Source organism: Rutilus rutilus (genome assembly GCF_951802725.1).
Source record: "Rutilus rutilus genome assembly, chromosome: 25".
NCBI classification, from domain to species: domain Eukaryota; kingdom Metazoa; phylum Chordata; class Actinopteri; order Cypriniformes; family Leuciscidae; genus Rutilus; species Rutilus rutilus.
This window is the reverse complement of record NC_140229.1, coordinates 18,482,633-18,626,811: the sequence shown is the minus strand read 5'-3', so window position 1 is coordinate 18,626,811 and position 144,179 is coordinate 18,482,633. Positions and strand designations below refer to the sequence as shown.

Genomic DNA, 144,179 nt, shown 5'->3' with positions numbered 1-144,179 from the left:
GTACTCAACTAACAACTAGGCTACATTTTCCGTTTGTACTGCAACTATACTTAAAGTGAACTTATAATACTGATAGTTTACTAGTTAAATACTTGTAGCAGATTTTGAAGTTTATGAAAGCACACTTTGGAGTATACTCCAGTAAACTACTAGTTTCAAATTGTTCAATATGATTAACCCTTAAATACATGAATGTTTTACCAATCACTATTACATATTCGTGTCTTTAGTTACCCGAATATACATCTAACATGGATGGATCTCTACCTGTCGTGATAATATAAAACTCTCCTGATATTAGAGTAAAAATTACATAAGAATAAAATAAAGCATAATTTGTAATAGCTTGGAAGGGTTCAGTTTGAGCAGATGTTTTATACCATCATCAGCTCATTTCCCAGCACATTCAGTATCTGGCTCATATTCGCAATCTCAAACATATTCTCAAAACTAGCATTTTCAACATCTTCAAAATCAATATTTTGATTGCTGACAGCTTCTTCACCAAATCCACCACCAAGTGACAGTGACACTAATATTTGATTGCGTCCAGTACTTGAACCATTTCAAGTTTTGTTGATGATAATTCCTATTCTTTTGTTTTCTGCCTGCGGTAACTGTGAGTGAAACGTCACTTCATCATTGTGTATCAGGCATTGACACCTTGTGGAATAAAGGTGAATTGCACTTATTCAGTCATCAAAGAATCAATTATTGTTGTGCACAAAAAAAAAAAAAAAAAACTATTACACACCTCAGCTCGTTAGCGACCCTATACAGTTTTTTACAAAAAATAAATAGTAAAACAGGCATTCTTTTATAAAATGTTTTCTTGTTGTATTGCTTATAATGAATTGATTGAGGAATACTAAGAAGGTTGTATAAATGCAGTGGTGGGTAGTGAATGATGTCCCAGGTCACTAAAGACCAGAGGTATGCTTTAAAGGCTTAAAACTGTCTTTATTGTCATAAAATAGAAGAATATATGACACATACATGACAGTGTGGTGTTGACATTGGATTATGCCTTTGCTAATTTTCTTAAAGAGACAGTACCTGAATTAACAGTGCCCATAAAATGCAACACAAAGAGAACAAAAAACAACAAAAAACAAACAAACATTAAATTCAAATATTAAACTTAAATTAAATCCCTAAGGATTTTCCAATTGTTTCCACTCATACTCAAATGAATAAACACTCAAATCCATTTAGGTTGCTGATTATCTGTAGATTGCTATGGGTATATATAATCAAGCACATTTGGATCAGAGTTTTAGGACTCTGATGATGAGGCAATATTCAATTTACTACTCTGTTATTTCTCATGATCAAATATTGATACCAAAATCATTATTACTTTTAAATCAGATTAAATGTTTTCAAATTGATGTTTTAGTAACCACAGTGCGTACAAAATGCAATTGGGATTTTCTACTTAACTACTGATGCATAACAACAAAAGAGGATATTTTGAAGAACGTTGGACTCCACTGACTTTAATTTTATGGACAAAAAAAAAGAAGTTATTTTAATCTATTTGTGTGTGTGTGTGTTCCACAGAATAAAAGAAAGTAATTAAGGTTTAGAAAGACATGAAGGTTAGCAAATGATGAGAGAATGTTCATTTTTGGGTGAACCATCCCTTTAATATTGAAGCCCCTCATTCTGTCTGTTGATTGTGGGTAGTAAGAAATTTGTGAGGTTCCATTCTGTCACTATGCAAACTGGAGCATAGTAAATGCTTAATGTGGACGCGGTTACAGCATTGCTTTGAATTGCTATGAATATTCATGCATTAAAGCACAAATGTGCCCCAAATGCATCAGCTCTTAAGGTGACACCATCAACATTTAGACTTCCCTTTGCCATGACACATTTCACTTGTAGATTTTTCTTTAATTCTACTGTCTCCATTCTTGCTGTTTCTAATTTCATATTCAGTCAAGATAAGAAACCATGTGTTCTTCAGCATAGCTGAACATAAGAATAATTCATGAGTAGTTGTGTGTCTTATTTCATCTAGTCATTGCTTTAATGCAGGGCTTCATTAAAGAGAAAAGCCCCATTATCATTATTCTGTTGCCATGGGATCCTCTTCTGGAGAGCTAGTTTGGATGAAAACGAGTTAGTATTAAGTTCTTGATTTTCTAAATCACTGACTAATGTGAGTAACAATCTTTTTTAATGTGAGTAACAATCTACTCTGTGCGTTAGGAAGCTAGTTCGATATTAGAATATCATAAAAGCTGGATGACTTGTGCTGCTAAATGGCATGCAATTAATTGTTCAAATATATTGCATGGTAGAGAAAATGCTGTATTACTATTTCTACAAATAAAGCTCTTTCTGATTACGCTATGTTAGCCACTTGACAAAACAGTGCTGTCTCTGAGGCACAAACATGTTACTCGCAGTAAATCAAGAAAACAAGAGGTTCAACCAAAAAGACTAACCGTGTTGAGCTATATAACAATGATTAGTTTTCTGTGGATAAATGTATCCAAACAGTTGCTTACCTATCAAATATATAATATATTAAAGCGTCTTTGGTTTTTCCATGGTTTCTACGGAAGGTAAACCTGGAAATCGAGGGTAACACGGATGTGACATCATTCAGGTCAACAAAAATGTATAATGTATATACACTCACCTAAAGGATTATTAGGAACACCTGTTCAATTTCTCATTAATGCAATTATCTAATCAACCAATCACATGGCAGTTGCTTCAATGCATTTAGGGGTGTGGTCCTGGTCAAGACAATCTCCTGAACTCCAAACTGAATGTCAGAATGGGAAAGAAAGGTGATTTAAGCAATTTTGAGCGTGGCATGGTTGTTGGTGCCAGATGGGCCGGTCTGAGTATTTCACAATCTGCTCAGTTACTGGGATTTTCACGCACAACCATTTCTAGGGTTTACAAAGAATGGTGTGAAAAGGGAAAAACATCCAGTATGCGGCAGTCCTGTGGGCGAAAATGCCTTGTTGATGCTAGAGGTCAGAGGAGAATGGGCCGACTGATTCAAGCTGATAGAAGAGCAACTTTGTCTGAAATAACCACTCGTTACAACCGAGGTATGCAGCAAAGCATTTGTGAAGCCACAACACGCACAACCTTGAGGCGGATGGGCTACAACAGCAGAAGACCCCACCGGGTACCACTCATCTCCACTACAAATAGGAAAAAGAGGCTACAATTTGCACGAGCTCACCAAAATTGGACAGTTGAAGACTGGAAAAATGTTGCCTGGTCTGATGAGTCTCGATTTCTGTTGAGACATTCAGATGGTAGAGTCAGAATTTGGCGTAAACAGAATGAGAACATGGATCCATCATGCCTTGTTACCACTGTGCAGGCTGGTGGTGGTGGTGGTGTAATGGTGTGGGGGATGTTTTCTTGGTACACTTTAGGCCCCTTAGTGCCAATTGGGCATCGTTTAAATGCCACGGCCTACCTGAGCATTGTTTCTGACCATGTCCATCCCTTTATGACCACCATGTACCCATCCTCTGATGGCTACTTCCAGCAGGATAATGCACCATGTCACAAAGCTTGAATCATTTCAAATTGGTTTCTTGAACATGACAATGAGTTCACTGTACTAAAATGGGCCCCACAGTCACCAGATCTCAACCCAATAGAGCATCTTTGGGATGTGGTGGAACGGGAGCTTCGTGCCCTGGATGTGCATCCCACAAATCTCCATCAACTGCAAGATGCTATCCTATCAATATGGGCCAACATTTCTAAAGAATGATTTCAGCACCTTGTTGAATCAATGCCACGTAAAATTAAGGAAGTTCTGAAGGCGAAAGGGGGTCAAACACAGTATTAGTATGGTGTTCCTAATAATCCTTTAGGTGAGTGTATACTATACAGTACTGTGCAAAAGTCAGGGGTCGATATTAACATGCCTACGACTTTTGCACAGTACTATATATAGTGGTTGTCATGTTCAAGTGGTTTTTTAATATTTTAATCCAAAAATCTTACATATTGTGTCAGCATATTAGAATGATTTCTGAAGGATCATTTGACACTAAAAACTGGAGAATTCAGATTTCCCATCACAGGAATAAATCATATTTTCAAATATGACAAAGGTGATTTTAAACTGTAATAATATTTTACAATAATACTGTTTTTACTGTATTTTTACTCAAATAAATAAAGTCTCAGAAGAGACTGTCCCTATTGAACATTCTGTTGACTTTAAGTAACTCTGCAACTACAACTAACTCTCATTAGAGTATTACTACTGTCTGCTTAATATCTGCTAACTCTTTATTGTGATGCTCATCCAATAGATATTCTACTGATTATAAGTAACTTTGCAAGTACATGTCAGCTTATTCTAACGATAACCCTACCAGTCTACTAATACTCTACTAACACTCTAATGAGAGCAACGTTACTTATAGTCAACGGAATGTGTTAAAGGGAACATCAAAATAAAGTGAAACCAAACTCTTTATTCCAAACTTTTGACTTGTGGTGTATATATTTTCCAAATGACTTTTACTTTTCTTTATCTTCAACACTTTTATATATCTTACCAATATATAGTGGGCTCCAAATGTTTGAGACTACTAATGAAAATGCTTTAATTTTGATTCTTTTCTAATTGAATACATCTCATATTTAGTCAATAAGTGGCAGCAGTCCAGTAGCGCAATGCACGCCTCACGCAGACCTCACGCTGTTACTGAAGAAATGCACAGTGGCTGGGTTCATTGCTCTTAGGTAAATATCTTAGTCAAGTGCAAACATATGTTGTAAGACACTGAAATTAGATTTCCTTTGGTGTAAATATCTGATGCTTCTGCTTATTAATGTTTGCAAAGATATATTTAAGATGACAAGATCAATTAATTTTCTAGTGTGTTTTGTTTGTTCATACTATCATGTTTTTCAAGCTGATCGTAAGCCTGGTGACATTTTAGGGAAATCAGCTGGAAAGTGAACACAAGGTTGAGGCAGTCATGTCTTCAAAAAGGCACTCTACCTTGCAAAATAGTTGTCAATTGTCTGTTGCCCATTGTCATCAAAATTGTTAGTTTCAAACAAACTGCCCTGCAAGGCCAAACATCATAATGGATCACAACAACCTCCAGTCTTTTGTGAACAAACAACTTTTTTTTCTAGAAAAGAACACACCATCAAAGATTAAATGCTGTGAGACAGCTTTTGAAACTATAATCCTTCAGTAATCCTTTCTCTCTACATGAGTTTTTGCCCCCTATTTTGGGTTGTTTCCATTTTGTCTGCGTTGCTTTAGCACCCAAATTTCACTTGTGACTGACTTATGAGTGAGTCAGTCGCTGCATCCCGAAATCAAGTACTTCCCTACTGAATAGTGTTGTATCTGTCAGAAGTAATTTAACAATAAAGCAGTGAGACAGAAGTAACGAACTTCATCCATCTTGTTTTTGCACATTTCCGTTCTCGCATATTACGTCATTACTAGGGCTGCAACTAACGATTATTTTGATAATCGATTAATGGGTCGATTATTTTTACGATTAATCGGTTTATGTACTTATATTTTAGTTTTGACCATTTTTTCCCAAGTAAATTATTAATAAAGGGTCTTTATCATTCAACATAGACTTTTTAGAGATTTTAACCATTTTGCATGGTCATATCCTCATCAAAAACATACCTGGAGTTGTGTTTTATTATGTGTTAGTAATCCTTTGTCGAACTCTTCTGCAATCAAAACACTGACCCATACGTACTCTAGCAAATTTCACAAGGAGATTTCAAATAATGTTTTCACCATGGCTGTCCTTAGGGCTACTAAGTAGTTTAACATCCCGAACAAAGCTTATTAAGGAATCTTTCAGAACATATTTTCACGAAGAATAAGAATAAAACAGAATACAATTGCATTTTATTATTTTTTTCCTGTAAACACACAGCTTATACCTGGGAAACAGCTTTATAGCTTATGCTGTGAAATTGTAAACAATCCTTCGAATAAAGTGCCAATGGCATGAAACCTGAATGGAATTCACATTTTAAAATAAAATTTAAAGTAAAATCCATCAGAAGGTTGTCCAGAAAAAAAATTGGACACACAAAAAACCTGCTGTGTGAAAAAGAGCAGTGCATACTTAGAAAAAAAGTGCATTTCAAATACATTTAAACATTTACCTCTCTCATTCAGTCATAATTAAGCTGCAAGACTGAATTATGAACTGGTAAACGACAAACTGATCACAGAACATGTTTGTAAAGCTTTAAACAGCAATGTTATCAGCTTTTACGACTAAACATTTGCAAACAACATTGTACTGCAGAATCTGCGTATCAATTGATTTTGATTAATATGCGCGAGGGAGAGAGAGAGCAAGACAGCGCTCGGGTGAGTGCGCGCGCGCGGCCGGGGCTCGCTCGCTCTCTCTCTCTCTCTCTCTCTCTGCTCGTTCATATGCAAATGATACACTTTCACTCTATGATAGTTAGACTGTGCAATTAATAATTTTTTCTGAGAGAAGCCAGCTTCCATTGAAAATGAATGACTTCCGGTAACTTTGGAAGCTCAAGTCGGCGGCGGTGTGAACGTACAGTTACTCCACTGCCGCCTGCCTCCGCCATCTCGCTGAATGCTGCAGAGACGCTGTGCGGGACGCACGTGACATAAAACGAGGCCAGCTATTGGCTATTCGCTACTTCTCCTGCTGTACTGGCTGAGTAAAACCTCCGATGGCTCATTACTGCCACACTTTGGTCACCGCAGATTTAAAATATGCACGAAATGAACCGCTTACGGCAAATAAAAGTTATTTAGCAACTAATCGATGACTAAATTAGTTGACAACTATTTTAATAATCGATTTTAATCGATTAAATCGATTAGTTGTTTCAGCTCTAGTCATTACATCATTCAGGCACAACCTCAACAGTTCTGACTTCCTCTTCAAAATAGTAGTCAGCAATACAATTTCACTTCTGTTCACAACATATAGTATGCGGATAACCGTACAGCAAAAGAGTAGTATGTCTGAATACATTGGAAAACAGTAGGCAAAAAAACTCATATGACCTGACCTACAGTACTACTTCCTGCAAGTTTCTGAAGTGCTCATCTGATGGACACAATAGCCACTTTTCCACCGTTGGGCCAAACCATTCTCATTGTTTAACTGTTGCATTTTGTGCCAATACTGATAAGGTTTCGTTTTCACTTGAATCCGTGAATAAGATTCATTCTACAAGCATAATCTAGTCAAAAATGGGTTTTCTTTCCATATTTCCCTAGGGTTTTTCACTCACATTTAAAGAACCCCTTTATGCAAAAAAGGTTCTACATAAGGAGAAATGTATTAGATGATTGCATAATATTTTCATGTTTAACAGGTTATTTCAATTTCAATTTCAATTTAAGCCTACAATTTACATCTCTTCAGAATAATGCACAAACTGCACCAAGTCGAATTCCAGATGGAAGCCATTATGGATCAGTGTAAAGACCACATTTATGTATGCTATGAAATCTGTCTGTATTGAACAAGATGCACATGTTCAGCATTACTTTGTGTATTTAAGTGTTCAATAAGAGAGAGCTTGCTCTACCAAAATATTGATTTCTAAATCCCATTTGTCTTGATGTCTTAGCTGTATTGTGAATAGAAAGAAAGCTCAGACAGGTACAGTACAGCTATACTTAACCCTGCTTCGACCTGCTGTAGTCCCACATGGTAATTGATGCTATTTGTATGCTGCTGTCGGCGGTTAAGAACCATACACATTATGGAAGGACCATTAAGTTGTCGGAGCTTGTCAAAAGAAAACACATCTGTTCTTAATGGGAGACAGACTCCAGTATGATACAGGAAGGGCTACTGACTGGGCTAATAGCATGAGGGGAAAACTAATTTGGATTAGCAGAAAATCTCTTATTTTGAAGCCACACAGCTACAGAATTATTTCTGTATATCTTCTAGCAGCCACATGGTTCATTTTGTTCTTTCTTTGTGCTGCAATCATTAGGGTCTTAATTCATCATATAGGGTCTTAATTCTTGTAGATTGTGTGGCTTGTATCGACGATGCATTAGTTGTATCATAATATTATTGTATTATGACAAAATTACCATAATGGGAACAAAACAATAACTTGCCTAATGGAAAAACTTAATGGAAAGGAACATCTTGTGTCAAACCAGAGCCTAGATTTTCGTTTATTTGTCATGCATGACTTTACTGACTCTGCTTATTGCAAAACATCTACTCACACATTTGTTCTCATAATCACAACTGGATTGTCATACACTTCAATCAAAACTGTTTACAAAAAGTTAATATAAAAAGACCATAGAACCTCACTGGATTATCAGCTTTGTTCAAACAGGCAGAAGAACAAAAAATAATTTTTTGTTTTAACTTTTTTGTAGTCTGAAAATGACAAAATTACAGTAATGGTTTTGAAATCAGTAATGTTGCTGTTCACTCTGTACATGCTACCATTAGGAGATATCATTAGGAAGCATGGCATTAGTTTTCACTGTTATGCTGACGACACTCAGCTGTACATTTCTTCAAAACCTAACGAAACTTACCAATTCACAAAATTAACGGAATGCATAGCTGATATAAAAAATTGGATGACTAGTAATTTCCTACTTCTAAATTCGGAAAAAAACAGAGATTCTAATTATTGGACAAAAAACTTCCACAAGTATTAACCCAGAATACTGTCTAACACTTGATGGCTGCTCTGTTAAGTCTTCGTCGTCGGTTAGGAACCTGGGTGTGCTCTTTGATAGCAATCTTTCATTTGAAAGTCACGTGTCTAGTATCTTTAAAACCGCATTTTTCCATCTTAAAAATATATCTAAATTACGCCATATGCTCTCATTGACAAATGCGGAACAATTAGTTAATGCGTTCATGACATCAAGGCTAGATTATTGTAATGCTATTGGGTGGTTGCCCTGCACGCTTAATAAACAAACTACAGCTAGTTCAAAACGCAGCAGCTCGAGTTCTTACCAGAATCAGGAAGTATGACCATATTAGCCCAGTTCTGTCAAAACTGCATTGGCTGCCTATTAAACATCACATAAATTTTAAAATATTGCTCATTACTTACAAAGCACTAAATGGTTTAGCTCCGCAGTACTTGAGCGAGCTTTTAACGCATTATAGTCCTTCACGTCTATTGCGATCTCAAAACTCCGGCCAGTTAATAATATTCATATATTCATATAGGGTGAATTTGGGTTAATTGGGACAAAAAGCAGTGAAAAAAATGAAGAGCACTGTCATAGTCTGAACAATCGGATTGAGTATCTCTAAAACTGGGTTAGGTTAATGGCTTGTTAAAACCTCTCAGAAAACGTGATTGTGAGTGCTGAACTTTAAAATGACCTTGACGTTGACCACACCACAGGAGAAAGCGGCTTCATGTTGCCCCTATGAAAATGAACAAAGAACTCCTATAGATCGCCTTCACAGTATTTCAGTAATATGGACACACCATAGATAGATGCAGTTTTCACTTTCAATTGCATATTCGTTTTCTGACAGTTTAAGAACCATAAGCTGCTCAATCAGAGAAGAATTCCATCTGCAAGCAAAAAAACAACACAAAAAACCTTGGGAAATTACTGCAGATTTAACTTGGGGGTGAACAAATCTTTTGGAATGAGACAGACAACGATAGACAACTATCCGTCTGCAGCGCTCCTGCTCCTGAGGTGTTACTCCCGTGTGTTAGTGAACCACTGCTCCTCAAGTGGCTCCGCTGGAGTGTTCTGGCCCCGGTGACTCATGCCATCTGTTAGCAGCTCTTGTACCATCACACTTCTGTGTTCTTTCCAATAAAAACAAAGGTGAAGATTATCTTTTTTTAATCTTTTTGGTTTTCAATGAGTTTGGTTTCCAGATTTGATTTACTGTTTCCAAAACATCAAGTATGTAACTCTCATTTTTAATTTGTTGGATTGGATTCAGTTTAATGCATGCTACAGATTACTTTCGGATTACTTTGTGCTCATTAAATACATTTGAGATTAACTTTATATGATTTTATTAAGTACAAAATATTAAAGGCTTCATTGTCGTTAAACCTTGCGGTAACACTTTATTTCAATAGTCAACTTAAGACATTCTACTTAATATAAGTAACTTTGCAACTACATGTCACCTACCAGTCAGAGTATTGGTACACTGTCTGCTTAATATCAGCTAATATCAACTTTATCTTGATGCTCCCCCAACAGACAGTCTATAAGTCTATTTAAAATACATGTCAACTTATACTACTTAACTTTAATTTTAACCTATATTAGTCTGCGAGTTAGTTGACATGTAGTTGCAAATTAATGAGAGTTAACTGACATCTAGTTGCAAAGTTATTTATAGTTAGCAGATTATCTAAAGTTGACTATTGAAATAAAGTGTAACCAAACATGTAAATTCTACTAATAATGTTGAGCTTTAGCCATAGAATTTCTTGAATGAAAAGCAAAGTAAAATAACTTTAAATTATACACAATCAAGGTAAACTTACATTTACTGTACAGAATCAATCAAGTCAATAGACTTTAACTAATGTTAATGATGTTACAATTACAGATTTATTTAATAGCACAAATATTATCTTGTTTGAACACATATACCCACGCAACCCATCATAAAACATTTCCAAAATTCTGCACATCTGGCACAAAATGTGATATATTTACAATGTTGATCTTTATTGTGGCCATATCTTTTCTTCACAATGTCCAATTTTTTTTCAATTCTGCTGAACACAAAGGAAGATATTTTGAAGAATGTCGGTAAACAGACAGTTGATGGACCCCATTGACTTAGAGCCCTGCACGGGCCAAAAACTCCAGCCCTAACCCGGCCCTGGCCCGTGGTGTTCAAGCCCTACCCAGCCCCAGCCCGACAACGGCTGCAATCACTTTAAGCTCTCTCTGACGCGCGCTCTTTGATGCACGCTCTCTGATGTGCTGTTTTCTCTGCTACACGCAAACACACGCACGTCACACGCTACTAAAAGGTAAACTTTTATTATAGGCCTGAAACATCATGCCCAATCATGCCCACAAATATTGAACAGACTGTCCATTAGAGAGAAGCATAGCATGCAGTAGAGAATATAGCGCTACGGCATCCAACCGCAAAAATAAGTAAATAAACGGCCTACCTTTCTTTGCTTTTAAGTAACTGAGGAACAATGTTCAAAACAATGTTCGAAAATGAACTCTTCGCCAACTGGCTAATGTTAAATAATATTAATAAAAAATAAAAATATCCCTGATTCTCTGCATGGTCAACTGTCACCTGTTAATGCACCTGAGTGACGCGTGCCTGTATGCGTATTGCGTTTGTGTAATATAATAAATATAACAATATTTCATACACACTATGTGACGTGTGCTCTGCACATATATTATGGGCACAATGAAAGGAGAGAAGCTAAATAAGCCCGAGTCTGACCCGAGCCCGATCTGAAAAAAAAAAAAAAAAAAAAAAGGCCCGAGCCCGGCCCGAATGGGCTTAGCGTGTGGGCCCCATCGGGTCCCGACGGGCTTGCAGACCTCTACATTGACATCCATAGTAGGATAAAATAAAAAATTTAAAAAATACTATGGAAGTAAGTGGTGTCCATCAACTGTTTGGTTTCTGAGAGAATTTTCATTTTTAAGTGAATTATTCCTTTAAAGTGTAAGTTGCAGGTTAACCACCACAGCCAATTAATGTGTAAATTAAAGTGCTCTATATGTATATATTTAATTATTTCTGTCTTAAAATGCGTTAAAATAACATTTATTGGGGTTTCTTCAAAGGTAGCGTGTTTTTTCAGTTACTGGGTGATGACGTCACAAGAGGAACTCGCAACCCATACTCTGCTAGATTCCTACTGTATTATGGCTATTTGGAGAACGACTGAGGATGTGGGAAACCATCAAATTCTTTATGGACCACAGCTCTACAATTTTTAACCGGTCAGGCGTGAGAGAGGGGAGCCATGGCACTCAAAGAGTTATTAATGCTCGGTGTGAGGAGAATTAGTGGAGGGTTGGCCAGGTGAGTAACGTTAGCTACGTTAGAGCTAGTCTAGCCTGGTGCAAACTTAACCCGGATAATATAACGGAACAAGCAAGTCTTTTCAAAATATTGCCGTCATGTAGAATAGCAAGGAGGGACAACGACTGAAGACATTATTTACTTACAGTAAGTCAGTCCAAATCAGAGCTGCAAGCCTGCAACGTTAGAGATGCAAACACTGCACAGGCGCAATCGCTAGTCTCATCGACGCCTCAAACGTCATGTAATACCCTTCCTCAATCCACGCGTTATCAATTTCTCACGATTTAATTAGCGATGTTTATTGTCAGAAAAGAAAAAGAGAGATCGATATCCCCATCACTGTGTTTGTGTGGGCTATGCCACCCAATTGAATCAGCAGTGGAGAGTGTGTGCTGCCGTGAGGTGAACACGAGGTGAGGTGAGGTGAGGTGAATAGCTTATTCTCATTTCAGGCAGGATCACGGTCCCCTTGAAGTCAGCACACACGAGTATGTTTACAATGGAGTTATTTTATCCATAATTTTTTTTATCAAATAAAACATACAACCAACTTTTCTGAAGTTATGTAAGGCGAATATAGCTGCTAGCGTACGGTAACTCTACTAGTGAGTTCCTCTTATGACGTCATGCCCCATCTAGTGGAAGGGAGCGGGAGCGGTTAAAATCACTGTTAAAAGTGCCAACTTTTCATATTATATCAGCATTTTGGTATAAAAAAACAATGGTGGGCGGTTCTTATCTTTATGTTTAATAAACACATTGCATTATCTTCGTGAAAAATTTAACCTGCAACTTACACTTTAAGTCAGAAAATACAGCTTTTTGATGAGATGTGATTTGTATGTTTGTTATGTTGGCCTGTTAACCACACAGACAATGTTACTGTGTACTGCAGTACAAGCCCAAATGGCCCTTTATGTATCTGTGTTGTACTGTAATATCAAAGTCCCTTTAAGGCCATAGAAAGGCCATCTTTGAAACGCCTCTCAGTCATACAAGTGCAGCTCTTTGAATGGGGAAACATTAAATTCTCCAAAACTATTCGCCAAGCTTACGATTAAATTTCATATTTGAAATCACCAATGAAATCTGACAAGTCTCATACATTTTGTTTCTAAATGCTCGAATCATGACAAAAAAAACCTGCTATTTTCAGCTTGGACCAAGCTAATGTGCATACACAGTGGAAGCACACGTCTGACTGAGCTTCTAACAACAGCTGCAGTGACATGATGACTTTTCCAAACGGTGATTGGCTCTTATTTAGTATCGCCAAATTGTGCGTTGCACTTTCTCCCATTCATAGTAGTACGAATACACCGTCTCTCTGTATATAAAGTCTTTGGGAATATGCAAATCAAGCAATGATTTATTTGACCACAACTTTTATCTAGGATTGAAGTCTTGCATAGTTTGTGTCCGTGAACACTCAATCACTAATAATATTATATGAGCCTCATTAGAAAGAGATTTATTTGAAGTTTTTGCCATGTTGCAGCTCCAGTGATTTTACAGTGGTACTTTGCTAATTCAGAGGAGCCCTGAGAAGAAATACCACTGAGGTTCAAAATGGTAAAAAAGTGTTTTTCTAAATATGTCAGTATTAAGCTATAGTACTATAAATGTTAGCTCTATCAAAACTTTAAAGATGTGAAGCGGGGGTTTGAAATGCAGCTCTACATAATTTGACGTGCACTAAAGTCAGAACGTTTCTCTTACAGCAGTTGTCTAGATTAATGTTTTTGACATTGCAATGAAATAATTATATCTGTCTCGATGCTATTAAAATAGTAAAACAATTTTATTTTAAAACAGATGTATAAGCATCGGTCAGGTACATCTAAATACACTGCTTCTCTGCCCTGTTTTTTTTGTTAACATGAAACAGAAGCCTTCCTCAGGTTTCCTTAAAAATCTGCAGCACCACATTGAACTTCACTGTATCCTCTTGATTTCCGGATGTCTCATTCTAAAACAGTGAGCACATTTACGTGTACATCAATATGCTGATAACTCACAAAAATCAGCTTAGTGAAATAACCCATTATCCCGGTTTACATAGCCTTAACCAATAATCCGGTTACATAAGTAAACTGTGTTTACAAGACTTAATTGAGGGAAAAATCGGGGGAAGGGGCAGAAATCGTCTCAGGTTACAAATGTAACTCTGGTTCCCTAAAAAGGGGAATGAGGCTCTGTGTCTGTTTTGACGCTATGCTGGTAAAACAGATAGCTCTCATTGGCATTGATGGTCCCATGCAGAACCTTTAAGATTCATGGAGCCTCCCCATTGCACAAAAGATTATTTATAGTGGGGGAAAAGGTTCTTTAGATTATTTAATTGTTCTTCATAATAACAACAACAACAACAACAAAAAGTTATTTTAAGAACTGTTCACTGAAAGGTTCTTTGGGGAACCCAAAATGTTCTTCAATGGCATCACTGCGAAAACTCCCTTTTATAACCTTTATTTTCAAGAGTGTATCTATAGGGTCTCGCCAACCGCAACATTGTCAAAAAATTCCTTTGAATGTTTTCTGATATTTGAATTAATTTTCTATCACCTTTTGAGTGGCGCGTAGCTTTTGAGATAAAGATAATAGCATATTCTTATTGGTTTTTGGATTGTATTCTTATTTTGATGTACATACCAGAGATATTTTCTCTAAGGAGGCAAGGAAGGCAGCGTCTCCTCCAAAATTTCAGATGAGAAAATAAATGACAGTGCAAAAAACTAATTGAATATGAAAAATGGCAGATGATTTTTCAAACATTTTGATGCCAAGGACCCCCAGATACCAGGAGCCACTTGGAAGAGAAATTATATTCTATTAAATATAATATTATAATATTCTATTCTATTTTTTTTTTTTTTTTTTTTTATATATATATATATAGCGGGGGAAATAAGTATTGAACACGTCACCATTTTTCTCAGTAAATATATTTCCAAAGGTGCTATTGACATGAAATTTTCACCAGATGTTGACAACCCAAGGAATCAGTAGCCTACATACAAAGAAACCAAAACAAATAAGCTCAGAAATTAAGTTATGTGTAATCATGTGAAATGACACAGGGAAAAAGTATTGAACGCATGAAGAAAGGGAGGTGCAAAAAGGCATGGAAAGCCAAGACAACAGCTTAAAACTATTAGTAATTAAAAAGCAATCCAGCCCCCTGTCCGTGCAAATTAATAACAGCTGGTTCAGTCCCAACGGATGGCCTACAAAAAGGTCTCATTGCCAAGGTGTCACACAAGACACATCTCATGATGGGTAAAAGCAAAGAGCTGTCTCAAGACCTTCGCAACCTAATTGTTCCAACACATAATGATGGCATTGGTTATAGGCGCCATTCTAAGCTTCTGAATGTTCCAGTGAGCACTGTTGGAGCCATAATACGGAAGTGGACAGACAATAATTTCACCATAAATTCGCCTCGACCAGTGCTCCTCGCAAGATTTCTGATAGAGGAGTGAAAAGAATAATCAGAAGAGTTGTCCAAGAGCCAACACCAAGGTGTATGACATCTTTAGAGTAATGTGCAGTGCCATTTCTCCTCCAAATATGGTGTGTATTATGGCATCCAAACAATTCAATTTTGCTCTCATGTGACCACACTAAATTCTCCCAGTATTTCACTGGCTTTTCCAAATGTTGTGCAGCAAACTTTAAATGAGCTTCAACATGCTTTTTCTTCAGTAATGGAGTCTTGCGTGGTGAGCGTGCATACAGGCCATGGCGGTGGAGTGCATTACTTACTGTTTTCTTTGAGACAACAGTACCTGCTATCTGCAGGTCTTTTTGAAGCTCTCCACAAGTGATCCTTGGCTCTTGGACAACTCTTCTGATTATTCTTTTCACTCTTCTATCAGAAATCTTGCGAGGAGCACTGGTCGAGGCAAATTTATGGTGAAATGATTGTCTTTCCACTTCCGTATTATGGCCCCAAAAGTGCTCACTGGACCATTCAGAAGCTTAGAATGGTGCCTATAACCAATGCCATCATTATGTGTTGGAACAATTAGGTTGCGAAGGTCTTGAGACAGCTCTTTGCTTTTACCCATCATGAGATGTGTCTTGTGTGACACCTTAGCAATGAGACCTTTTTGTAGGCCATCCGTTGGGACTGAACCAGCTGTTATTAATTTGCACGGACAGGGGGCTGGATTGCTTTTTAATTACTAATAGTTTTAAGCTGTTGTCTTGGCTTTCCATGCCTTTTGCACCTCCCTTTCTTCATGCGTTCAATTCTTTTTCCCTGTGTCATTTCACATGATTACACATAACTTAATTTCTGAGCTTATTTGTTTTGGTTTCTTTGTATGTACTGATTCATTGGGTTGATATCAACATCTGGTGAACATTTCATGTCAATAGCACCTTTGGAAATATATTTACTGAGAAAAATTGTGATGTGTTCAATACTTATTTCCCCCACTGTATATATATTATAATAAAATGTAGAAACAGCTGTATTTTCAGACACATTTATATTGTGTGAGGAAAGGTGAGGAAATGTTTTACCAAAATATCTACCCAAAATATCCCAAACTCAGAAAGCTTACCTCGCCATTTCAGAAGACCACCACACTTACTGTTATATGCACATTTGTTTTGTGCATAATGACAAATTGTCTTTAAAGGTTTCACTGTTTAGGTCAAAACTCTTTCCCTGCAGAAGCGGAAACAGTCTGGCTTTTCTATTGATCTCCCAAGTTAACAAATCTCATTATCTGTGAAAATGATCTCTGAGATACACAGAGGAGAAAAAAAGCTGTGAGCCTTTCTTTCAACATGAGAGGGTTATTTCAAGTACTCTGTCTGGCTCTGATGAAAACCATTAGACGCAGGCCTTGTTAAGAGAAGACATGGTGTTCTGATCATTTATACCACAACAGTATGTGGTCTGCACATATTTAACTAGATTGTCTAACAAGTACACTGTCATTTTCTAATACAAAGATTGACAATTTAACTAATTGTGGGCTTTGGCGAGCTCTCTTTGACTATATGGTAGTATAACAAAGGGTCTGATAACCCTCAGCCAATTTTTGGTATGACTGACCATTTCATGATTTTAAAACCTGGTAAACAAATCTTAGCTTCTACTATTATATTACTGGGAATAAAGGTAAATGAGTAATTTCTGATACCTTTTGAACTCTGCAAATAAGAAATTCAACCCAGGCTTATTGGAAATACACGTGTGTGTTGCATTTCTGCAAAATGATACATTGCCTGCACAATTTGACACATTAGTTCAAATGACGTAGGCCTCTGCACTAATATGTATCTAATGTAGAATTAATAATTCTATATTTTTTTGTCATTAAACATCAGAGTCTGATAGATCCTCCCTCTCCCCCACCAATATGCACCAACTTCTGTTGACAACATGATTCCATAAGTGACCTCATGCAGGTTGGTTTCCATCCTATTTCTGGATCACTGTGTGAATGCAGCACACAAACACAGACGTTTGCACAATATATTTTGGCCGTAATCGCAATTGATTCTTTTTGACCTACATGATTTGGGTGAACTTTCAAAACTCACACCCCTAAAGTTATTGGAAGCTTAAAAGAACAATTATATGGCTGATTTAATTTAATTAAACTCCAGCAAGGTTAAAAAGGGTCAGCTCAAGCGCTCGCTCAAATAAATAAGTTCTAACGTAGCCATGCTAATTTAGTCTACAAGCTAATGGCACTACAAAAACCATTGAGCTACTCTCCTCTCTAGACAAGTTGTACCTATAATTGTGCTTTTTAAAGTTCTCCTTTCATCGTCCTCTCTGCCGGTGCACCTCATCTCTTTTTATCACCCTCTCGGACACCTTTCTGTTCCCACGTCTCGTCTCGGCTCGGGTCAGATGGGAGCAGCTGTCGGTGTCTAACTGGGTAACTCATTACCTGGCAGCTCTTATTGAGCCAGTGCAAAGCTGTGTTGGGATTTCTGAGGCTGACTAAAGGTTATATCAGACTGTAACCTGATAATTTGAGATGTATACACAGTGTGTCAAACACATCAAGCCTAATTAATGTTGACAGCAAGGTCAAGTGCTCATTGACAACATGCTAAAGGCTTCCTAATTGAGGAAGTGTCTGGAAAAGATAAGGATGATGACTGTACAGATGACCAATGTGATCCACAGCTTATAATAAACTATAATATAGTTCTTTTCGTGCTTTTTGTATGTCTGAGCACTGTATTGGGACATAATGGTTAAATATATGAGTTATACGTTTGAACCTTAGATGGGGTGATCCACAAGCTGTTACCTTTGTGGAAAACATTTAATACCAGATTGCTCTTGTAGTAAGTGTACTGTAAGGTGCTTTGTAGTTTCCATTCCCAGCATGCACTGGGTCATGTATAATTAATATGGTTTTACTTTGTTTTTACATAATTCTTTTTGTCTCATTTATTTGAAACTCATGTTTTGTGATGTCAGGAAGAATTTGTTTCTCTACTCAAAATCTTACAGTTGCCATGATATTTCACAAGTGTTTTTGTCTCATGAGTGTTCATGTAGCCCAATTAATATTCATGTGATTTTGTCAATCAAATGGTTTCACTTCCAAAATATGGTCCTGCATGAAATGGAAAACGATCTGAAGCAGACATTGAAAAATGTAGATGACTCTTTTAAGGTTGATACTACTTAAATAAAATCTACTGTATTATTGATTTTAAGTCATTGCAACGACACAGGTTGAATCAGAAATCGACCCCTATAGTGGACGTTATTGAGTGCACTCATTCAATCCCACAATACACCGCAATAACGAGTGTACAACCAATGTACGCTCAACGGCTGTCCGAATTCGCTCACTCCTTTTCATTCACTCCTTCAAGTGAACAGAATTTGTGGACTAATGCAGGGAATAGTGAATGAGGTTTTAGGGGGCGATTTCCAATTCAGCCACAGTGTTAGTATTTTTTGTTTAGTATGCCAGACTGGTAGATGTGAAAGTCATCTTGGGCTTATACTGACACCTACTGGTGTGGATGTCTACAGTTATTGATGCAATTAATATTTGCAGTCAGCCATGATTTGTTCAATTGTGTATGTGTCATGATCTCAACATGGCGGCCCTCATGAGATGACCTACCCCATGTAAAATAAAGCTTTAATTAGGCTATAGTGTTATGACTGGTGTTCAAAAGTGGGTCTACTCTTAATTTCATTGTCTAAAATGTTTTCATGAATACCAAAATACTGTGCACTTAATTAAAAGTGCACTTTAAAGTACATTAATAACTTGATAAATATATTCAAATGGTTACCTGCTTTTTTTTTTAGTTAAAGCAGTTAAAGTTAGTTTCAGTTTAGTTAAATAAGTTTTTTTTACTTATTACACCTGAGCACACAAATGTTCACTGACTGACATCTGAGATGCAGACATTGAAGTCTGGTTAACTTCATTTGAGGATTATTTTGTCCCAGCATCAGAGTTGGCATGACAAAACCTTTTTTTCTGCAGGATGAGCCAGGCCAAGAATGATCTTGTCCTTATGCGTACTTCGTAAATTATTCATCTCGACTCTGCATCATTCACATTCATGGCTGCTGATTGCTCTAAATGCTTTAGCCCTGGGGGCTGAACAGTCCCCTGACTGCTCACATTAATAAAAGCTAATTAATGGAAGGGTTAGGAGAGCAGTATGGGAGTAATGAATGATGGTTAAAGCTCTGATCAAATACTCGGCCATTAATTGGCTTTACAAAGTCACCCTCCACGATCACAGTATCTGCCATGTCATTGACTCTGTGCTGAACACATTACAGACTAGAAGCATAATGAGAGAACACTATTTATGTGTTTTTCTCTTTATGAGAATCAAAACTTTTTAGAAATGCATATACTATAGTGGTTACAAGTTTATTGAAAGACAAATTATATATATATATATATATATATATACACATATATATATATATATATATATATGTATATATATATATATACACACAGTATATATAAATCCTGTCTGGATTTGAAACTGCTAACTGGCTACTCCAGTAAAATGAAAAGATTTATCTGTAACTCTGTCATGGAAACTATGCATAAACCTTTATTAAACATTTATTAATCAATTAAAAATGAATTTATACCTGTATGATATGCTATACACACTGGTCCAGCGGTTTGTAAAATGGATGGATGGATGTTTCAGCTGCGGGCGCCATCTTCTGGTCAGATGGGGGAGTTCATTCAGCACGACCCTCACAGTGCATTATGGGTATTCTCTAGGCGTTGTGTGTACATTGGTTGTACACTTGTTATTGCGGTGCATTATGGGATTACATGAGTGCATTAAATAGAGCAATAGCAAACACACACCATTTTTGAGGTACAAGAACATTGTAAATACAGTATAACTGCACACTCACTTAAGTATTTTTTATTATTTATGACGTTTCAGCAGACAAGCAGCCTTTGTCAAAATGGAGAACACCATAAATATAACAAACAATTAAATGACTGCACACGATAACATCCACTATGGTTTCTGACACCACTACAAATTGCTGTTCCCTCAAATAGTGCCCTATTTAAAGGTATGGGGGCGATTTCGAACACAGCACATGACTGCAAGCGCCAATTATCGGCAATCGGTTAAATCCAGCTTCAGCTGAAGTCGAACACACCTTTTAGCCATAGACTGTAAAGAAAAATATGGACGTAGTGTCCATGACGTCACTCGTAGGTTTCTGAAGAGCATTTTTGAAGCCCAAAGTGGGCGGAGTGGGCCGTCGGCATCTTGCCAGCCGCAAGCTGAACTCCCGGATAACCGAATATTGGCAAAGAGGCAGGATTAGCTGAGCTGACGTGACGGACAGCAGACAAACGGCTTGTAGTGACAGCAGCGGCAATGCACCTGTCACTCAAGTTGTCAGGAAACGAGTGGAAGCAATATGCAGATAAAAATGTTTATTTGACAAATAAACAGTTCACGGTCAGAAAAACACAGAACACAGAAGTTGGCGAGTGGCGCAGGGACTTCGATAGGCAACCAGTCAGGTGATGTAATCCAGTGAATGGTAATCCAGAGTCCGGGAAAGTGATGAGTTGAGTCGATAGTGAAACACGGAGAATATCCAGGGAACGAAGACCACGAAGCACGCCACGGAACAGGACAGGAACCAACACAGGACAAATCACAACGATCTGACAACAGAAGATACCAGTCACTGAGAATATATACACAAGTGAAAGTGAAAACAGCTGGCGCTGATGATTGCGGTAATCAGAAGACACACCCACACTGACATACACACTCCCATTCACACACTATCACGAGACATGAAGAAGGCAGAGAATTCATGAACCGTGACAGTACCTGTCGATTGTAATCATCGATAAGAGAGTGATCCAGGATGTCCCTAGCAGGTACCCAACTTCTCTCCTCCAGACTGTAACCCTCCCAGTCCACCAAGTACTGGAATCCGCGTCCCCTCCGTCTTGAGTCCAGAATACGATTAACCGAATATGTGGGTTCCCCGTCTACGAGTCGGCAGGGGGGAACCGGGACTGGCGAATTAATGGGAGAACGAAACACAGGCTTTATTTTAGACACATGAAAGACGGGATGAATCCTCCTGTACGCCGGAGGAAGGTTAAGGCGGACTGCCACCGGACTAATGATCTTGGTGACAGTGAATGGGCCAATGAATTTGGGAGCAAGTTTATTAGAAACGGAGCGGAGAGGAATGTTCTTGGTAGAAAGCCACACTTTTTGACCAACGACGTATACGGGAGGCTTAGACCGGTGGCGATCGGCTTTAGCCTTGGTGCGCGCCCCCACTTGGAGTAGAGTCTCACGGGCTCTAGTCCAAGTGCGGTGACACCTCTGGACGAAGGCATGAGCGGAGGGGACCGCGACTTCGGATTCCAGACTAGAAAAAATTGGTGGCTGGTAACCTAAACTACACTCAAACGGAGATAGGCCTGTGGACGACACTGGTAACGTATTGTGGGCGTACTCCACCATTGACAGTTGTTGGCTCCATGAGGAAGGATTCCTGGAGACCAAACATTGCAACACTCTTTCCAAATCTTGTAATAAAATCTAGCGCAATATGGGGCCAGGGTCTCGAAGGGACAGGCAGCGGTTGAAGTAACCCATCTGGAGGTCGATTGGAAGTCTTACCAGTGGCACATACCGAGCAAGCCAAAATAAAACTGTGAATATCATGAGCCATAAGTGGCCACCAGAATCGTTGCTTGACCAAAAAACTAGTGCGATTAACTCCTGGATGACAAGCCACATTGGAACAATGCCCCCACTGAATAACGTCTGACCGTAATCCCTCCGGCACAAATAACCGATTCGGTGGGCAACCGGGCGGAGGTGTTACCCCTTCTAAGGCCGTCTTGACCTTCGATTCGACCTCCCATGTGAGTGTGGAGACAAATAGGGTCTCAGGTAAAATGCACTCGGGAGTAGACTGGCGTTCGGAATGGTCAAAAATATGCGACAAAGAATCGGGTTTGATGTTCTTGGAACCCGGGCGGTACGAAAGAGAAAAATCAAAACGACCGAAAAAAAGTGCCCACCGAGCCTGCCTGGAGTTCAATCTTTTGGCGGTTCTAATATATTCCAGGTTCTTGTGATCGGTCCAGACGATAAAAGGTACCCCCGACCCTTCTAACCAGTGACGCCATTCTTTACAACGCTAACTTGACTGCCAACAACTCTCTGTTACCAATGTCGTAATTACGTTCGGCAGGGGATAGACGATGAGACAAAATCACGCAGGGATGCATCTTGTCATCTGTGGAAGAACGTTGGGATAGCACTGCGCCTACCCCCACCTCTGACGCGTCGACCTCCACCACAAACTGACGTGAAGGATCAGGGGCTATAAGGATGGGGGCTGAAACAAAGCGGCCTTTCAGTTTGGTAAACACAGCCTCGGCTGTGTGTGACCACCTGAACGTAGTTCTGGGGGAGGTCAAGGCAGTCAGAGGTGCGACTAGTTGGCTGAAGTTGCGAATAAAATGCCGGTAGAAGTTGGCGAACCCCAGAAACCTCTGTAGGGCCTTACGGGAATCTGGACTTGGCCACTCTACCACAGCCTTAACCTTCTCAGGATGTTAAAAGCAGTCTTCCATTCATCCCCCTTCCTTTACGTAAGTCCAACTTTGTGAAGACCGATGCTCCCTGCAACCTCTCGAAAGCTGAAGACATCAACGGCAAAGGATAGGTATTCTTTACCGTGATGTTGTTCAGCTCTCGGTAGTCAATACAAGGTCTCAGGGATCCATCCTTCTTCCCCACAAAGAAGAACCCCGCCCCCGCTGGAGAAGAGGAAGGCTGGATGAACCCAGATGCTAGAGAATCAGAAATGTATTTCTCCATGGCCTCCCTCTCAGGAATAGAGAGTGAGTATAACTTGCCCTTAGGCGGAGACTTACCTGGCATTAAGTCTATGGCACAGTCGTAGGGATGTGGAGGGAGAGAAGCAGCACGGGACTTACTGAACACTTCCTTCAGGTCCTGGTACTCGACGGGCACGTTAGATAAATCCCCTGCCTCCTCCTGCAACACAGAAACAGGTACAGACGGACAAGCAGACGTAAGACAAGACTCATAACACTGTGTACTCCATGGAGCAATGGAGTGTAGGCGCCAATCCACCCGGGGATTATGTTCGGTGAGCCAGGGGTGTCCAAGGACTATGGGAGCTAATGGTGAATCCATGAGAAAAAATGAAATACTCTCTGTATGGTTACCGGAAGTAATGAGTGTGATGTGATCAGTAGCGTGTGAAACATTGGGAAGCTCCAGTCCATTGAGTGCGTGAACGGATATCTTGTGAGTGAGTGAACAGGAATCTGAAGTCTCTGAACGAGCTTACTGTCAATAAAGTTCCCTTCAGCTCCTGAAAAGCGTGAGTGCTGGTTGCCCATCTTAGTCTTACCGGGAGGAGCGTGGACGATGGTGATGAGGTCTTCCTGGCGGAGATCCCACCCGATAGTAGCCTCAGATTTACTATCGGGTTTGGCCTTTTACCGGGCAGGTGTTACTGAAATGGCCCACTCCCCCGCAGTAAAGGCAGAGTCCTTGGGATCTCCGCCTCTCCTTCTCCTCCCGAGAAAGCCGAGCCCTACCCACCTGCATGGGCTCGTGATCGTTGTTTTGGCTGACCGTGTCCCTGCCGCTGGTCTGTGGAGCTTCCATGCCACCAGGCAATCGGTTCAAAGGACCCCGACGCTCCATCCTGGAGATGCGTCCATCCACTCTAAGAGCCAGCTCGATGAGTCCGTTTAAACTTGTAGGAAGATCCAACATGTAAATCTCCTTCTGGACACGGTCAGCCAGCCCACGCAGGAACATGTCCCACTGCGCTTCCGCGTTCCATTGGCACTCAGCCGCCAACGTGCGGAATTTGATCGTCTAATCCGAGACAGAGCGATCTCCTTGCTCCAGGTCGGCGAGAAGTCTTGCCGCCTCTCTTCCCGCCATCGACCGATTGAACACACGCTTCATCTCTTCGGCGAGTGCCTGGAACGAGGCGCAGCAAGGATCTTGATTCTCCCACACCGCCGTTCCCCATAGTGCCGCTCTTCCAGTCAACAGAGTTAAGACGAATGAGTTCTCAGATGTTGGAGCTGTTGGGTGAGCTCGGACACCTGCGCCACTAATGTTTGTACCGCCCGTCCTGTGTTGTTGATGCTCAACTCCTGCGAATCCATCCGAGCGATACTGCGATTGATGAATTCCTCAAGACTGCTGGTCGCGGGGCTTCCTGCTGCTTCCATAGTCAGGTCAGATCGTAATGTCAGGAAACGAGTGGAAGCAATATGCAGGTAAAAATGTTTATTTGACAAATAAACAGTTCACGGTCAGAAAGACACAAAACACAGAACACAGAAGTTGGCTGAAACAGCAGAAGTCTGAATTTTTTTTTAATAATCTGCTGTAAAGTTGGCCATATTAAAGGTGGGATCAGTAGTTTTTGAAAAACACTTTTGGCCAATGTTGATATTTTAAAATTACCAAAACAAACACTCCCCTACCTCAAAATGATCTCACCCTTAATTTGATAGCTCCACCCCACACTTTCGTACGTGACCGTAACCCAGGCAACGACTACGGCGGAATCTGCAGTACCTGCCCACCGAGGGTAAGTGAAAGCATTGTCTTACTATGGTAATACATGTTGAATGTGTTTTAGTAGTAATGTGTTTTTTTAACACGTCAATGTTTCTGCTCCGTTTTACGTGGAAGACGACGCTTACCCACAAAGTTATCAAGATCAACTCGATAGCACGAGCAGGACAGACATAGTAACAAATATATTGCAACTATAACAAGATTAGGAGGTTATATCGAACACTAAATGAGGAACCAAAGGAAACAAACATTAGGAGTATATTATCTTACTTTTCAGACAAACTTTGGGAATCGATGCTTGAAACAGACAGTGGAGGAGGTTTAAACGCGCCAGGCTTATATGTGTCGTTTTCATAGCTGAATCGAACGACAATAATATCGCAAATGAAAAAACAAGCAAAGATGACACACAAGCATATTCAAGCAATGGCCAGCATATATTAGCTCTGTGAAACAAAGCTAAACAATGTTACTCATCTATCAAGAAGAAATAAAAGCAAACTCTGCGTCCGATGTCAGGCCTTTCCGCTCCTTGAGTTCTCTCCAGCGCTGGTAAGCTTCTCCGATATTAACGTGAGTTCTACCTTTTGCCTGATCGTAAGCCTTCTTTTTAATTTTAAGTTCCGCGGACATTTTCCTTTTTTCATTTTTTTTAATCTCTCTCTTTCTGTTGTCGTCCGGCTAATGTCTGTGCTGTGTGCACTGAGCGCTCTCTCCTCCCCATCATTAGTAGACACGCCCCTTACTGCTGATTGGTTACAAGTGTGTTTTGGTAGTCAGTCCAACACAGTTTTCAAAAGTGTTTTTCAAAAACAACTTATCCCACCTTTAACATGGCATAACAAGTAAGGCCTGCTCAATCGGTCCAACGACAGTTTTCGATAAGCGGGTGAAGGTTTACAGTTGTAGGCTGCAGTTTAACAAAACCACCCTTGCTGTTGTTAAAAAGTACCCATGTAGCCCCTACAGTCACCTATATAACAACTTAAAGCCCAAACAATAACCAGAGGTTATGGCTAGTGCATTAAGATAATGCCGCTTCAATGCTTGCTATTACCTCACTAGTATTTTTATCTAGCCCCCTATAGTAATGCGATTGCATAACAAGTTAGTTAAAGTCAAGCAGTTAGTCAGGAATCTAGAATCTCACGAGATGTGCCCCATGCTCCATCTAACCTGAGATCTAGTATGTACTTAACTGGATGCAGCTTTGCGGTAACAATGGATACTACGTAATCTACTAAAGTTAATAATTTCAGAGTAAGTCAGAATAAATTCAAATGTAACAATTTATTCAGGAAATACATAATGCTGAGTGTCTGAAAGATTTCAGCTTACACTCCAGAGACGTCCTCAAGCATTTAAGCATTACGGTCCGATCTCAGTTCAAATCGAGCCCAGTTGAGACATTTCCTTATATACTCAGACCAAGAAAGAAACCTAAACATATGCTAACAATGGGAATTTGCATAAATCACTGTCTCCAGAGTTTACTCCTTTTGGAAGCAGGATGCTATTTGCATGAAAGACCCACCCTCCTCTGAAAGCAAGATGTCTCTAAACTCTTAAAAACTTTATTACCTTTTGGTTTACTTCTTTGGGGATTTGTACCAGTCGCATTGAGACATTCCAAATGATACCAGACATGTATAGTGTTGTATGATAATTGTTCACATTATACCATATAGATTTGATTTGTGGGTGAATTTTGGTGATCTCAGCATGAGGGAGAGAAGGAACGGGGGAATGGGGGGTCAAGGGAAAGAGATGTAGATTAGGATGATACTGAGGTGAGACTTGCGTCTCGAATGGTGATGCTGATTTCACAAGAGAGAGTTCAAATGTTAATATCCTAAAACATCGTTTGTCTTCGTGGGGAGTGGTCGTTCCTCAACCAGACTGCCCGGCATTTTATAATTTCTCAAGTCTTACAGGGGTATATAGGATTGACTCTCTTTTGGAGCCTGTCTCTAGTAGCCAGTCGATGAATGGCAGTTTAAGTCACTTCCATGTTGGATTCAAGAGAGAAGGTTGCCACTTGCTTTTAGCTCATAACTGACTCTACCACTGAAGCGTGAATCATTTTTGGTTATGTCTGATTTGAAATAGAAATGCTTGTGTAATGTATAATTTAGGTTTGTGAGACTTACATTATATTAGACAATGTACTGTACTAAATATATATATTTCATAGACAATGTTTAAATTGACATGCAGCTCATGCATGCTCATTACCAGATTTCAGAGTTTTATTCTAAGAACATTGTTTGCAGTTTGTATGTTAACATATTTCGGGATTCTGTTTGGTTGCCACTTATTCCCCTAGTAAAATATTAAGCAAATCAGCTGAGAATCACTATAATATAAATTAACAGAATAACAAGAAAAAATAATAACGAGGTATGTGTCAGTTCGCTAATTAAAGGTGCCTCAAAGAACTGTGAGATCGCACCCTTTATGGCAATTACATTTTTCTACATATAGCCTACCGTAAGGGCCTCTTTCTTGTCTAATTTTCTCAACATCCAATATCCGCTAAAGAGCCTAATTACTCAGCATAACCTATGAGACATTTTCAAATGAGAAATCAAGTCCGCACCACCTAAAAATGTGTGTTTCAGTATAGCTTAAGTGTTTGTCATACCCTCTTAGTCACTATGACGTGTATACAATCTCTAACGACCAATAGGAGCATAGCTGTTATACTGCCAATGCTTCATGTGGGTCAAGACACATATATCATGTTTTAGTCAGTCTCAGTCCATGGGGATTCAGTTTTTTATCCTCTGGAATCTAGCGGATAAATCAAACCTCTCAAGTCTTTCAGTCGACACTTCCTCTTGTGAAGATTGTTGTAAAGCAGCTGTTTGCCACTAGTCAAAGGTTTAGACCCTTTTTTTGTATAGAGGTCTTTCTTGACATTTCAATCTCTGCTATAAAACGTTGTCGTGCCATGATGATAATTACTGCCGCCATCCCCCGAAGGCACCTTTGGTCGTTCCAGTGCACTACTAGAAACAAGTTTTTACTGACCTGTCAGAGCAATGTGCATAACTCTGTCATGCAGACAGCATATCTCTATCATAGAATATTTTAGTGTTTTCCCACCCACCTGCAAAGATAATGTTTGCTCTAGTGATTGTGTATGTTGTCCTTTCCTGGGGACGACAAACCTGTCAGATGTTGATTTGATTTTCTACATTTGCTGCTCTTTTGCCTATTCTGGTCCACCCATTTCAGCCTGCTGGGGCTCAATATTTCTGTCAAAAGCCCATCTGCCCACTGAGCTGGGTAATTTCCAACCTATTGAGTTCTTCCTCAATGTCACCTTTTTGTATCGGCTTTATTAGCCGCATGCATGTTTCACGTCTCCATAATAGAGCACCTAATATAATATTGTTCAAGAATTCAGCACTCAGGGACTCCAATTTAAAAGTGACAGAAATGTTCACACAGTTATTTAAATGAGTGCTTTCATTGAAATATGCCACAATTTTGACCAAAAGCCAGAGTACAGCTCTGCCACACTAACTAAAATATGTTCTAAGAACGTTTTTCTAACGTTCACTTTGTTATAAAATGTTATTTTTGAACATTCTTTATAATGTTTTATAAATGTTATGTGAATGTTAAAGAAACGTTCCATTTGATCATTCTGCAAACATTATAGTAACGTTACTTTTGAATGTTCTCGAACATTCTGAAACAAGTAGTAACATTAAAAATTCTCAAAATTTTAACATTATCTATACATCATTCTGAAATGTTTTAGTTCGTCTAACGTTTTTTTTAAAGACCAAATAACTTTGATTGAATATTCTATTATTAATGTTACTGGAAGAAACTTTGCTCATAACTTTAAGAGAACCTAGCCAGAACATTAGCTAAAGTTCTGAGAATGTTTCCTGTCAGCTGCCTCACTGTCAACATTTTTTACAAGGCAGCATCGTATGGCCATGAAATCTATGTGATTTTTCTATGATGGATCAACTCGTAAAAACAGATTCCAAAATGTAAAATGGTTTGAAAATGACAACTTAATTTTCCCCAAAGCTGCCCGTGTCAGTAGCCCCAAAATCTGGCAGTATAGTTGACACCATATCTTGGCCTCAGTGTATATTCTCTAATCAGCCACTTTTGTCTGTCTGAACTCCCTCAGGTTTTCAGGATGGTGCTACTGCATGGATTAGACAATTACTATAATCCCTGTATTCTAGTTGCTTAGCAATATGAGATATTGAAAAATATTGTTAACAAACTTGAGTTTTCCCTTACTACAGAGTGTAGTGTGCATGTGCTAAATTAATAATTTTGTATCTCTAAATAGATATCAGCATTTAAGGGAAAGTAACCTAAGCAAATGGATTTCATTTATTTTTCATAGATGTTTTAGCATAATATCAGTAAAATACTTTAGCAAGAGTGTTGTATAGAATATCAGTGTCAGGGTCCGGGTGAGGAAGGAGACAAGCCAAGCGAAGTACCAAAATAACAAAGGTTTTTTTAAACAGGAGGTTACTCAAAACAAACAAGAAACAGTGTGCTGGTACACAAACAATAACCGACACAGACATGAGTGAGAAGGGGAACTAAATACACAGATAATGAACACAAGACAGGTGATGCAAATGATGGTAACGATGAGCAGGTGGGTAATTGAGGGAGTGAGTTCAGGTGTGGAGACAAGGAGGATTCTGGGAACTGTAGTGAACAGGACGAAGACAGACGGTGAATGTGACAATCAGCAAACTGCTAGTGTGGTATTGTTTTTTATAGAACACTTCTATAATCTGATAAAGTGAATGAGAAACTTTTTTGGGTTCCGTAAGTAAAAATCCCATTCATTTTCTCCGTAATAGATTTTTAATGATAATAATTAAATACAGACCTACATGGTTAAATAACCTTTATGCTTTTGTTGAAACCATCAGCCTGCACTATTTCAGCTTTTTTTTTTCATCAGCGGATTTCCTGGTGAAAAACTACATTACCGATGATCCTGCAGCGAAATCTCCACCAATCAGAGAATTGTGACAAGCAAATCACGCCCAAAAACTGCTTTAGTGCTCACTCAATCCAATGAAACACCGCGAATGACATAGTCAGTTTCCCTATATGCTTTTAAACTACTTAAATATTTATGTATGTATGTGTATACTACAATTAACGTAAAATATATTGTTTTTATAAAGATAATCAAAAATGTTTTATATTTATCCATCGTTTTTATTCAGATTATGTCGTTCACAATACTTAATAGGATTGTGGTTATTTCCTCATTAAAGCCGTCAAGTACTCATTCTCTTACCTTTGGACAGTTGGTTGATGCCAAAGAACGTCTCGGTTACTAACGTAACCTCAGTTCCCTGAGATGAGGGAACGAGTATTGGGTAAGGCTAGCTTACGCTATGGGAAAAATCCTTTTCTCGAGAATATTGAAGCCAAATCTTTAAAACGCAGTGCAGCTGCACAGCATACACAGATGAGCAGCGAGCGCGGCCATTGGCTGTGCTGCGGCAACTGCACAAACTTATTGCGAGGTGGCTCAGATGCGCAAACCAATCAGGTCGCTTCGCACCCTGGCACGTCAGAGCCCGCCAGAATGGGCGTGGCTTATAGCTATATAAGCACCCATTATTTTCCAAGGACCTCGGGTTTAATCGACTGAATTCAGTTCAATTCAAATTTATTTGACTAGCGTCCTGAGATAACAACAGAAAAGCAGATGGGAAATAATTATAGCATAGCTGCTGTTCATAATATTAATGCATTCGATCTGATTCAACTGTAGTATAAAAGGTAAGTATTATGTGAATGCTTGGCTAAAGAGATGCGTCTTTAATCTAGTTTTAAACTGGGACAGCGAGTCTGAGCCTCGAACAATATCAGGAAGGCCATTCCAGAGTTTAGGAGCTAAATGTGAAAACGCCCTCCCTCCTTTAGTGGACTTAGATATCCTAGGAATGACCAGAAGCCTCGAATTTAGTGATCTTAAGGAGCGCGATGGATTGTAGGGCGATAGAAGTTCTGTTAAATACCCAGGAGCTAAATAATTTAGGGCTTTATAGGTCAGTAGTAATACTTTGTAATTGATACGGAACTTAATAGGTAACCAGTGTAGAGATGATAGAATTGGTGTTATATGATCATATTTTCTTGACCTAGTAAGAACTCTAGCAGCTGCATTTTGGACTAACTGTAGCTTGTTTATTGAGGATACAGGACAACCAGCTAGTAAAGCATTACAGTAATCTAGTCTCGAGGTCATGAATGCATGAACTAACTTTTCTGCATCAGAAACAGATAGCATGTTACGTAGCTTAGCAATGTTTCAAAGGTGGAAAAGGCTGTTCTTGTAACATATGAAATATGACTTTCGAAAGACAAGTTGTGGTCTAGTATAACACCCAGGTCTTTTACTGTAGTGGATAAAGTAACAGGACATCCTTCTAAATTAAAGTTGTATTGTAAGAGGTTTTGTGGGCAGTTTTTTGGACCAATAAGTAATACCTCCGTTTTATCTGAATTTAATAGCAAAAAATTACACGTCATCCAGTATTTTATATCTTTAACACACTCTGTCGATTTAGATAATTTAGTGTTTTCATCTGGTCGTGATGAAATATATAATTGAGTGTCATCAGCATAACAGTGGAAATGAATTCCATGTTTTCTTATAATATTACCAAGTGGCAGCATATATTGTAACGGTGGTGGGCCCCAAAAGACAGATCAAATCAACAATTCAATACCATGTTATATTTTATATATTTTAACTCACTGTTCGGGTGCCAGACAGGAAATAGGCCTGTCAAAAATGAACCCAGGATAGCATAAAGCACCACCTGATTACATATAACAATCAAAAATGTACATAGTCTTAAGTTCTCTCACCAACTCTTTAATGGGCACAAAAAAAAACAAAAAACATTTTAACAGTTTTCAGTGTCAAAATTTTATGAGCAATTAAATTATATTAAAAAAAAACAACATCTCCAAATACATCTGTTCAGAATAGAACATCTGTGGAGAGAACAAAATTATAATAATTGTACAACAATATTAAACCCCACTACTTCTTTTTGGTACTTTTTTCTTCAAACATACATGGAAAATATACAAGCTGCGAACCCGTGCATATACGTCACATCTTATAGTAACAGCTTTTTGGCAACAGTCGATTCACAGGCCCATTCGTTTCAAATTTGTCCATGCACAAAAACACAATAAATCAGCAGGTAGTAGTAGAAAAGGGGCAAAGTAACTAAACACCAAAATATATTTCAGTCAAATATACACATCAGAAGTGCGTGTTTGAGTGCGGGTGTAATTATGTGTGACGTTCCACGTGCGTCTCAGAAAGCGTGTTGGAATGTTTGTGTGTGGTAATGGCTTTGCGGCACTGACCCAAATATAGCAGATCGCAAGGTCTCTGAAAAATGTCTGAGGACCGCCGTGGACTCTGTGGTGATCCTTTATCCGACCCGCTTTCCTATTCGGACGGCTGAGTGTACACGGTATGTGAAAGTGCGTTGTGCCAGGTCACGGACTTAATGAAGTCAGTCCGTCTGGAAGCATCCAGCGGCAGGAACACTAGTCCCAATCCAAACGGCAACTCAAAGCTTTTTTTCCTCCTCTCACGGAAACTGCATATACTTGTGACGTCTCTCCCAGGCAGGTCAATTTCTCGCACCGAAGCACGAAACGTCTGCACATTCCTCGAACAAAACACCACATTCTTCGAACAAGCAACACACACTTCCCCATTACCCGTTCCCTTCCGCTCACAATTCCCCTCCTTAAATAGTTTTTCACACTGATTATCCTCTTCTGATTGGTTAAAAAAAAAAAAAAAAAAGAGTGGCTAATGGATTCCGTTCTGCCACAATATATTGAGAATAGCAGAGGGCCTAACACAGATCCTTGCGGCACTCCATAGTTTACTGACGTTATCTTCAATTTTTCCCCATTTAAACAGACAAAATGGTAGCGGTCTGAAAAGTACGATCTAAACCAGCTTAATGCCTGTCCATGAACACCAGTGTAGTTTTGTAGTCGATCTAAGAGTATTTTGTGATCTATAGTGTCGAACGCAGCGCTAAGATCGAGTAAAACTAGTATTGAGATACAGCCTTGGTCAGAAGCTAGAAGTAAATCATTTGTAATTTTAACGAGCGCAGTTTCTGTGCTATGATGCGGCCTGAATCCTGACTGAAATTTTTCATAGATATCATTTTCTTGCAAGAAAGAGCACAATTGAGCGGACACAACTTTTTCTAGTATTTTAGACATAAATGGAAGATTTGAAATGGGTCTGTAATTTGCTAGGTTATTATGATCTAATTGTGGTTTCTTAATGAGAGGTTTTATAACTGCCAACTTGAATATTCTTGGAACATGACCTAAAGATAAAGACGAGTTAATAATATTGAGAAGAGGCTCTTCCACTACAGGTAACACTTCTTTCAGTAGTTTAGTGGGTATTGGATCTAATAAACATGTTGTTGGTTTAGATGCAATGATACGTTTATTATACATACGTTGATAATGATACGTTTATTATACACCATGACATTAGCCATTCATTTAGAGCAAATAATCTACTGAACCTTTCATGTCCTAGTCGGCACGTGGGAAGCGGTCCAGACACGATGACCGTTGTTTCAGGCGATGTGCTGCGTACCGTCTCGATCAGGCTCCTGTAGTCCTGTAGATCTAATAAACATGTTGTTGGTTTAGATGCAATGATACGTTTATTTAACGTTTATTGGGGTGGTAGTGGTGCAATGGATAAAACACATGCCTTTGGTGTGAGAGACCCGGGTTCGAATCCACTGTGAGACACCAATGTGTCCCTGAGCAAGACACTTAACCCCTAGTTGCTCCAGAGGCGTGCGACCTCTGACATATATAGCAATTGTAAGTCGCTTTGGATAAAAGCGTCAGCTAAATGAATAAATGTAAATGTAAATGTTAGCTCTTCCTGTCCTATAGTTGTAAAGCGGTGTAGTTGTTCTTGAGGGGCGATAATTGAGGCTGAATCATAAGACACCATTAAAGATTGTACATTTACAATTGTGTTTCTGATGCTTTCTATTTTCTCAGTGAAGAAATTCATAAAATCATTACTACACTGTAACGGAATATTTTGCTCAGGTGATGTCTGTCTATTTGTTAGTCTAGCCATGGTGTTTATTAAAAACCATGGATTATTTTGGTTATTTTCTATTAGTTTGCGGAGATGCTCAGCCCTGGCTGCTTTTAGGGCCTTTTTATAATGTGGCATACTGTCTTTCCACGTGATTCTAAAGACCTCTAAATTAGTTTGTTTCCATTTACGCTCTAAATTACGAGTTTCTCTCTTGATAACATGCTGTTGTACCATGGTGCTTTAGTTTTGTCTCTAACCTTTTTTAATCTAATTGGTGCAACAATGTCTAATGTACTAGAGAAAATGGTGCTCATAGTGCTAGTCATTTCCTCTAGTTCATCTGTGTGTTTGGGTTCACTGAGCAGCTAAGATAGATCAGGTAAGCTATTTGAGAATCTATCTATAGTGGTTGGAAGGATTGTTCTGCCTGGTCGATAACGTGGCGCAACATGACACATTTCAGCAGTACGTAGTATGCAAGTTACCATGTAATGATCAGTGACATCATCACTTTGCGGTATAATATCTATATCGGTTGGATTGGTTCCATGTGATATAATTAAATCTAGTGTATGATTAAGACGATGAGTGGGACCAGTGACGTTTTGCTTGACCCCAAAGGAGTTTAATAAATCTGTAAACGCAGCCCCTAACGCATCATTTGTGTTATCTACGTGTATGTTAAAATCTCCAACAATTAATGCTTTATCGACATTGACCAATAGATCTGAGAGAAAGTCTGCAAACTCTTTTAGGAAATCAGCATAGGGCCCTGGAGGTCTATATACAGTAGCCAAGGCTAGAGATAATAGGGATTTCTTTCTTACATCTAAGAGCGTAATATTTAGCACAAGTACTTCAAACGAATTAAACCTGTGACCTGTTTTCTGAGTAACATTAAGAATATCTCTATAGATTGTTGCAACACCGCAGCCACGACCAATCAGACGGGGCTCATGCTTATAACAGTATCCTGGTGGAGTAGACTCATTAAGACCGAAATAATAATTTGGTTTAAGCCAGGTTTCAGTAAGGCAAAGTACATCGAAACTATTATCTGTGACCATTTCATTTACAATAACCGCCTTAGGTGTGAGCGATCTAATGTTTAGAAGACCTAGCTTTAGAAATGGTTTTTGTTCACTAATATTGAGATTTTCTGGTTTAATCACAATTAGATTTTTCCTAGATCCTACAGTAGATTTAATGTTTGACCTCACTAAACGAGGAATAGACACAGTTTCTATATAATGTTCTACATTGGTACTTATATCAATTAAGTTGGGACAGCAAAGACTGTGATTTGGACTTTGACTTACTAGTCATATGGTGTGTAACGTCTTGGAGATGTTGTCCGACAGAAGAGCCGCTCCGATTCTGCTGGGGTGAAGGCCATCAGCACGGAAGAGCCTAGGTCGCTCCCAGAACAGATTCCAATTATTTACAAAGAGCAGTTTCTGTTCATTACACCATGACATTAGCCATTCATTTAGAGCAAATAATCTACTGAACCTTTCATGTCCTAGTCGGCACGTGGGAAGCGGTCCAGACACGATGACTGTTGTTTCAGGCGATGTGCTGCGTACCGTCTCGATCAGGCTCCTGTAGTCCTTCTTCAGAACCTCCGTCTGCCGCAGCCTGATGTCGTTCGTTCCCGCGTACAGCGCGACAGCTCCGACACGCTCGTCACCATTTAGGATTTCGGGAACCTGCGCAACTACATCAAGAACACAAGCACCAGGAAAGCAGTGAGTGCGCACCTTCTCCGGGTGGAGATCTCGAAGACCGGGAGGGGCGGAGAGGTCCTTGCTCTGGTCCTGGCTCGCGTCTTCCGCTGTGGAATCACCCAGGGTCCATGGTGTTGTGTCGGTGCCGGAGTGAATGAAACCAGGGATGCTCGGGTCCTGTGCAGAGAAACACACGGAGTAGACGAGGTCGGAGTCAAAAAGTTACTAACCACTGACTTGTGAGCAATCGGCGCGTGATGTTTCAAGCGCTGATCGCCGATCCCGCAGCTCGGCTTGCCTCTCTAGTAGGTCACAGATCTGCTTCTCCACGGACTCCAGCTCTAACTGCACCGAATGCAGCTCGAACATGTCCTCACCTGCACTCAAAGGTAACGTTAGACACACATCCGAATCCGATATATTCGTCATTATAGCAGATGAACAATAAATTAGCAGTGATACTACCAATATCACTACTAATTTAGGACTGAAATCCTGGATAGAACCTGTAAATAAGACGATCGATAGGCGAGACCACGCGTGCAATGCTAGCAGGCTAAGGCTAGTAGCGGAAGTTCGGAAAGTTGGATATAAGTAGCGATATCAAAGCAATCTGATTGTTTTTTATAAAGAATAGTATCAGAGATATGTTCACACGCTGTAAAAATTTAAAATTTCCGTTTATAAATAAATGTGAAAGAAGAAATCAAGGATTATGAATCAATTCGACGGACCTCCAAACACAAACAACACGCTTAGTCGTGACGCATGCGCAGATCCTCACAAATTATGTGATGTTGATCGACTGAAGCGATCCCCTGATCAAAGCACAGAAGCACGGCGGGTTACGCAATTCTCGTTCCCTCATCTCAGTGAAACGAGGTTACGTTAGTAACGAGACGTTCCCTTTCGAGAGGTCTCGTCTCGTATTGCGTAAGGCTATCTTATGGGTTCGAGCGAAGTGGTGAGTTTGCTGAAGGAGATAAAATCTGAGGTCTTTGGCAAAGAATGGGTGCTTATATAGCTATAAGCCACGCCCATTCTGGCAGGCTCTGACACACCAGGGCGCGAAGCGACCTGATTGGTTTGCGCGTCTGAGCCGCCTCGCCATAGGTTCGTGCAGTTGCCACAGCACAGCCAATGACCACGCTTGCCGCTCATCTGTGTATGTTGTGCAGCTGCACTGCGTTTTAAAGATTTGGCTTCAATATTCTCGAGAAAAGGAGTTTTCCCATAGCGTAAGCTACAGGTAGCCTTACCCAATACGAGAGACCTCTCAAAAGGGAATCAGGCTTTTTGTCTCACCAAACACCATACAGACTAAAAGCCTGTCTGGAACAGCATTTGAAAATATTTCGAAGAATGTTGGTAACCAAACAGTCTTGGTGACCATTAACTTGATGTATGGATTTTTTTTTTTTTTTCGTTATTTTATGTTTCACAGAAGAAAGTCATAATGTTTTTGGATGACATAAGGGTGAGTAAACGACAAAATTTTCATTTTAGGTGAACTTTAAGGGAGACTCATGAGTCAACACTTATAATGAGCACTTAGGAACTTCATGCTGAGTTGACACATCTATAATTTACTCTGTCTCTTTTTTTAATGTCAGTTGGACAATTTTGCATGTCTTTTTACCTAACAGTTCAAGAATTATGCTACATCATTGTTCAAGATTTGGTAGGAGTTGATGACATACGAGTACTAACTCTTCATTTTAATCATATATGTATTCTTAAAAAAGATTGTTACATTTCCGATTTGACTAGCAACGTAACTGGCTAAATGCCATGGTTTCTCCATACATGTGAAAGTGTTATTCAAATTATTACTTATGAATGCATAAAATAAGATATTGCATTAATACCACAGTGTTATTATTTGATGTTTGCTATTATTTTACATAAGCTCTTCTTTATTGTGCACTTTATTATGCAGTGCAATGCAAATCTCAGCAGATGTTATCGGTTAATGGTCACATAACATGCAGGTAAACAAAAAAAATGAAGTGTTTTTATTTTTTTATTTTTTTTTATTAATTATTTTAATTGAGCATTTTTTATGATTTAATTACTTAACCCTTTATAGGGAACTCATTGAAATACTTGGAAATTCAATATTTCAACCCTGGAGTGTTATTGGTGGTTATTACAAGACTTTTTAACTTTTGTGAGCAGACCTCGCCGGTCTATGGTCATTTTCCCCCCCAAAAAGTGTATATATTAAAAATATAAGACACATATATAAAATATAAATAAATACACAAAACATATATAAACTTCATAGAATATTTATTTAGGAACATCTTTTTATTTTATTTAGGAACATTTCTTCTTTTTCATGTGTCAAAGTCACTTCTTCGACAAATTAGGGTAATTTGTTTTCCAAAAAGTGGATATATACAAAATATAAGACACATATAAAATATAATCCAAAAAATATTAAAACACATACTATAAACTTAATAGAATATTTAGGAAAAAATATATATATTTTTCACGTGTCACAATTCCAGTACAATCACTTCGGCAACTGCTTCATGGTACTTGATAAAGCAGTTACGATCAGCATTGAGGCACAGGAGGACCTTACAGATGCTGCAGACCATGTTTGACCTCAATATGTTCCCCTTCCTGCTGCAGTACTTGCAGGTCTGGCGGTTGGTGTAGACCAGTGGTCTTCAACCCTGCTCCTAGAGAGCTACAGTCCTGCAGATTTCAGCTCCAACCCCAATCAAACACACCTGGACCAGTTAATCAAGCTGTTCAGGGTTGCTTGATAATTGCAGGCAGGTGTGTTGGAACAGGGTTGGACCTGATCATGGACAGGGGCATGGAACAGGGACATGTCAAACCGCTCAGAAGCATCTGGGGTGATGATGAGCTCCTTCGGGGGCAAGACATGACTGGCCTCTGGCTGCTGCATCTCCTGAACACCTGGAACCGGAAGTTCTTTAACGACAGGCCATCCACAGCAAGAGCCTTGCTGTCCCGCCTGTACATGATCCAGGCATTCGTGAGGCTGACATCTGTTGTATATGCAAAATGCAAAACAAAGAATATTGACATATAAATTGAAAATATATAATAAGTGAAATATAGCACTAAGTACTGGTGTTACCACTTATTTTAGCAGTAATAAGGCTCACAGTAAAAAATAAACACCAATATATCCCATAATAATATAAACTGGGTAAGTAGTAATAATTATAATAAAAACTTAAAAGTTAAACATATTAAGTTAAACATAACTATGTATGGCTTGATAATTTCAATAAATGGCTATATATGGCAATATACCAATATATGCCATTTAAGTATAATAAAAACTTATAAAGTCATACAACTGACCAAAATTACACATATTTCACTATTTATGGCTTGATCATTTCAATAAATGGTTTAATATTTTCCATTGGATCACTGTACAATGTTATACAAACCTGTGGCAACATTCAGTGCACTATTGTGCTACATTATAATACATTATTTGTAAAAATTACAAATATCCTGAGTATGGCTTACTATGCATCGGGCGTATGTCTAAAAATGGACATCCTGTCATTTGTGCTAGTCTTACCTGAACGGTATACCATTTATGATCACACCATTTTTCATGCCACAACGTTCACTAATTTCTAGAAATACTACACAAACAACATCCATCTCATCATTTAACACATATCATTTCCATATTTGTGGGAGTAGGTAGGGGCATAAATCTGCACTTAACAAATTCCGGAATAACGCTGAAGTTTGAAATGCTCAGGGCAACTCCTGATTGGTCAGATGCCATGGTGTCAGTATCTGTGACATAGTCTGATGTCTGTTGATTGGCTGGGAGAAATCCATGTGCATATACGAGCTCACTGAGAGGCATGTAAACGCCATTGTGAAAGATCGAATAAATTACCAAATATGGTTCTTCGCCCGATTTAATAGCTTTTCAATAAATTCACAAACCCTTGTAGTTCCATCACGAACCCCAGTCTGAGAAACTCTGACATAATGTAATATATAATGCACTTCATGTTGTTGATAACAAAAAAAAAAAAGAAAGAATATATTTACTTTCTCTCTATTTTTATATCAAAATGGTACAAGATTATTGTGTTCAAATCAATTTGATAAACGAGTTAGGTCAAAAGTAATCTAAAAGTAATCCAAAAGTAGTCTGATTATATTACCTTAAATATGTAATGTAATGGATTATGGTACTAACTACAATTTTTGTCATGTAATTTGGAATCAGTAACTGATTTCAATTTGTAAGTAATCTACCCAGCTCTGGCCGCAGGCAGTCCTTGTGGCTGAATGGAAACTTAATGGATGAGTGCACACATACCTGCATATGCTTATGTAATTACAACCGATGGAAGGCAGATTTGCACAGGAAGTTAAGGAGAAGCATTATTAGTTTTCATTTTCCTTGAAAATAAATAATTTTCATGGACTGTTAAAAATTAGTATTCAAGTCATAAGACAGTATGAATTGATCTAAGGAGTTTAATGGTTAATCTTTAAATATTTATTCTGTTGATTACATAGAGTGGGGGTCAAAAATTGTTGTGTTAATGATGTAATGTGTAATGAAAAGGGTCTTAAATGGAAAAAGACGATATAGTTTTACTGGCATAAGGATCTAGTTCTAAACTGCCCTTGTAGTTGAACAGCAGATGTGGGCCTATATAGAACATATTAATTAGCTGTCACGTTTTAAGACAAATTAGTGAAGAGAGATAGACACGTGATGGCTAGATGATTGAGGAAGTGGAGCAGATGGAAACTCACTGATGAAGGACATCAAGATGGCAAACAGGAAATAGATAAATATGTGCAGCATCTCATGGGTATATATTATACTTAAGTTGGTGGATATGCAGTCCTAGTGGTTGAAGTCTTGGCTGGTAACTTGAAATGTCAAAATTGTGCTTTTGAACAAGACATTTAACCCTCATTCAACCCCAGAGGGACTGTCTCAATAATAATTCATTGTTGCATTCTCAGTGAACACATGTTGTTCAAATGGACAGTGTGGCTGCAATGTGTCGGTCAAGCATTTGCGAGAATTTTTCTGTCACTTTGGCTAAAAGTGTAAGCTAAATGACAAATTAGTATGTTAAAATGCATTAATGATCTTAGAGAGAAAAAATACCCCATTTAGCTCCAGCAGCAGATAAGCCAAAGCATCATACAATGATAAAAGCAGCTGAATTTGCTACAGCTGGCAAACACTGGCAGCAAACATCTCGCAGTGACAACGCCCATGTGTTTGTGTGTTGATTCCATTCATAACTGCCAAGGATTATCATCAGACCTTGAGCAGATTTCTGGGGGGCAGTGGTGTTTTTTTTTACAGCTGTTTTTACAGAGCGACAGTCTTATAAATAAATAATAATAATTCAGTTGATCAGACTGTTTGCAACATTTAGCTTATTCTATGTGTTGTTCACACGTGACGAAGGCTACATTTAAAGTGAATGTGAAATGCAACCCATTTTATCACATTAATGTGATGTATTTTAAAGTAAAACTGGATGTTCAGAGGAAAAAAAAAAAGGCTGGCTAGGACTTGTTTGGATTGTGAAAAGTAGGCATTACATACCAGAATGGAGCCAGAATGAATGCAAGTTTGCTATGGGTTAAAATGGTCCAATACAGTGCAACAGCTGGTTTTGAAGTGAAAATCCCATTTATTTCTCCATAAAGGAATTGATTTTTAACAAGAATGGTTAAAGACAGACCTACTGTAAGCTACAAGGTTTTTAATCAATGATAATATGCTTTTGTTGATTAGCATGCATTATTATATTTTTTTATTATATGCGTTTATTATTATTATTAAGTTCGTTTTCTGGCTTCCATGGCTGCAATACGCTGTATTTTCCACAAACTGGCAATCTGTGATGTCGAAATATTATTGGGTAAATTGGCAGTGGGCTGGATCACACATACCAAAATAAAAACAGACATTCCGACACGGAATGCACATTTCAAAGTTGAATAATTTAGTGTCCTAAATCTCGGCAAATATATTATATTTTATGCTTTATTACAATAAATAAAAAATACATACAGCACTTTTAACCAACAAATACTTTTTTAAAACTCCTTATGGAAACAATACTGCCAGAATAAAGGCAATTGAAAAAGTGGGCAGGCACTATTGAACTCAATATGATATTTTATTAACAATGTTCGGGACGAGCACGTTCAGATAATCTACCCAATCAGAGCAAGAGGAGGCTTATATATAGAGCCGAATTACCTCTGTTCCACGATGCTGTTTCCAGCATCCCTCCTCCACCCCAACTCCTCACTCTCGATTATTCCTATCCCAGCCAGGGATTGGGGGGAGAGTGCTCTAGGTTCGGGCCAAATTCCAAGCTCGGAGCCCTCTTCTCGGACAGCACGCCAAATACATATATTTTATACTATATTAGATTATATGTAAGTGTGAACTCATGTGCACATGGCCTTAGTGACATACAGTGCTATGCATAAGTTTAGACACCCATACTAAAGTTGACTAAAAAGAGGAATAAAAAATCATCTTTTGGAAACTGAACTTAATGCCTTAATTAAAAAAATTAGGAAAAATCCAACCTTTAAGGACACCAATTTTCTTTGTGAATGAATAATGCATCGCAAATAAATAAATGTTCTTCCTTAAAATACAGGGTGCATAAGTTTGGACACCCCTATGTTAAATTCCCATAGAGGCAGGCAGATTTTTATTTTTAAAGGCCAGTTACTTCATGGATCCAGGATACTATGCATCCTGATAAAGTTCCCTTGGCCTTTGGAATTAAAATAGCCCCACATCATCACATAGCCTTCACCATACCTAGAGATTGGCATGGTTTTATTTCAGTTAGCCTAATAGCTAGTTTGATTTGCATTGAGAGATGATCTTATGGAAAGTACCCCATGCCAATCTCTAGGTATGGTGAAGGCTATGTGATGATGTGGGGCTATTTTAATTCCAAAGGCCAAGGGAACTTTATCAGGATGCATAGTATCCTAAACAAAAAATTTTAAAAAATACTTAAAAATAAAAATCTGCCTGCCTCTATGGGAATTTAACATAGGGGTGTCCAAACTTATGCACCCTGTATTTTAAGGAAGAACATTTATTTATTTACGATACATTATTCATTCACAAAGAAAACTGGTGTCCTTAAAGGTTGGATTTTTCCTAATTTTTTAAATTAAATTAAGGCATTAAGTTCAATTTCCAAAAGATGATTTTTTATTCCTCTTTTTAGTCAACTTTAGCATGGGTGTCTAAACCTATGCATAGCACTGTAAATAGAAAAATAGTTTGACGAAAAGTATTTTTTTCTCTTTAGAATAATGTTAAACGGGGTCAATTCTCATTTCATGTTGACTTTAAATATGTAATTTTAGGTTAAACAAAGCTTTTCAAAACTTATTCCAAGATAATTACTCTGACCTAACTTAATTCTACCATAAATGCTGCAGTCATGACTCTTTGAGACATTACTAGGATGTTTTTATTCAGATTTAAACAAATATTTCTGACACATTCTTGAGCCTCCTGCATCTTGCCTCAATTTTAAAGCATCACAAATAAACCAAGACGTTTTTGAGGGTGTTGCTATTTTTGAACGTCTAAAATCATCTCAGTCGGACTTGGTGGCACATTTGCAAGTGGTATGGTCTGAAACCATTACATAAGAGAGAGGAACAGAGCAAAGACAAAAAAGTAAGGCCACACGATAGATTGCACACTATAAAATACACCAACAATTGACCCTCTCCGCAAATGGATCTTTTGTTCCACTCTCCCTGGAGCACTTTTCTTTGAATATAATCCAAGTCTTTTGGCAAGAAAGAAATGATTACACATAATAACAGCCTAAGACGAACATCATTGGCACTGACGGCTCTCCATGGTGATACGTTTCACGTGGCTCTCCACTTTTGTTCTTGTTCCCCACTTCTCTCGGCTTTCCAGCACATGCTAAAGGTTCTTTAGAGATAAAACAGGAAAAAAAAGCTTGACATTTTCTCAAAGAATCTCATATACTTACAAACATCATTATACACATTTTACACAGGGCAGTATGGACCAAGTCTAGCCAAATTGTATGTTCCAAACGTGTCGCTGATGAATCCTTGTAGATCGCTGGGAACAAATTTGAGAAATTAAAAAGGGCACAAATTGAGATTTCATCAATATATATTTTTTCTTTGAACAAAAGAAACATTTACATAAAATTATTGGGTAATGATCAAGGCAGTGAGCAATATTGTACTGATGTGTGCTGGGGATAGCGAATAGTGATGTTTTTATAATGGTTACTTTATATCTCTAGGTAAATATACAGAGAGAGTTCATCAATGGGTCACATGATCGCCCGGCTGCATTTTACAGCATGTTCTCAATCATCTGTCCATCATAATATGAGAGAAAACCGTGGGCTACTTTCCTCCTGGCGAGAGAAGAAGTTTATAGAAGTTCTCTGTGTTCCCTGTCAGCTTCTCAACAACGCTGGTGGTTCCTCCCTTTCTCTTGGATGGGGCAGTGGTATTTCTAGTCTTTTTGAAGCTCCTTTTAGGGATTTGTTGTTTTTTTGTTTCGACTGGTTTTTAAAGATGGCGTGTGATACACACATACACACACACTAAGAGAGAGAGAGAGAAAGATCAATGTCAGTTTAGAGAAGTTCTTTGATTGAGGTCAGAAGAATCCTTTAGATGCTTCCTGGTCTTGTAGAGTCAGGCTGTGTTTACAGAATCTGATTGACCAGTGCAAAGGCCAGTGTCAGTGTGGCGGCAGAAACACTGATTGAAGTCACAGATGAATGTCTGGCTCTGTTGTTGTCAGCCTGGTGAGAGCCCGCCGAGTCAATGGATCCCTCCATATTGGGGTTCACCACATTCTGTAGAAATATTACAAGCTTTTTTTGGTTATATGCTTTGTTCAAGTATTCAGATTACGGGTAATTCCTGTTCCTTTATGTACTCAGTAACGTTAAAAACATTAATTGGTTTGTGCTGTAATTTATTAAGAGGTATTTCTATAAAAGCATATAGTGCAGGTATTTAAACTTTATTCATTTTAACTTCATTATTTACACAGTGAAAATGACTTGCTGTTGTTGTTTTTCCTGAATGAATGCCATTAAAGTTATGCCTTATTTAGTTAAAGAGATATTACAAGACTAGAAGCTGGAAAGTACAATCAAATTGCCAAGATATTTTAATTGAGAGAAAGAAAAAATGAACAGACGCAATATGTATGAATACATTTCCAGTTTTTCATGTTAGAAGTGCAGCATCATGACAAAATGAAAGAAAATGAAATGATGGTCACTTTATTATGAGTGTGATAACAAATAATATGATTTCCATTTAAAAAAAATCCTTTACCCAAAATACATAGGTAAGAACAAAATTATGTTATGATGTATGAAATATTTCTTACCTCGTCAGCACAGTCAAAACTGTTAGAAGGAGAACATTTCTGCTCACTGTCCTGTGGAAACAGAAATAATTAATATTCTTACTAGGATTGGATCCATAACCTCAATACAGCACTGGTCAATGTTGATTGTGTCTGGCTGCCCAACATCCATCATTCCATCATGAACCAACATAATTACCCAAGACATACTCTCAGCTGTAGTGGAACAGTGTAATAGGGATGTTAAAGTAAATTGTGTAATTTGAATGTTACAATACTTTTATCCTAGCTTAATAGAGAGAGACTGTGAGTAAACTATTTGATTCCCCTGAAAAGTAAACACTGTGGCGCTGTGAAATCATTATGTGTTTGTTTGAGCATCTCAACGAGCCCAATATAACAACATCGTCTCAACCACTAACGAGAGTTATCTGTTTGGTTGACCAATGACAGATGGGGGTGCAGACATTTCAAACGTTCCCTTTAAATATTCAGAAATCCGTTGATTGTGAAGATGGAAATTATGTGACCAATCTTGTTAGAAGGATTCACTTTGTAAGTGTCACTTTTGTGCGAAATGTCACTCATATCAAGGTGTTTTTAGCAGGTGGGTTTTTTACATGCCATGAAGCACGTAATAAATGCATTGGATATTGGAAGCAGTCGTGCACTTAACATGTTCAAGACCTTCTCAGCTAGTTATAGTTCGTTAACTAGAAGACAATCATAAACGTAACATCTCCTGTCTTTGTGAGAAAAAAACAACAACTGCAAAACCATAATTAAGCTTTACGGAAAAATCGCAAAATGGTTTGCTTGATTGATTCTTTGAATTGCTTTTCCCACAAGACACATGCCATTTTTAGAGCTGTTTTATGGTAAAGAAAGAAAGAAAGAAAAGGCATGAATAAAGTTCCTTTTTAAGATAAAACACTGACATCAGAGGATTAACAACGCTGTTGAAAGAAAGCAAACAAACAGAAACCCAAGCAGAACTTCATAGGCATTGTGAAATTAAATTAATTATTAAAAAGCAAGATTAATAACTGATAGTTCCAGTGCCCTATTTAACAGCACAGTCAATTCCCAGACTACATCGAGAAATGGATTCATCTCAGAAAACATGAATTTCCTTTTGTACCCATCTGTAAACATTCCATGGCAAATTCACTAAACAGTTGCAGCCATTTTGCGCGCACAATATTTCATCACAAAACTATTCACCCCCCACCTGTAATCCAGTGTAACCAGGTACTTGTGCTTTTGATCTGCTCTTGTGTAACAATATAAGCAACAAAATGATGTTAAACTCACGTCATGTGCTTTTGGTCTTGTGTATATCTTGTTCCCAAAGGAGGCTGGGTATTTTGTCATATTTAATAGAATCTCAAACAATTACAGTAATCTGTCAACTAATTTATTTATCTGTTCGGATAGAAAGCAGCACTTTTGTTTCTGCATCTGCTTTTCTATATACTGACAATTGGTCCTGTTCATGCATAACCTCTAAACATAAAAAATACAGTTCAATTAATGAAAAGCCTGTATTTGTGAAGGCACCTTTTGTCATTCTATTCAGCACAAACATACTTTCTATGCAACTATACCAATTCTCTTTTTCTAAATAAAAAGTTGCCAAGGTTGGAATAGCATTTGAAAAGAGATTCAGACAGAACAAGTATTATGTAAATCGATCTTGAAACAGTAAATCTGTTGTCTGCAAAAAGTGTTATGCCTTACAATATCCAAATTGGACTTTTTTATTTTTTTTATTACAAACTAATATCATGATATAAAATGAAAATTCAACCATTATGGAAATGGATGGCTGTTTTCCCCTTGTTTTTTTGAAAAGCTGGGGTTTTTCAATGAGAGACACAAAAGATCACAGACTTGACATTCTTGATTACAGTTGCATATTCAATAAACACATTCCATACACATTTTTTACTAAAAGCACAAGTTCAACACACTTGTAAACGCGGCAAGTAATTGAGCAGATATGAGCAGCAATGTCAGAGACCACTTTTCACAGATTGACTGTTCCCTCCTATGACAATTGCCAGAGACATAAATTAAAATAGTTATTTCCCGTGTGACTACATGATATTTCTGTCTGTGGAGTTTTCATAATTTGTTTCAGCATGGATGAGAGAGTACAGTCATTTTCTTTAGTACCCAGGGGCTTATAACTGAATCCTCAGGACTTAGGACAGAACTGCAAGGCACGATATGATGGAAGTGGTCACACAAAGCCATATCTCTATAATGCAGCCCCTTTCAAACTTGGATTAGCTGACAAATTAGTGTTTATGATGACATCACTCATTTGCATAGGGTTACATAGCTTCCTGTATGCAAGCGAAATCATACTAACCAAACCATCCTTTAGATCAGGGGTGTCAAACTCAGTTCCTGGAGGGCCACTGTCCTGCAGAGTTTAGCTCCAACCAGCTCCAAAAACACCTGCCTGGAAGTTTCTAGTAATCCTGAAGACCTTGATTAGCTGGATCAGGTGTGTTTAATTAGGGTTGAAGCTAAACTCTGCAGGGTTGTGGCCCTCCAGGAACTGAGTTTGACACCCCTGCTTTAGATCAATGCGACAATCAACATAACATCTAGAGGAGAGAGAAGGGTTAAATGGGATATGGACATGACATGGGCCAGATTCAAACCTTAATCTTACATCTGAGCATCAAGGCTCAATATTTTATGAGCATATGCATTAACCAGTATGCCATGGCAGACAACTTTCTCCAGGAATTACAGACCTCGTTGGTGTGGACAGCCATGCTGAATGTCCCCTGCATGAGCTGACAAATGCGCTTAGTTTATGAATTATTCACCTACATATTGAATTATACAAACTTGTTTTACCTTCCACTTGACACTCTGCATATATTCAGGTAAAACAGGGAAAAAACGGGATTTCTGCTTCCCTCAGTTATTTTAATGATTGTACTAGTTGGTGTCCCCAAGGTTTGGCCTACAGATTTAAGCAGGGTTTAATGGAATTTCTGTGTTTTTCTTTTGTACATGCACAAAGCAGGTTTTTGCACTATTCTTGACATTCAGAGCTATTTTAATGTTAGTATGTGACACGCACAGGACTATCTAAATTGAATGGAGGCTTCTTTTTTCAGCTTGGGCAGTTGGGCTAGCATAAATGAGGAGGGGGGAGGGGGCAAATACGACACCGACCAATGGTCACATCCTGCTTGTACAATGACAAGCGCAACAACGGAACAAAAATAATTTAAAACAAGAGCCAGAGCAAGTACTTTACATGTCAACATTTTTAGATTCAGAAACAAACAATCTACAAAATCAGATACTAGTAACACTTCAGTGAATATTCCGTATCATGGCAACCACAGATCCTCAGCTGAAAGAAATAAACCGCTGTGCCACTCTCAAGCGCCCCCAGCTAAGCGTTTTCAGAAGAGCTAGCTAAAAACACTTAGGTGGACACATGGCCTTAGCATAATTAAAACAATCCATTGGCCAACTAGCCCAATGACTAATTAAACTAGCCCAAATGATGCCGTAACACAAACTATGCTTGTTCTGATGCTACTTTCTCTTTGCTCCATGTCATATAGTACATATTAACACCAGTGCCCCTCACAAAAATATAATCTTGCATGGTTTTATCATTGGTAGACCCTAAATTGGGTAGAGTAAATTATTTCAATACAAGTTTTTCAGTCAAATATAATATATGGAATATTTCATGAAAAAAATCAACCCGTGGTAACAATTTTAAAAAGTATCCCAATTCCGTGGTAAAACCATAGACATGGGAACTTTATAACCAAAATTGGCAAAATAAAGACCGTTTCCAAAAGATTTCCTGAACGCTGTCTGTAATTGGCTAGACAATCAGATAGCCCCGCCCCAAACCCACACCATTGGTTGAGCTGTTGCTGTGCCAGGCTGGTCGGGATTCTCAAACAAACAAATCCAGTGTTGAAAACACCTCAGCACAACAGTTTACAGTTTTGTAGTGAAATCAACCTACAAATAGCTTGTAAGTATTTTAGAATCCAAAAACTGCACACAACCTTTAAATGCCTTGGAATCACTGGGTAATAACATAACCCAATGTAATTGACAACAATGTTTTCAGACCTACCTGAAGGTTAGCGCATGTGGAGAAAACACATGCACTGTCTATTTGCTTGACATCATTGGAGTTGATGACATGTTTGGTGATGATAGCCGGTTGCAGATTGGTACGTACTGATGGGACTGCCGACTGAGACTCCGTGATGGGAACGAGACCCGCATCCGTGCCATAACCAAATGCCTGGATAGCGTTTCCTGCACACCGAAACAAACGCACACATGTGCAAATAAAGATGTTAAAAAATCATGCATAAAAAAGCCATGACACTTTCATGTAGGAAAAAACAGACCCTCTGCAAAAGAGATCACATGCCCGTAAGACATAGCATTTCTCATTGATATGCTATTTAGGTTAAGCCCATAAGGATGGCTGTTCAGGACGTGAGTCGTGAGGTTAGGTGAGATTTTATCTCCACTCACTCAGGCAAGTGTTCTCTCTGAAGTCTCGGAGGAAGGTCTCGCACTCAGCTTCGTGATTTCCACTGCCTCGACAGCCACACCAAGGGGAAATGGTGATGTTGGTGTGGCTGGCATCCACATAGTTTGGAGTCACATCTGATCCTGTAAGGCCAAGGGTAGAGACTCTCATAAATATTCATGAGATGGCAACATGCTGGTTTATAGGTCTCGCTATCTGGAGTATAATGTGCTGTTTGGCTCAGTATAATGGCCAGGGGTTGTTGGTCTGCTCTCTTCTAGAGATACATTTGTTCACAGCATGACCCTGGATTTTTAACCCTCCAGGATTTATTCCAGATAAAAGGCTAAAAGGATGCAATTACAAAAGTTCTCTAAAGGTTTGCAGTCCTAATTTACACTCTAGACGTAGTAATTATTTTAGATTATTTTTTGAAAATTGCCACACACACACACACACACACACACACACACACACACACACACACACACACACACGTCTGGTTTACTATCTTTGTGGGGACTCTCCATAGACGTAATGATTTTTATACTGTACCAACTGTACATTATATCCCCTTACACTAACCCTACCACTAAAACTACCCAGCACAGAACACTTTCTGCATTTTTACATAAAAAAAAAAACCCAACTCATTCTGTATGATTTATAAGCTTGTTTCCTCATGGGGACTAGTGTTGGGCGATATACTCCATTTTCATATCGTCCTATCGTCAGCCTGTGAGATCGGCGATACACGATATTATCGTGAGTGGGGCTTACTTATTTGATTATTAACTTGCTTATTTACTCATTAATTTGCTTGTTTTATTACTTCATTTTATATATGAGAATCTTTTTCTATTTTGCCAGCAAAGGTGGATTGTTTATCAATAGGCTATATCAGGTTATTTCCCAGTATAGTGAGGTAAAAAAAAAAATCCTAATCATTTTTGTATCTGAGTATTTCAACATGTCAGCGGGAAATTTACGGACACACATTATCCTCTCATGCCGTTACAGATGCAGCATTTTGACTGTACTTCTGCACGAGATGAGAACATGTTTGATAATTTCTTGGGTCAAGAAAGAGTCGGAGTTTGTGATTATGTCCTCCTACCAGTGCTCTCTCTGTCTGGATGCACTTCACTTCAATAGGCCCAAAAAACGCGGGTTAATGGGGCAAAAATCTAGCTGAGTCGATCGGTTTATACTTAAACTTATGACTTGACTCCGATAAAGGAAAACGGGTTAATGCGTTTACATGACCACATGCATTGTCAGCACGTCAAGAACGTGCATGTAAATGCGCTCATTCCCTGAAAGTGAAAGCAGAAACGGACTGAGCTTTCAGCATCTGTCGCTGCATTAACGCCACATTCTCTCAGAGACGACGATGGATATAACGGTATAGCAACTATCTTAATTTACTGGCTTAATATTTCTCTTGTGGATGACAGTGAAAAGAATATTTCTTGTTAAACAAGTGTTTGAAGCTGCTTTTGATTTTCACAGATGGCAGAGTTGTGCTGTGTTCATGAACTAAAGACTGTTATTAGGCCTATACAATTTTAGTGATATTAGTATTATTAATATTTTGTAATTGTATTGTTTTTAGTGTTATTATATATATGTGCTATGGAAACAAAATACTGACGAACAACGATGCCGTTTTCATCTTGGATCTGTATAAGAATGACGCGTCTGTTAAAACAAGCACTCTTGACAATTTGTGAATGGATCACCTTGCAATTCAATTTTGATGTGGGATGTAGTTTTTTTGTCTGTTTTAAAAACATTTTCTTAGAGGAGTCCTCATTCGCGCGTGTCGGTGATGTCGCAAGTGTTAGGTTATGTGTTAGTGTTAGTGATGTCGTTATGAATTTAGGCAAGGCAAATTAATTGTAGTTCCTAATATTAATTTAATAACAATACTAGCTGTATTAATAATAATAATAATAATAATACATTAATGATAAAACGAGCCAATTATAGTACTGATTTCGTCAAAGGCATCTGCCATCAGCGATATCTCTGACTATCGTCGATACACGATACTATCGTCTATCGGCACAACCCTAATGGGGACCTCAATTTAGGTCCCCACAGTGAGACAAGGTCCCATGAGTCAGTGTGCATTCAGGTTGAAGTCCCCACCGGGATAGATAAACAAGCACACACACACACACACATACACCCCTTGTTTGAATACCCCCAGCCTTCATCGGTTCTCCTGTTCTTGATAATCTTTCTTAAAAGTAAAATTCCTGATGCATCACTAATTAAAACAGCCAAGAAAGACAAAATACATGTTCCAAACACTCTTCTCCACAAAATTCTTATTGTTGCTGCGCAACACATTATTTCCATAATCACTCACCAATGAGTCCAACGTAGGACACCAGACAACCGTGGTAGTTATCATTAGGACAGCTTGTTATTGAATGCAGTGTCGTCTGGCAATTCATGTGGAAGTCTGCCAGCCTGGATCTAGTCCAAAAACAAAACAAATAATAGAATTTAAGAGGCCCAAAACATTTTTAGCACATTTGACTGAATAGGATTTAGATGCATGCCTGAATAACCCAACTAGTCTATCTATATTTATAAAGCAGAATTACGGTACATGACGCTACAGAAAGCATGGATTATCATCCACTCAAATAACCGCGGTCTGTACTTCCTCTCTACAAGGTGCTCCAAGAGTCAAACGTCTTTTGATCAAGGCAAAAGGGAAGATTTATTCTCACAGCTATTTATTGCCGCCGCTGCATCCGCTATCATCTGTGCTCTAATATCCAAGATAGAAACAATACGCAGCAGTGAATGTGCAACATGAGATGCATTCTGTCAGGCCTAACTAGTGGCTAGTGGGGTTCCAATTGAAGGCCATTTTCTGCTCGACTCCATGTGGTATTTCTCCAACTCGAACAATCTGCCTCAAACAGCCTCTTCCTAGGGGGTTGTGTGCATTCAGAAACAGATTGCTCCAAGCACTAGACCTGAGGTGGGCAGGGGGTCACATTAGTACTTATTCTTGAGTATGAACTCTCTCCCCGAGCACTTTGCACACACATAAACTCACGACACAGCCTTCCCTCAAATAACGCGAGCGAGATGGAGATATCAGGCTTGGCGCCCTCGTCCAAAGACCCTGATTAATAGTGAATCATCCTTTGCAGCACTATGAACCCCTGACTCACCAACGCAGCTACGGTGTGAATACTAACTGAACCGTTCTTACTGTGGGGTCCATAGGTGTTGCTTGCAGTGTGTTTACATCCCGGAACAAAGAATGTTATCTGCTTCGTTCTCATGGGCACTGGCCGAAAAGGTCATCCTTTCTACTCTGCTGTATTGACATGGAAATGGATGTTCCTCTGATGCTTTTTGTGCTGTATTTTCACCCCAAGCTTTATCTCTAGATAACCGCCGCCGTGACTCACAGCAAAAAAAAAAAGAAAAGAAAAAAAAGGCAAAAGCAGCAAGGTGTGTAAAATCAGCAATCAAGGAGCGGCGCATGCTGATGAGACGCAATCCAAAGTGGACGGCTCTGAAAGGGCGAACTGAAGTGATCCTGAGTTACGGCAATAGCAGTTCAAAGATATTACTCAATTATGTTAATTCTCAACTATTTCCAGAGCTGAAGTATAAGACCTTGTTTGCATACTGCAACTAGCGGAGACTTTGGAGGGTTGTTACATGGGGTCAGTTGTAACATGGTCAGTTTAAACAATATGAAGTGAGAAGTGAGATACACTGTCAAATACACATAATTACACACAAAGACTGCACAAAATGGGACACTGTATAAGCGTATCCTTGATGGATAAAAGTAGTAATGTCAAATATTGTGGCAATTAAATTTATATAAAATTATATATATATAACAATTTGTATTTCAAATAAATGCAGTTCTTTTGAACTTTCTATTCATCAAATAATTCAGAAAAAAAAAATCACAATATCCACAAAAATATTAAGCATTTGTTTTTAACATTGATAATAATAAAGAATGTTTCTTGCAGCAAGTAAGCATTTTATAATTATTTCTGAAGGATCATGTGACACTGAAGACTGGAATAAGGATGCTGAAAATTCAGCTTTGACATCACAGGAATAAATTAAATTTTTAAATATTAAAATAGTTAGTTATTTGACATAAAAAAAAAAAAAAAGAAAAGTATTTAAAGAAAGGATGACCTTTTCGGCCAGTGCCCCTGAGAACGAAGCAGATAACATTCTTTGTTCCGGGATGTAAACACCTTGCAGGCAACACCTATGGACCCCACAGTAAGAACTGTTCAGTTAGTATTCACGCCGTAGTTGCGTTGGTGAGTCAGGGGTTCATAGTGCTGCAAAGGATGATTCACTATTAATCAGGGTCTTTGGAGGAGGGCGCCAAGCCTGAGATCTCCATCTCGCTCGCGTTGTTTGAGGGAAGGTTGTGTCGTGCTTTTATTCAGAGTTTATGTGTGTGCAAAGTGAGAGAGTTCATACTCAAGAATAAGAATAATTTCACAACATTACTGTTTTTACTGTATTTTAATCAAATAAATATGCCTTGGTGAACATAAGAGACTTGTTTCAAAAACGTTTCAAAAACATTGTACTAACTATAATAAATCTATAGAAAAAAAATTGTTTTTGGAAAGTTTGAAAGTTTTTTTTTTTAAACACCCACATACAAATATTTGAAAAAAATATATATTATCTTGCCACAATCTTAATTTTTAAACCAGCATGATTTTAAAACTAACATCTGTTTAAGTCATTTTAAGGCCACTGAAGAAACGTTTCATGTGAATTCAGCATGTTACCTCACTTACTTCAAGTTCTGTGCAGAGATCATGAATATTCTATCAGTCTACCATCATGATTCAACCCCTTGAACTTAGACGGCCATGTCCTGAAGCGGATATGCGAAGTTTGTAGACGTGACAGAAAATACACTTGAAAAAAAGTCCATGTGCAGTTTTTACCTTAAGGAGCTCTTTCTACTAGCCTGGTCCTACCAGACTCTCGTACATTTCATTTGTACAGAGAGTCTGGCCACTCCACATTGACAAGCGTTAACTTCCTTGAAGGCGGGCACTCTGTTGAAGTTTAAAACTATCGGATCTGCCCAGATCTGCCATAAACAATCGCTAACGTTTGGTCGTGACGTAACCCTACAACTCAAACTAGCGCATGACCTAAACGTCATCGTTCTCAGGCACTCCCTCTGTTCGCTGATTGGACCGGTAAAAATTTGGCCGGAGAAAACCCACGAATATACCGCAAACTCAGACGGAGTACTGAAAGAAAATGAAAATTGAGCGGAAGTACGTAGGAGGGCGGAACCAGGCTATCTTTCTACTGCATCTGACCCTTAAATATTTTCAGTCCTGGAATCCAATGTATTTAGGGCTAGTTAAAGGTAGAGTGTGTCATTTGTAAACCACCAAAAGTGTTCCCAAAAAACGCTCCCCCATCTGCTATTGGTCACCCAAACAGATAACCCCACCCCCAAATTCATACTATTGGTTAAGCTGTGGCTGGGTCAAACTCAAAGAGAGCAATGTTAAAATCACATGAATTTATTTATCTATTTGTGGGAATCAATTTACAGATTACATGTTTTTTCCCCACAAATGGCTGGGATAGAACAACATTTTAACATCATTTTTTTTATAAACATCTCCTTTATTTTGGTTGATACATGAAGTATATTTTTAGATGACAAAATGAGGTTATATGATGAGGTTTGAGTTTTTTTTTAATGGCAAAGCAGGAAAGATGAACACGGACTGCCTTGTTTTTCTATTAAACCAGGAACATAATAACGATGCTTGCCTAACTGAACGAATCCCTCAGTGGAGCTGATGATTTACATAGTTAATTACATTCTGGCTGGCTCAAGGAAGCAGAATAGATATGTGTAAATGAATGCCCCTGGTAACAGGTTAAACCTTCATCATCAGCATTAACGTTACCCGCTTCCCTCAGGAGACATCATCAGCCCGCTATGTCATTCAGGGACATCTCTAAACGGATGCCACTCTTTTGTTGCCAAACATCCTGTGCAGAAATCATCCAATCATTCTAACTAGAGTTACTGAGAGCAGAGGTGACTTGCAGATGATGAAGAATGGTTAAAGAAAAATAATGACCGGGTTTGGTTTTTAATTTCTCTTTCAACAACTCTTTGAAACAACTGATTGTCAAAATGGTTTAGTCAGCTCAGCTGCATCTATCAAATGCTTTATTCTAGAGCTGCACGATTCTGGTTAAACTGAAAATCACGATTATTTTTTTATTTTGCTTCAAATAGAGATCTTGATTCTCCACGAATTTGAACATACAACTAAACAGAATAACGCATTTTACTAGAGGTTCTGACAAAATATGAATACAATTTTAATTGAATTAAACACACTATAGAATCTGTTTATCTACTTTTTGTTGTCTTTCAATTTATCTTTCCCCAAGCAATCCCATTGGCTCAAATTACTTTTAATAGGTGCTCTCTTTAGCACCTGATTGCAATTCCTTAAAAATCATGTTATTATAAATGTTGTTTGAACTATGTTATAATGATCATTAATGTCTGTATTAGTTAGACCCGATTTCGAGGGAGGAACCGATTTGTCATGACACCGGCTTTGCCCAGTGATTTTGGTCTTTATATTGACTCCTAGTGGCCTGAATGATGAAGTTTGTTTACTAATCACTGGTGCCTCGCTGCAAAGCTGTTCGTTTTGTTATTCATTCTGTCTCAACTGTCTGGTGGATTGCATATATGCTGACCCAAACCATCACGCTGGACAACATTATGTTGCATCTGAATTATTTTTGCTTTGTTTAGACTTGGTTCTCTCTGCACGGGCTAAAAACTACAGTATATCAAGTAAAGTATTATTTTTGTTGTTATTAGTAATAGTAACTTAGTCCATTGCAAGGCTGGTCAAATGACGTAGAAATGGCGGAGCCGTTAAGTGGGTGACCTGCTCCATGCAGAATACACTTTTTTTTTAGAAGACTAATATGTCTGAGCGTGTAAGAGTACATTTCTATTCTTTCATTGATTATTTTTAAGTGCAAAACTATTTTAACTTTCACAAAATTACTGAGTGTACCTTTAAGATGAAAAACATGTTTAATTCTTCAGCAGGATACCATTGTTGCCCAGTCATTACCTAATTGGAGTTTTTATCACTGATGATTTAGGAACAGATGGTTTGGCTGCCAGTCCTCTTCATACTCTGGCCTCAGTTCAGCATGGATATCCACAAACAATAAACAGCACATATTCAGACAGGCAAAGTATCAAGGCCAAATAATTCAGGCATGGATTTTTTCCTTTTTACACTTCATTTGGACATGGTTCTTCAGCTGTTCAGTGCACTTCAACTTTAGCATGTCCTTTCTGACATTTTTCTGACACACCATTAAGGGTGTGTTCACACTTGTAGTTCAGTTCTCTTGGTTCTTTTGGTCCTGACCAAAATAGACAATGATACATTTAGTCCTGGTTCACTTAGCGTTCACACCGAACCTAAAGATACCAAGAAACCCCCCCAAAGCCAAATGTGTAAAGTCATAAACGAAGATCTGCTGCAAGGAGACGCGGTTCTGATGCCTGTACCGAACTGTGATGGGCAACACTGCGACTATGATGACAAAAAATAGGTATGATTGAGCATTCTGTCCTTTTTAGGATCGAATCTTGTGACGTCATGTCCTGTTTTTGGTTAATTTTTCAGTCAAACCACAACAGAGTTCGTTTGAAAGTGGACCGAGACCCATTTTTTCAGCAGTCTCGGCCCGCTTGTTTGGTGCGCACCAGGGTTCAGATGGCAGCGTTCACGCTTATTCAACTGAACCACTCTAACAGAGCAATCGCACCAGAGTTCATTTTATTTGAACCACACCTGCCAAGTGTAAACACACTTTCACACTAGCACTTTTGGTGTTAGGTTCGATTGACGTCAGACGCTGTCTTCCGAACTCGGGTGCGCACCCGTGAACCGTAGCCGAGTCTGCATAAAAAGGGTGGTCTGGGTCTGGTACGGTTCGTTGCTGATATAAACGCGTATGATTCGCTGCTATTATTGACTGTGTATGATTCGACAAAACTGTGTGTATATCTCATTTCTGTTCGCCTTCTGCAGAAATGGACACCTTCGTTCTTCAGAGCATTTGCAGCACATTCGCCGCAGATATACGCAAGTGCAGTTATGTGCTGATGCTTAGATAACAAAACCAAAGGTTCAAAAACAAAAATATAAAAGTGAGGTGAGCAACACTATGCACTTTGCCACCTTCTCCTGTGTCGTCGTTACCAAGAAACGGGGTAAACAGCTTTGATGATGCAAACGCACCACGATTCAGACCCAAATAATACAATGTGAACACAATCCAGTGGGGGCAAGGGGAGGGGGGAGCAATCGAAATATATCAACACAAATCTATGAATCACTGTCATAAAAAGTGTGACTTAATTATTCCATGACACTGATCAATAATACACATTTTTGCTGGGTTTACATAGCAATAAAATGTTAAAATAAAAAGTTAAATGAAAGAGAAGCATTATGACCAGTATTTAAACTCTAAACTTTGTACCTACTTTTAATGTGATTTACTTCCTGTGTGTGCATATTTTTACGCTTGTGTGGTTAAATTAGCATCTTCTAAGAAGTCCGGAGGTCCAGCGGGATTCAAGACCATGACCATGACTTCTAAGCAATAAGACCATGAATCATTTACACAACTCCTGCAGGCACACTGAATCTAATATCCATGTCACCTGACTCAAATAAGAGTCTACGACTGGCTTTTTCAACATTTAAGCTTAAGCCAAAGCTTCATCTGTATGGTAGCTTATTCAAAATGGGTTTGGACACTGTCAAAAGCTCAGATAAATCTTATTTGTGTTCAGTTATGGCATCAAAAAAGCATCAAAGAAGTATTTGAAATGTATCAGAATGCACCATTAAAAATTCAAATAAATATTACATTTTTGTAAATACTTACTTTTAATTTAGAATTGTATCACCATTACATATCTAGCAAAATCAAATGATTGTTGTTCTTCACATTTACTTCACATTCCTTCTGAGACCTAGCAAAAAAAATGATATATTAAAATTGGTCACACTTTATTTTAAGGTGTCTGTGTTACAGTGTAATTATGCATTCAAGTACTGAGTATTAATAATGAACATGTACTTACTATAGAGTTAGGATTAGGATTAAGGTTTGGTTTAGGGTTAGTTGCATGTAAGTATGAATATTTTATAGTTATTACTACAGTAACTACATGTAACATGTGTAACAAGGACAGTGCAAAATAAAGTGTTACCTTAAAATTATATAAAGAGGACAACAAACAATGTCTTTCTTGTAAAAAAAAAAAAAAAAAAAAAATCCTGTTTTGAAAACAAACGATATTTTGGTAAGGAAGAAAGAAGGTTGGTAGGTAGGTAGATGATAGATAAATAGACAGACAGACAGGCATGTAGGTAGGTAGATGGATAAATGGCAGGGGCTCGGGAAGTTATTCAAGTCAGGGATAACAAAACATATGAGTGTGTCTGTTTACTGTATCTCTCAGCCAGGCCACTTCACTGAGTCAGTTCTGTTGTTGGATGTCCTCCAGTCTCCTGCTATGGGAAAGGCAAGGTGATTTCTGGAGGCTATCACAGATAGAAAGGGCAGCCAAAGACCTCAGGTTGGCCTGGCGGGGGCCCTCACTCTTCTCTCAGTTCACACATCATACAGTGTTTGAGGACAAAGAGTCTGGGTCCCACTGGCCATTCGTGTAATAAGAGCCGGAGTTAAGGCTGCAGCAAGCTTGTTAAATTCAGGATGGATAAAATATCATGCTTGCACACATTTCCCTCACCCTGTTGTTTTCTTTTGGTTTGTTTTATATATTGGTTATTCCTATAATGCAGTATATTTTTATGCTCCCACCAAGTTATGTCTTTAAAAAATTGGATAAAATACTACATTGTTTTTACATATTATTATATTATCATATGGATTTTATTGTAAGAAAATATAAGTTATTTAACCCTGTAAAGCCTGAAATATGAAATAATCCATTTTTAACAGAACAGTTTATTGACGATTTAGAGAAAAAAAAAAAGGCTTGAACAAACTTTAATCATAAAACATGTTTTATGTTTTATAGCACATTGTATGGTGCATCTGGCTTTTATGGCACATATTGTATAGTATGATATAGCCTAGTGAAAATATGGAGCTCATACTTGAGGAAGGAACTTCATCCGAACGGTATGAAACTCGGTGGCAGTCGCTATGTGGGCTTGATTCGAAAAAGCTAAATGGTCATAAATAAATATTCACACTTGTGTTGTTCGTGGTCAAAAATGGCCGTCATAGGAAATGAATGGGAAATACGAAAATACAGAGATTTTTTTTGTGTGTGTGCAATCTACAAATCAGCCACAATGCAGAAAAAAAGTGACTCTCTAAAATATCAAGAGTACAAAACACACACCCACTCAAACACACAATCACTTACACACAACACACTATTATACACAATCAACTGAACTGGAGTGGCTGTAACAGTATGGCAAAACTGAGCCAGAAGTCTCAAATTAGAGGTTGAAATCAGGGTGATTAAGCTCTGATAAAGTATTTCTGTTCATTTTTGTTACATTTTTATTGAATTTTGAGTTATGTGTAACAAAATATATTTCCCTGTGTTCAGGTTTGACTATAGTAAAATGAATGCAAAAACTGACACTTCAAATCAACGTTTCAACAAAAGAAATATCTAAAACTAGTGGTTACAACACAGCATCACACAAGAATATATTACACAACAATTACATTTCAGGTGTTTGGTCACTTTTGACCGCGGACAACACAAGTGTGACTCCCAAATGAACAATACCAGAAGTTTTTTTATTTATTTTATTTTTTACAAAATTGTTTAATAGGTAATGGTAATAGGTAATAGGTAATCACTTTTCATCCTAGTTCATACTGTAGTTTTTTTTTTTTTTTTATAATATCCCTTTAACTGAAATCAAGTTTCCCAATGACATCATCCCCCAGGAAGTGACATCATGTCTGTTGGGGAAACAATTGTATAAACATTAATGCTGTGTTATCTACGTCCTTAGATTTATTTAATATCCAGCTTGTAAATTTGAGACAGTCCAAACAACGCTGATTGCATGTGCCATTTGATGTTATTTCCAATATGGTGAAATTATCTGGGTGAGTCATAGAGCAATCTTGTTCAGTTTACGTCTGACTGTGATGATGATTGACTGAAATACTCTGGAATGGTTTTAAAGTTTGAAATGGGGATTTGGTACTGTTTTGTAGCATTAGTTTTAGATTTGGTGTGTCACTTCAAAACATTCCATCCTGTTTGATAAATTACAGAAAATTAAATGAAACTATCGAAATACAGTTATCAACATTACTTTCAAGTTGATATCTCAAGCAATGGCTAGCTTTAGCTCCTGATTTTCCATCCTGTTATGTTCCATCTTACAATTTTTGTGACGTTGTGTAAATAATTTTCATAAAGTTTGAGTGAAGGAAGCTTGAGCAAAGCTTGTACTTAAGAAAGTTTTCTATACCCTTTTATAGAAATAGGCTACTTCCTTAAGTGTGTAAATTCTGCATCACTAATACTGTAGTACATTTACATTTACATTTACATTTAGTCATTTAGCAGACGCTTTTATCCAAAGCGACTTACAAATCAGGACTAAATTAAGCGAGTCATCATGAAGAGGCAAAAGACAACAACGCAAGAAGTGTTCAGAATACGAAGTTCAGGCATTATTCAGAGTAGCATAAGCATGATAAGTGGGATTTTAAGGGAAAGGTTTTTTTTTAATATTTTTATTTTTTTATTTTTTATGAGTTTAGGTGCTCATGGAAGAGATGGGTTTTCAGCTGTTTTTTGAATGTTGTCAGGGATTCAGCATTCCGGATGAGGGTGGGGAGAGTGTTCCACCAGCATGGAACTGTGAATGAGAATGATCTGGAAAGTGATTTTGTGGCTTTCTGTGATGGAACCACGAGACGTCGCTTGTTGATTGATCGTAGGCGTCTGGTGGGGATGTAGGCTCGTAGGAGTGAGTGAAGGTAGGAGGGAGCTGAGCCTGTGATAGATCTGTAAGCAAGCGTCAATGCCTTGAACTTGATGCGAGCAGCGAGAGGTAGCCAGTGCAGAGAGATTAACAGAGGGGTGACGTGGGCCCTCTTGGGCTCGTTGAAGACAAGACGAGCTGCAGCATTCTGGATCATCTGAAGAGGTTTGGTAGCACATGCTGGAAGTCCGGCCAGAAGAGCATTGCAGTAGTCAAGCCTAGAAATGACCAGGGCCTGGACGAGGAGTTGTGTTGCGTGCTCAGTTAGGAAAGGCCTGATCTTCCTGATGTTGTGCAGCGCAAACCTGCATGATCGAGCTGTCTTTGAAATGTGATCTGTGAAGGTCAGCTGGTCATCAAACGTTACTCCCAGATTTCTGACCGACCTTGATGGGGTGATTGATGATGAATCAAGCTGGATGGTGAAGTCGTGCTGTAGAGACGGATTGGCAGGGAGGACGAGCAGCTCAGTCTTTGCCAGGTTGAGCTGCAGGTGATGTTCCTTCATCCATGTGGAGATGTCTGCCAGACAGCTCGAGACCCGTGCAGCTACTGTGGGATCATCTGGTAGTACCAAATGCAATTGCAATCGATTTGTTTGTTTCGAGAGTATTTGTTTGTCTGGGTGTAGAGTTTGAAACTTGTTTAAAAGTGTGTTTTTTTTTGTTTTGTTTTTTTTGCATTTCTGTTTGGTGCCACTATAGTGGCACAAATATGACATGCTTCACCTTTACACTACAAGTTCATTAATTTGTTTTAAAAGTTAGTTGGTCCAAAAAGTACTTTATGTTTTATAAAGAAATAAATGGCATTTCATTCACAACAGTAAGTGTGTTTACATGGAGCATTGTAAAGTCCAATCCGAATGCCTAAACCGATCAGGTTGAGAGAGGTGGGATAAACTTATTCTAATCCATTCGACTTTCGATAAGATTGAAAAGTTTTGTGCATGTGTGATGACGTTGAAATGGTGTAGTGATGAATGACACACAAGCTGATGTTGTTGAATATAATAAATGACTGTAGGTTCAATATACAATTCTCTTTCGACTCATCATCTGTGAAGTGGTGCATGACAGCGTTGTCCCACAAGTGCTTGCTTCTTGTGTGCTCTTCGTCATTCCATTTGAAACTAAAAGTGTCCATGTAAATGTGGCTAGTGTTGTTGCATTTCATTTAATACAATCTCCAGTCTTGCAATTCAGTTAAATAGTGTTTGTGACCCCTAACTTCTTTTTTAACTATGAGCAAGAAGATTCTAGAGTTGCTTTTTCTTTTAATGCCTTTCAAAGACAGGTTTGTGTTCAGGCCATCTCTTGTAGTCCCGGGTGAGCGTTGATGAATGACGCATGAACTGGGGTGAGGTGAGCGCAGGCTTTAAAGAGAAAGGCTCATTTGACACACAGCCAATCGATTTTCTCGTAGTTCACCATACTAGGTTAATTAACACTCCCCACTCAATAAAACATCTATTCTAAATGTTAGTAATAGACTACAAGTGTTCTCTGGTTGTGTGATCGGTCAATGATTTTGGTACTTCTGACATTAAGACATTATGTGATAAGACAGGGTCAAGACATTGCATGCTTGGATACACTGTATACTGATCAAATGTTATAGTCAATGCAGTGCTGCTGCGGGCTGTCTGTCAGCATGAGTGTTTGGGTCAATAATATGCTTCTAATAGGTTGTGTGCCCTTGGCTATATAGATTACATATCAGTTACATCTGTAGTGAATTGCTTTTTGACCACCTACTGATTCAATCTCTACATTGTTTTTGAGCATATGGATCTCCTGCTGATCCAATGTTTGTAATCTGTGTTCAGTATATGAATCGCCTACTGATCCAACCTCTTTTCGGTTTCTGCTGTCCGTTCAACAGCTACTCAATAAGTAGGTCTTTGCACTTTTCACAAAATACCTCAGGGTTTCTGCATGCTGGGGGCAACAGGAGGACAGGCGGGACATATCGAGCAGCTCCTCCCCTTTTTTTAATAAGCCAATAGCATTTTTGTTTATATCACAACTCGTCCAGAGCCGTTGAGCTCCTCAAAAGCTCTTATGCCAGTCTAATAGATTCCTCCTTTAGATTTAATGTGAAACTGTCACTAAAGCAAAACAGTACATAATTATGCTGAGGAAGTGTAGTTTAAAAAGTGTTTAAGTTATGTTGGCACTGTTGTTATCTCTTCTACTCGTCAGTGCTGTTTCTAATGCTGAGTCTGTCTAACTGTTTCTCCTCCTAATCTCCTAATGTCGCTTTAAAATAAGGCATTTTGTGTAGATTTCAAATGGGTCAGATTCATTTTTTGGTTGACACACACATAGAATTGCCTTAAAGTAGCACTCATTGAATGTTGTTTTAGAATATTTCAAGTTGTGGAGGAATTCCTTTGAGGAAAAGAAAGTAATGTCTATTATAATAATACATGCCTGCGAAGCCATGCGCTAATTTTTAATATATCCTGCTCACGTTACGACTTAAAATAGTATAAAAAAACTAGAGCTGCCTTCGACTAAAGATTTTCTAGTTGACTAGTAGTCGTTCATTTAAGCAATTAGTCGACTAATCTCGTATTTATATTATTAAGCCATAAATCATAATAATGAGCCTTTAACTGCCTATAAAATACATGTACCTAATCAGCGCTCAAACGCATGCATAAAGCAAACGTAATGATTATGAATGTGTCATGAAAAAAAGGAGAGAGAAATTAAATCATTTTAATTTATTGGTAATGTTTTCTGTATTTTAGGCTGCAGAGATTAAGTCGACGATGATGACTCGTCATCTCCGCAGTAGCTAGTGGACGCGCCGATCCGCATGTTTCATAGGGATTACATAATCTGAGAATATTTATTTTCCATTTGAATTTGTTCATTTAAAAGTAGACATTTCAAGCTTTCTATAGATATATTTATCATGTCTGTGAGGCAAGTTGCGCTGAGTTTCATTTTGTTTCTATGACACGCTGAAGTTCACTGAGACTGAATCGGCAGAAAGCACCATTATTTTACAAAAGCACAACGGTTTGTTGTTATTGTGATTTCGCCACTTCCTGAGGAGTTTAGTATCTGCGACTAAACGACTAATAAAATGTAGTTTGACCAAACCTCTTCTATTCGATTAACAGTTAGTTGACTAAATCCCCAAATAGTTGTTGCAGAATGCTGAACACATTTACAATTTATTATTGATTCAGTTCTTATAGAGGTCTATGTTTTGGATGAATAGCCCATACAGACGAGCCATGGCTGGTTAGGGGCAGGGCGCTTCAGATTCTAAAGAGCATTTGATTGGACAGAAAATCTGATGAGAAGCTGAAGTGCAGTGATGTCATCAAAATCATTGATGCATATTGGTTTTTGAAAGCTTAATGAAGTTCCTAAACGCAAGTTAGGGAGGAGTGAGCCCATCTAATCTTTCAATCAACAGCCTGAGTATATAAGCAGCCGCTTACCTCTCTCTTGCATCAGCTGTTCCAGTATCCCTCCACCTCCCCAAACTCCACCTTCATCTCAGGTACCTTGCCCTTCAATTATCATATCCTACTTTTAGCCACTGGGGGGGTATATCAAAGCTCGAGTTGAACCTGCTTCATCGAGCCCCTCTTCAGTGGACAGCAAGCCAAATAAGTTTAACCTAATATCTTAAAGATTTTATGGGCAAACAAACTCGTTAATATCTTTTTAAATGTGAATTTTGTCATGGTTCTGGAGCACACTTGCTTATAGATAACCTAAATGCCAACATATGCATACTAAAAGTCAAAGAAAATTGGGACTTTAAAACTTCAGAGTTTATGGAGCATGCAAATGTTTAATTGATTATCAAAATAGTTTGGTTGAAGCCCTAATGAAATTTGTTGCGTTTCTGGTGCCGTGACCCGGACGGGATAACCTTACCTGCAGAGCGGCTCTGAACGGCAGGTCCTCCTTAGCTCAAGGCAGTTGGGTTTTGTCTTCTCTTCATATGAACACGCAGGCATGATGGTTTGCCGGCGACGTTCAGCACACGCTTTATCCCGACAGGAGCAGAAAAGTAACGGGTAGCTGAATTCCGTTTGCACACGGTCGAAGAACTGCCGCAGACCTCTGTGGCAGCGTTTTCGGTTGCAGGTTTCGTGAGTTTGCTGAATGGGAGTTGCAGGGTTGCAGGTGGCCATGAGTGCAGTGCGTTGTTTCTTGCAGGTGTCGTTGAGGTTGCAGGCCTTCGTGGCGTCCAGGCATGGGTTGCAGGGCTTGCCTGTGTCAGAACACAGATTCCCTTTTGCAGAAGCAGAGTCCATGGCTGTCGGCACACAAATAGAGGGCAACAGTGAGGGTCAGCATGCTTGGCTAAACAGAGACAAACCAGATTTTTCTACTCAGGCAACATACTGTCAGGTTGCTTCAGCTTTTGGACCTGCAAATGTCAGTGCACATGTATTCTTCTAATAAAAGTATTTTGCAAGGCACATATATGAAACTAATCAAGACAAGCGGATCTATTAAATATGACCCTAGCTGCGCATGTGTCCTCCAAATTAGCCTCTTTTCACATCTCGGTTTGAAAACCATGACATATTATGACCTTTTCTGACTCTTTGATAAGAGCTAACATGTGCTCTAATAGCGTTTTTCATTTCAATGTGCACAGGCGGCTTTATGGTAGTCAGGCTTTTGTCCTTTGAAGCATGTTTAATTAGATTTTACCCAATGAGAACTGCTGGATAAGCCATTGTTAGAAGTCTTGGGTGGTTCAGTGTGAAATAGCTCTTGCTTGTCATTTAGAAGATAGTCTTTTCAGATTTTTGAAATCTTTTTGAGATGACTTTGTCATTGTCATGCTCCAAGATGAGAATCATGCCACACTGGCAATATTTAATTATCTACAGTTTAAGGAAACATGTATCAGGATTATTTAACTTTTTATTTTAGTGCATCTTAAAGGAGTCATAATGTAGAAATTTCACTTTTCCACGAGAATCAATGTATGTTATGATTGCATAATGATTATACACTGGCCGGGAAGCCGATATTTAAAAGTGAAGCGTTTGTTTACCTCGGGGTTTGTAAAATAGGCCACGTGCACGCGCACGAAAAAACAAGATTTTGATTTCTTCCCCTTCTTGACGTCACGACGGGGGAGGATATACCAAATATGGACACCGCAAACCTATGCCGCGGGAAGACCGCCCCTCTCCCCCTCAGATTCAGTTTAGTTGACTCGAGAAAGATGGAGAAATCGAGTGCACACCTGAGATGCTCTGTGGGTGACTGCCACAAACAACATGCAAATGTGTTTTATCTACCAAAAACGGACGAAACTATCAGGGAACAGTGGATGAAATTCATTTTTAATGACGCTGTCCCAACAACTCTTTCAAGTGGCGTATCGTTAGGTGTGTGTGCTAAACATTTTACACCGGAATCATTTACAAATTTGGGGCAGTATCAGGCGAACTTGGCCTCGAAGCTCCGTTTGGGAAAAGGTGCCATCCCAACCATCAGGGACTTGCCAGAAATTGAAAAGGTAAGACTGTGTTTTTATTGCTCTACTGTGGTTAACAAATAGCAGCTAACTGCTAATGCGGCTATTGTATGTAACGTTACCTTCGAGGTAAACACGGGGAATGGACTCTACGAATGCTAGCCACATCTTTCCACTTTGTTTTACACTAGCAGCTACAGTAGTGACGGTACAGGAGTCCATGCTCAGTGGCTAAAACTGTTTAAATGCAAGTATGAAAACAATATACCACTAAACATTATTAGCCAAACTCATGCAAAACATGCAGTTTGAAAATAGCTTTCAGTTAGTGGGGCTTCTGTAAGAATGTATCTGGCAATGGTGTATTTTTTCTTTTTTCTTTGGTTGTGATTACAATTTCACTAACAATAAGTACCGTCACATTTATTGAGCTATTGCAGTATTTTGTCTATGTTTTTGTACCGCTTGGAAGTAGTAAAATACATTCCTGCAACCAATCAACGCGCCCCTCATTTGCATTATTATAATGACCGTCCACGACAGCCAAAACATCGCATCAGATCTCGCGATCCAATAATGCCTTTAGAAATAAGGGTCTGAGGGGCTCTGTGTTGATTTTTTTTCCACTTTTCTTTTTTAGAAGTGCCTAAAATACTATAATAGAGCATTTGGGTATCCAAGGTAACACAACATTATGACTCCTTTAAAAAAATACCAAAAACTTTTTTTTTTTACTTTGTAATGTTTAATCAAAATGTCATAACTGGACCATAACTGTCATAACTGCATTTTGTTTATGCGGTTTACAACACGAAATATGCAGTGTACTACGATTCCTGAATTAAATCTTTTTTTTAACAGATTTTTTGGTGCGAATCAGTAACATACAGCATGACCATGTAGTCTGATTTTCAAACAAATGAACTTTATGAGCGGATTCATTTTACTGAATTAATAACAATGAATAAATGAATTACTCTTGAACCTGTTCTTCTAAGTGATTTAAAAACTTCTTGTACATCCAGGATAGTCCGATTCTTAAGACCCACTTCTTTTTGGTAAAAACAAAAACAAAAAAACACATTAAAAGATAAATTACATACAGGGTGACCAGTGTAGTCTGATTCCTGAAAGCATGAATATTTTTAACTATATATAATCTGTTCTTTTTCGTGATTCAGAAACACTCAGCGCAAGCAGTGCAGAAAGATTCCTGAACGAATGACTCTGACCCCCTGCTTTTGTAAATCAATCATATAGAGCATGACAGTGCAGTCCAATTTCCAAACAAATGGAAATGTTTAACTCTTATGAGCTGATTCTTTTTTGTGAATCAATAACATACAGTGCAAAAAGTGTATTAGTTATGTTTAAATATGTGTATTAAATATGTTTTTGTATTTTTTGTTCATGGTCCTATTCATATGATGCAGAATAAAGGCAAAGTGACAGGGATGGAGATAAAAAATACCATGTATGCTGTAACAAAATTGCATAATGTTGCTGTTAAACAGAGCAAAGCACATGGGAAATATTTCATAGCTTGGTCAAATACAACATTTTGGCTAAGGGGGGTCTGGCAGCAAAGACTCAGAGTCCCCCTTTATCTGTAATGAGTGTGTGTGTCAACCAGTGTGTGCATGTTAAGCAGTTTTAAACATCCTACCCCAAAGGAACACTGGCCAACATTTCCTCATGTTTCCAAAACTAATTATCACACTGTGCATCTTCAAATACACTAATAAATCTCACAGTCTGCAAAGGGCAAAACTGTTCAAGTGGAAAAAAAGAGAAATGCTCTCAAGCCCTGTCAGAAGTGATAAATATTCTTTGCATATAGGAACGCAATGGCCAATTAGCACTACGCCAGAGCTACCCTGTTATCTCTCTGACAGACAAGGTTTTTACAGTATCCGCGACTCAGAGCGCTTCCTTGCTGCACGCTCGCACATGTTTTATTAAAGCTGAGGGAATCGGGCAGGGGCTTCAAAACAGATCTCACCGAGGCCTCGCTTCTCACAAGGTCATGTAAGTGGAAAGTGTACCTGTCCGCTGATTACCTCTCTGGCAAAAACATCCTTGCTCTCTCGCCAGACTCACAAACTCTCTTCTGCTTCACAAACCCCTACAGGTCCTTAGGCAATAACTGCATTTATTAAAAAGCCTGCTTTTACATTACTAAAAATGATCAAGTGGTTCTAATTAAACTTGAAATGTTATGTTTTGATATCATGTCTTGAATATTTATGTTCCTTAAACTTTTTTTTTTTGCTTCAGAATATATAATGGACTACTTGCACAACAACTACTTCTACTTTCTACTAATTATGGCTCAGATGTTTCCGATAGCAGTGTTCAGCACTCCACAGACAGTTACTCGTGAGAATGGAGATTATTATGTTTTAAGGCTGTGAGTGTATTAAAACAGTGAATCATGTGCTCTGTTAACATGAATTATATTGAAACCTGCTGAAATTAAATTTATTTTCTTTTCCAAATATGCATTCTGAATAATATATTTTCCTACTAACCTGCAGCAGCCTAGTGCTCATCTCCTAATTTTTGAATTCCAATTTGCTCCAATAACAAAAGGAAAAATAAATCCATGATAGTGTTTCCACGGAATTCCAAAAGAGGGATAAAGGAATAGAGAGACTGATTACAGTTGTCAAAAAGACTGAATGTTTGCCGTCAGCCATTGCATTAGAAACACTCGCACAGAAGTGCTAAATGATCAAAGAAAACTTCACTAGATTTGTGATGTTGATAACTGTGGAAGTGCATCATCACAGTCTGTGAAGAGGGTCCATTCCAGTCTTTTAAAACAGCTTGAATGAGTGAAGAAATTTCACGATGTTAAACATATTAAATTAGGCTTAAACAGTAATGCACTACTACTATACATATTAATGAAGTCATTTAATTAAAAGTTTTGACATAAAAATATGATAACAAGAGTTCAATAAATGTTCGATATCATTTTTATGTGCCAAAAGCGGAACGAAACAGTGCTACTCATTTGAACCGCGCCACACGGACCATTTATCGGCTCGGCTCAAAGTTCAAACAGCGTTTATTCGCTGATCGTGAGATTACAGCACTGTGAGATCCAGTGAGAAGCGCTTGATTTCAAATGTCTTGGTGTTTTAAATTAGTTTAAAGCCAGATGAAAAACAGGAGAAACACAGTGTGCAACGATACAGTCAGAACGATACAGTCCATTTACCCTGGATTTACTGTAGTAACACTAACTGCACCATGGTATTGTGGCAGATATGTGGAATATTCATATCAAATTGTATTATATTATTAATGTAGACATGTAGGGCCAGATTTTCTAAACAGGGCAAATTAGCGTGAGAGCGCAATTCCACAAATGCGCCGATGGGAGGAACAAGTTTTGCGCGTGATCTTCAGCTGACGTGCAAGTTTAAGAACACAAGCGCAGTCAAATCATTTATATAATGACCAACACAATCTACCAAGAGCAGCACAAATTAGCATTGGGTCGCAAATAAGCAGAGCTGGTGCTCATCAGGTGCGGGTCGACAGGCACAGCTTGTTAAATGCAATCTGACAAACATGTACACACCACACACACACACATATATATATATATATATATATATATATATATATATATATGCAGATTTTACACATATGCTTTTCTCAGGAAACAGCATGGCAACACACACCAAGGAGAGGCTGCGGAAAGAGAAGTTTTCTGCCGAAGAATTGGAAGTGTTAGTTGAGAAATCTAATAATTACAGTAAAATACTTAAAAATCACAATGTCCAACCTGCTCGCTAAAGGGACATATGGAACTCTATTGTGGGCAAGGTAAATGCAGTCGGGGGAACATTGTGTGCTGTCCATGGTCCTGAACCGGGGAAATCAAAGGGGAAATCTGACATGGCTTGAAAACCCTGTTTGACTTTTTGGAGAGCTTTAGAGAGCATTTTTGGGAATGTTATGTGCATCTGCACCATTTTCAACAGTGACTTGAGGGCCACGGATGATTCATTTAAATGTTCTCCTCACATAAATTTTGCATCTGAAAGGGAAACTACAAATGCATATGCAATAAGGTCAGCCACAAAAACAGCTCAGTCCACGCCTTTTCAGCGCTAATTTTGCACTGCATGTCTTTAGTAAATCCCGACAGTAGTTTTTTAACTCAAAAAGAAGGTTTGTGCTGGCGCAAGCTGTTAGTAAATCTGGCCCATAGCCTTTTAAATGCATTAAAGGAGTAATAGAATATAATTACATAATTTTTTTGGTGATTAAGCTATAGCATTTGTGCATTTATACTAAATGCAGTTAGGCTACTGTTTTTTCATACAAATACCATAGAAACCCTATAATTACATTTTTGAGCTTGCTATTTGTGTGGTTTTTACTGTGGTTATCATGATCCAAATGTATGGGAGACCAATTGTTAATTTTAATAAAACTGTCAGAATATTTAAAATTGACCATGTAAAAATGAGGTTGTTAACTGGATGCTACTACTACTTTCAACTCAATAACTGTCAAATGTGCATTTCTAAGAGACAAAAATGTAATATTATTAAATATTGCAGCCTGCGCTGCAAACTCTGCTGAAGATACGTGTCATCAAATTCAGACAACACAAATGTTTCATGATTTGAAACAATATCACCGGTTAGCACATGCAGAAACTAAGAAATAATTTTTCTATTAAGATTTTGTTCAAATCTGCCTGGAAAAGTGTAAAGAATAAAAAAAAAACACAATTAATGGTCTGTTGAAAATCTGAGCAAAAATGGCTTAAAACTTGAAAGAAATAAAGATTTGACATTTTTCGCGATAATTATAGCAATACAATTTTTTTTATTGTGATCATTTTTTGGGCCATATCGCCCAGCCCTAATTTGTGATATTATAAATGTCTTTACTGTCTTTTTTAATTAATTTAATGCATTCTTACTGAGTCAAAGTATAAAAAAAAAAAAATGCACTTCTTGCATTGACAGCCATTCAAAACAATCTGCATATTCTGACTAAAGAGCAACTACCTTTAGGAAAAACGGGAACGCTAACGGATATCCTCCAGCTCTTATAGACTTAGATCTCCTAATCATGTTGACTTTGAATTTTTCAAAGGACTAAATTTGAAATTCTTACATAGACTCTCTCTTTCTTTCTACATCTATATTCTTACTATCATAAACCTGAAACTGTCTTTTCTATTATGCATCATCCTCACAAAAAAAAAAAAAAAAAAACTCAGTAAAATCTGATTATCATGCACCCGGCACCTGGCTAAAATAAAAATTAATCCATGCTCCTCAGAACCCTTTCTTGCTTTCAAATCCGCTGGCAATTGCAGAGCATAAACGCTCTTTCAACATCACGCCCATCTTAGCTGGCTGTTCCACAGTAATCAATTGGAAACACTCATCGAAAACATCCTTTAATGTTGCACTGCTCTCTCTAGTGTGGCTATTTTTTTTTTTTCTTCAAAAAAGTCCCTTTCTATTATCCTCTTATCTCCCCTTCCTGTCTTGAGAATCTATCATACCCGGGTTCAATGGCAATTCTTCGGTTTAAAGAACCAAGCAGATGTGAGCGGTCATCTGTTCACTGACAAATGAACAGGAGAGCCATGTAACAAGATGTCTGATTATTTTTATGTTATGAGTGCTTTTTCCAGTCTTGCTTTTGAAGCAGAACGTGTGCTTGGATGTGTGTTGTTTTGGTCCTGATATTCATCTTATCTCATGTCGAAGGGAAAGGGGTCTCTAACAAATCCTCAAGGAGAGCCAGCTTTACGGGAGCTTCGCCAGAGAGGGAATGGATTTATGGAAGAAAAATATTTGATTTTGTTTTGGCTTAATCTCTGAGTGGAGAAAATCTGCTGATTTTAGACTGCATCTCGCAAATCTGCATTTGAATCACCTTTACACTGTAGACTGAAGCAACATACACTCACCTAAAGGATTATTAGGAACACCTGTTCAATTTCTCATTAATGCAATTATCTAATCAACCAATCACATGGCAGTTGCTTCAATGCATTTAGGGGTGTGGTCCTGGTCAAGACAATCTTCTGAACTCCAAACTGAATGTCAGAATGGGAAAGAAAGGTGATTTAAGCAATTTTGAGCGTGGCATGGTTGTTGGTGCCAGACGGGCCGGTCTGAGTATTTCACAGTTACTGTGATTTTCACGCACAACCATTTCTAGGGTTTACAAAGAATGGTGTGAAAAGGGAAAAACATCCAGTATGCGGCAGTCCTGTGGGCGAAAATGCCTTGTTGATGCTAGAGGTCAGAGGAGAATGGGCCGACTGATTCAAGCTGATAGAAGAGCAACTTTTACTGAAATAACCACTTGTTTCAACCGAGGTATGCAGCAAAGCATTTGTGAAGCCACAACACGCACAACCTTGAGGCGGATGGGCTACAACAGCAGAAGACCCCACCGGGTACCACTCATCTCCACTACAAATAGGAAAAAGAGGCTACAATTTGCACGAGCTCACCAAAATTGGACAGTTGAAGACTGGAAAAATGTTGCCTGGTCTGATGAGTCTCGATTTCTGTTGAGACATTCAGATGGTAGAGTCAGAATTTGGCGTAAACAGAATGAGAACATGGATCCATCATGCCTTGTTACCACTGTGCAGGCTGGTGGTGGTGGTGTAATGGTGTGGGGGATGTTTTCTTGGCACACTTTAGGCCCCTTAGTGCCAATTGGGCATCGTTTAAATGCCACGGCCTACCTGAGCATTGTTTCTGACCATGTCCATCCCTTTATGACCACCATGTACCCGGCTGATGGCTACTTCCAGCAGGATAATGCACCATGTCACAAAGCTCAAATCATTTCAAATTGGTTTCTTGAACATGACAATGAGTTCACTGTACTAAAATGGCCCCCACAGTCACCAGATCTCAACCCAATAGAGCATCTTTGGGATGTGGTGGAACGGGAGCTTCGTGCCCTGGATGTGCATCCCACAAATCTCCATCAACTGCAAGATGCTATCCTATCAATATGGGCCAACATTTCTAAAGAATGCTTTCAGCACCTTGTTGAATCAATGCCACGTAGAATTAAGGCAGTTCTGAAGGCGAAAGGGGGTCAAACACAGTATTAGTATGCGTTCCTAATAATCCTTTAGGTGAGTGTATTTGGTTCATAGTCATATGTGGGGGAGTGTAAACATGTACAATTTTGTTTATAAGTCGATTTTGGGATCATAAATCTAGTATCATCTGAATCAGCTGGTTCTCTTGTGTTTTTTATATCATCTGCACAAGCTTTTTAACTAGCCTACATGTTAAAAACAAGCAAAAATCATGTCAGCACAGATAGGGAGGGTTGTAATAATACAACTTTCCAAAGTTCTCTATGCAGTCTTACGTTGTTGGCGATGCTTTCTTAAAGGGGACCTATTATGTCCCATTTTACAAGATGTAATATAAGTCCCCAGAATGTGTCTGTAAAAGTTTCAGTTCAAAATACCCCACTGATCAGATATTTATAGCATGCCCTAATTGCCCTTTTTTGGGTGGAAGCAAAAACACGCCGTTTTCGTGTTTGTATCTTTAAATGCAAATGGACTGCTGCTCCCCGCCCCCTTTCAGTGGCTCAGATGCTGGGAGTTTATGGAAACTCTACTGTTCATTATTACAGCCAACAACAGAACAGTTATTTTGCCTATGTAGCTGAGACATTTCATCACTATTGCTCTAGCCAGGATATAAACATGGCGGACTGTGCGGCTCACATTTAGGGCGGGATCTATGCTAATAGGCTTGAGATTGTCACCAGTCGTGGGCGGGGCTTGCCCTACTGTGACATCACATTAGGAAGAAAATTGGGACAGCTCTTTTTGAGGCACTAGCTGTGTCCGAAACCGCGCACTCGTTCACTCATTCACTAATCCCTATAAAGTGTATGTCATTTTAGTGCACTATATCTGCAAGGAGTGAACGAAATGAAGTGAGTGAATTCGGACGCTGATGTTTACACTGTGCGTCGGAGAGCTGGAGCTGTCGCAGAAACGGCTTCATCACACATAGTGACAAAACTCCTTTTAACTCCTAACTCCTTTATGTTACTTACTTTATAAAATAAAATTAACAACAATAACAATCATAATGACTTTACTTTGTAATTATATATACCTCCGTGCCAGCTTTGTAGTTTCATCGAAACTCTCACAGATGATGTGGTCGTTGAGCGCCCTCAGGTTATGATTACATTCTAATGAATACGCACCTACAGATGATTAACGAATATTTATATTTTCATCTCTTCCTTACAGTTTAACGAATTAACAACAATGCCACAGATTATTAAAACACCTGGCTGTTAGTAAAACACATTAAATTGAGTAATGCCTAAATAATATATTTTAATTAAAAAAAAATATAGACCTATATAATTTACCTTATTAATATAATTTCATTGATCAGCAAGCTAATCAATGTCTTCAGGATCACTAGAAACTCACAGCTAGGTGTGTTTGATCAGGGTTGGAGCTAAACTGTGCAGGACAGTGTTTGAGAAACCCTGATCTATATAATATTGTTTCAATATTTTTATATGTTTTATTCAAGTAATGATTAATAAAAAAAAAAGGTAGAAAAAAAACCCTAAAACTAGCATGAAAGACATGTTAAAGCAGAAATAAAAAAGCTGTAAAGTAATCTCTGGTTTAAACTCGCTCATGTGCGCTCAGTCCTCTCCGCATTGGATTGTGGGAAATAGTGCTTCAGCAAGTGTACATCGAATGTACACTCATATTCAGAGAGGATTGTGGGTAAAAGTAGTGAACGAATGTAGAGAATGATGTCGTTCACTCAGAGTTCGGACACCACTACAAAATGGCCGACACCCGATATAGTGCACCATATAGTGGATAGGGAGCAGTTTCGGACACAGCTTTTGTTTCTGATTTATACTGTAGGTGGGTGGATTTTTACCATTATAAGATGGTTGTTTACACACACTGGACATTCATGTTCAAACACCATGTAAAAGTGAGTTTTGCATAATAGGTTCCCTTTAATGTCAATTTGCACAAATAGCATAAATTTGTGTATATTTTCACTTGAAAATGAGAAGCACACGCAAATCAGTGCAATAAATATGAGAATTTGTTCAAATGCGGCTAACATTTCTGTATAGACTTGCCTTAAGGCAGTTGTTTAAGTGTACAGTAATAATTTGAGTACTTATTCACGTGTTACATGCGTTTTGTATTGCCGTATACAGGCATTTAAGAAGTAAGGCACAATCTATGTGCATTATGCAAATATGCGAGGATCAGTGCGGCCCTGTGTATTCAGGTCACTTAGTAGATTATTAATACAAACACCATCTTGACTGTGCTTGTTGGTCCATGTATTTAGTCTTTTTTTATTATTATTCTTGCAGAAAGCTATTTAAAGGGGTTCGGATTCGATTTCACAAACCTGTAAATGAGTGTTTCTTCCATAACAAGCACATTTATGCCCCAGGGGTTGACTTTTATTAAAACAAACACTTTTTTTTTTTCTTTTTGTTATATGAATGTCACATTAAGATTGTCTTAGAAACATTTCACTGGAATGTTCTTCTATATCTTTGCTACTTCTAAAAGCTTTCTATGCATAGACCCAGACTTTCAATCTTAAAATATATTTAACAAAACATCACATCATTTTATGTAGTAATAATATTTAAAATGATGATCACCTAAACAAAGAGAAATAAACCAACCCTTTTCATATCACTTTTATTTTAGTATTATGTATACTATTATATTATTTGAATTAGCTTTTATTTTTATATTTTCAGTTCTCATTTTCATTTTAGTTTAAAGCTTTTTAACTTTTTTGGGTGAAAAATGATCCAAAATAAATTTTTGAGCAAGTACATAACCAGCCAGTGTTCAAAACTATATGCTTGCCTTAGCTCGATTCAAAACGGTAAGCTTGTAATAATGTTTTTAACTCCAGTGGTACTGGTGGATTTCCACGGGAAATTCGAGCATGTCTCTGCATTATTACGTCACATCTGTACACATAAAGAAGGTGTCTCGGCTAGAAGGCTATATTGCGTGTGAGGATGTTGGAGGTGGAGATTTATAGCCTTTTCTCACAGCACTTGATATAATTAAACTTATCAATTTGATGGCGGATCCAGAATGACAATCAACAGTGACAACTGAACTGGAGATTCACCCGTTGTAAAATGCACAAGACTTCGGACTTCGGAGTGGCTACAGAAAAAAAGAGAACTGCCCATGCGAAAACAAGGATAAATATAAATATAGCTGCGAGCAGCGATTGCGGGCCCAAGCCGGTGGCACCGCCACCCCGGTGCCTTTAGTTACCTAAAGGCACCGGGGATGGCGGTGCCACCGGCTTTGGCCCTCCATCGCTGCTCGCAGCTATATTTATATATATATATATATATATATATATATATATACATATATACACACACACACACACACATATATATATATATATATATATATATATATATATTTATAAGACAGAAAATATTACTTGTATTACCTTATTCTGATTTTATGATACACTCAAAATATTCCACAACAAATCCTTTAAATTTAATGTAAAAATAAAAACGAAAGTAAGCAGTGTTGGTCTCACGTAACCCTCTCATTAGAATCAAAATGTTTCAATTTTTGCGATGTATTTGGATGCTAAACTATTCTTTATTATAGGCTTTGTACTTCACTCGTGTTCCAATATCGATGGAAAAAATCATCCTCTTCACACGCGCAAAAATGTGCTTGGAAACATCACAGTGGAGCTCTGCTTACTGTGAATGGTACAGATTGTACTACTGACTATTTAAACAGAGCAGTGTAATTCGTTTATGTTAGGTTGACTATTTTTTATTATTATATTGTATTAGGGCTATAATGAATGTCAAGATTGCAATTCTGGAATGTGTGTGTGACGCGGTTGCGGTTGAACAGTGGACACAAAAACATAAATAAAATGTTTTAGTTAATTCCTACATCCATAGGAATACACTGAAAATGCTCGCTCTACTCCGCACCATTATCAATGTCTGTGCGGACGTCTGTATTTTACTAGTATATAGTATACTATAGTTAGCGATTTAAAAGCCCTCAGCGGTGTCACATGTCGATTAACCAGTGGGAAAATTTTATCACAGTCACATCCCTAATATATTTATATATAAATACAATAGGCCTACCTGAAAGAGAATTTTACTTGCCCGACCAAAGTATAGCCTGATTAGAACGTCAATAACAAAAAAATAACTTGGGAATCACTAAAACGAGAGATTATTCTAATTTCATTACATTCATTTTAAGTTGCAATCAGCAGTTAATAATAAATGTATTACTGATCAATGGTAACAAGGTTGCACTGCTGAGGCTCATGCTGCTTCTCCAGGAGAATTGTAAACAAATGAGCGCAGCACACAAAAAAGCAACCCAGTTAACAACATACTGACTATAAAAATTACAAATATGGAGTTTTTATATATTTTATAACATATGATAGAGTTAAGCAACCTCACTTGACGAGTAGGCAACTATTTCCTGAATACAATCACAATTGAAACTGTGACATTGATTTCATACAACAGGTTAATAAACAGTTACAATTAAGTCACTTACATTTTAGATGCAATATTGACTGTTTTTGTTCTGTTTCAGCAGCAAAAATAGTTAAACAAAGATCACAGCAACTTGTTTTCTCATTACTGAATGATTCAGCATTTTGAAACGAATCGCTTGACTCAAAGATTCAATGGTCAATCCATAAACATCTGTCTCAATCATGAATGACTCAGTCATTGGAATGAATCGTTTGAACGAATGAATCAATGACTCGCTCATTAAGATGGTCGCCTGGCGACACCTAATGGCGGTTTAGTGTTATGTTTAAAAGTATCATTCTTTCCAACGTGCACCATTATCAATGTCCGTGCGGACGTCCGTTTTTTTACTTTCACTTTTATATTAGCGATTTAAAAGCACCCGCTCGTGTCACACGTCGCTTAACCGATGGGAAAATATCTTCACAGTCATATACCTAATAAATTTATATTTAAATACAATAGGCCTACCTAGTAAAACGTTTTATATACTATTTTGATATCCTTTTGGACACAAGAGGGCAGTATAGCCCTATGTTTGCTTTTTTGTTGAACCAAATAGCACTAAATAGCCTGCTTTTAACTTTTTCATACTTCTTGAATTGCAAAAACAGAATAAAATAGGTTTAGTTCTAATATTTGTATAATTTTATATAAAAATAAATGGTGTATAATTACATTTTTAGAAGATTTTTACTTTAATCCCTCGCCATAGCAAAACCGTTTGAGATATTTATTATCCATTCACAATTTAGCATATTCAATGTAGTTTCATCATGTTGAAAAAGTTTGGTACGAATAAAATAAATAGTTTAAGAGGAGTGGCTAAAAATTCAGAGGCTGATTTTGCAAAAAAATTCACATTCAGACCAAAATATCTGACTTCCTGATGGCCAGAGCTATTGAATGTAAATTAGAAAGTTGTCCGGCTTGATGAGAACAATATAGAAACTATTTTTTCTTTACTGTAGTTAAAAGTAACCCCCCCCACTTTTGTCAAAAGCATGTTGAAAGTGACACACTTCCTGCTGCCAGTTGGTGGCGCTATAACTTTGACTCACAATAGCTACATCCATCTGATCGGCCTCTTACCACGAACACACTGCTGAAGTTTCATCAAGATCAGTTAATGTATGCAGAAGTTATTCCACTTCCGTGTTTCTCTTTTCTCGCCATAAATTCGATTCCTCGCCACAGCCAAACCGTTCGAGATATCAAAAATCCGTCCGCAATTTAGCATCCTCAAAGTCTTGACTACATGCACACCGAGTTTGAAGGGGACACGGTGAATTTTCTAGGAGGAGTATTTCACATTCCACAGCAAGCGTTTTCCAAACAACCCATAATAGCCGACTTCCTGTTGGGCTGGCGTAAAACTTGACCGGGGTAAAGTTGTTCGGCCCGATGAGATCTATATGTGTACCGAGTTTCATATTAATTCATGCGAGCGTGTTTGATATATGGATCAAGTTTTAGAACCCCCTTCAAGGGGGCGCTGTTGAGCCCCCCAGCCACGCCCGGGTACCAGCTTCAGCCCGGCCCTGATGGCCGTGGGTTCTGACCTGTGTGCAAAGTTTCAAGAGTTTTTGAGCACGTTAAGGACCCCAAAAGCCCCTGAAACCTTGATTAACAATATAAAAGCAATAGTCAAATCCCCCCCTCCCCTCACACACACACAAACACAGAGAGAGGGAGAGAAAATTCTTCAGAAAATCCACATTCAAACCAAAATATCTCTCTTCCTGTTGGTCGGAGATGGTTCATGTAAATTAGAAAGTTGTCCGTCTTGATGAGAACAATACACATACCAAGTTTTGTGATTCTAGGAAAAACTAAACCCCCATTTTTGACTAAAGGTGGCGCTACTGAGCCATTCCACCACGCCCGTTTCTGAAACTTTGCACATGTCTACTGGCTAATAAATGTGATGTGTCTGTTGAGTTTCATGCAATTTCAAGTATGTTAAGAGTCTCAAAAGCATCAAAAAAGAATATTAAAGTTTGATGCGTTGCCACGGCAACAGTATCTAAGATATCAATAATCCTTTCACAGGTTTACATCTGCCGTGTGTCTACATTGTACACATAAAGTTTGAAGCAAATCGGGTAAAAATAAGACACTGATTTCAAAGCATTTTGAAAGTGATGTACTTCCTGCTGCCTGTTGGTGGCGCTATAACTTTGACTCACAATAGTCACATCTGTGCGATCGGCCTCTTACAACGAACACACTGCTGAAGTTTCATCAAGATCAGTTAATGTATGCAGAAGTTATAACACACTTCCTGTTTCATTTTTTCGCCATAAATTTGTTTCCTCGCCACGGCCAAACCGTTCGAGATATCAAAAATCCGTCCGCAATTTAGCATCCTCAATGTCTTGACTTCATGCACACCGAGTTTGGAGGCGAATCGATGAATTCCCTAGGAGGAGTACATTAAATTCCACAGCATGCGTTTCAAAACAACGCTAAATAGCCAACTTCCTGTTTGGCTGGCGTAAAACTTAGAGCACGAAAGTTGTTCGGCCGGATGAGATCTATATGTGTACCGAGTTTCATATTATTACATGCAAGCGTGTTTGATTTATGGACACGTGTTCGGATCCCGTTCCAGGGGGCGCTGTCGAGCCCCCCTGCCACGCCCGGGTACCAGCTTCAGTCCGGCCCTGATGGCCGCGGGTTCTGACGTGTGTGCAAAATTTCAAGAGTTTTCGAGCATGTTAAGAGCCCCAAAAGTGCCCGAAAGGTTGACAAAATAATAATAATAATAATAAATATAGCTGCGAGCAGCGATTACGGGCCCAAGCCGGTGGCACCGCAACCCCGGTGCCTTTAGTTACCTAAAGGCACCGGGGTGGCGGTACCGCCGGCTTTGGCCCTCCATCGCTGCTCGCAGCTATATTTATATATATATATATATATATATTAGGGGTGGCACGGTACATGAAAAAACATCCGAACCGTTCGGTTCGCTTGTCTCGGTTCGGTGCGCGTGTGCGTCGCGCGGTTTGCACGGTTCGACGCATGCGCAATGTAGCCTCGTGCCCGTGCTAATACAATGCTAAATCATAAATCAGACATATGTAGAATTACATTACAATGTCCAGCAATCGATTTATATAGTACACTGAGTTTACCTAGACATTTAATGAGATCTACTCCACTATATGTTGTTTTTTTCATGTGAATAAATAGGCTACATAGATCGACTGTTCCACGTAGCCTAATGGTCCAGTGGCAGAACTTGCCAAGCGTATCAAAGGTTCTGAGTTCTAATCTGCGCTCGTATATATTTTTTTCTTTATCAAAACCGATTATGTTTATCAGCGGTTGTATATCAAGCAGGGACCGATTTGTATGAATTTTGTTTTATTATTTAATCGGAACGAGTAGCCTTGAGTCTCCTCAATGGATTGAAGCGCGCGTCCGAGTGATGAATGTGCGGCCGCTGCGGTGTGTGCGCGAGCCACGAGAACACTGTATCAGCACCACTGATCGCAACTGCAACGAGCACTTTGATCACTTGATTAAAAAAACACATTTCAGCGCTAAATTGCTTCTTATTTAACAAACGAATGAAACAAATACTTTGCTAGTTAACTGGAAATGTTTTATTTATTTGTATTGGTACACCCGTGCTGCAAGATAATATCAACCCTGGCAAAAAATGGTGGGGACATGTCCCGCCTATGATGACGAGACACGAGGATAAATTGACAAATAACGGTCCAACACAGCCCACGTAGCTCTACAGATGATGGACCTCCAGGGCCACTGAAAGTTTCCTCAGGGTGACTGCTCACTCATATTACTTCAGAATGGGAAATGAGAAGCTGCGTTTTGCAAACACACCCCATTTATGAAATAAATAAATAAATAATTAGATAATTCAGCTATATATCATATGCTGAAGTAAATTTTTGGAGTGTTAAAGATTAAAAGAAAAAACAACAACATGAACCGTACAGAACCGAAAACCGTGACCCTAAAACCGTGATACGAACCGAACCGTGGGTTTTGTGAACCGTGCCACCCCTAATATATATATATATATATATATATACACACCGTTCAAAAGTTTGGGGTCAGGAAGATTTTTTATGTTTTTAGGAGAAGTCTCTTCTGCTCACTAAGGCTGCATTTATTTGATTAAAAATACAAACAAAAACAGTAATATTGTGAAATATTATTCCCATTTAAAACAGCTGTTTTCCATTTTAAAATATTTTACACTGTAATTAATTTATGTGATCAAAGCTGAGTTTTCAGCATCATTACTCCTGTCTTCAGTGTCACATGATCCTTCAGAAATCATTCTAATATGATGATTGATGGTCAATAAATATTAATTATTATTTTCAATGTTGAAAACAGTTGTGTACAGATTTTTTTTCAAAATGCGTTGATGAATGTAAAGTTCAAAAGAACAGCATTTATTTCAAATACAAATTTTTTTTAACATTATAAATGTCTGTACTGTAACTTTTGATCAGTTTAACTCATTCTCGATGAATAAAAGTATTGATTTATTTTATTTCTTTCCCCCAAAATTTAAATTTAAATTATTACTGACCCCAAACTTCTGAACGGTAGTGTTTAATGTTACAAAAGCTTTAGATTTCAGATAAATGCTGTTCTTTTGAACTTTCTATTCATCAAAGACTGTACACAACTGTTTTCGACATTTAAAATAATAATGAATGTTTCTTGAGCATCAATCATCATATTAGAATAATTTCTGAAGGATCATGTGACAGTGACGACTGGAGTAATGATGCTGAAAACTCAGCTTTGATCACAGGAATAAATAACAGTTTAAAATATATTAAAATAGAAAGCAGCTGTTTTAAATTGGAATACTATTTTACAATATTACTGTTTTTGTTTGTATTTTTAATCAAATAAATGCAGCCTTGGTGAGCAGAAGAAACTTCTCTGTTATGTGCGCGCCACAGACTGCACGCACGTCCGCTTAGAGTTCCGCCTTTTGCATTCCGTCAATATTACGTTATTAGAAAAATATTTTTTTAGAGAATCGATTTTTTGACATTTGTGAATCGATTCAGAATCGTCCACGTCCGCATCGCGATGCATCTAAGAATCAATTTTTTCTCCCACCCCTAGATTTCATACAACAGGTTAATAAACAGTTACAATTAAGTCACTTACATTTTAGATGCAATGTTGACTGTTTTTGTTCTGTTTCAGCAGCGAAAATAGTTAAACAAAGATCACGGCAGAACCATCACGCATCACGTGTTTTCTCATAACTGAACGATTCAGCATTTTTAACGAATCGGTTGACTCAAAGATTGAATGATCAATCCATAAACATCTGTCTTAATCATGATCGACTCATTCGAACGAATCGTTTGAACGAATGAATCAATGACTCGCTTATTAAGATGGATGCCTGGCGACACCTAATGGCGGTTTAGTGTTGTTTAAAAGCATCATTCTTTCCCACATGTGTGTGATTTGTGTGTGCAACATTATCATTATTTTTCTTTCACTATTATATTAGCGATTTAAAAGCACCCACTCGTGTCACACATCGATTAACCGGTGGGAAAATATCCTCAGACACATACCTAATAAATGTATATTTAAATACAATATTGGCCTACCTGGTAAAAAGTTTTATATACTATTTTGATGTCCTTTTGGACACAAGAGGGCAGTATAGCCCTATGTTTGCTTTTTTGTTGAACCAAATAGCACTAAATAGCCTGTTTTTAACTTTTTCATTCTTCTTGAATTGCAAAAACAGAATAAAATGGGTTTAGTTGTGATATTTGTATACTTTTATATAGAAATAAATGGTATATAATTACATTTTTAGAAGATTTTTACTTTAATCCCTCGCCATAGCAAAACCGTTTGAGATATTTATTATCCATTCACAATTTAGCATATTTAATGTAGTTTCATCATGTTGAAAAAGTTTGGTACGAATAAAATAAATAGTTTAAGAGGAGTGGCTAAAAATTCAGAGGCTGATTTTGCAAAAAAATTCACATTCAGACCAAAATATCTGACTTCCTGATGGCCAGAGCTATTGAATGTAAATTAAAAAGTTGTCCGGCTTGATGAGAACAATATACAAACTATTTTTTCTTTACTGTAGTTAAAAGTAACCCCCCCACTTTTGTCAAAAGCATGTTGAAAGTGACACACTTCCTGCTGCCAGTTGGTGGCGCTATAACTTTGACTCACAATAGCTACATCCATCTGATCGGCCTCTTACCACGAACACACTGCTGAAGTTTCATCAAGATCAGTTAATGTATGCAGAAGTTATTCCACTTCCGTGTTTCTCTTTTCTCGCCATAAATTCGATTCCTCGCCACAGCCAAACCGTTCGAGATATCAAAAATCCGTCCGCAATTTAGCATCCTCAAAGTCTTGACTACATGCACACCGAGTTTGAAGGGGACACGGTGAATTTTCTAGGAGGAGTATTTCACATTCCACAGCAAGCGTTTTCCAAACAACCCATAATAGCCGACTTCCTGTTGGGCTGGCGTAAAACTTGACCGGGGTAAAGTTGTTCGGCCCGATGAGATCTATATGTGTACCGAGTTTCATATTAATTCATGCGAGCGTGTTTGATATATGGATCAAGTTTTAGAACCCCGTTCAAGGGGGCGCTGTTGAGCCCCCCAGCCACGCCCGGGTACCAGCTTCAGCCCGGCCCTGATGGCCGTGGGTTCTGACCTGTGTGCAAAGTTTCAAGAGTTTTTGAGCATGTTAAGGACCCCAAAAGCCCCTGAAACCTTGATTAACAATATAAAAGCAATAGTCAAATCCCCCCCCTCCCCTCACACACACACAGACACAGAGAGAGGGAGAGAAAATTCTTCAGAAAATCCACATTCAAACCAAAATATCTCTCTTCCTGTTGGTCGGAGATGGTTAATGTCAATTAGAAAGTTGTCCGTCTTGATGAGAACAATACACATACCAAGTTTTGTTGCTGTTGATAAAACTAACCGCCCCATTTATGACTAAAGGTGGCGCTACTGAGCCCCTCACCACGCCCGTTTCTGAAACTTTGCACATGTCTACGGGCTAATAAATGTGATGTGTCTGTCGAGTTTCATCCAATTTCAAGCATCTTAAGAGTCTCAAAAGCATCCAAAAAGAAAATTAAAGTTTGATGCGTTGCCACGGCAACAGTATCTAAGATATCAATAATCCTTTCACAGGTCTACATCTGCCGTGTGTTTACATTATACAGATAAAGTTTGAAGCAAATCGGGTAAAAATAAGAGGGTGATTTCAAAGCATTTTGAAAGTGACACACTTCTTGCTGCCAGTAGGTGGCGCTATAATTTTGACTCACAATAGTCACATCAATGTGATCAGCCTCTGACCACGAACACACTGCTGAAGTTTTATCAAGATCCGTCAATGTATGCAGAAGTTATAATACACTTCCTGTGTCCCATTATTCGCCATAAATTTGTTTCCTCGCCACAGCCAAACCGTTCGAGATATCAAAAATCCCCTGGCAATTTTTCATCCTCAATGTCTTGACTTCATGCACACAGAGTTTGGTGCTGACCGGGTGAATTCCCTAAGAGAAGTGTTTCAAATTCCTAAGCATGCATTTCCAAACACCCCTAAATAGTCGACTTCCTGTTGGGCTGGCGTAAAACTTAGAGCATGAAAGTTGTGCGGCCCGATGAGATCTATATGTGTACCGAGTTTCATATTATTACATGCAAGCGTGTTTGATTTATGGACCAAGTTTTCGGACCCTGTTCCAGGGGGCGCTGTCGAGCCCCCCTGCCACGCCCGGGTACCAGCTTCAGCCCGGCCCTGATGGCCACGGGTTCTGACTCGTGTGCAAAGTTTCAAGAGTTTTTGAGCATGTTAAGGGCCCCAAAAATGCCTAAATAGTCGTAAGAAAAATAATAATAATAATCCTACCGAAAACAATAGGGCCTTCGCCCTTTCAGGGCTTGGGCCCTAATAATAATAATAAATAATCCTACCGGAAACAATAGGGCCTTCGCCCTTTCAGGGCTTGGGCCCTAAATATCAGAAGGGCAATAAATGTAGTCACGCAATGCTGATGTTGTTAACATTAACAATTTGAGAACAAAGTATAATTTGCAGTTTGACATGAAATAAGCGATCGTTAGATTTAATCAGCATGATTTACTGCAATGCTTTTTTCCCCTTGGTCAGAACAAAAGTGGATGTTACTTACTGTACTTGTTCAGATGACATTTTCCGGTGAAAATTCTTATGTTGGTCATACTTCCAAAAAGTAGAAGATTCATCCGCGCTGTGCCGTGCCGAGGCACAACCCACGTAAAGTTGATAATTCTGCGAATAACTGCAGTTGCAGATTTCGAACAGAGATGGCGACAAAGAGGAAAAACTACAGACTGCAGCTTTAAGTTTTTAGTTATTTTGTCACATGCTTATTGTCATTTATATTAGTTTTTGTTTCATATGTATTATCTGAAAATAATTAATATTGTAAATTTACACATTTTTTGGGAGAAGTTAGCATACTTATTTACCAATGGTGTGTGAAGAAATAGAACAGAAAAAAGCTTTTCCAATCAAGCTGCAAAAAGTGTGAACAGTATTTAAATGTGTGTATTTATGATATTTAAAATTATATATGGAAGCTATACTGTCAGGAAAAAAGGTACAGCTTTGTGAAAACTTAGGGTGCAAATCATAGGCGGAGGGTGAACCAACTTCAGGGTAAGGCTAAGGAGACGTGCTTCCCCTTTAAAAACGCATACATTTCCTTGTAATAGTTTCAATTTCAAGTGTCACAGCACAGCCGAACCTACACATCCTAGCATAAATGCTCCTGATCAATTATTTGTTATTAACAATTATTTACGTTCACAAACCACTGTTAATTTTAGCAGGAAAGAATGCATACTTTGGCATGGCAGAAAGCGTGCAAAGAGCGCTCCCTTTATAATCACTAAAAAGATGTCACTCTTCTTAGCTCATTGCGACCTGACAAAGTTCTGTTATAATAAATGAAGCTGACTGCACAATGAATTTCTTAATTGCATAATGTCTACACTTTCTTTGCAATTATGGCCAGTTGTAAATAATTTGTCTGTCCACACTAGACGCGGCTGCGAGATGTGTCAAAATCAATCAAAACCCACAGCCAATCAGAACAGCGTGTGGGCGGAGTCTCGCGGCAAGTGCACAGCACCAGAGAGTAATCTTGACGGCACTCGCAAGAAAATGGATAAGTAGGCTACATAATCAAATTCACAAATATTACACCATTTAAACATTATTAAAAATACATAGGCTTCTGAGTTGCTAAAACAATCTTTGTCAAAGAATACACTTGTTTGTTCACAGTTTGAATGTTCTTGTTTCCATTTGTTTAATTTCAAGATCTGAGATGAATTATCCATTATTGCTTTTACAGCTACAAAGCTGGGAGCACTAAATGATATTCAAAGTCACATTACACGCTTTTAACATTAAATAAAGCACATGAACAGTACCTGAGATTATCATTGCCACACTTTGTGTTTATTGTTCCAGCCACGACATCGCAGAAAAATAGAAACCGTTTCTAAAATAGAATCGTCGCATGTCGGCGTCGCGGCTGGTTAGGACAAAAACTCTGATTATCATGGAAAAGAGACCTTTTATCGCACGTCGCGTGTTGCGACACACAACTATGGTACAAATGCTGAGGTTGTACACTTACTGGCTCATATTTAACTAATATACAAAACTGGCCATCATGAGGTACAAACCTCAGCACCTTTCAAAGGACGAATTTGTACCATATTTAGAGGTACATTATGGTACAATAGCACTACAAGGCTCAATTTAGTCACCAAAGATACATATTTGCCTTTAAAAGGGAAAAACTGTACGGGTACCAATATGTATCCATTATAAAGGGTACACCAGGTGTACCATTGAGGGTACTGCCCCAGTGACAAGCTGTTGTATCTCTAAAGGTACAATTTTGAAGGTCTTTTACAATAGGTTTACATATAGGTAAAAAAACACTTTGATTTTCTCATAATATACATTGCACATCACTAATTTCTCAAAGAGTCTGAAAACGGTTAGTTCGAGGATTCAGTCTCTCTAAACCCCTCCTTTCTGCGAGATGAATCTGCTCTGATTGGTCAGACGGCCCAGTTTGCTGTGATTGGTCTACACTTACAGAGTGTGTCAGAAACAAAACGCCTTTTACCATATCTAAATTTCAGCTCCGCATCCTCAGTGTCTGATACACAGTGATATGAAGGGGAATGATGGCGTCGGTTTTTACATATCAATTCGAGCGAGAGTCCTCATCCTTTTTAAAGGGGGGGTGAAACACTCAGTTTCAGTCAATCTCATGTTAATCTTGAGTACCTATAGAGTAGTATTGCATCCTTCATATCTCCAAAAAGTCTTTAGTTTTATTATATTTATAAAAGAAAGATAGGCTGTACCGAGTCTTTCCGGAAAAAACCGAGCGGCTGGAGGCGTGCCGTGTGGGCGGAGCTAAAGCTGTGCTTACGCGCCGATAGCTAACAACACACAGATATTTGAAGCAGTTTTACTCACCGCCTGCGGTTCCAACGCACGACCGTGAACCTTTATCGTTGGGACTGCTCCATCCTTAAGCATTAGATGATCTGCAAATCCGGGGTCGAACTGGGCTTTGTTTATAAAACAATCATCGTCGAAATGCAGGGAACAAACAAGAACACTTGCACAACTCCGTTGATGCTCTGGAAAAACAAACTCCATCCACTGGTCCCTTAACGCTGGGTTCTTTGGGAATCTGTGCAGGGTTGTCTTGCCCTGGCAACCAAAAACTCACTTCTTTGGTGACATTGACTTCCTTAAAGCCTTAGCCGAGCACAGCGCTTTGATGGGCGTTCTGCTTTCGCTCTCTCGCTCTGGTCTACGGGTGCGCCCGCGGCCTTCCGGGAGAAGTGCCCTCACGACCCGTATAAGGAAATTCCGCCCCATCCGACGTCACACAGGCCCATACTCGAAAAAAACTTTCCGAAACTTGTGACAAACCGGAAGGAGTATTTTTGGCACAGAAATACTCCTTCAAACGTACAATTTAATTTTTGAAACTTTGTCCATGTTTAGCATGGGAATCCAACTCTTTAACAGTGTAAAAAACTCCCCCTTTAAGTGCTCACAAAGTGGATTTACAACGCTGAAAATAGCGTCTTCTCAACATGTCGACAACACTTTTCCAGGCCTCAGCTACAATTTCTAATTGTAAGGGTCTAAGTAGACGTTGTTCATCGGCAGCATAACAACACATTTGTTACATTGTTAAGTAGGTGTGTAAAAGGAAGTGAGACTGGAATTGCTGATGACTCGTTTCGACAGCTGAGACTCGTTTCGAATCCAAGGATTTTAAGATACAATAACTTTATTTGTAGTGCAATTTGATCTTTAAAACTTTGCAAGCCATTTACATTCACAAACAGCTATTGTACACACTGCATGAAAGGTAAAATAGAGGCACTTTGAAATGTAATTTCCATCACAGAATATTTATCAAATGTCAACTGTCGAAGAAGCTCCCAAAATAGTATAGGTATTCAAAGAATTGACTCTGAAACTCTGAAACAAGGTTTTAGATTTACATTTGGTCATGTGCATTTATTGTGTGGTAATATAAACGACAGCACAGCAAAACAGGTGCAAGACAAATACTGCAGAAATAATTGAAACTGCCACACTTCTCACAAAATATGTCCTTGCCTATAACATATGAAAATATAACACTTCCTCCTAGTGCATTTACTACCTTAAATGTCTCTGACGTAACAAATAATTCTCGATATGATTGCATATGTTGCCATCATGTGCCTGGATGTGGTTCTAAAGCACCTGCAGCCCGCAGAGATGGTTTTTCAGATGGCAACAGTCGCTCTTATATAAGGCTACAGATTACCTCTGCTGTGATTGAAAATATGAGAAACGTAAACAGCCACATAAGGACTTGGAAACAAAAATAGTTTTTTTTATTTTTTATTTTTTTTTATGTCTGTGTGGTGATAGCTTTTGTAAAAAGCCATCAGCGAGACTGCAGCATGTGTTTTATTTTCTATACATGCATTCTCTGTTTACCTTTCCACCTAAACTGGTTGCTGCCTCCCAACAAACCATATCCCAGCATGTCATCTGGTTTGTAAGAAAATGTAATCCATATGGAGGAGACAATGAATAAGAGAGAGGTAAAACGTATGAATCATAGAAGCTGCTACTGCTATTCAATGCCGTTCTCAAAGCTGCAATTATGATTAAAACAGAGTAATTTCATTCTCGTCGGTGGTATTCTTGAATGGCCATCATGACTAATACACATAGTCCCATTTACATTGTTTAAGATGAATTGAGGCTGTACTTTAGTGACAGATGGCGACTGCTGTGTAATTACTGTATAGCACAGAATTTTCCTTGCAAAAAATACATCCGTTTGTTGGAAAGCGTTTGAATAATACTTTTTGTGTGTGTGTTTTTTTTTTTATTACTTAGAAATATGTTTATAAAGATTGCTATTGTTAAAGAAAAGTGGTCACTTTAATCAAAAGCATGTTAAACTGGGTAGTATTTATCCTTCATTTTTTTTTATGTAGTTAAGAACGTGTTTATGTAGAGATTTGAACTGATTTGACGTGTTTTATTTTGAGACTTTATTTTGAGTCATTTACTGTATAATAAGTTCTGGTTTATCTGGTTTTTGATAAACCTATAAAACAGAAATTACAACTATAAATAGAAATATTGTGGCTGTCAAAAATTAAAATAATTAATCTTGCAATTTATGCATTTTTTTTCTTTGTAATTAATGGCTAAACACATTCATGTACTTGAAGTACAGTTCAACCACTGCAGTGTTATTTCAGTGTTATTATTTTTTTATTAGCTTTTATTTTTATAATTTAAATTTTCATGTTAATTTTATTATTTATTTTAGTCATTTCTTTGTGCTTTAGTCGTTTTACTAGTTTTTTTTTTTTAATATTGCTATTTAGGTTTAATTTATTTTTATTCCAGGTTTAGTTTTTACAGAGCTCTGCACATGACAAATATATATGTATATATGTATATATATATATATATATAATTTACATAAAATTGAAGGAACGAATTAGTAAAAAGTTTTGGTGGGAACAAATTCTTAATTCCCTAATGATATACATACTTTTTTCCCCCCGCATGGCCCCGTAACTTTTGGTTTTAGTTTAAGATAACCCTGACCCACAGTATTTATTTAGGCTATTTAAAAAGTTAGTCATTGTAATAATGTGTATAATAATTTTATTTAAATGTAATATTAATGACAATAATATGAGTTCGGAACACATTTCAATATGAACTTTTGCTAACTAAAAGACAGTAGCTATCCTTGAGCCATGCTATAGTGTCACAGTCCCTTTCAATCATTACAAATTCACAATTTTGATCCTGAAAATACTTGACAGTGTGGACAATGGACACTGACGCTGATATGTAAGCAATAGTTCTTTTCACTGTTGACTGGATAAAACTGGAGATTTTTATCATGCCGGTTGTGCTAATATAACATCACACTGCAAACTGAATGTCTATAGAAATCAATTGATCACACGTAAACCGTCTGAGAAAGATTCTGAGAATGTGTATGAACTTAAAGGACAGTGCTAACCTTGAACAGAGAAACTGGGCTTTCTTTAATTTAACCACTGAATGACATTGAAAAGTTCACAAGATCTTAACTTACCAGAAATAATGGATGCAAGTCGAAACTCATCAGAGAGATGCATTGGTTCATATGGGGAGGTCTCATACAGTTCTTCACCTTGAAAATAATAAAAAGCATAGAAATATTAGATAATCAACATTATTTGTGTTTTACAAGAATATAATATTCTGGTTAGGACACAGCATACAGGCTAATTCAGGGCTCTACGCTAACTTTTTTCCCAAGGAGTACATGTGCTACATGTTACTAATTCGTTCCTTCAATTTTACGTAAATTATATATATATATACATGCTACATGTCCTAAATGAAAAAATGTAGGAGCACACAAAGAAATATAGGAGCACAGTGAAAAAAGTTGATTAAACTGCTCAATTCATATGGATTAGTTTTATGATCTTTTTATGAACTTTTTTCGAAGCATCAAAGTGGTAGTTGTGTAGGCTGTCAATGGAGGGAAAAGAAATCTCTCAGTTTCATCAAAAAGTTCTTCATTTGTGTTCCGAAGATGAGTGAAAGTCTTACGGGTTTGGAACGACATGATGGAGAGTAATAAATGACAGAATTTTCTATTTTGGGTGAACTACCTGTTTAATAATTATGCAATTATTATTTTTAGCCTACTTCAAAATATATAACAAGAATGAACACCTCAATAAAGTATAAAGTGCTAAAAACAAAACAAATGCCCGCTTGCTTTTTTCCTTTGCAGTATTTGCAGTAGGCTACATTAAGTTGTCCCCAGAAATTAGTTTTTGTCTTCTTCCTGTCCTCAGTGTCGACTGTTTTGGTCGTAACTTCAGTTTCTGCACTTGGTCTTTTGGTGAGACCTAAACGTTGCTAATAAAATTTTGATACTCATTTGTGTGCGGGAGTTCCTTGTTTTGTTTTTTTGCACTTGGTCTTTTGAGATAATGACTATAGGCTTCATACTGTGTTGCGTAGCTCACTAAGGGCCCTATCTTGCACCCAGCGCAATTGACTTTGTACACCGACGCATGTATCATTCCTATTTTGCACCCGCGCACAGCAGACTTTTCCCTCCACAGACGCACGTCGGTAAATTAGGAAATGCATTTGCGCTCCCGGGGGCGGTTCAGCGCAAAGAGGAGGCGTGTTCCGGCGCAAACGTTCCCTGGTGCTATTTTGCAGGTTTAGAAAACAATTCCGCCACTGATGCTGGGTACACACCAAAAGATTTTTTACATCTTATAAGATTTTCAAAATGTGATAGACCACAAACATGAGGACAAAAAATCATAGATTTAACCGTTTTGCTCCTATAGTGTGTGGTGTGCCATCATGTGACAAAGACAGCACACCACAAACAGATTTTCAACCAGAGTCTTGACTGTGAACACAGGAAATCTCGCGAGACTTCAGAATAAGCATGCCGAACGATATGGAAAAAATTGCGATGATAGTGTTTGGAATGATTTTGTTGTTGGAACAACAATACTTGTTGTAATCAACAAGCTGATCCTCCATTTCTGCTGTCCACATTAATTTCACTTTGTGCTGCGCCATGACTGCGTTTGTTATGCTTCCGTCTTCCATCATCTCGCTTTCTGATTGGATATTGTTTCGTTTCACGTGATAATCTCCAGAGAGTGCGCGCGTTTGTCCTCGGAATTCCCCCAACACATCAGGATTTCTGATCGTAAATATTAAACATGTTGAATATTTACGATTCGTGATCGGGGCGGCTCCGACATTCTTCTGAGCAGGTTCGGACACTCTTAACACACCTCACACCCAGGGAAAATTTGATAAGATAATCGGGACGTAGCTAGGATTGTCGGAAGGGGGGAAATCGGCCCAAAATCACCCCGATTATCTTTTGGTGTGTACCCAGCATGACCAGGAAAAACCTAGCCTAAAGTCAGTGGTGCGTTGCGCATGTTATTTATATGCTATTTTAAGAGCGCATGCTTGGCCATAATCAATGTAGCGTGTGCACAACGTGCATACACTTTGCTTATCTCATCTACACACAGACGCAGCAGTTCTCATTTTTAGAAAACCATACATTATTACAAGGAAAAATATTAACACACGAGGGAAATCATTGTTGTGTCCATGAAGATGTGAAAAAATAGGCATAAATCTAGCTTACACATTTACCCAAATTATTATACGCCTGTTTAACGAAGCTAATTTGGGTGGGTTTATCCCATCCCTAATGTAACTTCTCTGTCTTTTACGGCCCTGACGAGAACGTCGGTCTCCTCGGCTGTGAACCGCTCCTGACGTGCGCCTGGCAAATCCGCCGATATAATAGCAATCCGCCATGGAACAAGCGCGCCTGCTCTTAAAGGGAATGTGAGATGTCACTCTGATTGGTTTATTTCACGTTACGCCCAATGAATAATGAATAATTGAATAACCTATGAATAATGAAGCTACTTCAGACCAACCCATTTTAGATTTGTGTCGGGCGCAAGAGTCATTTATCCCGCTGGTATAATAGCAACAGCGCCCAAGACCCGCCCACAAAGTTACTTGCGTTTCGCGCTTGATACTTGCGTTTCAGATCGTTAAAATAGGGCCCTAAGTGTTTACTTGACTTTTTTTTATGGTGTAGGGGCCTGTTTACACCAGGGGTCTCATTTATAAACGTTGCGTACGCACAAAAGAAGGCGTACGCCGCTCTCTACGCAATAATTGGTATTTATAAAAAGCACACTTGACGGGAAAATGTGCGGTCCTTCACGCAAACTCTGACCCAGGCGTACGCACAAAAACGGGTGAAATGAGAAATGGCGACACCGTCGGCAGATGGAAGAAACACGTGAAAGTGTGTGAAACTGTAGACCGTTGTGTAAAAGAAATGGCAATACTGCCTCTCATAATTAACATGAAGACTTCACAAAGCAAGTCTTACAATTAACAGCCTACACGAACACCCGTTTGATCGATCTGCAGTGTAAAACAAACAAAATCAAACGAAGATTACAACAGAAATGCAAATTAACACATATTTGCAAATATGTTCTGCAATAATATTGGCGTGTTATGCAATTCATCCTCATAACACATCTGTAGCTTGTCAGATGCAATCAAATGGATGGTAATAAAATGCCATGATGCCATCACAATGCTTCATGCTTTTTTGCATCGACTTTGATGTCCGACCATTTCTTTTTTATTTCGGCCACGGTCCGAGGTTGTGAGGCTGCAGCATTAACAGCGTCTGCAACCTTTTGCCACTCAAGTGCTTTTTTTGGCATTAGTAATGCCCACACTGTGCCCTCCAAACAACATTTTACTCCTCTTTTCCACCTCGCCAACGATAATTTCTACTTCACATTGAGTGAAGTTACATTTCTTGGTTTCCTCTCCATGTTTGCCATGATTTCGCAATCGATGAATATTAACTTGTGGGCGTTTCACAAACTATTTATGGGCAACTATGGGCGTGACATGAAGCCGCAAAAGCTGCGCTACATTTAGAATTGATTGTGATTTATTAAGGGAAAACTGCGTAGGATGTGCGTGCGCACGGTTTTATAAATCTGAATATTTCTGTGTGTACGCACGTCCTATGTTTCATCCGTACGCCACTTCTGACGCAAATCCTACGCAAAGTTTTATAAATGAGGCCCCTGGTCACTTCATGCGTTTTTACTGATCAAAACGATTCCATTTACACCTAACGTTAGTCACATAAGTGTGTTTTCGCAAAACTGATATAAATCGGATCTTCTTTTCCCGCGCTATATGCAGATTTAATGTAGGCCTATGCAGAGTTCACGTCACCAAAAGCAACAGATTTCTAAGCTAATTTCAAAATCAGCGATAGGAGAGAGCGACAGCAGCACTGGTAGCCTAATGCGACAGTTTACGCGTTGGCTTGATGAATAGATCGCTCATCTGTCCTGATGCGTGTTGCAGTAGCGTCATCATATCTGGCTATAACATGACATATTCCCAATAACACGCTCTCACACGTTTATTTTTAGCACTGTTGGGAGGATTCACTTGACTCTCACTTCAAATCCAGCAGTTCCCGCACATTCCCACACTATTTCAGTGATTGGCTTATTGGTTGCGAATCGTCGCTCTCATTTGAATAGAGTTAAGCACGTCATCATGTTATGTTCACATCGCGCAGTTGCGACCCCGTCCTCTTCCTTGCTTTCCATGTGAAACATTGCGACCCCATCCTCTTGCTTGCCGTCACTCGCGCACTGTGCTCGTAAATTATTTTTCAAGTTCGCACATAACTATTTTTAGGCGCAAATGTGAGTGAAATACTCGCACTGTAGAGCCCTGTAATTAATTGGTATTTTTAGGAATACATCTACATCTAGCAAGAAGTGGATAGATACAAATTCTTAATTCTTTATAATTACACTTTCAAATGGCTAGACTCTTATAAATTCTAGTACACTCTATCTCAACAATTACAGCTCAGCAGTCTTTTGTCCAGATTTGTACTGGCCAACAATCACAAATTAGCTCCCTGGTGTTGCATTCCATCGGCTGTGTCCTGAAAATCTGCTGTTTTCTAATCCAGGGCCTTGAGCTGTAGCCCACAAAGAAGTGCAACAAATCTGCTAACTGGTCCCAGTAGAGGTGCCAATATAACAATGAAAGCTGTGACACTAGACCTTCAACAGACTGATGGGAAGCTCTCAAATGAAGACTTCCAGCTGTCCAGCTCCTTGACATTTTCCTTTGAGATCCAGGGGCTGGATTCACGAAAATCTTCTTAAGGAAGAAGTTAAGCTAAATTCTAAGAGGTGCAATTCTTGAAGAACTTCTCAAATAGTTTCTTAAGAAATATCAAATATTTTATCCCTTAAAACTCATCTTTGATCACCAAAATGACATATTTAAATGTTTTTTCTTGTTATTTTTTATTTTATTTTTTATTTATGCCTTAAAATAACTTGAATGTAACTCTACACCCTTGCTTCATTAAGTATACGTGGGTCCATGAATATGCTAATTATCCCGCCTCCACTCACTCACAACTGTACTGTAGTAAACACTGCACAATGGCTGCTTTAATGGCTGCTTTAATTTAGCCATATATGTTTGAACCAGGAACTGATTCAGAAGAAGAAGTGGAAAAGTGAATTATACAGGCGCGCTACAAGTCAATATATTAGAATGGTAATGTGTTTTATGCATCGCTCTCTACAATGTCGGACACATAACAGTAATTAAAATGATTAGCCTTTGGCTTGACTACGTTATCAACAGCTAAAAATGTATTGCTAATGTGCCCATGTGCCATCTCAGAGTCAGGAAGCTGCCTTCTAAAAATCTGTATCCTTACAAGCGCTTTGAACAAATCAGACCGTCAGTGGAGAAAGGCATATAGTTCATCATAGCATCGTAATACATCCTATACATTCACCCGCTATATTGCCAAATGTACCCGTTTTTTCATATCAACAGAAAAATATACCGGGATAACCAGACTTCTTATGAGATTTCCCTGCTTCAGAACATAGTTAATGATATGCTAAAGCCCGCCCTCATGTTGACGTGATTACAAGGTAGTTTGTGACGCAAGAAACGCCTGCGATTTCAAACCACGGTTTTGAGACTGTCTTTAGATCACTGCAGTTTTAAGGAGAAAATACTCAGCAATGGAGCTGACTAATGAATTTGCACATGGTTTGTCTTAAAGCATATAAAAAACGACATAAAAACAACATTAAAAACTTGATTTTTACCACAGGGGGTCTTTAAGAAGAAAATGAAAGGTGGGTATTGCTAAAGACTCGCCGAATGAAAAACACCGCAAAGCCCATCTTTTTCCACTGCTGCAGATTACCATAGATATCATAATAAGCGTGCAGACTATTTTGGTTGGAACTGGCTTGACGGGAGTTAATCACTCAGAGACAGAGTCGTATTTTTAATGCGCTGAGTCAAAAGTTATTTTAAAAGAGCCTGTCTCAAGATGCAGCAGTCTTTCTTCCCATTCATTTGCAGTCTTTCATGCACTTTCTCCAGAGTGAATGCGATCTGTGTGTATCTCGCTAGTTCTAGCTAGAGTGAACGCTTCATGTAGAATATACGCACAAATTATTGATTTGTGTCACTTCAGAGTACTCGTCCACATTCATGGTACTAGTATGTAGCTAGTGCTATGTTGTAATGCTTAAAACAAGCCAATAATTTCATTAAACATCTTACTTTTGCAGATTTAAGACAGGGAGGAGGTTATCCCTGTCAGTCAAGTCAAGTCAAGTCTGTTTTATTTTTATTATTAATAAAAAGCCCTTGTTTCCTGCACTTGAGTCCTCGCTTCCACCTACCCACAACCTGACAATCCCAACTTTAAGAAGTTATTTACAATAATTTTTAAGAGCACTGGGTCTTATTCACTAATAATTGTGTGGATTATTTTGTATTTGTACGCACAGGAGAACTTATCACTAAAATTCCTATTTCACAACACGTACTTACGGACATGAATTTGACAATTCAGGAAGCATGTGTATGCACAAATTATAGTATATGATAGAGTTTCATTTCATCTTATATATTTCATCATAAACAGTCAAAGAGTAAGAAAAGCTGCGTTATAGCTTTAGCTGCGTGGTTTCTCTGAATAAAGCAGCAGAAATACGCTTATGTACAGTTAGCTAATCAGAGGTCTGTTTAAAAGGTGTTTATTGTGTTTATAACTGGTTTGGAGAATGGCACACTTTGCATTGTTCGAGGATGTGGAAAAATCACGTCTGCAGAGAGCGACGAAAGGCTGAAAAGGAAAGGTTGCGCGGAAATATGGAGATGGTTTGGACGTGTTTTATACAAATGACTAACCTCATTCACTAACATTAGAACGAGATTGAGAACGAGCTAAAGAAAAAAGATTTTTGGGTGGACTATCTATTTAAGAGTAATGAATGTGAAAACTAGTAGTGTGGTGGCAGTAGTAAAGAAAGTCTTGCCTTTCAGTTAAAATAGCCTTTTAAATTAGAATTAGAATGTGCTTTTTTTATCTTACCTTAATTTAGCTAGAAATAATGATAATAAAAAAATTGCTACCATAGTTATAAGATTTAATTGCTTTCAAGTTCAAGTTCAAGTTACTTTATTTATACCCGAAGGTAGATTTTGTTTGCAGTAGAGTCACACATCATCACACATTACCACACATCATCATCAAAAATCATCAAAACATGACATGTTATTGAAACATGACCTTAAAAATATCTATATATTTTTTTTACATTTCATTCTTTCCCATTTTAAAAAAAGTTACCAAGACAACCACCTTATGAAGGGATAGTTCACCCATAAATAAAAATGTGTTATGTACTTGCCCTCCAAACCTGTATGACATTCTTCTTTGGAGCACAAAAAGAAATATTTCGGGGTTTTTTCTTTCTTTTTTTTTACCCTACTTTTTGGACGTATTGTATGGGCATTAACAGAAGAAACATTCTTCAAATGTGAAAACCGAATGTATTTTAAATGTTTTTCAATCAGTTTAAAAAAAAAAAAGTGTGTCCCACAGAAGAAAGTAAGTCATACTGGTTTGGGCTGTTTTTGAACTTTTAAAAAGGACTTAATAGCTTTGGGGCAGTTTTCCAGTAAAACTGGGTTTAATTTTAGATAGATGAAGATAGATGAAGATGAAGGTCACAATCAGAGATCCACTTCCAGATAGGCTATACAATGACTCGGTGGTATGCATTGGGTAGGTTTAGGTGCCATGTGCCGGTTAGAGCTCCACACTGAAGCCATGTGTGCTTCCGTCACCCTATGATGGTTCTTAACATCATCAGCCCAGCCTGAGCTTCCCTATTCCCAGCCCAATGAGCTCAGAGGGCCTTTTGGTCTCCGCAGTGTCTTTGTGTCCACTCCAAATGTACCTCTGGCAGGGAATTCTTTTATGGGATCATCCTGGATCAAGAATTTATCTGCTGTGTCACTGTAGCTCTCTGCTATCCGCCTCCCAGCTCTGCTGCTGTGTGGCCACCTTTATGTTCTGTTCCTCAATGAGTTAATCCTGCACACACAGCCTTAATCTCTGCCATACCAGCCCGCAGTGCCTGCTTGGGGAAAATATTGCAAAGTTCCAGAGGGGAACTGCTAGTGGCATAAAATAAGTGGACACATAAATCTCGGGATAGAGGCATTTGTACCCCCGTCACATTTGTGGAGTGTACTAGACATGTATTTAGCATAAATTAGGTGAGTGTAATCTTCAAAACTTGATCCTTCTTAGAGTTTTCAGCAGGGCATTAGAGAGCAGATGCTGACATGATAAATGCAAAAGAGCAGTTATTGGCCGAGAGTTACTCTAGTAAGCAGATTTAACAATGCAGAGAACACAAACATCCACTGACATCGTCCTTGCCGCTGACTTTGTCCACTGCACTGTTAAAAATGCTGTGACTTGAAGAGTTTAACAGATGGAGAGCGTTCCCAAGATACCGAAATTAGACTCGCTTTTGGATGCTGGAAAGATTTCAAATGTGCAAACTGCCGTAGAAGTGACTGTTGTATTCATGCGTGAATTGTATTGTGAGTACTATTTTGTAAAGGAAGTCTGAACTGTTGTGTAATGATGTAATGTGTGCGAATGGAAGTGATGAGTAAACAAGATGGATGAAGCTCGCTTTTCCTGTCTCGTGTGCTTTGTTTACTAAGTCCTGACAGATGCCACAATGACCTTTCAGGATTTTACTCTGTTTTTATGGCACTAATGAGGAGTTTATATTCACTAAATTGGATTGAATAAAGAGATAAAACAAATTAATTCATCAAAACCTACTTAGTAGCCACAAGAAAATGATTGGCTGACGGCAAGACCGTCAGTTCTTACGATCCCAAACCCTAGTTACTTTCCTAAGCTGTGACGTCAAAGGCATCAGACCGAAAAATATAAATACATTTGATGTTTTGAACAGTCCTATAAATCAAGAACTGCTCAGTACACTCTTAAAAAAAGATTCTTTAATTGCATTGGTTGTTCTAAGAAAAAACTTTAACATCCACGGAAACGTTCCATTGCATTAAAGGTTCATTACAACAGAAAAAGGTTCTTTAGATTATTAAAATGTTCTTCACACTGAGAAAAAAATAAAATAATTTTTTTTTTTTTAATGGTTAAGAATTGAAAGGTTTTTTGGAGAACCAAAATGGTTCTTCTATTAAATCTGTACAAAAATCACCCTTTAGAACCTTTAAATTTAAGAGTGTACAATATAATATAATATAATATAATATAATATAATATAATATAATATAATATAATATAATATTGCTTGGAAAAAAATATGTGGTCACAATACATTGCTGTTTTGAATAGAAGTAAATGGAGAAAGATAGGTTAACCGCCAAACCTTGACCTCTTGAAAAACAACCTGATTTACCCTTTTGTGTTCTACAGTCATTTCTATAGTTCTATTATACGCATTGGTGGGGAAAAGGATTCAACAAGGGCTGTGGGTTTTCATAGTAACCGAGCTGAATATTAAGTTGGCTTGGATAGATACAAGTCACCAGACATGAGTCAAAAAGGCTACCCAACTTGATTAAAACTTGCACTGTCTTTGTGCCACCAATTTTAATTACCTCAGACAATAAAGTTGGTATAATTTCTAATTAACCTCTCCATCGTAAAAAAATGCACTTGGTGCTTTCTTCTTGTAAGCTGGGGCCTTTGTTGGAGAAACATCTTCAATGGCATATTTCAGACTCAATCGGGGAGCATGACTTTCAGATAAAGACTGTCCCCATCTCTGGATTTGAACAGCCTATGTCTTCTCCTCATAGGGGCAGAGATGTAACAGCATTGAAAAATCCTCTCATAAGCTGTATTTATCCTCCACTCGCATAAAACTTTAACTGTGAAGATGTGCAGAACTGTTTTCTCCAACCATAGCCTGATCCTTAAGGCTCAAAAACCCCTTCATCAACACCAGACCAGAAATGTGTTTCTTTTACCATATACTTATATATTTTCTATTAATGATTTACTTTTAAATGAAATTGTAATATATTTTATTTAATTATTTTGATTTAATAGATTTGATAAAATTGATTACATTTGATTCATTCAAATGAAATATTATAATTAAATGTATGCATTTTTTTTTATGATTTCAAATGAATTCATGTGAGAAAAGGAAAAATAATTAAAAATATAAATTTCCCTTGAAAATGTTCAGATGGAATAAATCTCACAAAAACTGATGCATAGGTGAAAAGTCGAAATGAATATAGGAGCGTAACTATTTAATACATGTGTTGAGATTTACTGACATTTATGGTCAAGTGGTCCCATATTTGTATTCTGGAATATTTAGTGCGTCAGTTCTTACACTAACTCATCTGTCTAATAAGAGCTCTTAAGTAAACTGCAGTTTGTGATGTACTTACTTTCTAAATACATGTGTGAGTATTTATTTACAACTTATTATAAGCAACACGATTCTATTATACTCCCTCATGGCATTTAAAAAAAAAAAAAAAACGTTTCCCTGCTATGATTTTTAGAAAAAGGATCCATTAGTCAGATCCATTATTGAGAATCACCAGGACCTGACAGAATAAAACATTTCAAGCTTTTAAAACCTTGCAATGAATAATTACTGCTCACTGTGAGTAGATTTTATGCAAAAAAAGACAAAGTTACATTTAGGCTGACTCGTATTTATGGACTGAAACAATCTAACCAGTTTATACATTCTAAGGTGGGTGTATTTAGTGAGAGAAGGGTGTCTGTCACAAACAGCAAAGTGGGGTCTATGTGGTGTTGAGTTTAAGTGTTTGTGCCTATATGAGCCTGATCTATTATTATCACTATCAGAACTGGTTCAGTCTAGCTGAGCATGGCTCTGTCACTGCGTTTCTTTTCTATTGCCACCCCCAGATATGAACTAAACCAGTCAGCAGTAATCAGAACAACAACAATGCTGTGCAAAACGAGGGGCTTTAGGGGATGCTTTTGAAATTGCTTTCTTCTTTTAAAATCAATTATACCACACAAATTCTCTGCTTGAACAAATAAATAAAGGATGACTTGCAATGCCGAAGTGAACTCATTTGCATTCATGCGTAATGTATGCACTTACATTTTAGTATGTTCGGATAACTGAAACGTACAATATCAACATTTTGACTGCATCTATATTTGCAATTTTAGAGATTCACAACTCTTTAATAGACTTCTGAAGGCTTATTGAGACTAAAGAACATTTGTGAGTTTCATACTCAGACTTAATCTCATAGCAAAACTCTCATATCAGCAAATGAGGAGAAACTTTGTCCAAAGAGGAACATTTTAATGACAATTTTGTTTAAAAATGAATTTGTAAAAGAAGTCACCCTTTGTATGGCTGAATTGAATTAGGTCTTGAGGTATGATTCTCGCTTTGGGGTGTGAGGGGTGCTGGTTTCAATTCCCGGACGAGCCCCCAATTTATTACCTTCCTGTAATTTGATCAATAATCTTTTATGATGTTCTTTTTATCATGTCTTATGGTATTATAAAGTATTGAGGGTCACAACAATTGACCTAAATGCCATTTAAAGTTATTTAATTTTGCACATTTAATTTAGCATAGGGGTGAGTAAATGAATATTCAAGGCAAAGTAAAATGCTCAAGGTTGGCTCGATGAGAAATGGTTTATTATGGTAAGATTTATTATGAAAATATCTCCAAAGAGTCTGGAGACAGTTATTATCTTATTTTCATGAGGAGGTAGGGCTTACGTTTCCCCCATGTTGTGCCTTATGGGAATCAAAGGATGCAATTAGCAAACAAAGAACAATTGCCTGATACATTGCCTCTATGGAACAAAGTAAATCTGTTTTGGAGTCTAAGCAGATTCATTAATCCTCAAATACCAAATGACTTGGCAACAGAGGGCCCAGTTTTGCTTCACAATTTGTCAGGTGCACAATAGCTAATGAATTCTGCCCTTTTCCCATCCTCATATCAACATGCTTGTTTAATTAAAGCTTTGAGAGAGGGTGGACTACACTGATATTTGATTAAGCATGCTGTTTAAAACCTGCACCTCCACAGCAATGAAATCCTGGACTAGCTGGCGTACTTTGCTAATTATCTTCAATCAATTTAGCTCCTAAAACGTTGCTTGGTTAATACTAATCTTCTGATAAGCTGAAGGAATGTAATTACAGAATCAGCATAAGTAAAGCTGGAAAATTCATAATGATGGTCTATTTTTTTATTTATTTGTTGACTCTTTGACTGCTGAAACGGGGTGGCTCATGTATCATTATCATTCACAGAGAATGTTACAAAAATTAGTGCTTTACTGGGACATTATGACAAAATGTCAATATTTTGATTACCAATGTAATTATGAGCTGAAGTACTTGTGAATGCAGACACTCTAATAGAACGCATGCGGGACTGGATGTTTAGTTAACAGGAACCCATTTACTTCAGTAATCTGACACAGGATATTTAATGAGGAAAAAATGTAGGGTGGGACTTGATTATATCGATGGGCATTTGATTGGATTATGAATGCTGCGTGGGACAGTATTATTGTTGTATGTCAGTTTAATGATAACATGTAATGTTTTAGCATTTTAAATACTCCACATTAACTGCTGTATTTCTAATCTGATAATGTGATAACAGTGTAAAGCATGTTTCATCGCATCGCATTCAATGGCACAAATGTAGCAAGAACAGCTGTCCATATTCTCAATATTTTGAAAATAGATAACTATAAAAGCTATGAATGAAATGGTAATTCTTTCAAAACCCTTTGCATAATAATCTATTTATACTATAAAGATAGTTATTTGATTGAGTTTTCATCCTAAATATTTCTAAATACTTCCAAAATAGAATTTATACATTGTTACCACAACAGTCTGCTATTGTGCATATTGGCTTGTATTAAGTATAATTTTGAGTCTTGTATTTCAGATGTACTTGCAGACTTTGTTATGCCAGGGGACATTCTGAGTTGTTTTATTTAAAGTCTAGTCTCCTAATTTAATCTCCTAATTAACATGGACAGCTATGATAAAAATTAGCATGGGCTCAGGCTGAGGTCATAAGCCACATATTTGACTGTAATTACATAATTGCCCCTAGTGTTCAATGACAGAGATACGGGCAAACTGCATGCAAGCAAAAAGTTTATTTTAAAATTGTCAAAAAAGGAAGCCAGATGAGGGGGAATAACTAGGTTTGGTGTAGATTACATTCTGTATTACACAGTGTTCTTATGAAACCTACTTTACTGCAAACTATGATGCAGTGCAATTTATATTTAGGTACAGATCTGTACATTGTCAGTAAGAAGTCTCTTATCCTCACTAATGCCACTTTTATTTGATCAGAAATACAGTAAAAACAGTAATATTGTGAAATATTATAATAGCAAATATTTTATTTATATACAGTGCTGGTCAGAATTATTTGCCCCCTTGGTAAATATGATCAAAGATGATTGATCTTTTTTTTTTATTTAAGGCGAGACACTACAGGTGAATAGGGTAAATTTTTTAACTAGCAGATATCACCATGAAACTTTCCCAGTTGATTACCTACATTAAGATGAGAAAAAAATGTATTACAAGTTTTCTGTAATTTAATGTTTAAATATGCAAATTAGGCAATATCTCATTAAATATGTGCTAATTTGCATATATATAAAAAAAAACGAAATCTGAGTATTGGATAAAGCCAGGTTAAAAATTATTTTTTCATTGTGTTCACATATTAGATGGGGAAAAAATTACAGAGGGATTTATGGATATCTACTTTTGTTATCCTGTAAATCAGAATATACGGTCAATAGCCTTAAAAAAAAGATTTTCGCCATGTTTTTGGGAATAAAATGTTATATAAATCAGGCTAGGAATAATATATTTACAAATGTAAATGTCTTCATAATATAACTAGGTACAAGACTGGAAAGTTTGGTGTATATAGGTGCTACTGAAGTGGAGATTTCGGACTTGGAGTATGAGAGAAAAGTCATTTTGAGAAAACGGGCTTTAAAGATTTATCATCAGCCAATGAGATTGCGCATTCAGCCCTTTTACTTTCACGATTGGTTGCTGATAAAAAGGAAATGACCATATTTGAATCCGACAGCATTGTACAGGAGAGAGAGAGCTATCCAGCGGTGCATGTGATGACAGGATGACGGATGATTAAGAACGCCAACTTTTGTTGAATTTATGAGAAATCTACAGACGCAAACAGACAAGGTGTAGTAAAATAAAGACCTAAATGTGTATTTCTGACTTTTTTTCACCACAAGTCTGAAAGAAGACATGTTATTGAAGACAAATATCCAAAAAGCTCAAAATTGACCAGTAAAAAAAAAAAAGCCGTGTCTCGCCTTAAATGCAAAAGTCTAACCTTTCATTTAAGTAAACGAATTGAAAATGGGGGGGAAAATCACATTATGAAATAAATGTTTTTCTCCAAAACACATAGGGAACAATTATTTGCCCCCTTTTATTAATTACTTTTTGCAACCTCCTTTTTCCAAGATAACAGCTCTGAGTCTTCTCCTATAATGCCTGATGAGTTTGGAGAACACCTGACAAGAGATCAGAGACCATTCCTCCATACAGAATCTCTCCAGATCCTTCAGATTCCCAGATCCATGTTGGCGCTTCTTCTCTTCAGTTCAGCCCACTCATCTTCTATAGGGTTCAGGTCAGGGACTGGGATGGCCATTGCAGATGCTTGGTTTTGTGCTCAGTGACCCATTTTTGATTTGATTTTGATGTACCCCATGTGTAAAATTAAATACTCTGCTGTATCTTTAATGCTGTGGGCCAAATTTTCTGCCAGAGGTCCTGGACATCTTGTTCAGATACATGGCATCATGGATTCGATCAAATACCAACAGATAAAAAATCTAATCCTGACAACCTCTGCTAGAAATCTAATAACGGGCCATGTTTGGATCTTCCAACAGGACAGTGATCCAAAAACAAACATCAAAATCAAAACAAAAATGGGTCACTGAGCACAAAACCAAGCATCTGCAATGGCCATCCCAGTCCCTGACCTGAACCCTATAGAAGATGAGTGGGCTGAACTGAAGAGAAGAAACGCCAACATGGATCTGGGAATCTGAAGGATCTGGAGAGATTCTGTATGGAGGAATGGTCTCTGATCTCTTGTCAGGTGTTCTCCAAACTCATCAGGCATTATAGGAGAAGACTCAGAGCTGCTATCTTGGAAAAAGGAGGTTGCAAAAGGTATTTAATAAAAGGGGGCAAATAATTGTTCCCTATGTGTTTTGGAGAAAAACATTTATTTCATAATATGATTGTTTTATGAATGGAAAGTTCAAAAGAACAGCATTTATGTGAAATAGATTTTTATTTAATACAATGGAAAAGTCTTTACTTCAATTAAATGCATCCTTGCTGAATAAAAGTATTAATTTCTTTCTTTTTTTATCTCGCTGACCCCAGTCTTAAAACTGTAATGTATTTTTATGCATGTGGTGTAGGCCTACATATACAAATACAGATATGTATATTTACTGTTCTAACTGTTTTATTATTATTATGATGATGATTATTATGATTATGATTATTATATTAGGCAAAAGTAATGTTTTTTTGTTTTTTTTTATCAGACAGAAACAACTGCACACTGTATGTTCTTTTTACAGCTTAAAAAGTGCAGTACCAAAAATGCAGTGCTTTTCCCATTAAAAAGAACAAATATGCATAATTATCAAATAATTTAGACTAATTGTAACAGCCATTATTTTTCCATTAGCACAAAGCAAGCATTACGCTTTGAAATAATCACTTAAATGTTTCTTATTAATGTAATGTATTAATTAGTGTCCCTCCAGCTAAAATGTACTTCAACAAATCCAAATAGCAAATATTTAGTTTGTTATCTGCATTAACAAGTAAAAAAATATTGTTTTAGGCTCACCATCACACCATGGCTTAGAATACAATGTTTTCAGCTACACCATCTTGTTTAAGGGCTCTGCTCTCTCCACCTGATGTTTGGCCTCACAAATCCTGCAGGTTTCATAAATCCCGGTCAATGGGAGATTTTAGTTCAGACGGAGAGCTTCATGTAAATTGCAAACCACAACCAGTCCTGTGTTTCTAAATCTGGAGCAGACGGCCCAAGCATCCTAGTTGGCAGTGTCTATTGGTGATTTTCTGAATGCCATAACATGCCTGTCTGTATTATGGATCAGACTGACTATTGCCCACGCTGCGAGGGCTTTGACTTGGCAAGAGGGAGCGATAGAGGCGAAGGGGTTATGCTCCAACAGAGCGCTGAGTCGTTTTAGCACTGCGATGAGGGAGAACTCTGGCTTCCTGATTTTTTTTTGGCAAACGCCTCACGGTCTTGCCGCAACTTCAGCTCCTGTATCTCTCCTATGCTCTTGAAAATAAAGATTCTTTATTGGCATCTATGGTTCCACATTTAACATCCATGGAACCTTTCCATTGCACAAACGGTTCTTTATAGTGGAAAAACTTATTAAAATGTTCTTCACGCTAAGAAGAAAATTGGTTCTTTTAAGACCTGTTCACTGAAAGGTTATTTGGGGAACCAAAAATGGGTCTTCTATTGCATTGCTGAAAAAACACCCGCATTTCGAACCTTTATTTAAAAGAGTGAACACTACGGTCAAAAGATTAGAATTTAACTTACTAAAGGCGGGCGTACACTGTGCGAGTTCGGACACTCAGGAGGTCGTGAGGTATTGCACACGTTACAAGTCAGTTAACCTGATAACTGCGTCAAAGCAGCTGGTACACGGCACGGCTGTCCTGCATAAATTTTATCTCGAGCCGGCGGCAATCACGTGAGCTTTCACGCTAAACACAGAGACCGGAGCTTTCAATGTTGCAGGCAACTATAGCTTCAGATAGAAAAATGAAAGAAATGTGTGCAAATGATTTGTTGAAAAGCAGAGAACAGTAGCCATTCCTTTCAACATAAAGAGAGAGAGAGGTATGTGTGACAGTGTATGCACACACTGTTTGGTTGCTGCCACTGAGGTATAGCCCCATCGATCTAGCCTGTGACGTGGTTGTGTATGATTTGGCAATAGGGGACAGCCTATACGCTGGTGAAAATCAGGCCGACTCCCCATTATAAATTATCGGGAGGTAGGAAGGTGCTCGTAACGTGCTCGGCTCGTAATTCCTCTCGCGCGCTGCGCCCGCCTTAAATGAAACATTAAATGTTACTAAATTTAACACTAAATGTTAAATGTTTTTTGAAAGTTTCTTACTCTCGCCAAGGCTGCATTTATTTAATCATAAATAAAGTAAAACTGTAATTTTGCAAAATGCTATTACAATTTAAAATGACTGTTTTCTATTTTAAAATGCAATTTATTCTTATGATGGTCAAAACGAATTTTCAGCTGCCATCATTACTCTAATCTTCAGTGTCACATGGTCCTTGATAATAGTAAGAAATGTTACTTTAGCATCAAGATTTCTGAAGGATCATGTGACTGAAGTCTGGAGTAGTGAGTTGCCATCACAGGAACACATTCATTTTTTTTTTTGTATATTAAAAGACAGGTTCTTTTAAATTGTAATAACATTTCACAATATTACTGTTTTACTGTATTTTTGATCAAATAAATGCAGCCTTGGTGAGTGTAAGAGACTTCCTTCAGAAACATTTAACAGTAAAAAAAAAATGACCGGTAGTAAATATTGTGCCCATGCTTTCTGTTCCTCTTTTCTACTCTTTCTTTCTACATCCTAATGCAGTGTGACCAAGATTTGACCTGTTGTGTTTTGTTTTATGGAGGCCTGTTTCTAAAGAAACAGAAAATCCATTCCATTCAAACCGAATGGCAGAGAGATGAACCTTTGATGGGGCCACTCTTAGTTTGGGTGATTATTGCGTGTGCTCGTTGGGCCAATTGTGTAGCGTCGGTGGATTTGATAGAGTTCTGTCAAGGTGCAATCATTGCTGCATGGTCCCTCAGGGTTCAGATTCAGAGCAACCTGTATTTTTCTAGAGCTCAATGAAAGGGCTGTAGTAGATTGAAGAGCAAAGTCGCAAAAAAAAACCCATCAAAATGAGGGCTGATGCTGTCCAAAGTAGGACGCGAAACTGGGTCCGGCCATTTTCAAGTGTTGGAGCGACATCAATAGAAAAATTCCCAAAGAACAAATTGTTTGTTTGGGAACAGAGGACATTTATGTAAGTATTGCGTATAAACTGAAACACCCAAACAAGTTCTTGCTAATTGTTAATTCCCTGTATGAACACATTCATCTATGCTAACATGTCTGTTGCATCACTTATTATTCTCCGTGTCCTCCAATGTGACGGTTGGAATGTGGCACATTTGCATGACATTAACTTTCTGCAGTACCTAATCTGTTTGTACACAGCTTCTGATGAAAGGAAGCTGTGTGATTTTTATTTTATTTTTCCCCTTACCTCAGCAGGCAGTAAGCAGGCCCAGCAGTCCACAATGCCTCATTGAAATGCCAGACTTGAGAGGGGCAGTTGCTTTAAAAGGCTCTCTGATTACTCGCATCAATAGGACCCTATTTGTTGTGACTCCCGCAGCAACTGCCAAAGCAGATGGGTTATAATTCAGGCCGATTTGCACTGCTTAAATCCTATAATGATTCCTTAACACTCCCAAAGGCAAACGCTAACTGCCATCTCAGAAGTCTGAATGCTTCCGTGATGGACTGACTGTAAAGAGAGCAGGTAAGCGTTGACTTGCTGTGAAATCTGGCTAATTGTCAGATCCGCACATCGACGCTATCCTATATCTATGGTACAGTTCTCCCTTGCGCCAAATAAAAAAACAAATCACCTATAATGCAGCACTTGGAAGAGCAACTCATAGCCATTTGTTTACAGGGTTCTACCATGACCAATTCGATGCACTATATTTTAAACATCAAATGTCACTTAAAGGTACAGTTCACCCAAAATGAACTTCTTTTGTGAAAGAATGATTTTCTTTCTTCTGCTGAACACAAAAGAAGATATTTTGAACAAATGTCCATACAGTGAAAGTCAATGGGATCCAACTTTTCTTTTGGCAAAAAATCATTGTTTGTGTTTCACAGCAGTGTTATTTCAGTACTGTTTATATTGTAATACATTTTATTAATATTTTATTTTAATAGTTTTTTTCTGTTCATTTTTTTAAATATTAATGTTTATTTTATTTCAGTTTTTGTTTATTATTATTTCCAGTTAGCAACTTTAGAGCTTCAACTGTCTTTTTTACAACTTAAAGTTTGTATTCTAATATTTATATTTTATTTCAACTTTGTTTCAATTAAAAAATGTTTTAATAGTTGTAGTTTTAGTTTAAGATAACCCTGTTTGGAACGACATGAGGGTGAGTAAATGATGATCACGTTCATTTTTGGGTGAGCTGTCCCTTTAAAGCTGAAGTGTGTCACCAAAGGGATACTCCCGCCCCCAAACTCACCCCATTGGTTGAGCCATTGTTTGGGGCTGATCGGGATGCCTAAACAAACTTTCCACAGTTTTTCACTTTTCACAGAAATCAACCTACTAAAATGGCTTACGTATAGCCTAGCTGTCTCTATATGGGATGGGATAGAAAAGTTTAGGATCAAAAACTTACCTTCATTGAGACCCATATGAATACTCCAGTAGCTCTGCAGACATTGTAGCTCCCTCTTCATGCCCCTCTTGCAGCGGCAGTCATACAGGGGGCTGTCCTGCAGCACCTCAAGGGCGGCTTGACACTCCCTGTTGGCCAGCATGGTAGTCCTGTCACGACCTACCAGGCACTGGCGCATGATGCGAAAGCGTGAGCTGCACTGTGAGTTTTGGTTGCACAGCTCACTGGCCCTCAGGCAGTCCATGGGGGCTCTCCAGCCATGAGTTCCCAGCCCTGACAAGGCAGAATGGCTGGCCATGGAAACTACCACCTCATCTGTGGGAAGGGCATAGGTGTTATTAGACTGTGGTGTGAAAGAAGTTTTTTATTTATTAGTTTTTTAATGACTTCACAGTTGTTTATCTGGCACATAAGGTCTATATTTAAGAAGAAAACATTTAAAATGTACAATACATGACAATACAACCTGAAAAATTGAGATGTAAAAAATCCTAGGTGTATAAAAGTTAGGCCTATTTTATTATATAAGTGGTTTTCTCTGCGCCTCTCCTTCCCATGTGTTCAGCACCATGGATAGTTCCTCTTTAGCACGCACACAGTACATGCCAATCTCTGTGCTTTTTCTCCCAAAAGCATCATTATCTAATTAGCACGTAAAAACGTTTACAGGTTATAAGAGACAAATAATTTAAAAAATTTAAAAAATCTAAGATAATTTGCAACATTTGCGAATCCCACACACTAGGCCTAAATTTAGCTGTAATGTATTCTACTATAATGTGTAATATGACAACAAGTCGGACAACAAGCCATAGCTGTATGTAGGCTTACTTTAAAGCATAAATACAACTAATGATAATGAATGGGGCACAATCTGTTGAGGTTCGCTAGTGTATTTCTGGTCCTATTTTTTTAATTGCTGTTTTGGTTATAGATAGCTGAGATGAATGTTTAATAAATTATGTACAATAGCCTATTTATGTAGGCTATTTGTATTTCTCCAAGGTACTGTTTGGTAGACCACCAATCCAAACTGAAAGTGCTTGAACAGCGTACTGTTGCTATGGTTACCTCCAGCGAACGCGATTTATGTTTTAAAATATATAAATATTTATATAAAATATATATTTATTTTATAGGTAAAAACGTAACTTTGGGATTGTTTTGTTTTTTGTTTTTTTGGTCACTGAAAAGTATTCAGGCTATGTACTTTTTATTAATGTATTCCGACTCCACTCCCTGATCCCAATATGAACCCTGGACCAAAAAAAAAAAAAAAAAAAAAAATATATATATATATATTCATTAGATGGCCTAAATGAATAAACGACCAAATACCTGAATAAATAAACAAGCAAGCGATTATTTCGCACAGTTTTTGTTAATGTTTCGAATATAGGCTATCATGTGAGCTTAATAGACAAGTACCGAAGCAACCTTTAAATAAAATCAGAATCGTTTATGTTTCAGCGTCTCGAAAAATATAGCTTTTTAGGGTTTGGCAGCATTTTCACGTTATTAAGTTTTGACATTGGTCTTAGTTCAGCACCTTTGGACCTGACAGCTCCCGTAACAATGCCCTAAAGTTAACGAGCAATCTACTGCTAGTTGGGAAACGCGTTTCTGCATCGTAATATAAGCATTGCATTGCAACATTATCGGGATGGGAAACATAGCATCTCTAATATTACACAGTTCATTTAATCCTGATCTTTCCTCTGACTGAGTTATGTTGCAGCCTATATGAGACTATCAAAGTATAAAAGACTTCCAGCATGAAAGAAGAGTGAGTTCATTCTGTAAACTGTAAACCGTCAAATGCTTTACTCAGGCAGTTAAGCATATTACACTCTCTCTCTCTCTCAATATGATAAATGATTGTCTGCGTGGGTTTTCATCATTCTCTCGGGTTATTACTTTTTGTCTCTAGTATCATTTATGAAAAATTAGATGTACTTACCCAGTAAAAACAGGACGCTCAGAATATTCAGTAAAATCATGATAACGTTAGATCCCATTCGAACTACCAGTGAAGTATTATGATCCCAGATTCCGTTAATGTTCGCAGACAAATCCAACGGTTATTTAGCGGACGTCCTTTTCAAACCTCAGGTTCATTTCCAACAGTCAGTCGCTGGTTAAAATAGCGTCAGAATTAGTTTAAACCTTACAATTCCAGGACTTGGATATTTCCTTTTGGGGCTTTTGAGAAATAAGAGAGTAAAAAAAACAACTAATTGACGTTTATTTGATGAAACTGTTCAACATATCCTTTCCACAAGAGCGTCGAAGCATTCCTCTAGTTTGGGAAGAAAAGGTAGCACGAGGCAGCGTTTTAGTCCGCGTTTCCAAATGTGAACAACACTTGACTATACGAACGTTAGATAATCTTTAAAAACTTTTATTTCATAGATGTTATGATGCAAACGACAAAACTTCGAACGCCAAATAAGTCGGTTTTGTCTGTCATATGACCGGTCATTCCTGTATCGTACAAACGCATGTTTTAAGCACGTTCAAACTGAAGTTGGTTGTTTGCGTGAACTAAAAATCTCTCCGGACTCCTGTGAGTAGCAATGAATCTTCCAAGCTGGACAACCTTGACTTTCATCAGAAAATCCTTATGTGTCCACCAGCGTGCCTGTGGCTTTAGAACTGCCTTCGTTTTTCCGAGTCTGTGATAATGAAGAAAACAAACAGGGAAAAGGGCACTTCCAGTTCCACTTATCTTCTGTTTTCTGTGGCGCATGCAAACGCTTTCTCCCACGAAACTGAAGTTACATGTCCGACCCTAGGGGCTCTGTCGCTCTTCACGTCAGAGAGGACGCAATGAAAACATATCACCGCATGAATCTGACCGCTTCGCACTGGCTGAGTGCACAAGGGCATCGACGCACCACAGCACAGTCATGTCTGAGACGACCTTGTACTACACAAATATGACTTGTTGGCACTCTTGTTTGGATTTTTTTCTCCTCCTCCATCATTGGATTAGTTTACTTCCCTCACATTTACAATTGTCATTTGAAAAAAAAAAAAAACATAATAATAATATTAAGCCAGTTAAGTTAATGGAGGACAATTTGCCATTTTTAAGTGAGCACTATTATATAGAATGGGATGTGCTGTGAATTACATTTCCATTGGTTAGTGTGTAATGTGTGCTAAAGTAGCCTATACTTCAGTGGCAGTGTAATGGAGACAGGGGCTAGTTGTCACAGGGGCAAATTGTTGGATTACAAAAACGTGTTTTCTCAAGCAGTGGTTTTATATTATGGGTTTAAACATTAAAATAATATCACCATATTTTGGATAAAGACAATAAAAACCAAAATCACTTAATACATCTTAGCAAGTTATCACATTTTTAGGGCAGGTTGTAATAATGTGTTGATTAAATTATATTTAATTATTATATTATAATTATAAAGTATTTTTCACCAAAACAATTATATTTTTGTATAACATTTTGCTGTGTCAAGAAGTGTTCTTATTTCATACGTGTTTAAAAATATGTTGCTACAAACCATAGGCTACAATACACTAATTATTTGGCAGTTTTCTAATGTGACAACTAACCTCTTGTGATGTTTGCTATAGCTCGAGGAGGAGATGAGGAGGATTAGCTAGATTGTATTAACAATGACTCAAAACAAAAACTCTATACTTGAAAATCAGAACAACCATGTTAACCTGACGAGAACAGACAATTATGAAAAAGAAAAAAATACAAACAAAACAATTAACGAAATAAACAACAGCTGTGCATGATAGTGACATTAACAAGAAACCATAGAAACGAATACAAACCTATATAGGAAACAGGGCAGGTTACAGATTGTTTGGTTTTGGATGTGTTCTACTTCTGTTAAATATATGTAAGTGTATATAAGTGTGTGTGTGTGTCTGTGTGTGTCTGTGATGCGATCTGGGAAAACCCGTCTGATGTCGCGCTGGTACGTTTTCAGTAAAGGTCTTCAGCTTCCGCCACCGCAGCAGCCTACAATCAGGACTCAGCATGGAGCCGGCCGCAGGCAGGCCGCCCAGCCCGTCTCGGGCGCTGCCAAACCAGGTGGCAAGTGTCAGACCAAGCGTCCCTGAGACAGGCCACCCAGGGATGGGGGAACGATCTCTTCAGATGGGTTACCGTTCCGCCGCTGGCTCTGAGTTCAGCGGTACCTGAATTGTCAAAGAAAGAGCAAATTCCTCTGTTCCTGGGTCCCAAGACTGGTGGTGTGCGACCCTGTAAAGCCTTGCACCCCTCAGCCACCTCTTGTAGGACCACTCTTTGCCACTTCTGCCAGCCGGCAGTGGAGTGCGGTTCGAGGACCCGGTCACGCCTTCTCACGCACTCTCTGTCGTTATGTAGAGACAGGTAAGCGTTGCACGTGACACACTCAGACCTCGCTTCGGGCCGCCTCCGGGCCTTCCGAGCCGGGTCCTTGTCCTCTACCTCGCTGCCTCACCCGGGGTACGTCTGTGGTACCTTTGGTCCCCCTGGGCCGGTTCGTAGAAGTCTAGAAAGTGCTCCCAACCGATCCAGCTGGCTCCTCCGTACCAGCAGACCCGGCTATACGATTCAGTTCGGCCGGCGTCTGCCCATGCTCAGCGCTATTTGTACCACTTCGGTGTTTAGCGAATGTGCGTCTGTCATGTGCGCGGCCATCACACTCCTACTGGCGAAGGATGCGATTGAGCCGGTCCCTCAAGAGGAACGTGTCTGGTCGGTGTTATACAGAAGTGAGAAAGGGTCCCACTGAAACTTTTCAGAGGCTCCTGGGGGATATGGCAGACGCAGCTGCAAATAGATCGGTTTCCTCCATATGAGGACCGCTTCAGCACTGGCTTCATGGCCGAGTTGGCCGTGACCGAGCGGCACGCTCCGTGTGACAGTCACCCTGTCCTGCCGCCAAACTCTCAGCGTGTGATCAGACCTTTTGTTTCTCTGGGCCAGACGCCCCTAGAACAAGTGTCCACTAACACTGGCTGAGGGGCACCGTATAACGGGCATGCATTAACGGGGGTCTGGGCGAGCCTCCAACTGCACTGCCTTGTCCTGCCAACATCCATTGCCTCGAGTTGCTAGTAGTACACCTTGCTTGATGCCGCTGCTCAGCAAGCCTGTACTGCTCAGTACAGCGACCATTGCGCTACGCTTCCCTCGCATGTCTCAACTCGCCCGCCACCTCCTCCTATAGAATCAGAAGCTTCTGAGGTCGCTTCATCCACTTAACCTTCTGGGGTCGGCGGGTCGCACCAGCGATACCAGCTCGCTTTTTTATCAGTGCAAAAGAGACTCAAAATACTTGTTTAGAGGTGATGGGGCAATTACAGGTCTGCGTTCCTTCACATGGACGATTTGCATGTCAATGTCACGTGGGTGTGGTCACATTAGAGTTAATGAGCACGGGCTGTAGAAACTGTACACGTTGTTGCTTTCATGCGGATTACTTAAACAGAGAATATTTGTTTTTGATAGAATTTACATTATTTAAAAATAGAGACATTGTAAAGACCACTCAATGGCCCAACGACGGAATCCAACGGTGTTGGCGAAGGTATAATGCGTGTATGTCTTTTCAGCGCTCCAGTGAAGTTCACTTTATTTATTCGAATTTAGTTTCAATATTACTTTAGCTCTACGCTAAATCTGACTCCAATTTCAAATGATAATCAAATTTAGATTGTATTTCTTATTAGAAAAGAATAATAAATATTGATTATGACTTAATTTAGATCTTTGATTATTCTGAGTATCCCATACTTTCAATTATTTATTCATTAAAGGACCCGGTATCGCTTTGAGACGTCACGTCGCGAATGTGCGCTCACGATCACAAACAAAGCCAGTTCTGATATAGTCAGAGGATGCAGTGCAAACTGTTTTACCCTTAAGCGGTCGCTCACTGCTTACTCATAACAAAAGGTGTCATTTTTTTAATAGTCGCAAGATGCAACGTGCTTAGTCAGTGAGTCAGAAATCGGAGGGTCTTCTTAATGATGTGCTCCATGCTCCATTCATTAGTGCCTTCGGTTTGATCTATCCTGGAAGAGATTTGCGGAAACACCAGACTACACATTAATCTACTAGAAATAATGATTTCAGAATAATGCAGAATAATTCAAATATAACATTTTATTTGTCAGGTAAAAATGTATATGCCAATTACACAAGTAAATGATTAAAAGCCAATTCAGAAATAATAAATACATGACATCAATTACTCCACATGTTACCTCCCTATGGGCAGGATGTGGCTTCCGCAGCGTATTCCTTTCCAACGAAAGGGCACGCTTTCCCAGTGTTAACAAGTCTGACTGAGTGGGTCTTGCGGAACAGCAGTGACTTCCCTGGCCTAAGCCCTGTCCCATCTCCGCCTCAGTAATGCAGGGGGATCAGAAGGCTTTTGTCTAGGCACTGGAAGGTGGCAGCACTAGTGGCGTTTTAAACGTCGACTACATCGAACGTGAGCGACTGAAAGGATACGTCTCGGTTATGTCTTTAACCCTCGTTCCCTGAAGGAGGGAACGGAGACGTGGTCCCGTCGCCACTATTGCTGGACCACCACTGACTCCGGGCTCCGCTCTGCTCCTCAGCGAAAAACAAGTGGTGCGAAAAACAAAGCTCGCCCGCCAATGTGTGTATTGGCTCGTTTTATCAATACTCGAAGATGACAGGCTCCCTAAGCATAATCCCGATCAGTCGACACGTCGACTACGTCTCCGTTCCCTCCTTCTGGGAACGAGGGTTAAATAAGTTTGTATATAATTAGGCAAGGGTGTAGAGTTACATTCAAGCTATTTTAAGGCATGAAGACAATAAAAAAAGGCAATAAAATCTTCAACAATGTCATTCAAGTAGACACGCTTCAGAGTGACCCTATTTATTTATTTATTTATTTATTCATTCATGAATGATTGATCTATTTGTCACTAATTCATTGACCTAAAAAAAACTCTTGCTTATGTTTGAACAAATCTATTTGTATGTCTAAATGAAAACAAGAGGAAAATGCCATTTATATAATGGCGTGTCTAAATGAGTTGAGCTAATTAACCATAAACAGAGATAAATTTGTAATGTAAATCTGTAAATGCACATTGCCTGTCATAAACAAACTGTTTGGGATGAAGCATAGATGCATTACATTCAAAAGCTTAATCAGATATATCACTCCAAGTAAGTACATGCTAATTCTTCTCCAATTTCCTCAAAAAAAACAAAAAAAAAAAACATGTTTTTTTGCATTTATAGTCCCTATTACATAAATGACTATCTTGTACCTGTATAACCTGATAATATAACTCATCAAATATAGCTCTGAGTAATATAAAAAAATAAAAGTAAGCACTAACATGTGCAAATGGCTTGTTCCAGAGAGAAATGGGCTTTAATAGGAGAGTTGTTTTTCTGTCTGGTAAAAGCATATTCATGCACTTCAAGTAGCTTGATATTTGCCCCGTCATCGGTTGCATTGCTCTGCAATTCGGAATGATACAGTTATAGCTTTTTTGAAATCGACAGTCAGGGAAGAGAAACATGGCTACTTTGTCAACATGTCATCGTGCAGGTTTTCCCCTTAAGCCTTTTTAAAGTAGAGAGAGGGAGGAAACAGGCAGTCGACATAAAAGACGGCAGTCCCTCTTAGCGAGCAGAAAGCAGCTTTTGACAAGCCCATTATGAGAAAGAAAATAATTGTCTTGCTTCTCATTGTGCAGAACCCTTCAAGGTCCTTCAGAATCCTGCACAAAGCTGAGACGGTTTGATGTAGTTATCTAATGCAGTCATCAGTAATGTACATTTCATCCTATCTGCTCTGTTTGCTCCAGCAGTGCTTAACAGGGCCGCTGCATAACCATGTATTCCTCTCACCTGGGTGCAAGCGTCTGTAAAACACTTCGGATGATTTATCTCTAATGGGAAACGATTGTTTTGTGCTTTAAGCGATGGTGTAGGATTTCCTGCTTTCTAACAGCTAAATGCTGATTGCAGATTTGTTGTTTCACACACTAGAAGTTCCCAGTCCTATCAATATTTATGATATACAGTAGCTCAATGTTCTGTGTAAAACCGATGGAGGTATTCAAATAAGCCTGAACGAGGCAGGCTTTTACTGCAGAGGAGGATAGAATATCATTATCCCGGCAGGCTGTTGTGCTGTTGTCGTTTATGTGCATTTGATATTTTTTGGCTTGTCTCTCAATCTCCCCATCAGCATTCGCTCTGCAGGATCAAACTGGCACGCATAGTGGTCTCATCATTCCGCTATCCTGAAAAAGAGTAACTGGCTGTGTTTTGGTCACTATTATCTGATGTAATTATCATGTCCCGTTTTCATATTTCACACACAAAGGCATGAGCCACCATCTTTGCCATCGTAGATTATGCGAACTGAGCCAATCTATGACTCAAAATGCGAGATTCTCAATGAGGTGAGTCATTTGAATCCATGTAGTGTATTTTAATGATGTCTTCACTGTGTTTTGCTAAAACCTTATCTGAGTTCCGGCTGAAATGGAGAGCGTCATTAAATCTACATGCTGTAGGCGACTTGCTTTTGTTTGTGTGTACATCATAAATATGAAAACAAAAAGTCGCATTAGCAGCTCTTTCTAATTACCATATTGGAAAGGTCAAGGGCCGCCTGTGAACACATGAGTGTGAATCAACAGAACAAATGCTGTCTGCAAAAGGAAGTTGTCTGTTCTGCATATGCAAGGATCAATGACAAATGAGTAGCAACAAAGATGATAAAGGAAAAAAAAAATTAAAACATGAGATAGTTTCATAGGAATTTCATGTTGGTTTCCTTTGTTTTTGAAAAACTTTTATTTAAACCATTTTTTACAAATGTTTAAATGTATTAACTCGAAAAAGGTCATGTAATATTAATATATTTTCCTTTCACCTTGTGAACAAAATTGATTTTTATTTTTTCCAAAACGAGAAAGAAATTAAATATATAAATTCCTAAGCATCAAGGTTTAGGGATTTATACCACATGGCAATTTATAACCTGAACTAAACATGTCTTGTCATAAAAAAGAAAACTTTTCGGACACTTTTACTTGACGACCTTGACGCACTGTCTGTGGGGGTCTTCTCATTGCTGTCATTTCTTGTTTTATAATTTTTTAACTTCCATTTTTTTGTGTGTTGATTTGGTGGATAAAATATTTATTTATTTTTTATTTATTTTCTTCATTACGATATGACAACATTTGTATCATCCTAACATTTTTGTCTTTATTCCCATGGCAACAAATTTTTTATAAATAACCTAAAATGTAACACAAATCACCCTAATTTACATTAAAATAAGAATAATCAAAACTATTGAAATAAAATAAAATGATGCGATGGGTCAATCAGGGACTTTTGGAAATGTCCTTTTACTGTTTTTCATTGTGAGGTATATGGTAATATTATTCATTTTTACTTGCAAAATAACTACACATTTGACAGTATTTAACATTAATGTACATATACTTTAATATTAAACCATTTACAGTTTATTTTTTATTTTTTATATGGTAAGGTAACTTACCGTTTACCAATAAACAGGTTTTATTGCAGTATTTTTACAGTATTTTTCTGTAATCACAAAACATTTTTTACAGTGTATATATTAAATTCTATACATGGTTGTATATGTATGTATATATACAATTCATATATATATAATCTTAAACACAACTCTTACCCAGCATTCTCTGCTCTTCGACCTGGAGGCTCCCAAGAATCTGCGTGGGTTTGTTTGCTCAAACCTCATGCCCATAGACTACATGACAAGGTTATTCTCTCAGACATACAATAGCAGCAAAAGCAATGGCATATTTAAACATCACCCAGCGATCACACAGCAACAGTCCTTGCCCGAGCTTCTAGTCTGAAAGCACTGACCTTGTCATCAGCAGAGACAAAGGTGACTTTAAAGTGAAACGAAAAAGCGCACTCCACCTCCTAATCTGTCATAAGCGGTGCGGCGATGTTTGTGATGATGGGAAATGAAACGATGTGACAGACTTTTCTAGTGGAAAACTCTGTCCACAGAGACTGTCCACATTGTTCACATGTCAGTGGGGCGGGACAGGCTGTTTGTACGCTAATGAGAAACAACTCTCTTTTTCTTACCTCCATTTGACAGCATTATGAATTCATAGATAATTCTGCATTATATGTTCTATATTTCAAGATTGAGTCCAATGTCTGCAGGCTCTGTCCCAAATGCAGCTTGACAAAAACCTTTTTTTTTCCTTTTTTTTTTGGAGAATCATATTTGATACATCAGGCTTTTATGGCACATACATAATCCGAATATGGAGAATATGGAGCTCAGTTTTATTCAGAGGCCTAAACTGAGCAAAAAATATGCAGATTGGTGCAGTTGCTGGCCACAAGTAATATGGAATTCTGGTGGCTTGTATATTGAGTTGTCGCTCTATAGCTCTTAGTAAGATGATATTTATGATAGTTTTATGATCAAAGCGCTGTAATTATCAATCAGATGGCAGAAGGCTTGTAAAAGATGTACAACAGGTTTTTAAGCAAAATTTTGATCATGTCAAAAATGTAGAGGCCCTGTTTGCATGGATCGCATCAGATCATTACCGTATGAATAGCGCTCGCTCTCCGTAGGCGTGTTTACATTAGCGACTGGACATCTCTCTATTTTCATACAGATTACGTAAACAGAGGATATTTGTTTTCATTTTTGAATTTGATCATTTTAAAAGTAGGCACTTAAATGTTTATATAGATATATGCTCATGTCTGTGTGACAAGTATTCTTTGAGTTTTGTTTCAGTTTAGAGACGTGCTCCAGAAAACGTTTCACAGAGACGGCAGGAAAAACACCGTTTGTTTTCTTTATTTTACAAAAGCACAATGTTTTGTTTTGATTGTAAGAGGACACTTACAAAAGTAGACCATTTACAGTTTCAAAATATGTATTGCTTTTATCTGTATGACAATACATTTTAAGATGATTTTGCTGCAATGTCAGGGAGGTTTAGGCCCGTCGACACCAAAAACAATGACCATAAACATAACTGTAACAATAACTAAATTAAAGTCCACTCCAACGCATGTTAAACACTTTATTTATTCTAAGCGCATGATATCGTGCTTCCGTGTAGTTATCGTTATATATAGTTTATTATTAGCGCACGATATAGTTCTTCCATGTCGTTATCATCATATATCGTTTATTATTAGCACACGATATTGTGCTTCCATGTCGTTATAGCCTATATCGTTTATTATTAGTGCACAATATAGTGCTTCTGTGGTGTTATCGTTATATATCGTTTATTATTAGCACACAATATTGTGCTTCTGTGTCATTATCGTAATATATAGTTTATTATTAGCACACGATCTCAATCTTCTGTCGTTATCGTTAAATATAGTTTATTATTAGCCCACAATATTGTGCTTCCGTGTCGTTATCGTTATATATAGTTTATTATTAGCACATGATATAGTGCTTCCGTGGTGTTATCGTTATATATAGTTTATTATTAGCACATGATATCGTGTTTCAGACAGTGGTGTTATCGTTATATATCTTTTATTATTAGCACATGATATTGTGCTTCCGTATCGGTATCGTTATATATAGTTTATTATTAGCACATGATATCGTGCTTCAGTGGTGTTATCATTATATATCTTTTATTATTAGCGCACAATATTGTGCTTCTGTGTCATTATCGTTATATATCGTTTATTATTAGCACACGATCTCAATCTTCTGTGTTGTTATCGTTATTTATCGTTAATTATTAGCCCACAATATTGTGCTTCTGTGGTGTTATCGTTATATATCGTTTATTATTAGCGCACAATATTGTGCTTCTGTGGTGTTATCGTTATATATTGTTTATTATTAGCGCACAATATAGTGCTTCTGTGGTGTTATCGTTATATATCGTTTATTATTAGCGCACAATATTGTGCTTCTGTGTCATTATCGTTAAATATAGTTTATTATTAGCCCACAATATTGTGCTTCCGTGTCGTTATCGTTATATATAGTTTATTATTAGCACATGATATAGTGCTTCCGTGGTGTTATCGTTATATATCTTTTATTATTAGCGCACAATATTGTGCTTCCGTGTCGTTATCGTTATATATAGTTTATTATTAGCACATGATATAGTGCTTCCGTGGTGTTATCGTTATATATAGTTTATTATTAGCACATGATATAGTGCTTCCGTGGTGTTATCGTTATATATAGTTTATTATTAGCACATGATATTGTGCTTCCGTGGTGTTATCATTATATATCTTTTATTATTAGCGCACAATATTGTGCTTCTGTGTCATTATCGTTATATATCGTTTATTATTAGCACACGATCTCAATCTTCTGTGTTGTTATCGTTATTTATCGTTTATTATTAGCCCACAATATTGTGCTTCCGTGTCGTTTTCGTTATATATAGTTTATTATTAGCACACGATATTGTGCTTCCGTGGTGTTATCGTTATATATCGTTTATTATTAGCGCACAATATTGTGCTTCTGTGTCATTATCGTAACATATAGTTTATTATTAGCACACGATCTCAATTTTCTGTGTCGTTATTGTTATATATAGTTTATTATTATTCCACAATATTGTGCTTCCGTGTCGATATCGTTATATATAGTTTATTATTAGCACATGATATAGTGCTTCCGTGGTGTTATCGTTATATATCTTTTATTATTAGCGCACAATATTGTGCTTCTGTGTCATTATCATTATATATCGTTTATTATTAGCACACGATCTCAATCTTCTGTGTTGTTATCGTTATTTATCGTTTATTATTAGCCCACAATATTGTGCTTCCGTGTCGTTTTCGTTATATATAGTTTATTATTAGCACACGATATTGTGCTTCCGTGGTGTTATCGTTATATATCGTTTATTATTAGCACACGATATTGTGCTTCCGTGGTGTTATCGTTATATATCGTTTATTATTAGCGCACAATATTGTGCTTCCGTGGTGTTATCGTTATATATAGTTTATTATTAGCGCTTCTGTGTTGTTATTGTTTTTGTTATATCGTTTATTATTAGCTCACAATATCGTTTTTCCGTGACGTTATCGTTATATATCGTTCATTATTAGCGCACGATATCTTTCTTCCGTGTCGTTATTGTTATCTATTGTTTATTATTAGCACACGCTATTGCTCTCCCTTGTCGTTATGGTTATTATTGCATATCAAATGTGATACAGCAGGGTCCTTATATAGGCTCCTTGCAGTCTTTCTGTCACACTTTGTTGACACAAGTAGTGTGTAATTTACTTTTGTGATCTGACTTTTCCACTGTTAAGTGTAGGAAGTAGAAAAAAATTAAGTAGAAAGGGTGAGAATTCTATCAGGACATACTGAAAATCAGATTTGAACCTGTATCTCCTGCATCTCCAAAACCCCTTAGTGGTTTGCATATGCGCTAACCACTATGCCAAGACAGGTGCTACATCTAAATTTGCATTCATTTAGTGTTAAGTTCCATCAGTGCAGGTACAAGGTTGTTTTCAAGTCTGAAGTCATTTTTGGTTATCCTTCAAGGGCCACAATTAATTCACTTTTTACCTCTATAGGTAAAAGCAGTCATTGTTGTTTTGTGATTGCTGTAAATGGGAAAACACAATCTTAGCTGTCAAACTGTCAGAAAAACAGGCATCCTCATTTGTGCACTGCAATGAAGGGCATGCCATGCAAGAGAGGGAATTCTTAAGTAATTTTCAGCGGTACTGTGCTTCAGGTAAATTGATTGCTGAACAACTGCTGTTTATGTGAGTGTGTGTGTGTGCGAGAGAGAGATAGAGAGGTCTCTGCGGCTCCGTGGGGAGTTTTGCACTTTAGTGGTTGAGGTTTATAGGTCAAAAATGATTAAAGTTCGGGATGCCCCATACCGTTCTGCAAGTAGGTTCAGATGAAAGATCAGAGCAGCGAGATTGTAAGGAGAAGCATGGCTGGGATTGCAGGGATGCAGTATTGAAAAAGCCAGAGCAATTTACCTGTGCTAACCCTCTGAAAGGGTTCATGTTAAAATGTATGTTTTTAATGTAACCTTCTACCTTTAAATAGATTGGTCAGTTCAAGAATAATTTATGCAACTTTATATTATTTATCTGAAACAATTAAAAGAGCAGTTTCATGTCTATCCTTATATTGTTCATCTGGTTGAGGTTGATTTAGGATTTGAAAAGTAATCAGTAATAAGTAATGCAATTATTTTTAGAGAGAGTAATTAGTAGAGTAATCTAATTACTCTGTTGAAGATGTAATTAGTAGAGTACTAATTTATAATAACTTGCCCAACACTGACTATATGTGCTCAGATATGTCTTTTCAAATTATTATTGCCTTAAGACATTTACAGTAGTCAATTATAGGAATTAATAAACATAAATATTACAGCATAACTGCTGAAGCTGCAGAAACTTTTGAGTTTTTCCAAATGACGTTGCAGTGGTCTGGTGTTACAAGTCGGAGCTCTCAGAAAGTTTGGAGTTTGCAAGTTGCAATTACAAGTTGTACAAAGATGTGAATGCTTTTTACAAGTCAGAATCTCATAATTACGGTAATTTTGACATGCCGTGAACTCACTTTTAAACCACCACTACTCGATCTCTCTTGTTTCATAAAAAAAAACAGACGGATTGTTTTGTAAATTGGTAATGGACCAATTGGTAATTAGTAACAAGCAAAAACTAGAACAACAACTGTAGGAAATTGGTTGCTGGAAAACAATCAGTTAGCTTTATTATTAAAAAAAAAATTGTCTTCGGAATGTCATGACTGACCAATCAGAATCAAGTATTCCAGTGAGCCGTGTAATAAGTGTTGAGCCAGCTTCACATACTCAAATCAATAACATAAAAGACAATTACCATGCAAATAGCAAAAGACCTTTGAACTTGATATGTTACTTAATTAGAAATGGCCAACGATAGCACTGTTACATGTTTCTCCAAGCATGCCAAGAACTCAAACTCACTGTCTGTGCTGTTTAATTAACGTTAAGCCAATTTAAATAGCCTTTCCCAAAGGACGACTCCTCAGTTAGCACTCATCCTCTCCTCTGATATGTCTCTTGTCACAATCATGATGATACTTTTAATACAGTTCACCAAAAATAACACTATGAGAAATAGTAAATATTAACCTTTGCAAATAGCAAGCATATCAAATCAGTATTATATTATAAAAAATAAAAATAAAAGATAATTATAAATGTAACAGATTTTTTGTTTTTACATTTTCAAATTGTATTTAATTATTTTCACAAACTGTCAATATACTGTTACCAGTAAATACAATGTTTTTTGCTTTTGGAAATTTCATCTTTACTATCCATAATTAGTCTTGTTATTTAGCATTTTAGGCTTAGTTTGAGCGCAAATATGTGATTTCTACAAATGTAATTGCTGCAAGTGTATTTGTTTAGTTGATTATTGGTTTATAATGCATACATGGTATACTTTCACCCATGTGGTAGTAAAATGTGTGTGGGAATTACTGCATTGTGAACATTTACAATTGTGTGCAAAACAATCCTGCACACTGTTCAGGTCCTGTTATATCGTACATACAAATAGTACACTGTAAAAAAATATATGATCATTAAGTTATGACAGCATATGTTTTTACATTCATCAAAACATATCAAGCAACTTTTTTTCCCAACTTTATTATAAGTTATACAGGATTCAACTAATTTTTTTAAGTCAGTTTAATGTAATTTGAGTTGAAATGACTTAAACATCCAAGTTGATTGTACTTAAAAATATAAGGCAGCAATTTTTTTTTTTTTTTTTTTTACAGTGTATTACTTTCATTTATCATGAATAGCTAACATGGCATTACCTTGAACTCGAAAACTGTGTCTTTTTTTATGATGATAGCAGTGCTCTTGTCTGGGTTAAGTTCTTCATGTAATCAGACTAGTTGCAAGCACCCCTTTTGGTTGGGCTTATTTTCTGTATTTGCTTGCTGTAAAATGGGGACATTTCTCGAGATAGCCAGGACACCAAAAACCAGGACTGTCCCCGGAAAAACATGGATGTCTGGTCACCGTACTTCATTGACACGAAATGTTTTAAATTTGTATGCTTAAAGCGGGGCTCAGTAACTTCGGGATTTCTTCGCTGTATTCTCGCTTTTTGCTCGCAGGTTTCTCTCTAGAGCTCCCCCCACAGCTTCGGAATAGATATTTGACAACACTGTTGTAAAAACTCGTAGGCTATTCTCAGACACCAGAGGCTAGCAGATCAACGACATCAAAGCAGATGGGATATTCTTTAAAACGTCTTCTTCATTCGGGTTCGAACAGCGTGAGGGAGCGCAATAATGACGGCATTTTAGCAGATTTATTTTGGCCGTAAAGCAATAGGGGTTATGCGGAACCATAGATATCATATATAAACGCTAGATGTCTTATGGCGCAGTCACTTCCGGTATCACCGTTCGGCCATCTTGTCTCAGTGCTCTGTGCATTAAGGTGAATGATCAACATGCACACAAATCCTCATATCTCGCTGAAATATTGACGGATTTACAAACGGTTTGGTTTCTTACAAACGTTATTAACGTGGCTATAATTCTGAATGCTTGAACATGTATGTTATAATTTTTCATATGTATGCAGTGTATGAATGTAGTCTCATAACTACATCTCTGACGTTTATAACAAACCAAACCGTTTGAAAATCGGTAGAAAATTGAGAAAGTTATGGTTATTTTAAAGTATTTGCACCATTAAACAGTGAGCGAGCGCACTGTGGCAAGATGGCCGCCACGTGCGGACGTCGACCTCCATTGGCCAGCAGCGCGCACAAGACATCTAGCCTTTATATATGATATCTATGTGCGGAACGCCCAACGTTCGAACCGGAAAACAGGTATAAGCATTTCCGGTTTGCACTTTCCGTACGCATCTGCAGCGGTAGGTTATCTCTGAGGTAACTTGTTTGTCGCTTTTTTAGAATACAATTCTTATTTCTGTTTTAATTAAAATGTCACGAATGCTTAAGTATCAGAAAAAAAAAAATTATAAAAAAATAAAATGCAGTCTTCATTTGATTGTTTTAATCGTCTGCAAGCAAATATAAAAGGTTAAACTACTGATAGCATACAAGTCTAAACTAACTTACTGATAGTTAGCTAACTCTACATCGGGTGCCATTAGCAAAAGCTACATATACTACTAACTTACATACCTTCATAATCATGAATAAATGAGGAGGCGTAAAAACTTAAATCCTTTATCTAACGGAGTACTCGGGGCTCTGGACGTCCGTTTGGCAATACGATGTACATCTGAAATGGATAGAATGGGTAGCTCCTGTAAACACCGGCTATAAAAGGTCGCCATTCCTACGCTGTGTTTACCTCAGTAGCTGACGACCGGAAGTAGTTATACCCGTTTTGTAGAACCCGGAAGTATGTTCCGCATAACCCCTATTGTTTACATCGCGAGACTTCCTGACGCGGCGGCCGGTGGCCCGCCGCCCCAAAGTTGCAAGTGCGTATTTTCCGCTCACGGGCACCAGGGGGGTGCGAAACGACCACCATTCAACCCGAAATAAGTAATATAACCATTCCAATGACTCCGAAGCTGTTCAGTTAAGGTAAAAAAGTTACTTAGTTCACCTTTAATAGACTATTGTGTACTTAGCTTAGCAACAAGCTAACACCAAATTATTTTTGAGCCAAGTGTGTCTGTGATCCATTTCTGTTAAGATGCTGTCTTAAAAGATCAGTGATCTATGTACAATAGTTATATAGCAATGCAGCTCTTTTGGTTTTATATCAGAAAAATAGTGATGTCCCATCTCTGGTTTTATTTAATGAACAAGCTTCCTCTCAAAAACATCTTCTTTATTTCATCCCCTCCGCTAGCTTTATCAGAACAGGCATAAGCGAAAATAACACTTATGTCTAGAGTTGCAGATGCTTCCATTTTCCAAACCTAGATATTTTTGGAGGGGATGTATTTTTATACCTGACCTTGTCGCCTCAACACTTCTAAAACTGGGTCTCTTCATCCAAACACTCACTCAAAACAAAAAGTCTCACTCTCCCAGTCAGGAAAGACACAAAGAAGTACAATCTCTTCTCTCTAAGCCTCCAGTAAGTCCCAACCCATTCTTATAAATCTCCCCTTCAAGCTCGTTCACGTCCCCCAGAGTCTCAGAGTTCTCCATCTACACCCTGCTCTTCGCTGCCAGAGCACCGCATCTTTAAGTAAGGGACACGCAAAAAAGTGAACCATAATAACTGCAATTTCCCTTGTACAAAATGTTCTTTTCCACAACTGCTGCAAGCACTATTTAACTTGTCAGGCGGTCTGATATCTTCCAGCAATTCTTTCAGAATCCTGTTGCCGAAGCTTTTTTTGCCATCAATATAATTAGACAGCGCAAGAGCAGAGAAAAGGAGCCGAGGGACTGTGGGAAATATGAGCTGGGTACAATGATGGGGTTGGTCCGTGGCTCAGAAGATATAGAACTCGATAGAAAAGTTCTAATTAAAATGCATTTCAGCACATTTGCCTTAGCGACTAAGCTTTAATTTAATTTAACTCATTCCCCAGTGAGAAAGTGAGATAAAATTAATTAGTTTTTTTTTTCTTTCTTTCTTTTTTTATATGTAACATATATAAATCTATATTACTTTGTTCTTATGTAGAATCTTCTGCACCTGAAAATTACGCGTATAAGTTGCTTATTTTATGCCTATAATGGAAATGGATTACAATAAATAATGTTATAATGTTCACACACACACACACAAAAAAACTTGTATTATTTATTTATTTATTGTTGTTTATATTATGTGTTAGTTCGTTAGTTCGTTAGTTAGTTAGTTAGTTAGTTAGTTAGTTAGTTAGTTAGTTAGTTAGTTAGTTACCAAGGTGACAAAGGTGTATTTTTTTGTCAACATTAATTAATTAATTAATTTATTTATTTATACATTTCAAAGACTTGCGAAATTTAATTTAAAATTGTATATTTGCTTTTGAAGTAAGTTTTTAAGCTATTTTGATCTCATGACTAAAACATTTTTAACAAAAAACAACAACAACAAAAAGTGTTGATGTAATAAGTAAAGCGTACAAAATGTCAATGTGACAAGCTCTGCCCTCAAGTTACTTAGGACATTGGACGTTTCTCTCAGAGAAAAATGAATTCAAACAATATCTTTAGAATGGCCCCGAGGGTTTGTCCTCTGCTGTCTGCGAGACTGTCCTCTGCTCACCCTTATGCCTTGAACAAACATTGTATTTTATTGAGCTGATGTATGGAAGTTTCTGTAAAATGATGACCATGAACAACCACTAATCAATTGTAACAACGTTACGCTGAGGTTATACCGGAATTTAGAATCTCTCTCTCTCTCTCTCTCTCTCTCTCTCTCTTTCAGAGAATCAACTGGACAAAATTCAAAATTGGTTAAAGGCTCAATGCGCATCAAGGTAGATGAAACCTGCATCTCCTGCATGAGAACCATTGCTCAACATTTCGGGTGCTTGTAGGTTAGTCTTTATTTGAGGCCTATTTCACAGATGGACAGTAAGGAGTTCTTGTTCCAAGGACTATCTTTTTCCTTACACTACTTCTTGTCTTAGACACAGTCTACACAAGAAGTAGACCTGTAATAGCATGAGCCATTACAAAGACACTCTCCAAGTCTGTTGTACAGGTAACATACAATGAAAGGCTTTGGAAGGTGCATGAACCACAACTCCTATTATGGTTTCATCGGGTCTGTGAATGCATGTTTTAGTATGTTTATTATTTATTTAGTATGTATGTTTGTATGTAACCTTGGTGTCTTATTCGATCCAACTTTATCTTTTGGCTCTCATATTTCTTCTCTTGTTAAAAACTCTTTTTTCCATCTTCGTAATATTGCTCGTCTACGATCTTCTCTCACTTTAGCCGATGCTGAAACATTAATTCATGCATTAATCACATCACGCCTGGACTATTGCAATGCCTTATTTCTTGGTCTTCCCAAAACACTTATTTCAAGATTACAGTACACTCTAAAAAATGCTGGGTTGTTTTAACCCAATGTTGGGTCAAATATGGACTAACCCAACGTTGGGTTAAAAATGCAATTTAAAAATGGACAAACCCAGCCGTTGGGTTACATTTTTAATGTAACACATTTTTAATGTAACCAATGCAATTTGTCCATTTTTTAATTGCATTTTTGTCCATTTTTGATTTTGTCCAAAATGCTATTTGTCCATTTTTAAACTGCATTTTTTAACCCAACGTTGGGTTAGTCCATATTTGACCCAACATTGGGTTAAAACAACCCAGCATTTTTTAGAGTGTATGTTCAAAACTCTGCAGCAAGAGTTCTCACCTCCACTAGGCGTTCTGCTCACATTACTCCTCTGCTTCATGACCTTCACTGGCTACCTGTGGCATCACGTATCCACTTTAAGGTATTGCTCTTAACGTTCAAAGCATTAAATGGTCTTGCTCCCCAATACCTGTCTGACCTACTCTACCCTTACCACCCTGCCCGGTCCCTTAGATCAGCTAAACTGGGTTTATTGTCCATCTCTCGTTTCCGGCTGTCTACTGTAGGTGGAAGGTCATTTAGTGTTAATGCTCCTAAATTGTGGAATTCGCTACCTCTTACACTACGTAATACCTCATCTGTGGCTACTTTCAAGACCCAGTTAAAAACATATCTATATAACATGCATTCTTCTTCTTCTTCTTCTTCTTCTTCTTCTTCTTCTTCTTCTTTAGATAAAATGCTCTAATTCATTTTCATGTTCTCTCTTTGTCTTCATCAGCCACACAAACACATAGTCTGCAAATGATGACAGCATTTAATTAAAAAGACAGACACAGTGCACACAGTATTAAAGGTTTAGGTCACCCTGGTTCTTTAATGGCCTTATACCTAGAGTAGCCTGACCTGCTATATTCAGCCAAACTATGAGAGGTGAATCTTTGGTTGAGTACTCTGCACACATTTTCATCATTATAGTCTATTAGCCTGAGCAGAGTCTCTCCACGAGAGCTTGAAACATGTCATCTGTGAGTTGTGTTCATCGCTCTAGTCAGTCCTAACCATGCCAAGATTCATTACACTCATTTATTCAATATCCTCTCCTGCACATAATGAACTCTTTGCAGTGGACCTTGGTAAAGATGCTACCAAAAGATGAACTATTGAACTACATTTGATACATCATGATTTCATGGAACAAATCATGGCTGTGGAGAGAAACAGCCCTCAGAAATTCATAGTAAAGCCTTTGAAGATGGGACCAACATTAAAGTCATGGCTATTATTCATAGGCACATTGCTATATTGCTATGATCATTTCTTAGTAATGGGAGGGAGACAGAGAGAAGCTAAGGGGAGTCCGGTCAAAATCAATGTGCCAGACACTGTACAGTAACTGTCCATTGTCCAGTTTAGGCTTAATGCTGAAACCCCCAGGATTCAAATCACAGCTTAATGCAGTTCAGATGGCTCATAAATGTCCATCTGTAATAAAACAAGATTCATTTCTTTCATTAGCTTACCTCCATGCTAATATAGTCTAGCACTCTTCAGTATCCAATAAGACTAAAATGATCCCTATAAGAGTCACTAGGCCAGTTTGATCTGACGTGAGTGATTTTGTTTGCCTTAAAAACCCATTAAATAAAAATGAGAGCTTTGTGGCTTCTAGTCCCTGTCTTTTCGCTAACATACTCAACAAAATCCACTCTTGGCAAATAAACACATTTACAATATTTCTCTTGGAGCAAAAAATATTGATGACTAGGGCACTACACAGATTTTTTTTCCAATCAAATGGTCCATTATTGTCAATAGTATTGTGATGTATGAATAACAGCTCACACAAGTCACTTTCAAACCAAGTAGTTTTCTTTTGGTCAACATGGCAAATCCGCCGGACTAACTTGAATCTGTTGTGAAATCTGCTTGGGGGAAATATTTCGCCCCCCTCACACGAAGTTGTAGATTCCTATTGAAATGACTGGATTTCGCCCATGAAAACTCAGCAAACAATGTTGAATGACACCGCTGGTAATTCCCAAATAATAACTACTTTGTCATGGTCCATGCTCCTTTTACATTTTATGGATTCAACCTTGTCTCCTGTTGTGATTGTGCCCGTTTCCCATTTTAGGAGGCCCGAAATGGACTGAAACTGATAAATGTGTGCTCATTTAAAGAACAGCAGGATGCTCGCATTTCTGTGGACTAAGTGTTGTGTGTAAAGCACAATTAGCGTAGCCATATGTAAACACAACGCTTGTCCTAGCTGCTGTGAGCCAATCATCGAGTCTCATGTACTGCGCAGGAAATAATGGGGTCTCAGTTGAGCTCTTTTGCATGCTTCGGCCTACATAATCATACACATCTACCATTACAACACACAAAAATTGAAAGTTAGTAAGGCAGTTATTTAACAACTTTTCCGGATGTTAAATTTACACTTTTTGGGAATATCAAGCATTAGGGTCACCACCACATAAAAGCAATTTCTTCAGGGCGCTGGTTCAGCTGCGGAAATAAATTTTTCACATTGTGTATAATGAGGATATCCTTAACCGAGACATAATGTAGGACACAAAGGCACAGTGAGACCGTAAGATGATTTACAAGCCCACTTTGCAGCTCTGGTCCTCTGTAAAGTGGTCACACATGCTGTACATTTTATAAATCTGCACTGCAGACAATTGCTTGTTTTGTTTTTCACCTCACATAGGTTAAAAGGCTATTGGAAGTCTTCAGATGTTCGATTATTAAAGGTATTTGCTAGTTTTGTGCAAACATGAGTGGTGATGAAGGCTGTTAATTACTGTGAAAGATTAATGGGGATGAACTCTTCACAAATGATGCTTCACTATGGGGAACCTTGGAAGCATTGATTCATCTGAGAGCCCTTTTTCAATGCACAATGATTCCCCCTCCCTTCATCCTTTCTTTTTAGAGATATATAGTAATTATGTTGAATAGTCTGATGGATGTTTTCACGTTGTATTTGTTCAGAATGAATCTGGGTATGAGGCGTGTGCCAGTTTACTTACTGAGATGTCGATTGCTGTGATTTGGTGGTGAATATATTCCCGCATAATCATTCATCTGTGAAATTACTAATTATCTTTTGTAATAACAGAACTTCATACTCAAAGTCGGCTAGGTTTATAATGTGATTGTGTGTCAAAAGTGTTAGTGTCATCACCCCAAAAAATTTAGGGGCGTGTTTACTGAGCTATTGCGGCACTTTTGTGTTTTTATTTCAGCACAAACATCTGCGTCTTATTCACTAACCAACCGCAATCCTGTTTAACTAGATGCTACAGTATCTGTGCTAGCACAGTATATCCCTTTTAAATAAATTAGGCTACAGTACATATTTTTACTATTCACAAAACTCTGTGAAAGCGCTGTTTAACTTTGTGCTAGTAATATCTCTTAGTGAATTCACCCCTACAGGAATATTCAGGTTCATTACAAGTTAAACTTAATCAGCATCATCTATGGCATAGCACTGATTGGAACAAAAAATAATTCCACTCAGGTCTCTCATTTTCTTCAAAAATGCGAGGCACTTACAATGTTACAACTGTAAGTGCTAGGACCAATGTGTAAATATTACAATGTTATTTAGTTTATTTTAATTTAATTTTAATTTTAGTTTAAAGTATTTCCGTTTAGCCTTATTTTTATTTATTTTTATGTTTAGTTTTAGTAATGTTAGTACTTAAGCATACTTTATTTCAGTTAACATTTCAAAAAAATGTATCTAGTTTTTCATCTAATATTTTATTTATTTCAACTTTATTTCAATCAACAAAAATGATTTTGAATTGTTTTAGTTGACAATAACAGCAGTGATTAGACACAAGAGTCAACATGATTTTAATGTGAAGACAAAAATTGCATACTAATCGTTTCTGTGTGAACTTTGTGATTTTTTGTGAAGTATCATATTTTTAAGTAATTAATTACAGTAATTTACTTTTCCCTTGAAAAAGGGATTACTCTTCATTTTTCCTGTAATTTAATTACAGTTACTTCTGATGTAATTGCATTAAATACTTTATAGACTATAGTACAAATATAAAACAATAGTGAATTTAACATCAGGATTTAACATCTAATGTTAAAATGTATGTTTTTAATGTAACCTTCTCCCTTTAAATACTTTGGTCAGTTTAAGAATAATTTATGCAATTTTATATTATTTACAGTATTCGATAGAATTGAAAGAGCAGTTTCATGTCTATCCTTGTATTGTTCATCTGATCGAGGTTGATTTGGGATTTAGAAAGTAATTAGTAATAATTAATACAATACATTTTAAGAGAGTAATAAGTACAGGAAAGTAGTCTAATTACACTGTTAAATATAATTAGCTAGTAAATTCTTTTTTACAGTAACTTACCCAATACTGGTCACTGTGATCTAAATTTTTGCTTTTTTATAAAAAAATTGCCTTAAATTTAAGTAAATTAAGTAAATTAACGTAATGCGTAATTGAAAAAATTAAGTTGTGTGGACTTGTCAAGTTCACATAACTTAATTTTTTCAATTATGCATGGTTTATTTACTTAATAATTTTAAGGCAACGGGTTTCCTCACTTTTTTTTTTAGTTAAGTCAACTGATCACTTTTTAGAGTGAACTAAGTAGACTCGTACCTTAGTAGCACTGTTTGAACACCCATATGGATTCACAATTAGTAAGAGCCATCACATTTGTGTCATTATCGATCTGAAGACTTGATCTTTCCGCAGCTTATAGCCAGTCCAGTGTGCTGGATTCATTTCGGTATCTAATAGATTGTTGCCTTGGGCGAGTTTCTCGTGATTCAGTCTCCAGCTCACTCAAGTCTGGCTCTTAGCTAAGTATTGACCGTTTAGAGTCCGTGTGTAGACTGTTTGTAGACTGACCTGACCTAGATAATCGTAATCGTTTTTGTATTGCCATGCGCTGCTTTTCTTGACTGTGTGACAGGCTAGTAATTCATGTGAAAAGGTATCAATATAAGCTGAACAGAATGAGATATGCCAGGAAAATTAACATGGAAGAAGGACGTATGAATAGAGGGTAGTCATTATAGAAATTGACATTAAGCATTGAAAAAATTACATTTAAATGTAAGTCCTTAGCAAACACTCTTCTCGCCAAGAAGTGCACACATTGTGGCAATTACCAGAACAGGTAGTTCGAAAAGATTACCATTAAATTCTCGCATTATCTGACGTTTCCTGTCACTTACTGTGAGATTCTGCTGACAACCTGCAGGTATGTTGAAGTCACAGATTTGCATAGAGCAAAGTCCCTTTCACGTGGATTGTGACAGGGTTTTAATCTACCTCTTGACACAAACGCCATGCATGCTTTGACCTGTGCATGAAAAGAGTACAAGAATAGACAAGAAAACCCTATTGAGTAGGTTGGCATCATTTTTTATTATAAATTCTTGAAAAAAATATTTAAACAAAACTGCTTCACTGCTTATTGATATGTAAGTTAAAAAGTTGAAATGTGTTGTGTCATGAGGTCATGCGGAGCGACCAACGCCATCTCACAACCAATTCGTACGAGTGAGTATGAGGTGGCTAATTCATACGAATTTGCACGACCTCACTCGTTTGAATTCGTACGATTTGTCTAAACCCCAGTGATAGGTTTAGGGGCGGGGTCAGGAGTAGGTCATTCGTACGAATTCATACGAATTGGGCAACTCGTAAAATATGTATAAGTTAGCAATAATCTTACACATTCGTACGAGTGAGGTCTTATGAATTCGTACGAATTAGCCACCTCGTAAAATACGAACGAATTGCCGTGAGATCGGGTTGGAGCAGCCTACATGCAGAAAAAAATTAACAGGAAATGATGTTATAGATGACAATAAGTCAATCTTAAAATATCAGATAATTTGACCTTTTATTATAAGGCAAGGTTAGTTGGGGTTTTAAAATGTCATGTGGTGCAATTACCCCAAAACATTTGATTTGTATAAAGTAATAACGTATAAAGTAATAACTCATGATTATATGTGTAATATCCCACCTCAGCCGGTCTCCTATCCATCCCCAAGTCCAAACTCTGCAGTTTTGGGGACAGAGCTTTCTCGAGGGCAGCTCCAAGGCTCTGGAACTCCCTTCCCCTTGAGATCCGCACCTCTGAGTCCCTTACCATCTTTCAGTCCCGCCTCAAGACTCATCTCTTCACCTCTGCCTATCCATAGGCCTATCCCTTCACCTCTGCCTATCCATTTTTTTTTCTTGTTGTTGTTTTATTTATCTGCCCTGTAAAGCGACTTTGAGTTAGAGAAAAGCGCTATATAAATTCAATTTATTATTATTATAATAAATGAATTAAGTGTATGTTGAAAAATGTGGCTTAAAAAGTTATTTAGAATAATTATTCATGGATTCAAAGTATAATTAACATAAGTTATATTGTTGTTTACGTTACAAATTCACATAAAAAAAATTGTCAGTCAACTTTTCTAAGAGATTTTGCAATGTTTGTTTTTTTTCAAAACCAAATTAACTCAAAAATCAAATACATTTGCAGTAAAATAACTTGGTATAGGCTATATGTTTGAAAAAAATATATATATATATATTTTTTTTTTATCATGGTCACTTTTATCACAAACTTTGCATTCTGAATCAAAGTTTCAATATAAAAATGTCACGTCAGTTACTTCTGCAAAATCAAATAATCTGAGCTATGCTATCCACAATAATAGTATACCTCTATAGTCCTACTGTATGACAATAGTTTTCTCTTTGGTGCCTATTTTTATTACACCTGGGAAAAGAAAGAAAGAATAACCTCTGTGCAATAAAATCTCCCATCAAGGATGGCATAATTTGGCAGCACAGACCAGATATTAATACAGTTATGTAATCATGTGTCTTGAGCTATATGAGAGATCGCTTCATGCGACTTTTTCATATCACTGGATAGAGAGTTGCTAATAGAACATTTAGCTGGAGAATGAACTAGTTAAATCTGGGCAACCATCTGTGAAAATATAGCATTACAGAAATACTGTTCATTCATACATGTAGACATCCAAGTGGATTGTGTTCACAGAAACATATATAAGCTGCTGTCTATATTTGTTTAGGTTATTGCAGATTAAATCATTAGTTAATCATTCATTTCTTAAGCTAATGACATGCATTATGCATTTCTCTGTGCGTGTGAGTGATTAACTTTGAGATTGCTGTAAATGTCAATTACTGAAGTGCCTAAAGCGGAAATATAGGGTTTTCTTCTTCATATGATAAGAAAAATTGCACAGCAAATCTCTTGCTGCTAAGTCTATGGATGGCATATGCAATAAAGGTTTTTTTTTTTACTAGAGAGAGGGTCTGTGTTCGAAACAGAATGCAAATATTCGTTCACTTGCTTTTTCCTCTCAGAAATGGAGGCCTCTAAAGAATGTAAAATTTCACACATAAAAGAGTCTGACAGGAGTGAATTATTGCAAACATATGCAGCATTATTTTGTCTTTACTCTGGCTGTGCTGGTGTGATGTAACCTGACTTTGAAGAATATTGTATTTATTCAGAGATCAGTCTGATCTCTTTGCCGATTGGTGGGATTAAGGATTAGTTCAGCTGCAGATATTTATCAACGTATTCAGCAATTATCAAATAGGTTAACTCTTTCAGCATGTTTTATTCCCCCCTTTTTTATTTGGGAGTACAGTCCCCCTAATAATGTCGTAACAGCTGAGAACCGATAACAAGGAATGAATCAGAACTGGATTTTATTAAAGATATCTTCAGTTAACTTCACAAATGAGCATTTCTGCCATTTTAAAAGGGCTCTCGGCTCATTTTGAGTCAGACATAATAACTGCATTTCGGTGAGCAAGTAAATAATACAAATTAAAGATATCGTCTGATAAATTGGTGCTGATGCATGTGTTCAATTCAGATTTATTATGTACTAATTTTAGAATGACAGATTTCATGTATATAATTCTATACACTATAGTGTTCCAAATTTGGGGTCGGTAAGATTTTTGAAAGAAGTCTCTTCTGCTCACCACGGCTGCATTTATTTGACCAAAAATACATTGAAAGCAATAATATTGTGAAAATATATTACAATTTAGAATAACTGTTTTCTATTATAATATATTTTTAAAATGTAATTTATTCTTGTGATGGTAAAGCTGAATTTTCAGCATCATTACTCCAGTCTTCAGTCACACGATCCTTCAGAAATCATTCTGATTTGCTGCTCAAGAAACATTTTTCATTATTATTATCAATGTTGAAAACATTGCATTGCATTTTTGTTGAGTAGAAAGTTTAAAAGAACAGCATTTATGTTTGTTACTATAGTTTAATGTAACACCAACAAAAATCTTATTGAACTAAATGTTTGAATAGTAGTGTGCAATATTTGGCAATACTGCACTGTTTATGATGCCAAAAAAGCCATTTTGAATTTTAAGTTACCAAACACTTTCATTAATATCAAATACATCACTATATGATCAATATCTCATTTTATGGGCTTTCTGCATTTATAGGCCTATGCGGTATGCGGGAAGGTCTTTAATATAGTCATTATTTTACATATTATGCAAAACTGTGTGGCCGACCTGTAAGTATGACGGCAGCTACATTACGTTAGTCACATCTGCTTTCATTTAAATAGTGCAAGTACTGCTATGTGTTGCTTAAAAATCAACAACAGAGTAAACGCATTTGCATTTTAATGAGGGAAAGCTGAGGCATTTGTTATGTTTGTTCGATGGCAGGCCAGAAGAATTGACAAGCTTCTAAAAACATTGAGTTCATGGTGAATAGCGCATTAATCATTGTGACTGGGCTTCCATTACAGCGAGTGGTCTGGAAGTAGCGTTCCACTTCATTATCCGTGTGGCACAATGCGCTGTCATAATAGGCCGAAGAGAAGCGTGAAGACTTCAGATAGAGGAAGCAAAACAACTGCCTCATCTCATTCCCAACAATCCGCGTGGGGGCTCAGTGATAGTCCTGCACGCAACATGACTAGTATATCAACTTCATGGGTGGTCGAGGAACATTTTTGGATTAAGACTGGCATCATTACTGGTCTGCCAGTTTATATATGTGATTTACTTGATTATAAATTATAAATGGCATTATAAATTTTGAAAAAATAAAGTGTAGGATTTACTTTGAAACAATCTTCACTCAGAAATTGCATAGTGAATTTTACAAATAACCCATTTAATCCCACCGGTCACAATAGTGACCGTAAAAAAATGTTTCATTTCTAAGGCTATAAAAATGTTACTGAATGATCTATCAATGCATTTCCAGCAGATATTGAAATAATAAAGGGTCTCAATGAAATATGTGCAGTGTCGCATGTTTACTGTAAATTGTCACATGACCAGAGCTGTTTACTTCCTGTTTGCGCCAAGAGAAGAGGATGGCAGCAAGAAAGCTCCCAAAGAAAAGGTTATTAAAGTATGTTAACATAAAGATAGGACATAGATTTTTGGTACACATCATGTTTAAGGTGTCTAGTATTGATATATGCATTTGCAATTACTCAACTTTATTTAATGTGGTCATAGAACTCACAAACATGTCAACGGCAACAATAGTGACCGGTGGGATAACCCATTGTATCTACATGCTAATACACATAGGCTAACTGTTCTACCTTACTTTCTGCTGCTACCTAACTTTCTACCTAATTTTACACACAGACACTATCCCGTGACCTCGAGACACTATCCCGCTATCCCGTGGCCTCGAGACACTATCCCGTGGCCTCCAGACACTATCCCGTGGCCTCCAGACACTATCCCGTGGCCTCCAGACACTATCCCGTGGCCTCCAGACACTATCCCGTGGCCTCCAGACACTATCCCGTGGCCTCCAGACACTATCCCGTGGCCTGCAGACACTATCCCGTGGCCTCCAGACACTATCCCGAGGCCTCCAGACACTATCCCGTGGCCTCGAGACACTATCCCGTGGCCTCGAGACACTATCCCGTGGCCTCCAGACACTATCCCGTGGCCTGCAGACACTATCCCGTGGCCTCCAGACACTATCCCGAGGCCTCCAGACACTATCCCGTGGCCTCGAGACACTATCCCGTGGCCTCGAGACACTATCCCGTGGCCTCGAGACACTATCCCGTGGCCTCGAGATAGTATCCCGTGGCCTCGAGATACTATCGCGTGGCCTCGAGATAGTATCCCGTGGCCTCGAGATACCATCTCGTGACCTCGGATACCATCCCGTGGCCTCCAGACACTATCCCGTGGCCTCAAGATACTATCCCGTGGCCTTGGATCGTACATGGATGAATTTGTGCAATATAGCCATATTTCAACCTGGACGGACCAACAATTGATGGACTTGTTGTGGAGTGGTTTGGACCCACACATTTCCCTATGGATACCAGTGGGTAATTATAGTTACAACCTAGAACGGTACTTTGATATGGTGCTCTGGAGGTGCTCCCTACACAGTTGGTGCGTTCTCATCGCCCAGTATCCCTTCATGTCCTGATATCAACCTCAGGGTTCCCATACCCAAAGCATGGAAGGTGGTGTACAACAGTGCAGACCTGATAGTGGATCCTTCCCTTCATATCCATCCAAGTGGCTCTAAATAAATGTTCCCCTCTCCGGTCCCCACATTCAGAGTCCACTCCAGCCCTTGAGCCTGCTGCTGAGTCCGTTCCAGTGATTGAAATCTTCGAGTTCATTCCAGTGATTGAAAACTTTGAGTCCGTTCTAGTGAGTGAAATCCCTGAGCGTTCCAAAGACGGAAAACCACAACTCTGTTCCAATGGAACAATGGAACTCTGTTCCAATCTGTTCCAAAATCTTCGAGTCCGTTCCAGTGAGAACTTCCTGAGTCTTTTCCTGTGAGAGAACTTCCCGAATCTGTTCCTGTGAGAGAACTTCCTGAATCTGTTCCTGTGAGAGAATTTCACCAGTCTATTCCCTGAGAGAAATTCACCAGTCTGTTTCCAGTCCTTGAGTCAATGCCTGAGAATGCAGTCCAGTGATGGCTCCAGCCCCTGAGCCCAGTCCAGTGATGGCTTCAGCCCCTGAGCCCAGTCCAGTGATGGTTCCAGCTCCTGACCAGAGTCCAGTAGCGGCTCCTACCCCTGAGCCCGCTTCAGAGTCTTCTGCAGCCCATGAGCCCATTCTAGAGTCCTCTCCAGCCCAGCCTTGTAAATAAGCCCTCAGTTTTAAGTCCTTGTCCAGTATTGATGTTTTGAGAAGTGTTGTGAAGCCTTTCTCCCTGTATTTCTGTGAAGTAAGTTGCATTAAAGACTGTTCTCCTAGTTTGTTAGTCTTCGTGAGCTCTCTACTCTTACAATATGTGACAGTTGTAGGTAAGCTGGGACTTTTTTCCTCTTTTATGAGTACTGTGAATTCGAAAATACTACTTTTGTTATATACTGTTTTTCGCCTACTATATAGTGGGTGAAGTATATGATTTCAGATGCAGCCCATCTCTGTTGTTATTGTTCATCAGCTGAAAAGAATTGTTCTGAAAGTGATTCCAACTATATAGTTTCACACTG

At 38.0% G+C, this 144,179-nt stretch overlaps 1 protein-coding gene across 2 annotated transcripts; it reads right to left on the bottom strand.

Annotated features, from left to right (window-relative positions):
• Positions 1–43,422: 43,422 nt before the first annotated feature.
• On the bottom strand, positions 43,423–115,502 carry gfra2b (GDNF family receptor alpha 2b). 2 transcript variants are annotated; one of them, XM_084400226.1, is made up of 9 exons: positions 114,530–115,502; positions 112,570–112,884; positions 93,020–93,097; positions 66,081–66,465; positions 52,422–52,531; positions 50,047–50,187; positions 49,634–49,821; positions 45,520–45,570; positions 43,423–44,974 (listed from the first exon to the last, which is right to left on the bottom strand). In XM_084400226.1, exons 1-9 carry the CDS (start codon positions 114,585–114,587, stop codon positions 44,822–44,824), a joined length of 1,479 nt encoding a protein of 492 aa, XP_084256352.1. In that variant the 5' UTR covers positions 114,588–115,502; the 3' UTR covers positions 43,423–44,821. The 2 variants fall into 2 exon arrangements, with proteins under 2 accessions (XP_084256352.1, XP_084256353.1); XM_084400227.1 differs by having other exon boundaries at positions 49,742–49,821; positions 114,530–115,400.
• Between the last annotated feature and the right edge of the window lie 28,677 nt (positions 115,503–144,179).

Excerpts from the sequence above, each read along its gene's own strand:
- gfra2b (XM_084400226.1), bottom strand. The coding sequence starts at position 114,587 with ATGGGATCTAACGTTATCATGATTTTACTGAATATTCTGAGCGTCCTG. Across the intron at positions 93,098-112,569 it reads TCATATGGGTCTCAATGAAG|GTGAAGAACTGTATGAGACC; the intron begins GTAAGTTTTTGA and ends ATTATTTTCAAG. Across the intron at positions 52,532-66,080 it reads CGTTCAGAGCCGCTCTGCAG|ATCCAGGCTGGCAGACTTCC; the intron begins GTAAGGTTATCC and ends TTTTTGGACTAG.